This window comes from Vulpes vulpes, chromosome 8 (assembly GCF_048418805.1).
Source record: "Vulpes vulpes isolate BD-2025 chromosome 8, VulVul3, whole genome shotgun sequence".
NCBI classification, from domain to species: Eukaryota; Metazoa; Chordata; class Mammalia; order Carnivora; family Canidae; genus Vulpes; species Vulpes vulpes.
This window is the reverse complement of record NC_132787.1, coordinates 4,685,697-4,807,415: the sequence shown is the minus strand read 5'-3', so window position 1 is coordinate 4,807,415 and position 121,719 is coordinate 4,685,697. Positions and strand designations below refer to the sequence as shown.

Genomic DNA, 121,719 nt, shown 5'->3' with positions numbered 1-121,719 from the left:
TCAACCATATAAAAATGGAAAGAATAATATAGCAAACTCTGATGTACTCATTACCCCACTTCAATGATTGTCAACGCATGGCCCGCTGAGTTTCATCTCCAGCCCTGCCCTACCCCTGGGTTCTTCTGAAGCAAATCTCAGATATCACATCATTTCATCTATAAATATTTCAGTATGTATCTCTAAGAGATAAGGACTTAAATAGTTCTACTGCTGTTCTTACACTTTAAAAAATTATCGACAATGTATTAACGTCATCAAATATCTGATCGTTCATATTCCCCAGTTGTCTCATTTTGAAAAGGATCCATCTAAAATTGGGGTCCAAATACAGTCTGTATAATGCATGACTGATGTCACTCCTGTCTTTTTTAAACTACAGGTACACCTTTTTCTCTTTTCTCCCCCCTTGCACTTTATTCATTGGAAAAATCAGGTCATTTGTCTGGTAGAGTTTCCCACAGTCTGGAGTTTGGTTGTGTCTCTCTCTGTAGAAAGTCCATGCAGTTCAGGTTCAACATCTGGGACGGTTACTCTGCAGGTGGTGGCGTGTTCTTTTATCAAGAGATACACATTGTAAGCAGCTGTTGATAGTCAACGCTCAGATCCATGATTTCATTAGGGCAAAACAGTGAGAGTCTGTCATTCTCCTGCACCTGCTAGCCGAAGTACCTTTATTTAAAAAAAAACCTACCTCCCTCTCTCTCTCTCTTTCAACTACTTGGTTAACCTAGGTTAACTTTTTTCTTTAAATATTTTTTTTTCTTTATTTGAAAGAGAGCAAGCATGAGTGGAGGGCAGAGGGAGAAGAAGAAGCAGGTTCCCTGCTCCACCACTTTCTAGGTGTATAACCTTGGGGCTCAACCCCAGGACCCTGGGATCAAGACCTGAACCAAAGGCAGACACCTAACCAACTGAGCCACCCCGGTGCCCCTAGCATACATTTTTAAATTGTTTTCTGGCTTAAGTTTATTAAATGAGGGTCATAAAAATAAGGGGCAACATGGAAAAGCCAGGAGAACTCTGACTTTGGAGCCAAATAGCCGAAAGTGGAATATTGGCTCCACCACTTATAGGTCTGGTTCTTCATCCCCCAAATAGAGAAGTGGTTAATAATAACTAACATTTATTGAGTGTTTGCCATCTTCCAAGCATTGTGCTAAGTGCTTCCAAGACATGATGACATTTCATCTTCATATCAGCTCAATGAGGTAGGAGCTATTCTTTTTTTTTTTCAAAAATTTTATTTATTTATTCATGAGAGACACAGAGAGAGGCAGAGACATACACACACAGAGAGAAGCAGGCTCTATGCAGGGAGCCTGATGTGGGACTCGATCCTGGGACCCCAGGATCAGTCCCTGGGCTAAAGGCAGGCACTCAACCACTGAGCCAGCTGGGCATCCCAGGTAGGAGCTATTCTTATCCCCATCTCAGAGAGGAGGAGGAAACTGAAGCAGAGTGGTTGAGTAGTTTGTTCAGGTTATTCACCTAGAAAGTGGTAGAGCAGGGACTTGAACCCAGGGCAGGCTGGCTCCAAAGTAGTGGAGTGATTATTGGGAAGCTTTGAAATCATGATGGTGATCATTCATCATATGCCTAATACATGCCAGGCATCACGCCAGATACTTGACCTGACTCCAAAGCCCAGGCTCTTAGCTGGTACTGGTACCCTATTTTCACAGTGCTGGCTTGTAGTTGCATAAGTAGTGAGAATGGTTGTAGAAGTAACCACCATTAGAGGGAGGGATGGGGCAAGGAGCTAACCAGGAAAAAAGCAGGCCCTGGCAGGTAGAAGGTCAGGACAGAGGCCAGAGTTTGAGCGGGGCTGTCCTTGGCTCTTGGCATTCCTCAGAAATGAAAAACAGGGGCGCCTGGGTGGCTCGGTGGTTGAACATCTGCATTTGTCTCAGGTCGAGATCCCTGGGTCCTGGGATCGAGTCCTGCATCCAGCTCCCCATGGGGAGCCTGCTTCTCCCTCTGCCTGTGTCTCTGCCTTTCTGTGTGTCTCTCATGAATAAATAAATAAAATCTTAAAAAAAAAAAAAAAAGAAATGAAAGACAATCACAGTGGAGGAGGGGCCAAATCTATTGCAGCCCTGGTATCTCCCTCCCCCGGCTTCCCTCACCTGCTGAGAGGGAGAGCTCTGAAAATGCAGCTGGCCTTGGCTAGTTCTATTTCTACTGGTTCTGGCTCTCCTCCTAATTGCCTTGTTAATCAGTAAGGGCAGGAAAGTTCCCTCTGCTTTCTCAAGGACTTCCCTTGGGTAGTCTTTGAGGACAGGCCAGGACCTCCCAGGCTGGTGGGGAGGGCAGAGATCCTGCGTACAGCCGGGACGCAGGAGGTACGGACAAGCACACTACAAGTAGCAATGTTAGCTGTCATTTCCCAAGCTCCTGCCATGTGTCGGGCAGGGGTCAGGCCCCGCGTTAGCTCAGCTCATCCTCACCGTGCCCCGCAGAGGTGGGTCTTGTTATTATCTCTATTTTGCAGATGAGCAAACCGATGCTAAGAGAGGTTAAGGAACTTTGCCCGATGTCACTCAGCCGGGGGCAGGTGGCAGAGCCAGGAGTCTAACGCAGACTGCCTAACTCCACCTCGGGTCTAAGGAGATAAGGAAGCAGGTGATGCAAAGGGAGGGGGGCATTCCCGGCAGGAAGAACGGTCTGTGCAAGGTGTGGAGGAGTGAAAGGGTATGGCCTGTTCAGGGTGGTGACTAACTCTGGCCAGAGTGAAGGGTGTGGGGGAGGAGTGGCAGCACACGGATTTGGAGATTGGGAGGTGCTGGGTAGAAGAACCTCAGCTTTCGGGGCAAGGTGCTGCAACTTTGCTCTTGGAGGGCCGGGGGGCCACGGGAGGCACTGAGCAAGAGGGCTGATGCATGGTAACTTGGGTTTGTATGATAATCTGTGGTTTACAAGGAATTCCAGAGGTTCATCGTCAGATGGAAACCTCAAGTGGATCCTGGAATTTAGCCCATTTTACAGATTAGCAAACAGATTTGGAATGGTTATGGGATATGCTCAGGCCACAGAGAATTAATGCCTGGCCCCAAGCCCAGTGCTCCAGATACCACAGGACTTTGCTCCAAAACTCAGGGCAGAATGAAAGGAAGAAGCAGAGGCATCCCTCAGCTCCTGATGCCCCCGGCCCTGCCCCTGCTCAGCCTTGTTGGGGAGTGCAGAATGAAGGTCCACTGGGGCGATGCCCAGGTCCCAGGCATCTGCTTACGGAGACTATGGCAGTAAGTAGTAAGAGCCCATCCCCTGGGTTCCAACTATGTGCTGGGGTAGCAGGGGTAAGAAAAAGCTAGACAGAGATCAACACCACTGATAACTAATATTCTGACTTAAGGATCCCCACAATGGATTAGGAGGTGCCCAGATCTGCCTGAAGAGTTAGAAAAGGCCCCAATGGCCCAGTGAGAATTGCCAGAATGCTGGCTTGGGCCCTAACTATGCTGTGATCTTGAACAAGAATGCAGGCCCTTCTGGGAACTGGCCTTGCAAAGTGAGAGGATGGCACCAGAGAAGGGGCTTTTATATCAGGAGCCTTGGGGAGCATCCCGAGCTCACTCAGAAGGTCCAGGGAAGGGACGCTGATTGGGGCATTTTTTTTTCCCAAAGATTTTATTTATTGATTCGAGAGAGAGGCAGAGACACAGGCAGAGGGAGAAGCAGGCTCCCTGCAGGGAGCCCGATGCGGGACTCGATCCAGGAACCCCGGGATCACACCCTGAGCCGAAGGCAGATGCTCAACCACTGAGCCACCCAGGTGCCCCTTGATTGGGGTATTTTTTTTTATTGGGGTATTTTAATGAGCCCCATTGGAATTTCCAAAATAGAAACTACCAGATTATCAAGGTCTCTTCCAAAACCGGTTTAACAAATTCAATTTATGGAGCACCCATTCTGCCAGGTGCTATTCCACAGGCTTGAGGTATGTTAGTGAACAAAACAACAAGGTAAATAAGTAAAATTTCTGGGAAAGAGGAAAGTAGTGCCCAGCAAGGTCGATGAGGAGTGTGAGCCTGTGGAGACGTTACAGCATTTGGCAGCATGGGGAAGGGCCAGCGTCACCGAGCAGGGGACTTGAAGGAGGCAAGGAGTCACTGGGTGGACATCTGGGGGAGGGGCATTCTGAGGGCTCAACAGCTAGACCAAAGGCCCTGGAGTGGGAGCGTGCGTGCAAGGTAGCCCGTGTGACTGGAGCCGGTGGCAAGAGTTGAGGCTGCACTGGGGAAGGGGACAGCCATGGAATGCTGCCCCAACGTGCTAAGACATATTCAGCCCTGCCCAAGCATCTTGACCCTGATCTTGACCCTGAACCCATCCCTGCCTTAACTCCTCTCTCTCTGAACTTTAATGTTAGGGACCCACCCGTACTATAAATGCCAGACCTGCTAAATCAAAAAGAGTGTTATGTGCCTAGGTATGCATGTGGCATTTTACCTCCTTAATCCTGAGTGTCTTCAACCTGTCCTTGTCTTCTGTCCCACCCAGGTATCTGCCCTTCCTTTCCCGACTCCTCTGTGGCCTGGAGGTAGGGGAGCAGGGCAGCAGGAGAGCAGTGGCTGGTGTGGCCCCAGGGAAGCAGTGGCTTAGGGTATAACATCTAGGAAACATCTACCCTGCGAGTAATTTCCCCGGAATACACATTTACTAAGCACCTACTCTTAGCTCCTGACTGGGAATCTCAAGGTGAATAAGACTGCCCCTGCCAGGACACCTGGGTGGCTCAGTGGTTGAGCATCTGCCTTGGGCTCAGGGTGTGATCCTGGGGTCCTGGGATCGAGTCCTGCATCGGGCTCCCCACAGGGACCCTGCTTCTCCCTCTTCCTATGTCTCTGCCTCTCTCTCTCTCTCTCTCTCTCTCACTCTCTCTCTCTCTCATGAGTAAATAAACAAAATCTTGAAAAAAAAAAGAACACTGCCCCTCCCTTTTGGGACCTCAGCCTGGGGCAGATTGGGGGCAGGGAGGTGAAGCGAAGCTGGCTAGGGAAGGGGACAAACACACAGAAAATTCTAATTCTAAAATTCTAATCCATGTACAATGGATTGCTTAGGTTTCTCCAGTGGCTGGCATGATGAGAGGGAGGAGAGGTAAGTGACCCCCAGGGTTGCAGAGTTCAGTTGGCCACTATCTCCAACTGGAGGACCCTGTGCAAATCCGTTAACCTCTCCTCCCAGGCCCTGAAAAGCACTGAACTCTGTATTTTTACATGAGTGCGCTTCGGTTTCCTTGCATGCAAATGGAAGTAATAATAATAATATTGTTGACTGAGGGGCAGCCCGGGTGGCTCAGAGGTTCAGCACCGCCTTAGGCCCGGGGCATGATCCTGGGGACCAGGGATCAAGTCCCACGTCAGGCTCCCTGCACAGAGCCTGCTTCTCCCTCTGCCTCTCTCTCTCTGCCTCTCTCTCTCTCTCTCTCTCTTTGTCTCTCATGAATAAATAAATAAAATCTTAAAAAAGAAATATTGTTGACTGAGGGCTCCCCAGAGCCAGCCTTTGCCCACTTCCAAGCTCACTGTCCTGTCCTCAGCCTCGGGCTGTCCCCTCAGCAACACCTGCACGTCCCCGCACTGCGGTGCCCAATGTACCACCAGGTCATGTCTGTTGAAAGGAGGATCATACCAGCTGGTGCATGTGACCTTGGCCGCAAAGGGCAGCACACAGCTAATGCAACGGTCATTAAAGTGTCCTACAAACGTCAGCTGTGATGGCCGCAGTGGACATCATCGTGATGGCCGATCAATGGCTAGGCTTGCCAGCTTTAGCAAATAAAAATCCAGGAGACCCAGTTAAATTTGAATCTCAAACAAACAACTTTTTCCCTTTAGCATAAGTATGTCCCACACAACATTTGGGATGGCAGGGGAGGCAGATTTCTACCTCTTGCCTGGGTTGTTTGGCCCGGCCTGAGAAGGGGATTGACATAAGGCAGGTGCACAGGAGAAGAGCACACACATCGATATAAGTTTCCCAGAACACAGGAACCCCCATAAGGAAGGGAGGACCCGAAAAAATAGCGAAACCACACGCGTTTATGTTGGGTTGAACAAAGAGGGGCAAATGTGGAAAAATAACCAAACCAAAATATGGGAAGGAAGCTAAGGAAGCCAATTTATTTTAGCAAGGGCTGTTTGTCAACTTATTTTAGCAAAGTCTCTTGGCTTTGACTCACCTTTGAAGAATGTTTTTTGTTTTCCTGGTACAGGGAGGGCATCTGTCACACGGGAAGAAAAGGGAGTTGAGGCCGCTCTTCTCACGTCTGTTTTTCATGGGCCTTTAGCTCAAAATAATCTTCATGTCAGAGTGGCATCTTTGAGGCTGGCATGTTCCGCCACCCTTCAGGACATATTTATACAAAAGTTTTATTTGTTTATCTGAAATTCAAATGTAACCAGGTGTCCTGGATTTTATCTAGAAACCTCTTTGATGACAGTTTACTGGCTGGCTGGGCACGACAGGGATGTGGGGCCAGGAAACGGCTCTGCAAAGGCTGTCTGGATGAAAGTCAACACCTCCACTGCGGCCATGGCATGACTCCTGGATGCCCCGTCCTGCTGTCACCTACCTGGATGCTGGTCTGGGTGAGCTCCCAGGCTCACGAGGAGATATCGAATGGGAAGCTTGCATTAATGCCACTTACCACACACTCACGGAGGGCCAGGCCCGATGCTGGGTGCTCTAGGGGTGTAAGCTAACAAGTCCACACAGCTGCTCTGACACCAAAGCCCAGCTCCATGCTATGGCCTGTTCAAAGGTTCAAGCATCCAGGATGGTGAGGGAAGGAGCAAGAATGGCCATGGAGTCTCCTGAAGTGGCCTCCCACTCTGTCTCAGGCACTGTTAGAATTCACTGAGTTGTCACAAAAATCTTGCAAAGTTCATTCTCTAGAACACTCTGGAAGTTAACTCTCTTGCCCGAGCTCACAGAGATTAAGTGATGAGGCAGGGAGTTGAACCCAGGTCTGTCTCACCTCAAAACCTGATAAATTTTGCTTTCCTTTGCATGTGTGCATTGTGGCATGACGTGTGTGCACACTCATGCACGTGGTCACTTCCAACCTTTAGAGTAGGGCCTTCCTCTTTTGGGGTGGATTTAGGGCCTTGGAGATGGGCACACTCCACCAGTGCTCTCCCAGGGCTGGTTTTCTCAGGGGCTTGTGCCATCTGCCCACTGACCCTCAATAGCTTCTCTTGGGCCTTGCCTTCCATGCCAGCATCTCTAGGGTGGCAGGCAGTTGGTTCCCAGGCCTTGGAGCCTTGGGCAGAGGAGATCGGGGCATGGATGGTGAGAGGGGGCAGGGTTGGCGCTGAAGAGACTGACGTATACCACAGATGCCTCCATCTCCAGCTCTTGCTCATGCTCTCACACACGTGTGCTCTCTGTAAAGCCTGGAGTCAAACAGTATTAAAACTAGGAGGGACTTTAGGAACTATCTAGTCTTACTTCTTCATTTTATAGAGGAAAGAACAGAAGCCCAGAAGGCAGAACTGAACTGTTAAGATCCCTCATCCAGCCAAGGTACAGAGATTTGGGACGCAGGTTGTCTACCTCCCAGTCGAGTGCTCACACCCACGCCTGTCTCTTCCAGGGCATTGGGAATGTTAGTGAAAGACCTAAGCATTTCCACTTAAATTGATGGGGAAAAGAGAACATTCAATAAATGGCGTTGGGATACCCAGATTATTGTTGGAGGGGTGGGGTAGATAATAAAGATAGGGCCAAAACAAGCTCTATTTGGATCAATGATCTAAGTGTAATAAATAAAACCATTGAAGGGCCACAACAAAGTGTGGGTGAATTGATTAATAATTTTGGAGTGGGAAGCTTTTCTAATCAAGATGGAAAACCCAGAAGTCATAAAGGAAAATTGATATATTCCACCACATAATTAAAAAGAAAAAAACTTCTATATGGAAATCCACCATAAAAGATGTTTTTTCCAATAACCAAGAAAACATATGCCAAAGTGATATTTCTTTAACTTATAAGGAAACTCCTATGAATGAACAAAAAGAAGTCTAATCATCATAATAGCTAATACTTGATCATTTACTATAATTTACTATCATTTTAGTACATAGATTTTTTTTCTTTTCTTTTTTTTTTTTTTTTTAGAGAGAGTGCAAGGGGAGAGACAAAGGGAGGAGGAAGCAGACTACCTACTGAGCATGGAGCCCGAGGACACCAGGCTCAACTCCACCACCCTGAGATCATGACTTGAGCAGAAACCAAGAGTTGGATGCTCAACCCACTGCACCACCCAGGTGTCCCATAGGTTACTTCCTTAAGAAGTAACTTCATTTAAATCTCACAGTGAGTAACCCTATGAGACAGGTGACATTATTGCCTCCACTTTTTTTTTAAATAGATTCATTTATTTGAGAGAGAAACAGAGCACGAGCGGGGAGATGGGCAGATGGAGAGAGAGAGCAGCAGACTCCCTGCTGAGCAAGGAGCCCCATGTGGGGCTCAATGCAAGGTTCGTACCCAGTACCCTGGGATCATGACCTGCACTGAAGGCAGACGCTTAACTGACTGAGCCACCCAGGCACCCTATTATCTCCACTTTATTTTTATTTTATTTTATTTATTTATTTGACAGAGAGAGCACAAGTAGGGGGAGCAGTAGATGGAGAAGCAAGATACCTGCAGAGCAGGGGGGCCAATGTGGAGCTCAATCTCAGGACCAGGAGATCATGACCTGAGTGAAAATAGATGCTCAACCCACTGAGCCACCCAGTGCCCCTTATCTCCACTTTATAGATGAGCATCCAAAACCAGTTTAAAAAAATTAGTCAAAGAATATAGACAAGTAGTTTACAGAAAAAGAACTATCAATAGGTCAATAAAAATGTTGATATATTTACTTAAATAAAGCCAATAGACATCGTGAAGGATGCTTGATACGACTCATAATTGAAGAAACACAAAGTCCGACTAGAATTTACCCATCACTTTTGCACCTCGCTGCTTGGCATCATGTGTCAATACTCGAGCTCTGAGGGCTTGGGGAAACGCCCTGTTCTGTAATCCTTTGTGTACATACTTGGAGTTCTACGTCGGTATCAGTTCGTATCGGCAGAAAACCCTACAGTTGAACCACATTGGCTTAGCTGACCAAATGCAAAGATGCCTTCGATCCATTTCCAGTTTAACGTTACACGTTCAGCATCCATTGATGTTTGGTAGAAGAAATGGCCCTATAAAAATTACTGCATTGCTTTTGTCCTGGAAAAACCACCCCTAAGGGGATTATCTACCCTGGTAATCTGCATTACTTATAGGAGGAAGGACCCACACAGCAAATTATCTTTATTATTTACTACTAGGAGAAAATTATCTCTCCTGAAAACCTGATATGTTTTATTTCACCGGATAATGGTAACTATATGACCCTTCCTGTTTTTCTCTTTGCCTCGGCAACCGGGAAGCTCAGAGTCATATTTTATGGTCCATTACAGCAACAGCATAACTAGGGTGGTTGACATCTGACTTCTTAATCCAGTCTGACCTCATTTGAGCTCTGTTTTTCCCCTCTCTCCTTCAATTGGTTTCTCTCCTTCCACTTGCTTTTCAATTTTCTAATTCTAGTTTAACAAAATTATTACAAGTGTGTAATTAGTTGGAAGCTATCTCAAAATCTTTTGGAAGCAGGGGGATGTAATAAATAAATGGTCCAATCCCCTCATTTTATAAATGAGAAAACTCAAGTCCTCTGGAGATTCAGTGACTTACTCCAATCACTCTGGTCTTTAGCACTGACCTCTCCGCACAGGTCACTCTGACACTCTATTGTAAGTTCTTTAGGATTGTACTTCTCTTTGAGACCCTGATGGCCAACTCTAAGCCAGGTATACGGTAGGTGCACAATAAATGCATATCTTATTTGAAAGCAACATAAGTGTTATGAGGAAAGAGACCACTGTGGCATGGAACAAGGTCCGGTATGTAGTGGGTGCCCATGAATTAGCGACAGGGCATAGCCTCAGCCCCAGACTCCACCCTGCCACACCCAGGGCCTCCATCACTCCATCATCCTCTTTGGGCTGGGACCCAGAACAATCAATCTGCCTCACACCCCAACTCTGCCCTTATCTCCACCCTTCCCCCTGAGTCCTTTTGCCTGGTCCAATCAGCTCCCAAATTTTTTTGAGTTTCATCCTGGGTGGAGACTGGTATATCTGACCTCCTGGTCTCCTGGCCCGGAGATGCCTGAGGGGTAGGAAATGGTATCACCTTTTGAACCTTGTGTAGCACCCAGTAGTAGTGGTAACTTGTGATGAGGAGGAGGAGGAGGAAGAGGAGGACTCAAGGTCATGGCTTTCTCTGCCTTGTAACACTCAACTGATCTGTGCTGAGCAGAGGGGACAGCAGAAGTCGACAGGGTCATTCTTCTGCCTCTTCTTGTCCTTCCTTCCTTCAGGCCTGGGGGCCAGAAATGTGAGAGATAGCAGGGAGATCAAGCTGCCCCCTGAAGATGAGGTGAAGGGAACAGGGCTTCCTCTGCCATGCCATCTCCTACAGTGCGAGACCCTGAGCTGGTTTCCAATTGGGTGCCCCCCGACCAACATCCTCTACCTCTGGCTCCCCCCACCCCCTGGCTCTTTTTCTGAGCAGCCTCTGTGGAGATGTGTAGAAAGAGACCTAAGGTCTGGGCTAGGCCTTCTGACCCAGATTTCCTGGACTGACAGGCAACCCATGTTGAGAAACTGTGTCCAGGCAAGCTTGGGTAGCCACACCTGGCAAGCCACAGAGAACCTCAGGGCTGGAGCTCCCCTAGCCAGTCACAGCTGGAGACCTAGCCCCACGCAGGGATGATCATGCTCAAGGAAGATGCTTGCCCTTCATTCTCATTCTGGATTCATCCTTTCAGCCCACAAGAGAGTGCTGGGGGGGCTGCAGAAATGTCCTAGGTGGTCTCCCTGTCTTGGTTTCTGCATATATAAAATATTTGCTTCACAGAACATGCTCCAAGAGGTTCCTTTGGTACGGGGGATAGGGAATGATGACTTTTCACACTGCTCGGGCAATTCCAGGGCCACAGAAAAGGCAGTGAACACCAGGATTCAAGCTGAGATGTGGATTCCACACCTTCTTCTCTTTTTGTGGTAGCAGAACTACCAGCTTGAGTGAAAAATGGGTGATGAGGGGGGTCTGAACATTCTGGAAACTCTTGCCCACTTCTATGCAAAATGATAACCCAGCATATGGTACCAGGCCCACTTCCAACTTTTGCAGGACCCGGGTGAGGTTCCCAGACCATGTGCTTAAATACTGAAAATTGTCAGTCAAGACGACAAGGTGTCAAAGCGTAAATAAAACATGTTCTATCAACCTACCTTGACGATATATTTTCACAACGACAAAGAATTTTTAAATATGTAAAGCTATGGTTATCATAGAGCTGAAAATTGACAAAACATTGAAAGACTAAATTTAATTATTATTGTGCTTGTCTGGGAGTGCTGTTGATGGGTGGCAGTGTTCAGTTGAGTAATAAATGTATACATAATTACGCAGAATTCACAAGTGATGACATGTTTGTTCAATAAAATTTATTTTTCTTGCCTTTGTCATAGGAAGATCACCAATTATATGATTATAATTGAGATTTTCACATAATTTGTATTCAGTTGGCAGTTATGCCAAATTAGACAACCTTCCCTGAGTCATTATAGTTCTTAGTTTTTTATTAACTTCAATTTGGAGAAACTTCACTCTGCTGAGGCTGGAAATTATCAATATAATTCTCAAAGCAATACTTGGATTCAGAACTAAGGCACAAATTTTATGTATCACGTACAAACAAAATAATGGGATGGCATACGATACATTATCACTGTTACAAAAAATTACAAGCCTTTTTATTTCATTACATAAGCTGCTATTCCTTATATGGTGGAAATTTCTAAAAGTAATATCTAGATCTATAGAATAGTAGTTCTCAGGCATATTTTAAATGAAGATTTTATTTATTGTTTATTTATTTGAGAGAGAGCGCAAGTGGCGGGAGGGAGAGGGACTAGCAGACTCCATGCTGAGCATGGAGCCCAGCACATCCTATGAGCCTGAGATCATGACTTGAGTGGAAATCAAGACTCAGAGGCTCAACTGACTGAGGCACTTAGGCACCCCTCAAACATTTTCTTTTTTGTGGAATGAGGATGGTATCATCTCTGCATCCCACCTAGTTCTCGTGTTGCTTGACGGCAGGCCCTGCCTTAGTCACCACTGGGTCCCAAGCACCCAGGCAGTGGCTGGCTCAGGGCAGGGACTCACTAAACATGGTCAAGGTGAGCACATGTCTCGTGGCTGGTGACGAAGGCTGCCCTTACGTGCACTTTGGAGTCAGGCAGGTTAGTAGGCGGAAGGCCCACCACTTCCAAACCTAGAAACCTGGATAAGCTGCTAACTTCTCAGGAGCTCAGTTGCATCACCTATAAAAGGGAGTAATAATACTAGCAATTACCTCGTATGGATGTCGAGAGGAGCAAATGGGATGATCTATATAAAGCACTTGGCACATGACACATAGAAATCACTCAAACTCTTTACTAGGGAGGCAATTTCAATATAGGGCTGATAGATTTATTATAAATCAACTCCTAGCTTGGCAAGGGCAAGCACCGTTTCTCAGTACAAGTGAACTCTAGACCTGAGCTCCCGGGCCTAACACATAGCCGGTGCTCACCAAACAGGTGAATGAATGAGTGAACAAATGAATGCATGGATGGATGAAAGTTCTTTCTTATGCTAAAGTGTTACACTTTCTCCCCACTGGTAGTATGGACCTGCCTCTCTTCTTCGATTCCCAAATATGGAGAATCGCATCCTTGCCATGGTCCTCTGAACTCCTGGCTCTGCCTTTGTGCTGAAAGTAAAAAGCAAATTGCTTTTGAATTATTAGGTGACCTGTCAATATTGCCTCCCGCTGCCCCTGGATTCACCGGACTCTCTCATGAATAACCAGACAATTGGCAAAATAGGACTTTTTTCCTACCACTTTAACTAATGTTTATCTTTTAATTAATAATGCTCATCATAGAAAAATAATTTTTATTTCAACTAATTAATTTATTTTTTGGTGCAAAAAGGTGGTTTTATTAAAGCAGGAGGATAGGACCCGTGGGTAGAAAGAGCTGTTGTCCCAGAATTGTGAGGAGCAACTGATTATATACTTTGGGGTTGGTGGTAGTAATAGGAAGGGAAGTTCCAAAAGGATTTTCATACACTGAAGAAGACCCACAGGACACCCACGGCCTTGCTATTGTCAAACCAGGGTTATTTTCCCCTCTGATACGGGAGAGCTTGGTTCTTGTCTCACGGAGTCGAAAAATGAATGAATCTCGCGGACACAGGCGAGTGAGTAAAGGGACAGAAGTGTATTAAGTAAAGAGAAAGAGAAAGCTCTCAGAACTGAGGGGGTCCCGACAGGGTTGCCCAGAAAAATAATTTTTAAACAGAAAATACAAGACAAAGGAAGTCAAGCTGACTCCACCAAGCAGAGAACTATCAGTAGCATCTTAGCTTATCTATGTCCACTCGTACATAAAGATGGAGATTATAAATGACTTTTTTTTTAAATGATGTTCTTATTGTGAATGCTTTTCTCTTTTAATGTAGTTTGAACATCTTTCCACGTGACATTCTCTCCAACTGCAGAGATCCTATTGTTGACACTGGTGTGGTTTCCATTTTCCCTCTATTGTAAATAATGCTGCCAACCCCGTTCATTGTTTACTGTGCATACACATTAGGAACACTTGCTGGTTTACAGTAAGAACATATTTTCAGTATTCAACGGGATGGTGACATTATGCGGGCCTCTCTCTTGCCCAGATTCTTGCAGGACCTCTTAACCGGGGCCAGCTTGGTGTCTCCAGAACTCTTCATGGCTCTCCTTGTCCTGCACGTGGCCTATGCTGGCAAACAGGTCCGCCAAAGGTCTATGTCCATAATCCCTGACAAAGGCTATACTCACCTCATCTTTTCCCGCCTCTTTTGCTGATGTGTCTGTCCCCTAGCCTGTGACACCATCCAGCTGAGAATGTGGGAGGTGCTTTTTCTTATTATTAAAAATAATTGTTTCCAAACTTACTACGATAAGCATGTTGGCGAAGGTCATTAAAAAGATGTGACCACCAGTTGACCCATGATCTGGACCCAGGGGATCAGAAGTTCCTTACCCCTTCCCCTGTCCTTGGAATACGGTTCTGCTTACCTTTCCCACTTCCAGAAGCAGCTCCAAGGACATCGCCTTGAGATAGTGATGTGGTGTTGAAAACACCCACATGATACATGTGACTGAATCCAGTTAAGGCCTCTTTATAAACATTTAAGGTTTGGTGGGCAGGTGTAGGGATCCATTTGTCTTGCCTCCAACCCCAAACAAGCCTCGTATGTAAGTTCCCTTTACTTATTAAAACTATCACCTCCTGGGATGCCTGGGTAGCTCAGTGGTTGAGCATCTACCTTAGGCTCAGGTCGTGATTCTGGGGTCCTGGGATCAAGTCCCATGTCAGGCTCCCCTCAGAGAGACTTCCTCTCCTTCTGCTTATGTCTCTGCCTCTCTCTCTTGTGTCTCTCATGAATAAATAAATAAAATCTTTAAAATAAAAAACATAACATAGCATAACATAACATAACACCATCACCTTCCGACCTGGAGAGGTCTGCTTCTACAATGGGGGCCAATTTCAGATTTCACCCAGGAAGCACCCAGGAGGGTTATGAACCAACACTAACTTTTTTTATTGACATACAATTCACATAATATAAAATTTACCCTTTAAAAAAATATTTTCTTTATTTGACAGAGAGAGTGAGGGCACAAGCAGGGGGAGTGGGAGAGGGAGAAGCAGACTCTCCACTGAGCAGCGAGCCAGATGTGGGGTTGGATCCCACGACCCCAAGACCATGATTCCAGTCGAAGGCAGATGCCCAACTGACTGAGCTACCCAGGCGTCCCTTGATTGTGCTTTTTTTTCCCTTAAAGATTTTATTTATTCATGAGAGACACAGAGAGGCAGAGACACAGGCAGAGGGAGAAGCAGGCTTCCTGTGGGGACCCCGATGTGGGACTCAATCCCAGGACCCCGGGATCACGACCTAAGCAGAAGGCAGACGCTCAACCACTGAGCCACCCAGGTGCCCCTGATTGTGTCATATCTAAGAAACCAACTACTCCAAGGTCAAAGAGACCAACGGTATGTTTTCTTCTGACAGACTTATAGCCTCGTACATTAAGTCTTGGTTCATTTTGACTTAATTTTTGATCGTTTTGTCTCCTTAATTTTAGTCAAGGAGTCTAAATTCATTCTTTTGCATGTTAGATATCCAGTTGTCCCAGCATCTTTGTTAAAAAAAATTATTTCCTCACTGATCTCCTGACACCTTTGCTGAAAATCACTTACCCATAAATATATGGGTTTATTTCTGGACTGTCAAGTCCATCCTATTGATCTGCTCTATCCATCCTTTTTTCTTTTAAACATTTTATTTATTTATTTGAGAGAGAGAGTAGAGGGAGAGAGAGAAGCAGACTCCCCACTGAGCAGGGAACGCAACACGGGACTCCATCCCAGGACCCTAAGATCATGACCAGAGCCGAAGGCAGATGCTTAACGGACTGAGCCATCCAGGCGCCCTTTGTTATACCTATCCTTACGCCAGCAGCACACGGTCTCTATAGTTGATACAGAGTGCCACCGCAGCTTTGTAGTAAGTTCAAATCAGGAAGTGTGACTCCTCCAACTTAGTTCTTCTTTTTCAAGATTGTTTTGGCCATGCCAAAGCTTGAATTTCTTTTGTAGAAAGAAAAAAATTATTTAAAAAAAATCCTGCATATTTCACTCATTCCAACCCAAAAGTCACCTCCAGGGAACTTTTCCCAGACTCTCCATTCAGGATCTACCCTCCTCGGCACGTTTCATTTTTTAGAGTACTTCCCTTGTAGCATCTTGTACCCTCATGAGGTTGTTAGGATCACCAATTTCACTGAAAGACAAGCTCATTGAAGGCAAGGATGGTGTCGAATTTACTTGAAAGTGTTTCCCATGGCCCTGGCATAGAGCCTAAAACTACAGTGGGGTTGAGTATACGCTGTGTGCATAAATGAATGAGTGGACAAATAAATGAACGCTATTGAGTCACTCATATAGTTCATATTCTGATCAGAACCTGGACAAACATCCTTTACAAAGAAGGACTTAGGAAATGCATTCATTAAATTCACGGTTACACCTCTATTGAGAAGTGTAGTCATGTGTTGTTTCACCTGAGGTTTCCATAGTTTATTATAGTCATTATAATGCTTGTCAATAAGAGAAAAATGTGCCCAAATTACTGGAGGAATTAGGTGTGAATTGCATACTCAGGCATTCCACAGCCAGGGCCTGGCTTCAATCAATACTGTAACAATGACAGGCCTTATCAAAGCATCAGAACTTGCTTAAACCTAAAAGATTATTAGCCTTTGAATTAGCACTCCAAACAGGGCTCTTAATTAATCTGCTAATGATTTTCTTTGTTTAGAGGGATTAGCCCTAATCAATCCTAATACATGCTCCCAGAGCTAGATGCGTGCATTTGTCCTTTAAGTGGTCCTTTGGAGAGCTGGGGTTCTGGGGTTAGAGTCCCTGCCCTCGGGGAGCACACGGTGCAGGAGTGGAGCCAGTACACACACACCAGTCTTCTGAGTCAGGGGGCCGAGTGGTGTCTCACACCAAGGGCGCAGAGCAGGAGGCTGGGAGTAACTCTGGCTGGGAGGCAGGGAGGTGTCAGACCACATCAGGCCTTTGAACTGAGCTTGGAAGCCTGCCTAGGATATTGTCAGGTAGAGACGAGGGCTGGAGGATTTCAGGCAGGGTGGGCAAGGTGTTCCAGGCAGTTGGAACGGCGAGAGCAAAGGCATGTTCACAGGCACACACAGGTGCCCATACATGCTCTTGAGGTCAAATGCATCCTTCTCCCAAGAACTGGGCAAGTCAGAAACTATCTGAAAGATGTCATGTCCACCTGAGTCAGCATAAAGCTCAAATTCTCACCGGGCTCTGGATTCCAGCTAGCCTTTCCTCAGGAGGGCTTTCGTGTCTGCCATCCCCTGCCTTCCTTCCCATCAACGCAGGCCCTCTCTCTGTCCCCAGCTGGACATTCTCCTTAGGGTCCTTACTCACCGCAGACTTTGGCACTGTCGCAGGAGGCCCGGTGGGGGCTGGGCCAGAGGTTACCAGTCCTGATGAAGCTTGGATGTTGTAAGACGTGGACTTTTCCATATGCCTCTGCTGGGCCCTTTGGCTCACTGGCCAAGCGGTGGGGGCAGGGAGGCCTCCATAACACTGTGGACCAATGATGGGGGGGTGGGGCTGTAGCTTTGTCCAATATTTAAAGCATTGGTTAGAAACAGTCCCAAAGTGCTTTCTTCCATTGATCGATGACAAGTATTTATTGATCATATACCCTTAAGGGTTGTTGTGTTTTTTTAAAGATTTTATTTATTTATGAGAGACACAGAGAGAGAGAGAGAGAGAGACAGAGACACAGGCAGAGGGAGAGGGAGAAGCAGGCTCCACACAGGGAGCCCAACGTGGGACTCGATCCTGGGTCTCCAGGATCACACCCTGGGCTGAAGGCGGCGCTAAACTGCTGAGCCACCCGGCTGCCCCCTTTTAGGGTTTTTAATTGGCGTATTGCAAGCATACATTAAGATGCACACGTCATCAGTATACAGCCTGATGCGTTTTCACCAACTGAACACACCTGTGTAACCAGAACCTAGATCAAGATGCAGAACGTGACCAGCACCACAGAACTCTCATTCCTTCCTTGGCATCACCTGTCCCAAGGATAGCCACTGTCCCGGCTTGTGACAGGATAGATCAATTTTGTCTGATTTTATACTTTATATGGATGGAATCATATAGTATGAACTCTCTTGGCACTTACTCTTTTTTTTCAATTGAGGTATAATTGACTTATAACATTATATTAGTTCCAGGTGTACAACATAACGATTTGATATATTTATACATTACAAAATGATCACGTCTAATTGCCATCTGTTACCATACCAACTTGCAATTTTTCTTGTCTTGTAATGGGAACTTTAAGATTTACTCACTTAGCACCTTTCAAATACACAATACTATTTTTTAAAGATTTTATTTATTTATTCCTGAGAGACATAGAGAGAGAGAGAAGCAGAGACACAGGCAGAGGGAGAAGCAGGCTCCATGCAGGGAGCCCGACGTGGGACTCGATCCCGGGACTCCAGGATCATGCTGCGGGCCGAAGGCAGGCGCCAAACCGCTGGGCCACCCAGGGATCCCCACAATACAATACTATTGACTATAGTTACCATGTTGTCCCCCATGGCTTATTTATTTTATAACCAATAGTTGGCACCTCTCGACCCCCTTGACCCATTTCACCTGAACCCCTCAACCCACCTCAGCAACAACCAATCCATTCTCTGTATCTATGAGTTTTGTTTGTTTATTCATTTGTTCTTAGGTTCCACAGATAAGTGAAATCATACGGTTTCTTTCTCTGACTTATTTTACTGAGCATAATTTTCTCAAGGTTCATCCATAGTAGGGACTTTCTTGGCACTTTTTTTCTTTTATTGAGGTATAATTGACATATAGCATTATATTAGCTTTAGGTGTACAACATAACCCTTCGATATGTGTATTCACTGTGAAATGATCACCGCAATAAGTCTAGTTGCCAAACATCACCAAACCGTGTGGTGAGAACTTTTAAGACTTACTATTTTAGCGATATTTAAATATGCAATACAATAGGGGCATCTTGGTGGCTCAGTTGGTTGAGCATCTCAGTTTTTGTTCCAGTCATGATCTCATGGTTGTGAGATCCCACCCCTTCTTACTCAGCAGGGAGTCTGCTTGGGATTCTCTTTCTGCCTCTGCCCTTCCCCCTGCTTGCTCTCTCTCTCTCTCTCTCTCTCTCTCTCTCAAATAAGTAAATAAATCTGGGGTACCTGGGTGGCTCAGTTGGTTAAGCTCCCAACTCTTGGTTTTGGCTCAGGTCATGATCTCAGGGTCTTGGGATTGAGTCCTAAGTCAAATGCCATGCTCAGCTTGGAGTCTGTTTGTCTCTTTCCCTCTGCTCTCTCTCTCTCTCATAAATAAATAAATAAAAATCTTTAAAAAATAATAAGTAAATAAGTCTTTTTTTAAAAAAGTGAATAAATAGGGCAGCCTGGGTGGCTCAGTAGTTTAGCGCCGCCTTTAGCCCAGGGCATAATCCTGGAGACTGGGGATCGAGTCCCACATTGGGTCCCTGCAGGGAGCCTACTTCTCCCTCTGACTGTTTCTCTGCCTCTCTCTATCTCTCATGAATAAATAAAATATTTTTTAAAAAAGTAAATAAATAAATATGCAATACAATATAATTGACTATGGGCACCATCCTTGGATAAATAGATTGGTCAAAGACTCTGAAGAGGGTGTTTGTAAGACTGATCTCAATAAGGAATAGGAACCCACAAATGTAAAATAGAGTCAATCATGTTTATTGGGGGGTAGTCTCTGTGCTCCCTGGGAGGATGGATAGGGCAAGCGGCCTGGTGGACAGTGCTCTGGTCTAGGAGTTGGAAACTTGGATTCAAATGTGATATTTATCTGCTGCACAACCTTGGAAAAATCTCTTCCTCTCTGGACCTCCTCTGCAGGGTTGGAGTGGATAATAGTATCCTACCTTCTCACCACCAAAGACACCTTCTGTTATCTATTCCCCCCACTTGTGCCATGGACGTCATGCTTTGAAAAATGTTTCTAACTGAGTGGACCACATGTAAGTAATGATTAATTTGTTTCCTCATTTTTTTGTTAGTGGAAGATGTATGGTGCAGACTCAGATCTGTAGCAGATAGCAAGCGGTGCCACCCCGGCTTGATGGAATTCCGGGGAAAAAAAGCAGAGGCTCTTTATGGCTGAGTTACTTGACGGCAGCTTCATGTCAGGGAAATGTTCAAAGCCTGGTGCACCTGATAAATTATAGCGAATAGCCTGAGAACCCCCATCCCAGCCATCGTGCAGCCCTGCGCCCAGGAACCACTGATGATGAAAGGCAATCACTAACTTCCTTTCAGCTCCCATAAGCTCTCCTCCCCTGGGGAGGTCACCTTCTCAGGGTGACCTCAACCCCCAATGCCCTCTCTGTGTCCACAGCTAGACAAGTCCTCAGGGGCCCAGGGCTCAGGTTGCTCCAGGGACTCTTTGGAAGGTGCTGATGGAACCTGAATCTGTGGAGTATTGTGATAACTGCCCGCTGCAGGTCCAGGCAGTCCCCTGCGGAGAGAATCCAGTGCTCTCTTCAGGAACAAGACTTGCCACCTCCTTCAGAGACTGACTCCTCCTCCACTCCTGGCTGCCCAGAGCTCAGGCTCTGGGGCCTCACTCTGTTTTGTGCAGCCCTAAGAGCTCTCTACTTTCCAGCCCTCTCTGCATTTCTGTACATGACCCAAGGATGAGATGAAGCCTGCTTGAGGACAGGAATTGTGCTTGCTGATGGGGTATAGCACCACAGCCCCAAGAAATCAGAATCTGTCCAGGGCTGGGGACTGGCAGGGATTTGGGAGGGGTAGCACTTGATCCAAGAGAGCTTCTTGGCAAAGATGTAATGTGGAAGGAGGAGGGGCAAAGCTATATGGGACCAGGTGTTGTGGGGGGTCATTTGGCTCGAACAGTCTCCATGCAGTATTCTGGGCAGTAGGAGGGTACATGGGGCACCCAAGGACTCACTCCTACAGGAATGAAGTAACCAGAAGTGCTCTAGGGGGCAGTGGCAGTGGTGGTCCTGGTGAGAGCAGCATGGCTTGGAGGCTAGGGCGGCAGTTTCAGAATTCAGCACACCTTGGTTTGAACCTCGGGATGGTTGTTATTGCCTCGAAGATGGTCCAGAATTCAACCTTGAACAAGCCGTCTCTGGAGGGCTGGGAGGAGTGAAGGCCAGCATCGCCCAGGGGGCTTTCTCAGTGTGTGTGTCTGGAGACTGGGGATCGAGCATCCCTCCCCACTCTCACCCATACATAATTCAGACAATATGACCTCCGAGGAGGTTGACCGTTGTATTGTGAAAAGCCTTCCAGGTAATTCTGATCCATCCCTGACACTTTGTCTTTCTCCCCCAGAACGACTGGTCCAGGAAGGCCATTGGAAAAGGAACAAGACACTACTCCTTTGGGTTTTTTTTTTTTTTTAAGATTTATTTATTTATTCGTGAGAGACACAGAGAGAGGCAGCCACAGGCAGAGGGAGAAGCAGGCTCTTCGCAGGAGCCCGATGTGGGACTCGATCCCGGATCCTAGGATCATGACCTGAGCTGAAGGCAGACGCTCAACCGCTGAGCCACCCAGGCGTCCCCTAACTATTCCTTTGAACTCATTAGGCCACCAGTAGCTCAGCCCAGCCCATTCAACCAGTTAGTATATTCATTCAAGGCATTTTTATTTTTATGGAGCTTCTACACTGGACAAGACCCTAGGCCCGGGGTTAGAGACCCAGGACCCATCCATGGTGGGGAAGGCAGGCGAGAGCAGAGACATCACAGTGGTGTGACAGCTTGTGATAAGGAAAGCCTGGAATGCTCTAGGAACACCTAGGAGGGGCCGTGTCAGATCATTAGAAAAGGCTTCTTGGGGAAAGAAGAGGATCCAGCCAGGAGAGTGGAGGCCTTTCAGGAGGAAGCTGCTGTGCATGGCCTGGAGGCGAGAACAGAGACCGTTCAGGGAAGTGCGAGTAGTCCCAAGCTCAGCCTGAGTGCTGTGAGAGCATTCTGGGGGGACCAAAGGGTGGAGTTTATCCTGTGGGGGGAGGGGTGCGGGCGGGGAAGGGATCTGAGGGAGACTGCAGGGCCAGGGTCGCTCTGGGGAATAGCTGGGCCTGGAAAGGGGTCTCTGGGGTCAAGGGTGGAAACACTGGCTGTTTGGGGAATCAGAGCAAAAGAGGCTGAAGGCCTGAGTGAAGAGTGTCTGTGGGGCCAGAGGAGAGGGGCTGGGTTCCTCAGAAACACAACCCCAGCTGTGGCTAGGCCCGCCTCCGCCAGGCAGCAGGTGCCTTCAGGGGGGTTGTTCTGGAGGTTCGTGTCCAGCCTTCACCATCCGTGTCACCCAGCTTTTCCCTGCCTTTTCCTGCCCCTGCTTCTCTTCCTCTCTCCCTCCCCAGTCTTCCCAGTTCCTCAGCTTTGTCCTTAAAGCTCCTCTCCACCTGCAGGAAGCCCGGTTCTCCTCCTGTGTGGGGACAGTCCACCTCCATTCTGTTCATTAACCTTCTCAAACCCAAAGGCCTCCCTACGTCCACCTCGGTCAGTGCCTCCCGCAGCCACAGCCTGGAGCTTGCCTCTCCGAAAATGCCTGCACTTCTCAAAGCTTCGATGAAACACGTCCCTCTGTGCTTCTGATTCTCACTCCCTCGCCCCTGCCTCCTGTCCTGGAGCCCGGCTCCCCTGGACCTCCACCTTGCCCCGCCTCCACCTCCTCCCCTCCCTCCAGGACCCTCTGGCCTCAGCCTCCCCTGCCCGGCTGCCCATTGTGCCCACCTGGCACCTGCTGGGCCGATGAGCTGCCTTCCTGGCTTCATGCCTTGGGCCGCCTCATCCAGCTGGACAGCAGCAGGCAGGTGGAGCTCCTGGCCTGTCACCTCTTCAAGCCGTCCCAGAAGCACCTCAACATCAGAACCCATCTCATCGCTGGTCTCCCAACCTGCCCCTCCTCCGGGGCTCCCCGTCTTGGTAAGGGGCAGCAGGGCTCAACTAGGCAACTACTCTGTGCGGGGTGTCTTGTCACTCTGTCCTCTTCCCACTCTCGACCCCACATCTCACCAAGGCCCCCGGAGGCTCCCCTCTAATGTGCCCAGAACCCATCATCATGCTCTGGTAGGCGCCCAGCACTTACCCTGCAGGTTCCTGGTTTATTCTTTCACACATTCGTTCAACAAGAGTTTCTTGGAAAGCCCCTCCTGGGCAGCACCGACTGACTTGTGTTCATGAGTCCAACTCTGACAGATGCCCCACGTGCCACCTGACTTCCCTTGTCCTAACACCAGTGATCGACTTGAACTCCACCCTGGTTGACCAACCCTGTCTTACTTCCTAAGCTGCCCAGGAGTTCGGCTGCTCCTCCTCGTTGCCATATCTGGGTTCTGCTGGCCTCATCCTGACTCTCAGTGGCAATCGGATGAGTTGTGGTGGCCATGAAGGCTATGAAGGTGGCTATGAAGGCTCGATTACTGCAGTGGCAGTTGTGGAGAAACCATGTGAGATGGGGCTGCTGGGGGAAGTGACTCGATCAAAATTCCCTTAAGGATGTTTATTAATTTATGCCCTCCATAAACATTTATTGAGCATCTACAAGGCGCCAGGCACTGAGCAAGCCCTAGGGACACATCAGGGAGCTAAAAATACAGAGGCCAGAAGCTTACAGCATAGTGGGGGGAGACATTCATCATATAAATGTCATAATTATGACCAAGACAAGTGCTCCACCAGGATGGCCCGTGGTGACCAAGCATGTAAGAGGAGGCTTGAGGCTTTCTGAGGAAATCACGGTTATACTGAGACCTAAAGGATGGACTAAAAGAAGACAGGAGGGATGAACATCCCAGGTGGTGGGAGCAGCATGTGCAAAGGCCCTGGGGGGAAGTAGAGGCAACACACTGGCCAGAAGTCCCGCACAGCACGTGCTTCTGTTTTTCAGCTGTAAATAGCATAACACAAATTTCACCATTTCATCCACCTCAAAATGTGCAGCTCAGGAGTGTTGAGTAAATTCACAGTGTTGTGCAACCGCCACCACTATCCAGTTTCAGAATATTTCATTAACCCCAGAAGGAAACCCTATACTCATTAAGCAGCCACTCCCCTGCCCCCTCTTCCCCCCCATCCCCGCCACCTTGGGGCCCCTGGCAACCACTCATCTGCTGTGTGTCTCTGTGGATTTGCCTATTCTGGACATTTCTTATCAGTGGACTCACCAGTCTGTGGCCTTTTGTGTCTCCAAACAGCCAGTGATTCCCCAAACAGCCAGTGTTTCCACCCCTGACCCCAGAGACCTCTTTCCAGGCCCAGCCTTTGTGTCTGGCTTCTCTCCCTCGGCAATAATCTAAAAGTCTCATCCACATTGGAGCATGTATTGGTACTTTTTTCCTTTTTATGGCTGAATCGTATTCCATTGTGTAAACAGACTGCATTTTGTTTATCCACTCATCTGTAGGTGGACATCTGGGCTGTTCCCACCTTTGGGCTACTGTGAATGGAGTTACTGTGGACATGTGCCCACAAGTTCTTGTTTGAAGACCTGATTTCGTCTCTTTTGGCTATACACCTAAGGAGTGGAGCTGCGGGGTCACGAGATAACTGTTTACCTTTCGGAGGAACAACACACCCTGCTCATTGCACCCATTTGACGTGACTTAAGTTCGAGCTGTGGCAGTCAGACAGGGGCCAAGGTGACATCGGAGAGTAAACACGGTTATTTTTGAATATTTTCAGTTTCTTCTCATCTCCTGTCATTCGGGATGTGTAGAGCGGAGGAGAACAGGCTGAGAGGGGCCATCTAATAAACTGCCCCTCGGATGGAGAAACTGGCCCGTGGGGATCCCTGCCAGGGATCTTTGTCAGTTTTGTTCCTTGACGTATCTCAAGCCTAAAACAGTGGTTGGCACACAGCTGGTGCTCAATAACTATTTGCCGCATGAATAAAGAAGCACAATGAACTGTTTCAAGTGCTCTAAAATTCCCAAGAAAATGGACATTCGTCAGCTAGAACCAGAGGGAATGGACCAACATTGCAGCCAGAAGGTGGGTAGTTAGGTAAGGAAAGGACTTCCCAGAGCCATGGGCCCTCGCCCCCTGGGGAAGTGAGCACTCACCACGTGCAGGCACTTTTACATTTGTTTACCTGGATGCACTAGGAGGGCCTGTGTGGCTCTGGATCGGTCGCCAGGAAGCCTAAGAGGTGGAACCGGGATCCCCCCACCCCAGGCTGCTGGACCTCCAGGCCTTGCTCCCCGGGTGAGGACAGCAGTCCCTCCCTCCCAAGGCCAAGGCTCAGCTTGGGGTGTGGTCAGCCGGGGGTGGGGGGTGGGGGTGGAGACTCCCCTGGGGCCCTCAGAGGTGCTGTAGGGAGTCCTCAGTTCTCCCTTCCCCCAGCAGAGGCCGGAGGGAGGAGGGAAGGATGGCAGCAGAGCGTGAAAATCGGAGGGTAATATTGAATTGCAGCAAAATGAGCAGAGGATTAGGTGCCCCACCTGGACCCAGCCCCGGAGAATACCAAGGCCTGGGCTGGCTCTCGTGAGAAGCTGGCAGGCCCGGTACCAGGCGGAAATGTGGTTGGATGAACAGGGGTCACGAGGCGGTGGCTGAGGCCACGGGCAGGAAGACATAGTCGTTTGGGCTAAGGTCTTCTCTCCCGGGCAGCCCCCCTACACGTCCAGGCCTGGGCGTCCCACATTCACTGAGCTCCTCTTAGGTTCTGGGGGCAGAACTGGGGGGATCAGAGCCAGGCTGGGATGCTGCCCCAGGACCCTGCCTTTAGGGACTGTAGGGGGCAGGGGGAGAGGAACACACAAACGCCCAGGATTCTGGGGAGTGGGGTAGAGGAGGCTGCCTTGACTAAGTCAAGGAAGGCTTCCTGGAGGAGGGTGAAGGGTGTGGGGCTGGGGCTGGGTCGGGATTCAGGAAGACATCAGTTTGAATTATGACTTGGCTACTTCCTAGCTATGTTGACCTTGGGGAAGCAGTTCATCCCACACACATTCTTCAGAGGGTCCACTCGAGCATGCCAATCACAGGTAAGCGTTGAGACTACGAAGGTGAATCCGATACAGTTCCTGTCCTCAGAGCTTAGCAACTGGGCCAGGACAGCATGATCTGTGCCGTCCTGGAGGTGAGCAGGGGGCTCTGGGGCGGGGGCAGAGGAGGTGACATTAGCCAGCCTAATGTCCTTGGGCCTCCCTTACCCCGATCCTTGAAATGGGGTTGGCACCCACTTTACCACATAGCTGAGGTGACCGGCTGAGAGGAGTGTGAGCCTGGCACTCACACGGTGGACGAGCAGAGCAGGTCTCGGGGGGAGGTATGAGGCTGACAGAGGCTGAGGCCGGGGAGGGACAAGGGGGGTATGGCGCCAGGGTGGGGGGAAGGTTGGCGTGATGGCATGGTGGGGAGGAGAGGGACCCCGCACAGGGTCTGAACGGGGCCTGCAAGTTACCCAGTCACGGGCGCCCTCGGAGCCCTCACTGGAGGCAGGTGCTGGGGAGCAGGGTGGTTTGGCCGCAGCTGCTCTGAGTGGGGAGTTAAACAGGTTTGGGTGACCTTTGCAAGCAAGGTTGTGGGGCGCTGCCTGTAACCCTTCCAGCTTGTTACCACCTCTTCTCTGGTAATGACCCCGGGGTGCCCTGGCATTTACAGCCCCCCTCTCTCCCTGCAGGGCAGGGACACAGGCTCTCCTGGCCTGCTGGCAAATACTTTCCCACTCTGCCCTCCAGCCCTGTGGGAGGAGTCCCCCAGGGTGGGTGGAAACCAAGGCACCCTTGGCTCTCTGGGGCCTCCAGCGGCCGCCTCCCCCAGACATCGTAGGGGAGGAAGGGGGGGCGGGGGGGGCTAGAAGTTCAGTCAAGGAAAGAGCAATGTGGCCTCCTGCCCTCCTGCAGCCTCCCCCTCCCGGCTGGTCTCCTGGTCTCCTCGATGGGTCTCAGCCATAAAGGCTCTCAGCTGCCTGCCCCTTAAGGAGGCTTCGTTAGCCTGGACTCTCCACGCTGCACAGCCAGCTGCGTTGGGCCCTGTTAGGCCTTGGTCCAACCCTCCTTCTCATACAGAAACTCCTGCTGCCCCAGCTTCCTCCGTGTTTGCTCAGCTTTTTTTTTTGGGGGGGGGGGGGACTCTCCCAAGCAACTGGGAACTCACCACTCCACAAAGCAGGGTTATTAGAAGGTCTTCCTGCCCCCAGCCCCTTAATCACACCTGATCCTTTTCAAATGAGGACAGACTTGTTCCTGACCTTTCCTCATCCCACCAGGGTGCAAATGCACACTCCCTCTTTCCACCCAAACTCTGAGTTCTTTTTTTTTTTTTTAATGTTTTATTTATTTATTCATGAGAGACACAGAGAGAGGCAGAGACATAGGCAGAGAGGAAGAAGCAGGCTTCCTGCAGGAACCCTGATGCAGGACTCGATCCCAGGACCCTAGCATCACGACCTGAGCCAAAAGCAGACACAACCAATGAGCCACCCAGGCGCCCTCAAGCTCTGAGTTCTCTCCTAAATCAGGCCCCTGAAGAATGCCATGAGGCTACAACCCCCGGGTAGGGTGCAGGGGAGCTTGGAGGGATAAGAGCTGATGGTTTTGCTCATTTATTCACTTGATGAGCATTTATCAAGCACCTATAATATGTCAGGCCTTATGCTAAGCACTGGGGGTGCAATGGTGAGTTCACCCAGATAAGGCCCTGCCTCTGGGAGTTCACAGTCCAGGGGAGGAGCTAGACACTGAGCAGATCATTGCAAGCCTCTGAGTGATATGAACGGGCAAGGCACACCATTGGGTGGGTGGTCCTAGGAGTGCATGTTATTGGGGCTACAGGAAGCCTTCCCCAATGAGAAGGTGATTTTTGAGATAGAATCAAAAGCAGTATTTTTCAAACTGTGAGTAGCAACCCATTAGTGGGTCATGAAATCAATTTAATAGTTGTGACCTAAATTGCTTTTTTTAGTGAAATAGGAGTTTAAAGCCTCACAGTTAGGAAATGTTGTTTGGGAAATATTAGTTTTAGTTCTCTATAGCCATATCTACATCTATATTATCCATCTACATATTGACATAATGTCTATAGGTTAGGGTATCAAATGTGTGTCTTCCAGAGGGCACCTGCACCCCAATGTTCGTAGCAGCGATATCCACAATAGCCAAACTATGGAAAGAGCCCAGATGTTCATCAGCAGTTGAGTGGATAAGAAGATGTGGTGTATATATATATACACACAATGGAATATTACTCAGTCATCAGAAAATGAATTCTTGGGATGCCTGGGTGGCTCAGCAGTGGGAATCTGCCCGGGGTCCCAGAATCGGGTCCTGCATCAGGCTCCCTGAGTGGAGCCTGCTTCTCCCTCTGCCTGTCTCTCTCTGTGTCTCTCATGAATCAATAAATAAAATATTAAAAAAAAAAAAAAGAACGAAAGAAAGAAAAGAAAATGAAGTCTTGGAATGCCTGGGTGGCTTAGTGATTGAGCGTCTGCCTTTGGCTCAGCGCGTGATCCTGGAGTCCTGGAGTCCGACATCGGGCTCCCTGCATGGAGCCTGCTTCTCCCTCTGCCTGCGTCTCTGCCTCTCTCTGTGTGTCTCTCATGAATAAATAAATAAAATCTTTTTTAAGAAATGAAATCTTGCCATTTGCAATGACGCGGATGGAACTAGAAGGTATTATGCTAAGCGAAATAAGTCCGTCAGAGAAAGACAATTACCATATGATCTCACTCATATGTGGAATTTAAGAAACAAAACAGAGGATCATGGGGGAAGGGAGGGGAAAATAAAATAAGATAAAATCAGAGAGGGAGACAAACCATAAAAGACTCTTAGCTATGGGAAGCAAACTGAGGGTCACTGGAGGGGAGGGGGAGGGGGCCGGGGTACTGGGAGACGGGTATTAAGGAAGCACATGATGTAACGAGCGCTGGGTGTTATATAAGACTGATGAATCACTGATCTCTACCTCTGAAACTAGTAATATACTCTATGTTAATTAATTGAATTTAAATTTAAAAAAAAAATGTGTGTCTTCCTGCAGGCCTCCGTCAAAAAGGCTGGCAAGCCCCTGGCCTGGAGTTTGAGGAAGAGTTAGCCATGAGGAAATGGTGGCGACACATGTTCCTGGCAGAGGGAACAGCTTACCAGGGCCCAATGATGGGGTTGGAAGGAGGAGCGCCAAGCGCAAAGTCCTGCCTTGTCCTATGGGGGGGGGGGTGTCTCTGTGAGGCTAGGTGAGATTCCCACCTTCCTCATCCCCAGGGCCCACCCCATGGGAAGGAGACAGGGGGCAGGAAGCTGTCTTTGCGCCTCCCCAGACCCTGGAGCTACAATCATCCCTGCCTTGACCCAGGCGACCCAAGCCGGGACCCTTAAGGCTGCCTGGCCTCTGAGGTCGAGGCTGGGATGATCGTAGCTCCAGCGATAAGACAAAGTCAGCCAATCCATGGGGATAAAGCCTGAACGTCTGTATCAAACAGATCTGCATCGAGAGCTCATTTCCTCTACTTACCAGCCTTGGGATCTCAGGCAACATTTACAACCTCTCTGTGCCTCAGTTTCCTCCTAGCACGGGGCTAGGAAGACTGAGGAGTCTAGAGGAGGAGGAGTCTAGTCTTACTAGAGTAAGATTCCCCTCAAAAGTCCCCAAGAGTCCCTGTAAGGACTTTCGGTCCTTTCATACTTTTCAGTATGAGTATGTCCTGGGTATGGCTTGGAATATTCCTACGCTAAAAAAGTATTTGTTATTTTTCTGAAATTCAAACAGACTCAGGCATTCTGTATTTTATCTGTCACCCTACGTAGAAATCCAGGGGCTCAGGAGCACCTGGGTGGCTCAGCGCTTGAGCGGCTGCCTTGGGCTCGGGTCGTGACCCTGGGATCCTGGGATCCCGTCCCACGTCGGGCTCCCTGCACAGAGCCTGCTCCTCCCTCTGCCTGTGTCTCTGCCTCTCTCTGTGTCTCTCGTGAATAAATAAAATCTTTTAAAAAAGAAAAAGAAATCCAGTGGCTCACACTTTGTCTCCAAACCACAGGGACCTGACACCCTGGAATACCTCTCAGGCTTCTGGAGGGGCCGGCCCCAGTCTCCCACCTCTCCCACCCTCCTGCCTGGGGCTGCCTCTTTCTTCTCTGTCCCAGTTCCACTTGACCATGGGTCTGCCCTGTTCCTTTTCCCTCATTCCCTGATGTCCCAGCCTCACAGGCTGTGGTGTGTGACCCACTTTTACTGACCTTGTGGGGAGAATGGAAGGCATTGGCAGCTCAGCTCCAGCAGGAAACACACCTTGTGGCAACTGTCAGACAGCCTGGGGCCTGGATCCCAGGATCCCGTCCCTGCACTCCCACAAGGGACATCCTCGGGGCCCAGCTCCCCACAGACACCCTCTTCCTGCTTGTGCTGTTGCAGGGTCTCAGCCCCTCCTTCAAGCCCCCAGCAGATGACACAGGCATCCGCGTTGTCTTGCAAAACAACAGCCCGGTGTCTGGTGGGACCTGGGAAAGGAAGAGTCCCGGAGGTAGATGAAACCGTGTTACGTTTGATTACTTAGACGAGGCCAAATGATTGCCAAGTCACGTGTGAGGCAAGAAACACGGGTGTGTGGCAAAGCCTACAGGAGTATCTGAAGACTGGAAAGAAATTCGGGACACGATAGCGGACAATGGTGTGAGAAGTGGTGCGTCACTACACTCCTGATGGCCCAGAGGGTGATGCCGGGTAGGAAAACACTGAGGATTCTGAATCAAAAAGAAATTTAGGGAAGTTGGACTCTGAATGTGAGGACATTTGGGGACTATTTTAGCCAACTTGTTTGACCTATCATTTCCTTTCTGGTACAGGCATAAGAGTGATTTTGACTTAGAAAAAAAAAAAGTGATATCGAAATAAATCTGAGAAAATTCTTTCATTATGCACAAAACAAAAATTGGTAAGAAAGCATTTCTGGGGTCATTTTCCTTCGTAGCTTTCTAAAATTATTTTGGTTATGGCAAAAATGCACAGAACATAAAACCTTCCTAACCATTTATAACTGCACAGTTAAGTGGTCTTAGGTACATACACATTTTTGTGCAACCATTACCACAATCTATTGCCAAGGAAGCATTTTTCGTGGTGATTCGTGGTGCCTGATTCGTGGTGCCTCATACAATTGATTCGTGGTGCCTCATACAATTGATGGCACCTTGGACCTCATAAGACACGGCGTAGTGGTCAGCATAGACAAAATGCAGTCCTCCCCTGGGGGAGCTCCGCTGCCCACCCAGCTCAAACCCCTGGCTTTGACAGGTGCACCTTTTTTCTCCCTGGCTCAAAAGGAACGCACAGCACAAGTAGGACCCAGTCATGGTTGGTGCCCTCCCCTCCTCCAGTCCTGGGCCCGGACCAGAACTGAGTAAGTCTTAATCCCTCTGGACTTCAGGTTCTTATCTGTAAGATCCGTAGTCTCAATGACCTCTAAGATCCTACTGTGGGGCACCTGGGTGGCTCGGTCAGTTAGGTGTCTGCTTTGGCTCAGGTCATGATCCCAGGGTCCTGGGATGGAGCCCCACATCGGGCTCCTTGCTCATCAGGGAGCCTGCTTCTCCCCTTCTCCCTCTGCCTGCCGCTTCCCCTACTTGTGCTCTCTCTCTCTCTCTCTGTCAAATAAATAAATAAAATCTTTTAAAAAAAAGATTCCATTGGGTTCTAAACTTGTGACTATGATTGAATGAGCATGTGCGCGCACACACATACACATACATATTTGGGTTGGGAATTCATAGGCTGCAGAGAGAAACTGTGACACTTTTGCGTTTATGGGGAGGTAAGAGATTTTCACTTGACTAGGTGAGGGCAGGTCCTGCCCAGAATCAGGGGTCAGCAGGCCACTCCCTCTCTCTGTCTCTCAAGATCATAAACATCTTGACCGAAGAGGAGAGACCAGAGGGGTGCATGGTCCAACTAAGGGCACACGAGGGGCTCTACTCTGCAGTCTCCGATCCCTCCCAGACTTCTGTTCCTAGGACTGTGACTTACCTGGGGACCTGCTGGACAGGAGGTAGAGGAGGGTCTGGAGCCAATCGTCCTAACTGCCCTCTGAGCCTGACCCCACGTTTGGGGTTTGGGTATCCGGGAGAGGGAACAGGGCCAGAGGGATTAGGGAAGAGTGAGGGGAGTGGGGCCCGGGGACTCCCAGACCGAAATGTCTCTTAGATCCCAGGCCAGAGCAGCACTGACAGTGGGAGGTGGCATTGCCCATATGCTGGGCTGAGTGGGCACCGAGGCCAAAGAGTCACTTATGGATCACTGCGGCCTCCCTGAGCCTGCACAGCTCACTGCCTCACAGAAATGTCCTTCCCATGTGGCTTGGGTGGCTCTGAGCTCCAGGGGGTGCCTACAACCTGTCACAGCTTCTGGGACCCTGCCATGTGAGTTTAGGGAGACCTTTTCTCCCCGTCCAAGGAGTCAGAGTATAAATAACGCTATTAACAATAGCTGATGTTAGTTGACATATTAATAATGATGGCTTATTGTGGGCCAGGTGCGGCTCTGAGCACTTCACATCATTTCATTTGATTCAAACCCCAATCCCTTGTAAATTGATTATTCCCTATTTACAGAGATGGACAAGAAAGGGTAAATCTCAGAGACAGAGCAGGGTGATGCTGCAATGGAAGCCCGAAGCTTCCTCAGTCAACCACAGGTTGATCCCATCACGGGGGGGCCAGGGTCCCCCCGTCACTGAAGCCACCCCCTCCCTCCAGGCTATGGAAGCTGCCTTTTGGCTGGGGTTCCAGGGAGGAGGTGAAGCTTAGTAACTTATGGGTAATTGGCTGCAAGAAAAGGAGCACAGAAGAGACCAAAGCCTTACGCCTTGGAAAGTTCACGTCCCAAGCCAACCAGTTGTTTTCCATCCCTTTCAAGGGGGGATAATGGAAGGTTAACAACAGGAAGAGCTCCCCCATCACCAGAAGGGGTAGCATTGACATCCTGTCTCATGGTCAGTGTCGAGTGAGGTGCTGTCCCTGCCTTGACCAATAGTTTGAGCTGGAGGGAGGGGGGTTTGGCATCATCCCCTTGGAGAATCCCCATTCGAGGGGCCAGTGGGGGTAGGGGAGGCCCTGCGGCAGCAGCCCTGGGGGAGCCAGGGAACAAACACGGAAAACCAGGGGACGTCAGTCCTTATCTGGAGCTCATTAATGGGGAACATTAGTCAGCTGTGAAGGCCAAGATGGGGTGATAGGCATGCGGGTGGGCAGGGGTTGGGGGGGGCAGGAGGCAGCCAGAGGAGAGGCAAGGTAAGGGCCCAGACTCCACCTCCGCCTCACGTGTCCAAATCCAGATGGAAGCGCCCTATAAATGCCCGTAGCCCAGCCTCCCCAGAGACCCTGAGAGAGAGAGAGAGAGAGAGAGAGGGAGAGAGGGAGAGAGAGAGGGAGGGACAGAGGGAGGGAGAGAGGGCGGGCGGGAGGGAGCGCTCCACGAGCTTCCGTGAGCTTCGTCGGGCCCACGGGCCAGCCCACAGAGGGCCCCACAGCATGTGGGAACTGCGCTCCGTAGCCTTCTCCAGGGCGGTGTTCGCCGAGTTCCTGGCCACGCTGCTCTTCGTCTTCTTCGGCCTCGGCGCAGCCCTCAACTGGCCGCAGGCCCTGCCGTCCGTGCTGCAGATCGCCATGGCCTTCGGCCTGGGCATCGGCACCCTGGTGCAGGCCCTGGGCCACGTGAGCGGGGCCCACATCAACCCGGCCGTGACGGTGGCCTGCCTGGTGGGCTGCCACGTGTCCTTTCTCCGGGCCGCCTTCTACGTGGCCGCGCAGCTGCTGGGGGCCGTGGCAGGGGCTGCTCTGCTCCACGAGATCACGCCACCGCACGTTCGAGGGGACCTGGCTGTCAACGCAGTGAGTGTCCTTTGACCCTGGGAGGTCCCCTGGACAGGGGGAGACGGGAGGGACCAGATCTGGGTGAGGGTCTGGGAGGGGACGAAAGATGGAGGGGTGCAGAGGGGGAGACGGAGGTGCTGGAGCCAGGAAGGCAGGAGCGGGAAGGAGGCGGCGTGGGAGCCGCAATAAGGTCAGGGCGGAGGCAGGAGGCAGGACGCATGCGGGTCTGCTGACACCTTCTGCCCTGAGCCTCGTGGAGGAAGAGCCCTCAAACCCAGGCTTGACTGCAAAACTCATGCTCTTTCCACCTGACCAATGTACCTTCCCTGAGCCGTCAACTGATACTTGTTTAGCAAACAAGGAAACTGAGGCACAGAGAAGGGAAGGGGTGGGCCTAAAGTCCTACAGTTTGTTAATACCAGAGAAAGCACCAGAACTCAAGGGAAACCTGAAGAGGCAAGGTCTCTCCAGACCCTGGAAAAGGTCCCCAGAGCCCATGACCAACTGCTGATTACGGGAACGGTGCTAGTCAGACCCCTGAAGCACTCTGGGAGCTGGAGGGGATGCCACGACCCCTTCCCCTCCACGCTCCTGCCTTCCTGGGTCCGCGCAGCACCCTGGCATCCCAGCCCATGGGTGGGGAGGCAGAGTCTGGGTTCCCTCAATCCACCTCTCGCTCCACCCCCCATCCACATCAGGGTAGCAAATGCCCCATTCACACCTCAAACCCCTGCCTTTCCTGGCCTCCTCTACCCCTGGGCCACTCTATAAAAGGTCTGATGTCTCTGGAAAGTCCTACATGGTTTCTGTGGCCACCCCCTCCTTTGCACAGTTGGCCCTTCCTCACGCAAGGGGTAGAGGTGTCCCAATTGGGGAACTTTTTTCTTCTTCCGAATGGAAAATATGATGAGGCTGGCGGCTCAGGGATGAGAAAAGGCTAGAGTGGCCACTTCCAATGAGAATGAAATTAGTTCTGTTTCCAGCAAGGAAAGGCCCAGTCAACTGTCAACTAGCTCTCAGAAAGGAAGGGTCTGGGAAAGGTCCCCCAAGTTCCTGCTCAGCATTTGCCACTTTGAAGAACTAAGGAGATCCCCGCCTGGCTGGAATGGAGCAGCAGTGGGGCTGAGTTGCCCTGAAGCTAGAAAGCTAGAAGACCCCCCCTCCCCGCCCACAAGGCTCTTGTTCCAGGTGTCGGCTGAGGTCCCTGGAGAGGCCAGCCTAGCCACCAAGAAGTTACCATTGATGTGCACCTGCTCTTTGCCAGGCCAGATATCACCTACTTCTTGGTACAACCCTGTAAGATGAATTATGTGATCCCTCTACCCTGATTGGTAAATCAAGGCTCAGCACTCAACTGACTCAGATCACAGAGCCAGCTGGTGTCAGCACCTGGAAATGGACGCAGAGCTGTCTGACACCAAATCCACATCCACACCTCTCCCTTGGTAAATGGAAAGCCATTTACCAGTGGGAATGGGGCTGGGGCTCTGCCCTTGTCATTTCCAGTCCTCACACAGTGCTCCGGAATCTGTTTTGTCATCCCCATTTTACAGAAAGACAAACTGAGGCTGAACTAGTAAATAAGTTACAGGCCTCCAAAGTACCTGCCTTCAAAGCTCTTTTCACTGTCCCACACACACTAGATACTCTACCATTGGACATCAGGGGGCACTGAGCTTAGACCCTAGAGACCCAAGTGTGCCAGTCCAATGGCTAGGGCCCAAGAATGGGGGTTCATGGCCTAGAGAAGGAGCGTGGGAGTTGAGAGCTGTCACAGTGCCAACCGGTGCAGTGCCCAGTGCTTGAGGGCAGGGTGTAGAGCACAGGATGACAAAACGAGGGAGAAATCCAGTGCTGGGTGCGGCCTGGTTATGAAATCACCTCTTCACTCGGCCCCAAGCTCTCATTACCCAAGGCAGGGTCTGCCGGGACCATGGGCAGCCCACCTGGTCACAGCCCCCCCCCCCAGGACAGGGCATTAGGACCCACCTCAACCTCCACAGGATGTGCAGGGCCAGACTCAGGCCTGAAACACGGTGCAGAACAGGCAAGATTGGGGGAAGAGGCTCAGGTGAAAGGAAAGGGTTGTACACTGGGCTCATGTACTAGGACCATCCCCAGACCTGAGTCCTAAGACCCTTTTCTGGGGGCCTTTTGTCCCCAGGAAGAATGACCACAGGCCTCTCATGATACCAGTAGTGTCTTGTGGCCTAGAGAGCAAAGAAGGCCTTTCTGTTATACCTGCCCTAAGCCTCCTGCCGCAGTCAAGACCTCTCCCCTCTCCTTCAGGAGACAAAATCTGGACCTCAGCATCCTTTTCCTGTCACATTAGGCACACAATCACTGCCCCCGAATCTAATGGGCTATGGGCTTCCTACCTCTGGCCTAGGGACCACCAGTAGTCCTGGGGTCCTTCTCTGACCTTTGGGCCACAGCCCAGGAAAAGCCATCATTCATTTGGGCTCAGGTGGCTGGTGAGCCCAGGTGTTCCAGTCCCAGCCGGGAAGCCTCTCTGGAGCCTTGACTGCAGATGGGCAGAGAGATGGAGCCACAGTGGGGAGCCTGCTCAGCGATCCCCCACCCACCCTGTCTCTTTCCCCAGCTCAGCAACAATACAACAGCTGGCCAGGCTGTCACCGTGGAGCTTTTCCTGACCCTGCAGTTGGTGCTCTGCATCTTCGCTTCCACGGATGAACGGCGTGGAGACAACCTGGGCACCCCTGCCCTCTCCATCGGTTTCTCTGTGGCCCTGGGCCACCTCCTTGGGGTAGGTCATGACTGCTGTTGGAGGGACAGCCATACATACCTTCCCCCAAGAAGCAGACACACAGACCACTCTAGAAATAACACACAGGGATGCCCAAGTAGCTCAACGGTGAGCGTCTCCCTTCAGCTCAGGTCCCGGGATCGAGTCCCTCATCCGGCTCCCTGCATGGAGCCTGCTTCTCCCTCTGCCTGTGTCTCTCTCTCTCTCTCTCTGTCTCTCATGAGTAAATAAAATCTTAGGAAAAAAAAAAAGAAATAGACAAACAGACCCCCCCCCCAGTAGTGACAGACACAGAGCGCCCCCCCCGGGGGGAGGGTGCCAGATACACAGAACTCCCCAGAGGGACACCCCAGAAGGTGTGACTCCCAGATACCCCAAAGGAACAGATTGCACCCCAGCCTCAAGTGAATACAGAAGCCCGGGAATATAGGGACCCACTGCCCATCACAGGGATTCCCTGGAGGCCGAGGTCAGGGGCTAGAGAGGAGCTGGACGACTCCCTGCCCCGTCTCATCCTCTCCCTTCCCCTGCGACTCCCGCCTCTCACTCTAGATCCACTACACCGGCTGCTCCATGAATCCTGCCCGCTCCCTGGCTCCTGCTGTTGTCACCGGCAAGTTTGACGACCACTGGGTAATGGCCGAGACCTCCCCGCCTTCCCCTCGCCCCAAGCCCATCTCAGCCAGGGAGGGAAGAGAGGGGCGCAGAGCTGGGGGCTGTGGGCCTCGCCGTCCTGGGCGCCTTGGGTTCCCCGCTACGGGCTGGCTCCCTGTGCGGGGACACTTGGCCTGCGCCCCCTCATCGAGGATAGTAGCACTTGTGGCCTCACTGGCTTTGGGGAGGGTTGAGGGATGCTCCTCAAGTGAGATGGGAAGCTGCACGCCCAGGGCGCTGGGACCCCGCAGATGGCGATGTTTAAACTTGCTGACACACACATTTTCATTAGTTAGCACTTACCCAGCCTCAGTATGGGCCAGGCCAGCCTAAGTGCTTTGCAAATGTGTGTGTGTGTGTGTGTGTGTGTGTGTGTGCGCTTTGCAAATACTAAAATGGTTTTCACGACCGCCTGGGAGGTGGGCATCGTTACAGTGGAAGGAAGCGGAAGCCCAGACAGCCTGGGCAGGTCGCCCCTAAGCACCCACCCCTGTCGGGCCGCGCACCCTGAACCCCCCAACAGCTGCTGCTGTCCTCCCCCAGCTCCGCCCATCTGCCCGCTTTACCGTTAATCGCGGGCGCACCCCCTCGCTCTCAGCACCGAGTAGGGGCGGGGAGCGCGGGCCGAGGCCCAGGGGTGCGCGGAGTCGGGGCCGGCGCCCCCCGCCGCGATGCCCGCCCGACCGCGCTCTCCGCCGCCCCCAGGTCTTCTGGATCGGACCCCTGGTGGGCGCCATCCTGGGCTCCCTCCTCTACAACTACGTGCTGTTCCCGCCCGCCAAGAGCCTGGCCGAGCGCCTGGCGGTGCTCAAGGGGCTGGAGCCCGACGCCGACTGGGAGGAGCGCGAGGTGCGCCGGCGACAGTCGGTGGAGCTGCACTCGCCGCAGAGCCTGCCCCGGGGCAGCAAGGCCTGAGCCGCCCCCACCCCCACCCCGCCCCCGCCCCGGGGGCCTCCAGCGACCGCGGGCCGCCGCCCACCTCGCCCCCCTCCCGGTCCCAGCGCCCCAGGAGCCGCTGCCAGGGCGGCGGGTGGCGCTGAGCCCCGCAGGCTGCGCGCTGTCCGCGGTCCCACCCTCTGGCCCCCCGCGGGGAGCTGGACCCTCGGGGAGCGAGGCCAGCGGGCAGAGGACCTGGGAACCCGCGGCGGGTGTTTGCGAGCGTGCGCGCGTGTGTGCAGAAGTGTGTTCCTCCCCAGTGCCTCTGTGTCCCCAGGTGCGCGGTTGTGCATACTGCTGGGGGCCAGTGGCTGTGCCTGTGGCGGTGCCAGTGCGCCCCCCAACCTCCCACTCCCCTCTCCACCAGATCCTCCCCAGCGCAATAAATCTGCTTCCCCTGCAGTCACATCCTCCCCAGGAGCTCTGAGAGAGTGCTCCCGGCGACAAGGGGAGGGGAGGGCCTGGAGGCCGCTTGGAGAGCCCCGATTGCCACCCCCTACACCCTGCCTCTGCTGGAAAATTCCCCCAAGCCGCAGCCCTAAGGTTTGCCACCATCCACTGCTAGAGACAGAAAAGTATCAACCAGAGAATGGCTTCTCCAGAAGTGGCCTCTGGAAAAAGGGACGGTTGGGTGGCCCAGGACCTCCTTTCTGCCCGGAGGGAAGACCACTTCAAAAAAGGGAGCCTGCATATGTGTGTGTGTGCCTGTATGTGTGTGTATATGTCCCACACGTGTGCTCGAGACCCCCCCCCCATCTCCAGGGGGCTCTGGACCCAGAGATTAGCCTGTGGCAGAGCAAACAAAGCCTTCTTTGGGCCCCATGGCCTTTGTCTTGGGAGAGGGCGAGATTTGCAACTGGACACTTGGTGAAAGGAGACACTCGGTTGCGCAAGTGAGGCCTCCCTCCCGGCTGTACCCATGGTCGGCTGCTGGTCGAGGCAGTCAGGCACGCAACCGCAGGCTCACTCTCTCTTCCTCTCCCTCCCTTCAGGTTTCCTTCCACCGCACTTCAGTTACTGGGGTTGGGGAGAGCAGCCTAGTGCACTCTCAGGACCACAGAAGGGAAATGACTTGTCCAGGCAGTGGCAGGTCTGTGTCTAGAGCCTGGGCTTCTAAATTTCCAGGCCAGTGGAATGGTTCTCAAATGAGATTAAGTGGGATTAAGTGAGATGATGCATGTAAAGATGCTGCGTGAACTGTAATTCCTCATACCATTAGCACGTGTTATTGGGATTATTTCATTATTTCCGCTTCCTGTTGGTAGAACACCGAAGGGTCCTGATCCTCAGCCTCTTTTACCTTTAGTTGGTGGCCAGTGCAAAGGACAGCCCTGGGAGCCCAGGCAGAAGGGGGTGGGTTTGGGGCTGACCCCATCCTGGTAGAGCCTCTTAACCTCTCTTGGCCCTGTTCCCCCACTTTCTTCCTCCCATCACCCAGACCACGCGTCCTCTCCCTCCCCCTCCAGTCTGCTGCATAGCTAACCTGAGAATCACAGCTTGAGCCCCCTTCTCCGTGCACTGCTGCCTCCGTACTTTCCAGGCTTTTAACCATGTCTGTCTCACACTACACCAGGCACCCTCTGTGTACACGAGTCTCCAGCCCCTTCCCGCCCTCCAGCCCTTCAGAGATGGACCATATATGAGGAACATCCCTGTGATTGTGCCCACCTCCTCATCTATGGTTTTTTTTTTTTTTTTTTTTTTCCTGTCTTCCTTGACCAACGCTCCCTCTGGAGTCAGAAAAAGGCTGCCTTGGCCCATAAGTGCTATGGAGATGGTGGTCCCAAACCCCCGACAGCTGGTGACAGCCACCTGGCCTCACTCCCAGAGGAGGGGTTTTATCAGAGACCAAAGTGACCCCTGGGGCGGTACTTTGAACTGCTCTGGCAGTTCAAAGGCAGCAAGGCATTGAGCTGTGAACCAAGCCTGGATGTGTCTCAGGCACTTCATCCCCACCCCACCAAGAATTTCTCTTTATGTCTTCCTGGACTCCACTTCCTGGATTGTACCTCACCTAAAACTTAATGTGACATCACCATGACTTCTTGCCCTGATTGCCCAGATTGGGGTCACTAAGGTCAGAGGTCAAGGCAAGATTCAAAACAATAAGGAGGGAGAGGACCTGACACATCCAGAGCATCTCTTGTGTCCCAGACTCTGGGTTAAAACTTCAGGTGGGTTAGGGAAGGACAACAGTTTCCAGCTATGCAGGGTTTTAACCTTTCCGATGCATCCCCTATTATTGCCCGCGATTATCTCCCGACCCTGTGACAACAGGCAGAGCAAATATTGTTCTTCCTATTTTATAGATCAAGTCTCTGCATTTCAGAGACTGGTCTAAAGTCACACAGCTGTATGTAGTGGAGTCAAGACTTGAATTCAGGCCTTCTTAGTCAAAAATCCCATGATCTGTCCATTCAGAGCTCAGAGGAGCCTCTGGGGCTAGTCCTAGTTGCCCCTTGGGAGCCTCTGGCAAACACCGGAGTACACCACTGAGCCTGTCCAGCCCAGCCCTCTGCCTGGAGGTGGACACAGACCCTTGGGGACGGCTGCAGCAGGGTAGAGAGAAAAGGACAAAGGACACCAGGCTGGTTTCTGCCCTTGAAAAGCTCCCAGTGTGCAGGAGGATGGAGGTCAGACACACCCAAAACCAGACAGCAGCAAGGTAGCATGGAGGCAGGTGGACTGGCTTCCAGGTCCTCAAGCTGGGAAACAGAGAAGGCTTTGAACTGAAGGGAAAAGGTGGCTGAGCACTGGGTCCCAGCAGCATCCCTTCCCAGATCCCCACTTTGTGCCGGATGACTTTGTGCCTGCGAATGTTGCTTTCCTGGTGTTTTGTATCTTTAAGCTGTGATCCTGTATATGTGCAGTGCCTCCCAGGCAAGACCGTAAGCCCTTTGGGGGCAGGGCTCCCTCCAGCTCTTGGATGGCCTTCTCCTATCTATTCGCCTTCATCTGGCTTGGCTAGCTCAGTGCACTGCATATAATAAGCACTCAATAAATGCTCATTTGCCAATAAGTGCTATTTCTTCCACAACTTAGAAATGGTCACTATCGTCCAAAGGGCCAGGAGACACATCAGGGTCTCTGATGTCTCGAGGCCCCCAGACCTGCTGTTGGGTATGGTGCAGAAGGAATTTCAATGCAAAATAAGCAGGTCAGCTAAGGTAGCCTGTGATGGCAACTCCCACAGTCAGCCTGGCCAAAATGGGCGTCCCAGGCTTTGCAACGCAGGTGGCACGGGGAAGGCACCAAGACGCGGGCAGGCTGTGTGGCTTCCAGAGCAAGTAAAGAATGGCCCCGTTCGGTCTCCTCATGCCTTAGCACCGTGCTGCAAAGTCAGGACAGGGAACTCCATAGTCTGGGACAACACCTATTCCTCAACACGTCCAAAACTGACTGATCCTCCCACCATCCCCTCCCCCAACTCAAAGGATCCAACTTCAGTCTTCTGGATGCACAGGCCAAAAGGCTCCAGCCCCCTTGACTCTTCGTCCTCACACACCACCAGTGCTCCATCCGGCAGTCCCGGCGAATGCTCCCTTCACGAGGGATCCAGCATCTGATCCCTCTCACCTTCAGCACCCCCACCGAGGCCCAGACACCATCACCTCTCCCTGGTTAGGCACCTACCCGTCTCCCTGCTTTCTGGTCTCCTGCCGACACAGCAGCAGAGGGGTCGTGTCAAAAACCTTGTCAGACTGTGCCAGTCCTTGGTTCAGCGACTTCTTCATCCTGGCCGAGAAGCCTGTGGGCCTTTTGGTGGTGTATCCCTCTGCCCTCCTCTCCTTATGCTCATCCTTGTTCCCTCTGTTCCAGCAACACTGGCTGCTCTCTCTACCTGGAATGTTCTTCCCTCAGATATAGGCATGGATCTCTCCTTCTCTTTTTTCTTTTTTTTTTTTTTAAGATTTTATTCATTTATTTGACAGAAAGAGAGCAAGAGAGCACAAGCAGGGAAAGTGGCAGAGGGAGATGGAGAAGCAGGCTCCTGGGTGAGCAGCGAGCCCAATGGGGGGGGGGGGGGGGGGGATGCTCCATGAGGGACTCCATCCCAGAATCCCAGGATCATGACCTGAGCTGGAGGCAGATGCTTAACTGACTGTGCCACTCAGGTACCCTCTCCCTCTCCTGTTTCAAGTCTTTGCTCAGATGTCACCTTCTCAATAAGACCCCCACTGAAACCCCATTAAAATTTCGAAGAACCTCCACTCCCACCCCAGCATGCCCAGCCCCCCTTAGCATGTTCCATTTTTCCACAGCACTTACCAGATTCTATCATACTGCATAATTTACAATACCCATTGTTTATTGTCTGACTCCTTCCCCTAGAATATTAGCTCCTCGAGGCAGAGAAGGGGTTTGCTAGCTCACGGCTACTTCTCCAGTGCTTAGAACAGTGCCTGCCACAGAGTAACTGCTCCGTAAGTCTTTGTGGAAGGAAGGAATGACTCTTCCCCAACACTGGGGAATGCGTGGAGCCTCAGGGGAATATTCTGCTGCCAATTACCCTACCGTTTCCCCTGCAGCCCTCAACTGTTCCCAGGGAATACAGGGGGCCCCATATCAGGAGAGGAGGGAGGGAGCTCTCCCTGAGAGGTTCTAACTCTCCCTGCCACAGATGGGGAGATCTATCGCCCAGCCCAGAGAGATCCCAGGGAAGCATCCTTCTGGGGCTGGCAGGGCCCAAGTGCTCAGGGCAAAGACAATTCCAGCCGCAGTAGTTTCTTGGGACAAGACTGGAACAGAGTAACCCTGATGGTTGGAGAGAGATGGAAGGACCTCAAGCACAGGCCTAGCAAACGTAACCAGCTGGTCCCTCTGAGTCTGTGGGGTCATCTGGGTCATCATTCCAGTAAGGGACAGGCCTGCGCCGAGCCCTGAGCCCCAAGCCCAGATGAAAATCCAGTACACACTTGCCATGTTCCTCCAGGGGTAGGGCTCCAGGGCCCATGGCAGAAAGACAAACAGACCTCCTGCCTTAAGAGGACAGAAGTGGGTGTGGCTCAGTCCCTTAAGCCTTTGGCTCTGGTCATAATCCCAGGGTCCTGGGATGGAGCCCCACATTCGCATCCAGCTCCCTGCTCAGCAGGGAATCTGCTTCTCCCCACCCCCTCCCAATTTGTGGGCTTTCTTTCTCTCTCTCTCTCCCTCTCTCTCTCTCAAATAAAATCTTAAAAAAAAAAAAAAAAGATGAGAGAAGTGGGAAAGGAGCTGCTCCAGCAGGAAACACGGAACTGAGGAGGAACAATAGTGGGGTTTCTTTGGTCCCTGTTTTCTTTGGCCTCTTAGCTGCCACAGAGCCCAGAACCCGCTCCTCCAGGTCCTTGGCTTTCCTCTGGGCCCAACCCTCTTAGCCCCTGCTGGAGAGACCAGAGGAGCACCTGTTCCCTCCTTCTGCTGCACCCTCTGCATAACTCCACACAGAGCCCTCAGGGGGCCTGTAAAATTATAGTCACACACACAACATGAGGAAACCTTACTGAGCCTTATTCTGTACCAGCACCGTGCAGAGTGCTTCCCAAGGACCTGTGGCAGTAGCAGGGGTACAGTCTTTTGTGGAACTCCTCTTGTGGGATCCTGCGGTGGGTCCCTGCCCCTCTTCCAAGCCCTGCAGGGATCTCCAGCCTCATTCCCTGAATGTGGAACCTGGCGCCAGGAAGAGGGAAGGGTGGGAGAGCCGGAGGAGAGCAGCCTGGAGTTCAGAGGGAAGGGATGGGAACGGGAGGAGGAGGATGGGAGCAGGGAAGAGAACGTCACCCAGTCCAGGGCTGGAAGGACTAGAAAAGACTACACGTAAGAGAGATGGGCCTGAGGAAACTGAGGTAGAGGACACCTGGGTGGCTCAGTTGTTGAGCATCTGCCTTTGGCTCAAGTCATGATCCCAGGGTTCCAGGGGGGACCCACGTGTGGGGGGCCCACGCTCAGCCAGGGGTCTGCTTCCAGGAGTCTTCCAGGCCTGGGGTGCCTGGGTGCCTCGGGAGGTAGAGCATGCGACTTTTCTCTTCCCCAAGATTTGTTATTTATTTGAGGGAGAGAGAGAGAGAGAGAGAGAGAGCAAAAGCACACAAGCAGGCAGGGGGCGGAGGGAGAGGGAGAAGCAGAATCACTCCTGAGCAGAGCGGGGCGCGGGCCTGGGTCCCAAGGGCCCCGGGCTCCTGACCTGAGAGGAGGGCAGACACTTGGGGGACTGAGTCACCCAGGCGCCCCCGCATGCGGCGCTTCATCTCAGGGCTGTGGGCTGGAGCCCCACATTGAGTGCAGAGATGACTTAAAAATAAAATCTTAAAAAAAAAAAAAAAAAAAGACTGAGAGTTTGAGGGAAGGGAAGTCGAAGGGGCGTGGAGGAGGTGAGCTGCGGGAGTTAAAGGAACGGGGGTGGGGGTGGGGGTGGGGGGGACCAGAGTAGGGGGCCTCGGGGGCCCGGAGGTCCGGGGGCGCCCGCGCCGTCCCCGCAGCGCACCGCCACCCCCACTCCCGGGGCCCCCCCGACCCAAACCAAAAATGAGGTCGGTCGCGCCCCGTCCCGTCCCGCCCCGCACCCCGTCGGGGCTCGCCGGGAGGCCGCGGGGCTCGGGCGCCGGGAGGGGGCGCCTCGGGGCTGCGGGCTCCGCCGGCCGCGTGCCCAAGACGCCCCCGCGGCGCCCCGGCCCTGCCCCCGCCGGCGCGGGCCGCGCAGAGTCGCCCCGCGCCAGCCCCGCGGGGCGTGAGGCCGGGTCGGGATGCCCGGGCCGCGGGAGGGAAGGGAGGAGCCGGCCCCGGAGCCCGGCGAGGCCGGGGGAAGGGCGGGGACGCAGGCAGAGGCCCCGCGGAGCCAGGCGCCGGCAGCCGGCAGGACGCTCGAGGCCGCAGCCGGCGGAGGCGTCCAGACACGCGGCCCGCAGCGCGGGAGCCGAGCGGCGCGACCATGCGCGGGTCCGCGGGCGCCCGGCCCGTCTACACCGCCGCCGCCTGGGTCACGTGGCCCGGGCGCGTCCGCGGCGGCCCCGGCGGGGGGGCGGGCGCGGGCGCGGGCGCGGGGGGGCCGGGGGCGCGCGGGGCCCCGGGCCGCGGCGAGAGGCTGCCGGCCGCCGGGGTCCCGCCCCGCGCGCTGCGCTGGGTCCCGGGCGCCGGGGCCGCCCCCTGCCCCCCCGCGCTCGCCCCCCCGCGGGGCGCCCGGCCTCTATATAGCGCGCCCCCGCCCGGCCCGCGCCAGGCCGCCCGCCAGCACGCCCCGGGCGCCGCGCCCCGCAGCCGGCCCCCCGCGCCCCCCGCGCCCCCCGCGCCCCGCGCGCCCCGCGCCCCCGCCCCGCCCCGCGCGCCCCGCCGCCGGGCCCTCGCGGCCACCATGAGGAAGGAGGTGTGCTCCGTGGCCTTCCTCAAGGCCGTGTTCGCCGAGTTCCTGGCCACCCTCATCTTCGTCTTCTTCGGCCTCGGCTCGGCCCTCAAGTGGCCGTCGGCGCTGCCCAGCATCCTGCAGATCGCGCTGGCCTTCGGGCTGGCCATCGGCACCCTGGCGCAGGCCCTGGGGCCCGTGAGCGGCGGCCACATCAACCCGGCCATCACGCTGGCGCTGCTGGTGGGCAACCAGATCTCGCTGCTGCGGGCCGCCTTCTACGTGGCGGCGCAGCTGGCGGGGGCCATCGCCGGGGCGGGCGTCCTCTACGGGCTGGCGCCGCTCAACGCCCGCGGCAACCTGGCGGTCAACTCGGTGAGTGCCCCGGGCGGCCGGGGCTGCGGCGGGGGCGGGGGCGCCCGGGGTGGGCTCCGGCCGGGCCCAGGCAGCATCTGGGGCGTGGGAGCCACGGCCCTCGCCAGGGCACGGCCCGCCTGGCAGGTGGCGGCGCCAAGCTCCAGGCTGGACGTGCCCGCGGTGCCCACGGTGCCCACCGTGCCCGGGCTCGGCCTCCCTGGTTCAGACCCCCCCCCCCCTGCCGCCCTCCTGCTGCCCCTCTGGCCTCCCTCCTGGAGCCGCTGCCTCTCCTTTCTCTGCCCGAGACTTCTGGCTTTCTCCTGTCTGGCTTCTGCCCTGCGCTTGGGACCCGCTGCTGCTGTCTGCCCGGCACTGGAGTGGTTTCGCGGAGCCGTCGGGGTGGGTTGTAATCCTGGCCTTGGGCCCCCCTGGCCCCTCTGGGCCCCACCGTTCTCAGCTGTTACACGGCGGTGGTCATAACCCACCGCAACAGGTGTCAAGGGGGTTACATCTAGAAACCGTGTGTGCAGCCCGGTGTGTGGGGTCTGGTGAATACGGGTTCCCGCTCCTGGTCCCCTGCCCGCACCCCCTTTCACAGTCCCATATTCAGTCCCCATGCCCCATGTAAACTGGGTTCATTAATCAAACACAGAGGAGGATTTTCTCGGCCATTGTCAAGCCGTGAGTCAGCCCCACCGGAGAGACGGGTTTGAGGTTGGCACTGGCAGCGGGTCAGACACGGGCGGGAGGCAGGCTGGGGGTGCAGTAGGCAAACTGGGCAGCTGCCCACAGGAGGGAGGGTAAATGCCAGCTTGTGGGGGTTGGAACTGGGCAGAACCGTTGACAGGACCTTGTCCAGGGAAAGCTCCCCTCACACTCAGCTCCTTGGCCACCGACCGGCCTGGGCTCCAAGCTTTGTGCACAGGGTCAGGTGGCCTTTTCAGCAGATGACCTTTCTGACGTGCGCAAGGCTTGGCTTCCAGGGACAGTGGCTCTAGGTGTCCTTGGAAGCCAAAAGCCTCATCCCCCGAGCCCCTGGCCATAGAGCCAGAAGGCAGGGGTCCTAACCCACCCTCCCCTTGCAGCTCAACAACAACACAACCCAGGGCCAGGCCATGGTAGTAGAGCTGATTCTGACCTTCCAGCTGGCACTCTGCATCTTCTCTTCCACCGACTCCCGCCGCACCAGTCCTGTGGGCTCTCCGGCCCTGTCCATCGGCCTTTCTGTCACACTGGGCCACCTCGTGGGGGTGAGCAGTGCTGCCACTTGGTTGCAGTTGTGGGGAGCCCCCCAGGGCAAGTAATGGGGCTCTAGAGCAGCACCCCTCTGAACCAGGGAACCTAGCAGTTAAGGCCTGGAGCAGGGTTGCTATACTGTGTCCCAGACTGGATCCCCCCAAATCTTCTCCAGTCTGAGGAAATATGGCAGGAAGTGTGAGTTGGGAGGAGTGGGGAGGCAGGAAATCCAGCCCGAGCACAGGACTGGAGAAGAAAGAGGGGTCCACGGGGACCAGTAGAGGGAGAGCTCACCAGCCTAGCAATTGGGAGACTAGATTCAGAGACCTGGCTGAGCCGCTGAACTTCTGGGTGGCTCTGGGAAAGACCAGGCCTTTAGGAGCGGACAGGCGTGTTGCCCTCCTCACTGCTGCCTCCCTCTCTCTGCCCAGATCTACTTCACCGGCTGCTCCATGAACCCGGCCCGCTCTTTCGGCCCCGCAGTGGTCATGAAGCGCTTCGGCTCTGCTCACTGGGTGAGTCTGGGCCCTCCCTGGCTCCCTGGCAATGAGGGCCTGGAAACCTGGCCAAGAGCTCCCTGGATCTTCTGGATGCTGTGGGCCCAGAGCTCGGGGTGGCCTTGAGAGGCGTGGCTGGAGAGAGATCGAGATACAGACAGGGATGGGACGCAGCCAGAACAAGGACAGGGGGAGTTAAATGGCAGAGGACCCTGGTTTAGGGCTGGGGTGGGGCGGGGCAACCCTGGGTAGCTGTACCTCTAAGGAAGGGAAGGAGATGGGTTCCTCTGTGTAGATCTCTGAGGATTTTGTGTTTGTCCTTCTGGGGTGGGGCGGCCGGGGGCAGTGTGTCTGTGTGTCTGTCCTCTCTGTCTCTGATGTTTTATTTATCTGTTCCTGCCCAGGGGGTTCAGGGAGTCTTCCTTCCTGTGGGCCTGTCCCTCTGCACAGTCTATCTGTCATCTCTGCTGAGAGCTCACGTTCCCTCTCCAGGGTCTGTTACGTTCCCTGTGTGGGAGGGAGAGGAGTTCTGTGGTCTCCCCGGGAATCTACATGTCTCCTTCGAAGGGTCACTTGTCTGTCTTTAGGGTGAGGTTGGGGGGCCCTGTCCTTCTGGGGATCTGTCTCCTTTGAAGACTGGAGCGTCTGTGGTCCAGGTCCCTGTCATTGAGGAATGGGGTGTCAGTGTATCTGTTCCTGAGGCAGGAGGAAATCTCTCCCTCTGGAGGCCCGGAAGTCCGTATGTCCACCTGCTTTGATGGTCCAGGGGTCTGTCCTCTGGAGGGGAAGCTGTTGGTCTCTGAGGCCTGAGACTCAGCCCCCTGACACCGCCATGTCCCCGCCAGGTGTTCTGGGTGGGGCCCATCGTGGGGGCCATCCTAGCTGCCATCCTCTACTTCTACCTGCTATTCCCCAACTCCCTGAGCCTGAGCGAGCGCATGGCCGTCATCAAGGGCACGTATGAACCTGAGGAGGACTGGGAGGAGCAACGAGAGGAGCGAAAGAAGACCATGGAGCTGACCGCCCGCTGACCAGTGTCAGGCAGGGGCCAGCCCCCCTCCTCCCAGTCCCTGAACCACAGGAGGAAAAAAATGTACACATATATATAAATGACAGCAAGGCTTCCTTCCCCTACAGCTGGGTCCTCGGGGCTCAGGAGGAGGTGCTGGCTCCTTCGGCTTCACAGTTAGGGATGGGAGCAGGAACCCATGAGGGGACGCTTAGGTGGGGGCCCAGGCTGGTGTCTGAGGGGAAAGGGTCTCTCTGGGACAGGGCAGACTGCTGCCATGAGGTCAGATCTCAGACACAGTGAAAGGAGCACCAAGCTTACAGGCTTCCCTGGGGCCGAGCCAGGAAGGGGTGGCCGTGGCTGGACGCCCCTATCTTCCCTGACCCGCCCCCTTAAGAGCCGGCGGGGTCCTAGTCCCTAGGACAGCAGAGGCTGCCCCTCCCCACATCGCCCTAGAGGGAGACAGACTGGTTCATTAAATGCTGCCTTATTTATTTCTGCTCAAGGATGCACGGGGTTGGGCTGCTGGTGTTTGGGGCAGGGGCTTACCAATAAACCACTGACACTCAGGTTTCGCCTCGTCTCTCCCCGGAGTCTCTTTTTGGGACTCTCTGGCTGTTCACCTCGGTCCCTCCAGACAGTCTGTCTCCTCTTTGTCATCCTCTGCGCTCCCCAGGGTTCTCTGTGGGAAGACGGGGAAGCTGAGGCCAGGGGAGGCTTGGTCAGAGAGATGAGATGGGGAAGAGAGGTCGGGAGAAAAGGAGAGACCAGAACATAGAAATAGAGCTGGAGGTGAGGAGGGGACAGCGGGAGCAGGGGAGGGGTCCTCACCAAGTCACCCACCTGCTGGCCCCTCCCACCTCAGCTATGTCAAGTCTCTGCCACTTGAGGAGGGCCTGGCACCAGTGCCAGGGTGTGCCAGGCAGGGTGGAGGAAAAGTGAACCAGCTGGCAGCCCCTGGAGATGCCAAGGGGGTGACCAGCCAGGGCTGTCATCAAGGAGGAAACAGCCCTGCACTCCCCTCTTTGCTCCTCACTGTTCCCAAAAGGTGTCATGTGGGAGCCTGTGGTCAGAGGGAGAAGCCCCTTGCCCCACACGGCAACATACCCGGGAGCCCCAGCCTCTCTGTGGGTCTCCAGCCGCTGTTCCCACTCTCGTCCCCTCTGGGCCTGTGGCTCTGCTCCACTCTGCCCTTGTCCCCTTGTCACTGACACTCCTTAGGAAACCTTAAACTCGCCGAGCCTCCATCTCTTAAGCTATAAAACGAGACTAAAAAGTGCTTCCCTCACAGGGTTGCTGTGGGAACGTTTGGAGATTAAGGGAATGAGATTCCCGGGACTGGTCTGCTCTCTGTAGGGAAGACGGTGGAAGTCTTGCAGAAGAGCAGCTCAGGACACAGCCCTGTGTCATAGTTAAGGAGTCTGGCTTGGAGTTCAAATCCTGCTTTGCAACTTTGGGTAACAGGCTCTCCGAGGATTGTTTTTGTTTTGTTTTAAGATTTATTTATTTACTTGAGAGAGAGTTAGCAGGAGCAAGGGGAGGAGGAGGGGGAGGGGCAGGGGGAGAAGCAGACTCCCCACTGAGCAGGGAGCCTCATGTCCAGGGACCCCACCAGGACCCAGAACCCGGGAATCATGACCGGAGCCGAAACAGGTGCGTGACCAACTAAGCCACCCAGGTGCCCGTGGGCTCTCTTGAGTTTTAATTACCTCACCTATAAAATGGGGATACTTGTACCCACCTCCTGGGTTGTTGTGAACATGAGACAGTGGGCGGAAGGCAGGTGCCGGTGCAAACAGCCACGCGCCTCGAATGCTCAATGGACCGAGTGAAAGGGAACCGGCACGTACACATCTGGGCCCCTGCTCTCCCGAGAGTGAACCTGAGCTCCTGCTTCCTCTCTGGAATGGGAGCTTCTCCCTTGACGGGGGGCCGGGGGGCCAGGGTGGAAGAAGGGACCTGGGGGACGAGGGGCAGACTCCCTGGCCCTCCTGCAGGCTCCAGCCTAGGACTCGCAAGCGGCGGCTGCACCGCCCGGCCCGGCCCGCACCGTGTGTGCGCGCACGTGCGCGGGGGGGGGGGGGGGTGAGGACCGCAGGGCCCCCTTCAAGGAGCCCCCCTCGCCGGCCTCGCCCCCCTCACCACCCCCGCCCCTACCCAGCCAGGCCGCTAATGCCAGCTCCCACCAGCAGGGGGGGCCGTCGCCCACCGAATCCGCGGCTGCCGGGCTTCCCCGACCACGCGTGGGGGCCTGGGTCCCCGAGGCCGCCAGGAAGCAGCTGCCTAGGCCCGGGAGGGCGCGCGGGAGAGACGACCCCCCCCGCGTGGGGCTCAGGCTCAGGCACAGCCCGACTGGGGCTTGGCCGCCCCCTGCGGCCCCGCGACCCGCGTCCCTTTCTTCGATGGGTCCGAAGGAGAGCAGCAGTGGCCCACGGGGGGCCCCTGGGAGACAGGCCCGGGGGGGGGCGCCCGGCCAGACCGCGAGGGTCCCCGCGGGGCTCGGGCGGCGAGATGCCGCGGCGGCTGCGTGGCCGGCAGAGGGCGCTGTGCTCCGCGGCGGGACCGTCCGGGCCGGAGGACTCGCTCTCCGCAGCCCCGCGCGTCTACACCGACCTTCAGTGGTGCTCCGGGGCTGTCTGCTCGGCATGGACGCGCACCCATGCTCAGTACACACAGGCTCAGTCTCCCCGACCCTCTGCTCCACCTGGAGCCCGGGGAGAGCCTTGACTCCCCCGTGGGAGGGTGCCCCCCCCCCAAGGGCTGCTGGTTGTCACCAGGTAGGAAGGCGACGTGGGCACACCTGGGAGACAGCGGAGGGCTGGAATGTGTGCCAGGTGGGCTGCCCGGGGGATGGGAGGAGGGAGGAGGGGAGCGTCGACGTGGCTGCCACAATTTGGGAGGACTGGCGAGATGATGCGTGGGAAGCTACCTTGAATCCTTTCCTTTTTTAAAGATTTTATTTATTTATTCATAAGACACACGGAGAGAGAGGCAGGGACATAGGCAGAGGGAGAAGCAGGCTCCCTGCGAGGAACCTGATGCCGGACTCGATCCCAGGGCCCAGGGATCACGCCCTGGGCTGAAGGCCGATGCTCAACCTGCTCAACCGCTGAGCCACCCAAGCGTCTCAAATCCTTCCCTTCCCTTTCTTTTCTTTCTTTCTTTCTTTCTTTCTTTCTTTCTTTCTTTCTTTCTTTCTTTCTTTCTTTCTTTTTTTTAAGATTTTATTTATTTATTCATGAGAGACACAGAGAGAGAGAGAGAGAGAGAGGCAGAGACCCAGGCAGAGGGAGAAGCAGGCTCCATGCAGGGAGCCCAACATGGGACTCATCCCGGGTCTCCAGGATCAGCCCTGGGTGAAAGGCAGACACTCAACCGCCAATCCACCAGGCGTCCCAGTCCTTCCCTTTCTGAAAACGTGCTTTCATGCTCTCCCCTTCTCTCCCAGCACCTCCCTCCTTCCCCTCCCTTTTGCTCCCCCTCAAGCTGAGAGGACCTCAGTCAGAGCTCACAATGCCCCCATGTGCACAGGTACCTACACACACCCCACTCCCGGATGGCGATAGTCACCCCAGCACCTAGGCCTCTAGGCCGTTAGAGGCACACACACACACACACACACACACACACACACACACACACACACGGCTACAGGAGCCAGGTGTGGGGCCTTGGCTAAAGGCCTCAGGGCATGAGAGAAACCTCAGAGCTTCTCAGTAGAGCCCAGGACTGGCCAGACCCAGGGAGGTGCCGGCTGGAGCTAGAGCTTGAGCAAGCCCTGGCCAATGCCCACCTGGCCTCAGGGGTGAACGATCTTTTCTTGTCCCCAGGCGTCTCTGCTCTAGGCCAGCTGGAGACAAGGGCTGCTGCACTGAATTCTCTCAGCCTTCAGGGCCCACCCAGAACAGAAGCCCCAGGAGCTGCTTGTCCTGGAACTGCCGCAGCAACCAGGACCCTTCCCACCGCAGCCCAATCCTCATACCTGTCTCCCCGAAGGGGTGAGGGAAGTGACAATCCTAACAACCCAAGTTTTTTTGGCTCAGGGACACTTTCCTAGGTATCAGCACATTTACCCCTAATGACGCATGGGAAAATGGGAATTATCTTTATTTATTTTTAAGATTTTATTATTTATTCATGAGAGACACAGAGAGAGAGGCAGAGACACAAGCAGAGGCAGAAGCAGGCTCCATGCAGGGAGCCCGATGTGGGACTCGATCCCGGGTCTCCAGGATCATGCCCTGGGCCGAAGGCAGGTGCTCAACCGCTGAGCCACCCAGGGATCCCAGTTATCTCCATTTATAAGAGGGGAAACTGAGCTCGCGGGAGTTATGCCCGGTCAGGGGTGCAGCATACATAGCAGCGTGCAAGTGCTCTTGCCTGTCTTGCCTCATCAGAGGCTCTGGGCAGGAAGGCATTAGTGCTCGGCGCTCGGTGCACAGGTGCTAGGGAAGGTGTGGGGCAGCCTCTGTGGCCCGGTCTGCTGGAGGGAAGGAGACAGATGCCCTGAGCTTCCCTGGGACAGCCCGAGGCAGAGCGCCCGCCACGCCAGGGAGGAGCGTCACCCACGCTGCACCCACAGCCACCTTCCTTCACTCCTCGGGCATTCACGGAAAGCCTCTTTGTTACCGGGCAAGCATGGGAGTCCGCACTGGAACGGGAGGCGCGAGGAGGCCAAATCCAGAAGTAGCTGCTGGCCGGAGAGGAGAACGCGGGCAGGCTTCACGTTGGAACCCGACCTGAGCAAAGGCTTGAAAGAGAGACAGGACAGGCGGGACAAACCCGAGGTTTCTCCACTGCTCTGGGATTACCCAGGCCCCCTTATCAAGTGGCAGCCTGGAGCGGGAGTAGTGAAACCCCAGATGGGCCTGGGAGCAGCCCAGAGAAAACCCCAGTTGCTCAGAGGCAGCCGGGAGCCCAAGGAGGGGCCCTTGACTGGCTGCCTCCTCCTCGGAGGCCTTAGAAGGGTGGCAAGAGACAGAGTCGTCCCCCCCCTCCCAGGACGGGGTCAGGCTTGCTGAGCAGAGCTGTGACCCCCGCTGAGGTCATGGCAGCAGCCCCCGTGGCTGGGTGCTTTCTCCTGCAGTGCTGGCAGCACAGATCCAGGTGGGGGCAGGGGCTGCGGAGGAGAATGGAAGGGAGAGGGGGGCTGGGGGCGGTGGAGAGAGCAGGGAGCCTGGACAGCGGGCACCAGGGGATCTGGCTGGGGAGGGGAGGGTGAGGCCAGGAAGCCTGGAGGAAGGAAGGCAGGTGGGGGAAGGTGAGGGACAGAGCCTGCAGCAGAGCTGGGGTATCCCACTTGCAGCTTTCAGAGGGCGCTCCGGGTGGGAGAGGAACAGGGCCCTACCCGAGCAGGCCCCAGGCTAAGACCAGAGAGATCTGCAGGTCACCTGCTTCCGGGAGGTCCAGGGGCTTTTACCCGAGATGTCTTTCACTCAACAAATGTTAATCAAGGCCCAACTATGGCCAATCCCTGTGCAAGGCCCTCTATGTAGAGAAGAGCAAAATTCGGTTCCTGCCCCACCACCTCATTAAGGGGGCACATTAGCACCATGACCGCCCCCCATGAGGACTGAGGTGCACAAAGGGCCCAGGAATGGTGGGAGCACAGGGAAGGGTCATCCCCCAGGAGAGGAGGAGGCCACCCTGAGGCTGAGCCTTGGGGATGAGTTAGGAGTTACCCAGGCAAAGGACGCAGGAAGGGCTGTCTGAGGAGAAGACAGAGCTTCCTCCAGGGAGCCACCAGCGTGGAATGTTCCAGAGCTACCGGCCATTTGGTGAGGCCACAGGGCAAAGGACAAAGCGTGGAGTGGGGAGAGATGAGGTGGGAGGGGCAGGATCCCCCAGGACCTTGGAGGCCGGGCATGAGGGCCATTTTGAAGGGATTTTAGCCAAGGGAGCAGCAGGATCAGATTTGCATTTTAGAAAGATCACTCGGGCTGCAGCGTGGATAATTGATTGGCGCTGAGTGAGGGAGCAGACAGAGAGAGTGGTTCAAGGCCGCAGGGCAGCAGGGGTGGTGAGAAGAGGGCAGAGTCAAGAAATATTTAGGATGCAAACTCTGCAGGACCTGCTGCCCTTATTGGTTGGGGGCAGGAGGGAGAGAAGGTTCAAGGATGCTTCCCAGGTGCCACCAACTGAGCTGGAGAAAACAGGGAGAGTGCATTGGAGGGGGGCGCAGAGAGGGATGCGGATCCCCTTTGGAGACATTTGGTTGCATTTGAGGAGTCTGAGGACGACAGGCACATCCAAGCAGCAGGGGTCCTGGCCAGGGGGCGAGGTCAGGGCACCCCGATGTGGTCGGGAGGCGAAGACTGTTGTAAGGGCTCCGCAGCTGCTTCTTAGGGAGGGAACACCTTGGTTTGAGAAAATACCTTGATATGCTGCTGGGGTTACAAGGGCAGAGCCTAGGGCACGGGTGACCTTAGGCCCAGCATTGCCACGCAAATGACTCAGCTGTCCTGTGTGAGACTTGAGAGGAGTTGCTCAGGCCCCTGAGAAGGGGGAGAGCAGGGCGGAAGGGAGAGGGGCTGAAAGGGAGAAGCCAAGGACAAGCCAGTGGAAATTCCCAGCTCGCAGGGGAAATTCTCCACTGCCGTGTGTGTCATCTGCTCAGCTGTGGAACAAACCCCTCCTCCCTCTGTCCCCTCGGCACCCACACAGGCCCAGGTCCTCAGTAAACTTGGCTCTAGGCGCATCTTCTTTCTGTGAGTAGGGATTTAGGCGGGAACGGAGGGAAGAGCTTCATTTCCCATCCGGGGTTATGGGGCAGAGTAGTGTGAGCCCGTTTGGAGCAGAGCCCCGCAGGCAGAGGGAGCCAGGAGAAGGGGGGGGCCTCTGGGAGCGCACGGGACCCTCTGAGCGGGCCTTGGATCTGATGAGCTTGCCGCATCTACGCCGACATGGGGATGTGAGCAGCCCGGAATCCCACACCTGCCACTGCTCCTGTACCTGCCACCCTCAGGCTGGGCCCCTGTCCAGCTTGGGAACCCGGGGGTTCCAGCTCAGTGCCTGGGGCTGCCCCCCTTCCCCTCCGCCAGCTGTCAGGTGAGCTGGGGTGGAGCAAGCACGTGAGCGCTCGGTGTATCAGCCCCACGCCTCCCCCTCGGGACACACAGGATCCTCTTGGCCTGTCCCCTGCTAGTCTGAGCAGCGGGTCCCTGGGGCAGTAGCCAAGGAGAGGGGCTGCAGGTGGGGGGCCGGAGAAGCCAGGCCAGAGGCAAGGGACCCCAGGAGGTAGCCGAGATCAGAGGCCAGAGACGCGGCCCGAAGCAGCGGAGGCAGCGGCCGCGGGACAGGACGTGGCCGGGGGCAGGGGGAGCGTGGCGGGGATGCTGCTGGGCCCCCTCTGGAGAGCGGCCAGCAAGGCGCTGTTCGCGGAGTTCCTGGCCACGGGGCTCTACGTGTTCTTCGGGGTGGGCTCGGCCCTGCCCTGGCCCACGGCGCTTCCCACCGTGCTCCAGACGGCCATCACCTTCAACCTGGCCACGGCCGTGGCTGTGCAGATCACCTGGAAGACCAGTGGGGGCCACATCAACCCTGCCGTGACTCTGGCCTTCCTCGTGGGCTCCCAGATCTCCCTGCCCCGTGCCGTGGCCTATGTGGCTGCCCAGCTGGCGGGGGCCACCCTGGGGGCTGCCGTGCTTTACGGGGTCATACCGGGGGACATCCGAGAGACCCTGGGGGTTAACATGGTAGGTGCAGGGGTGCCGCGCAGGCGGTAAGGGTGGAGGGCCAGGCCTGAGAAGGGAGGACCGGGGGGGGGGGGAATAACTCAGCCACCTGCTCCTTGGCTGCTCAGGCCTGAGCCCCGGGCCCCTGGGGACCCGGGCTGTGGCTCTAGTGCGCAGAGCGAGAATGGGGCTATGGTACAGGGAACAGGTGGGACAGATAGAAGCCACAGCAAGGGGCAGGAGTCAGGGAAGGACCAGGCACTGAAGGGTCAGGGTAGCCAGAGAGGCCTGGGGCTGCGGGTGGTCGCAGGGGACCTGGCATGCCCATGGGCCTGCTCCCCTGGGTGCCCATGTTCCTCCTTCCGCAGCACCCCGAGGCCGGCCTCGCTCCCCCAGATTCCCCTCCTCATCTAGCCTTCCACCTACTTCCCCAGGTCTCCGCCCAGTCCGCTCAAAAACATGCCCCTCGGCTGCCCTGAGCCTTCCCTTCCACTTGGGTCCTGGGTGCCCCCTCCGCCAACCGGTGGGCAGGGAGGGATGCCACCCACTCCCTTCTGTGGGGACAGAACGTCCAGGGCTGACCCCGACTCCGGGGCACAGCTCTCTGCTCGCTCCACCCCGAGTCCAGGAACCGGTGGCAGTGAGGGGACGCGAGCCCGAGGGGGCCACCATCCCCTGGCGGAGCTGCATCACTCCCAGCACCGCCTCCTCACCCAGGTCCGGAGCAGCACCTCGACCGGCCAGGCCGTGGCAGTGGAGCTGGTTCTGACTCTGCAGCTGGTGCTCTGTATTTTTGCTTCCACCGACAGCCGCCAGACATCAGGCTCCCCGGCCACCATGATCGGGATCTCTCTGTCATTGGGCCACCTCATTGGGGTAAGAGGCGAAGGGGGCGCCGTGTACGTGCACACACTGGTCCCTCCCCTGAGGAGGCCGCAGGGGCCCCAAAGGCCAGGAAGCGTCCCTCCCCTAGCCCCTCATGCGTCGGGCCGAGGCTGTGTTCCCACAGTCTGGGTCTGGGATTCGATGCTGCAATGGCCAAGACCGGGACCAAGCCTCTGAGTCGGGGCAGAGGGGGCTGTCTCCTCCCGGGCCTTAAGCCCCCTCACATCCTGAACCTACATTCGCCCCCCAGATCTACTTCACCGGCTGCTCCATGAACCCGGCCCGCTCCTTCGGCCCCGCCATCATCGTTGGAAAGTTCAAGGTCCACTGGGTGAGAGCCTCTGCTGGCAGCCGTGGAGGGGAGGGCCTGAGCAGGGGCGGTAGGGACAGTGGCTTTCACCAGCAAGGGGGGCCACAGGGACTCGGGGACACAAGTGCCCGTATCGTGGACCATCTCAACCCCCCCAGTGAGGGTTTCCCTAGGGTCGGAAGACACAGGCAAGCATCCTGGCCCGTACTTCCTTTCTTTCCAGCTTCAGTAGCCAGGGGCACCCAGTGGACTGTCAGTAAATGGGCCAGGGCAGGAGATGCAGCCTGGGCTCAGGCCTCCAGTCCTGGCTGTTTCTTTATTCACTTCCTCCAGCTGGACCAGTTTCCAAACTTGGACAAAGAAAAAGACAAACAGAAATAGACACACACACCAGCACAGGCAGGAACAGCCCTTAGCCAGGGCTCCTGGTTGGAACGGGAGGCGAGAGGAGGGAAACAGGGATGGTGAGGAGACTGGGCCCGCCCTGTGGAAAGCAAGGTCACCTCACCTGCATAGACTTGGTGGGTCTGCTTCTCAATTTTGTCACCTTGTAGACAGCCCGAGGGGTCCTGGGAGACCAAGTTAATAGTAGGGAAGCAGGCAAGGGTCCCAAAGCTACCCTATAATCCTGATAGCTCATTCCCACTTCTCTCTGCCCCCTCAGGTTTTCTGGGTGGGACCCCTGACAGGAGCTGTCCTGGCTTCGCTGATCTACAACTTTATCCTGTTCCCTGACACCAAGACCATGGCCCAGCGGCTGGCCATCCTCATGGGGACTGAAACAGTAGAGACAGTGGCCAAGGTGGAGCAAGAGAATACAGAATCTCAGCCCAGTACAGGGGATACTGAAATGGAGAATGTGTGTCAGATGGCATAGAACTTGGCCCCCACCTTTGGGCTTCTGAGAGGAGCCCTTTAGGTTGGTGGCATGCCTGGTACGATCAGACTTCAGGTTTTCTGGGGGGAGTGCTGGGGGGGCACGATAAGGGCAGGAAGGGTGGGGAAGCTAGGCCCCCTGTCCTAACAGGGTGGGCAGGGAATGCCAATCCCTATCCCTGGCATTCCATTTCTAGATAGAATCTGGAGAGCAAACCTGTTCCATTTTCTCCTCCTCCATCCCTTAATGGGACAGAGCAGAAGGAGGCAGGGAATTCATGATTGCCCTCCATTTCTCTCATCCATCTGGAACCTAGTGGGCCTCCTGGCCCTCCCCAGTCACCTTGTTTTGGGTATTGAGGCCCAGACAGCCACTCAGCTTAGACAGCAAGAGCTACAGAGACCTTGGGGAACCCCAACATCTCACTCACCCTTGAGGGAAAATCCAGGCTTCCCAGAAGGATCAGGTCCTGGGACAGTCTCTGAGCTTCTCACAGGGTTACCTCTGCCCTTAGGGATGTTTAGGCTACAGACCCACCCTCAGCCTGGCGGCCTCCTGAGGACAGAGACTGTCCCTCCAATCAATCTTCATTCCTCACATGTCTAACTGCCCAGGGGAGGACCCCACCCTTGTGGAGAGCAGACAAGAGCCTTTTCTAGGGCTAGCACGGGTAGAATATAGGCAAGGGAGGCTTGGGCCAAACAGGCATTTTCCAGGGCAGGTTCTCCCCAGATGTTTGCCCACCTTCCACCCTGCAGCCCCATTCATGGGGAAAGTCCTGAGAGGGAGAAGTCTCCATCCCAGCTCCCCATCCACAACTGGGCCACAAGCTGTTCTTCAGCTGCATTCTCAGTTCTGCCAGCATCTTCCCAAAGCTACTGGATAAGTTCCAGGGATGATAAGAACGCAGGAATGACCCAAGAAACCAAGATTTGCCGTTGAAGGACTACTAGCCTCGGTTGGTTTGTTCATATTTACAAGCTGCTGTAAATATACTCTCCCCGCGATGTGGGTTCCTACCTGGATCTCAGCTTCCCCAGCTATCAAATGGGCACAGTCCTCCCCCAGGGCCTGCTGTGAAAGCAAACGAGAGATGGGAAAATGTTTTCGAAGTTAAGATGCTGGAAAAACAAACCCAATAAATGATGATTATTGTTGCTGTTACCGTAATTATTGGGTTTGAATACAATGGCTGTTGGTAATGGGAGGGAGGAGGGAAGAAGGGGGGGGATGATTGAGAGGGAGGGAAGAGAGAGTAGGTTTTTCCTCCTTTCATCTGTTCCACTTACTTGCACTAACTACCTCCTTCTCTCCTGGATCTACTGACCCGGGCGCTTTGTGTGTGTGGAGGGGGTTGAGGAGGGACACTGGGACAAAGAGACGAGCCAATAAAAGTCTGTTCTGCTCATCTCTATGGTGCCCATCACCATGGTACCCTGAGATACAGCAACCAGATCCATAAAAAAGATAGGGCCTTTCCCATGATGTCTCCAGAGGCGCCTGGGGACGGGAGGGGCTACCAGAGTCTTCCAGGGGCAGAGTGACCGAGCCCAGCCTGGGACCAGAGCAAGAGCTGAGTCCCCAAGTGCCCATGGCCGCGGTGGCCACGGTCAGCGTTCCATAATACCGTCAGTGTGGAGGGCTATTCACGTCTGTCCGAGCCGGGCCCGCTCATCCATCTTCACAATCTCTCAGAGCCCAGGGCTTCTTGTGCCCTTTTCTGAGCAGGGACAGCTGGGGGTGGAGGTAGGGGGGAGGGATGTGATGGACCTGCTAAAGGTCATCCAGCTCAGTACCACAGCCCCCTAAGGTCTCCCCAGCTCCCAGCTTAGAATTTTCCAAAATAGAGCTGGGGGTGGGGGGTGGCTTCTACAAGCTACAGCCAGAGGAAGAAAGGAAGGAAGCAAGAACTAGAAGGTTGAAGAGGGCGTGTGTGTGTGTGTGTGTGTGTGTGTGTGTGTGTGTGTGTGTGTGTGGAGTCCCTGCGGCAGGCTCTGAAGCTCCTAGACAAATGATCTCTGCGTCCCCAGAGCCGAGCACACACTGGGTGCTCAATAAAAGTTTGATGAATGAATGACTGAGGCTGGGAGACTGGGGAGGGAGGGGAGGCGGTATTTGATCAAGAGGATTCAAGAGTTAGAACTTCAGATGAGCCGGGGAGAGCGCTGGGCCGCCTGTGCTGGCAGGGGAGGGGAGCTGGGCCCAGCCCCCAGCTGCTCCCCCAGAGCGGACTGAATCCTCCGTCTCAGGGGCAACGTCCCCGGCCCAAAGGATAAAGGAGGCTGCTGGAGAGGGAGCTGGGGCTAGTTTCAAGCACGCTTCTTTAAAGCGGAGAATAGAGTGGAGCAAGAGGACACAAGCTTCTTGAAAAGTGAGGAACTAGGTTAGAATCTGAAGAGCATCCAAAGTTAGACACAGGGCCGAGCAACCAAAGGTTAGCTTCTCCTTCTCCCAGCCCTTTAATAGGCCAGCCAGCCATCTGTTTGGCTGAGGGAAGGGCTGGGCCTCCGAGAGCCAAATTCCCAAATTCGGAGGCTCCAGCCAGGGGCAGCAGGGCTTCCCGGTCCCAGCCCCTGGGCCTGGGTGGGGGGCGGGAGCACGGGGAGGGCTGAGACCCAACCGGGCAGACCCTCGGTGGTGCGCACTCCCTTCCTCCCGGTTGTCAGGGGAAGTTTTTAATTAATGGTGTGTAATCTGATCTGGCCCTTCTCCCCGCTGAGCGCTGCCTTCAATCAGCAGAGCCATCTGCAATTGCAATTCATAATTCTCCCGAAAGGGAGGGGGTGCCTTGGTGATTAATACAATTAGCCTTTTATGTTGATGATTGTCTTAGCAGGAGCAGATGATGTGAGCCCAGAGCATAGGCTGCCGCGTCCCCATTGGCTGGCAGGAAGCCCCTCTCCACTTCCTCCCCCACCACTGCTACCTCTGGCTGGAAAGAGGACACACTCGGACCCCACTGTGCAGTGCAGGGGCGTGGGGGGGGGGGCAGCCCCCGAAGGGGCCAGGCTCTGGGACACATTTGGGCTGCTCGGACTGAGGGGAGAAGATGATGATCCAGAGACTCTCACTTTCCAAAGAATATCACTTTGACTTAAAAGAGACTCTCACTTTCCAAAGAATATCACTTTGACTTAAAAGATTCTGTGCACCATATTAAAAAAAAAAAAAAAAAAGGAGGAAGACTACATAAAAGTATAATAGGGATTGAAAGGGTTGAAAAAGCTTAAATAAAGGCTCAGGCAGTTATAGCTGCGTGAACTTAAGCAAATTCCTTAAGGATCCTGAGCCTCACTTCACTCATCTGGAAAATGGGGTCTATTAAATAAGGGGTTGGAAACACATGGGATGTATGTGTTTAGCAAGGCACCTGACACAGATCTCGGTGGGCGGTGGGGCTGTCCCCATCATCGTGTGACATATACAACACACACAATACATAGACGATCTACCACCACAGATTGCCATTCCCTGCCAGTGGCTCAGCCGCGTCCCCAGCAGTTTCTGATGCAAGCCGGCTATTACTAAAGAAGGAACCTCTTCCTCCCATTGCCCAGCCTTAGTTAGCTAGAGCAAAGGAGAGTGTAAGTGTGTTGGTACAGGAGGATCTCAGAGGAAAGAGGAGTCAAGAATAAAACCCAAAAGGCGCCTGGCTGGCTCAGTTGGAAGAGCATGCAACTCTTGATCTCAGGGCTGTGAGTTCAAGCCCCATGTTGGCTGTAGAGATTACTAAAAATAAATAAATTTTTTAAAAAGGGGGAAAAAAAAGAATCAAACCCAAGAAAGAAATAAAGACCTCCCCAGAACAGAGAAGTGGAGCACTGGGGTGATCATGGTGGAGAGTTGATATGCAGGAAGATCCAGGGAATGAGGGTAAGGAGGCCGGGCAGGTATAAAGGGGTAAAAAGATGTAGGACTTTGAGCATCTGGAATTTCATACAAAAGCTAAGAAAACAAAAGGGGAGCAGCCATCGGAGCTGAGGGTTGAAGAGGTAGCACAAATCAAAGTGCGTGATCTCTATAAGGTCAAATGATCTGCAACAGGCTGACTGGGGACTTGGTGGGAGAATGCACTAGGTCAGGAGCGGGGATCGCCTCAGTCCCTCACAGCCCACGGCCCACGGCCCACGGCCCACGGCCCACGTCGTTGCACTCCATGACCTGGAGCCCCGTGAGAAGAGAGCTCATCAAGAGGGATGTTAACCTAGAGCCAGCGCCCAGGGGGCATTATCCGGCACTGTCAGGGGGAAGACAGGGAGTGAAGAAGGGAGGGGAGAAGTTAAGAGCTAATCAAGAAGCAGCATCCTCCAGCCAAACAGCGGCCACTTGGGCAGCCGGGGCAGGGAGGCTGCACAGCCAGGATCTGCAATCACCTCTCAGGGAGGGGCAGCCACGCAGAGGAGCAGTCCGCAGTTACAGAAGCTAGGGGGAGGCTCGGGGAGTGAAGGGGGTTAGGAGAGTGTGGAGTCCAACAGCACTAATTAGTAGGCTGCAGGTAATGGGCAGAAAAGGGGGAAATGCAAACTGTTCCAGAGCTCTGATGAAGTCAGCCAAGGGGGCAGTTATTGCCGGGGGGGGGGGGGGGGGGGGGGGGGGGGGGGGGGGTGAAGGGGGGTGAGGATGCCACTGATGCCGGCAGAGACCAGAACTGCACCCCAGCTCCGTGGACAGATGGAGCAAGGCCCAGCCAGGCCAGGTCCAGCCTGAGATCAGGGGAGAGGCCAGGACATTGCTGGTGTCCAGGCATGAGGCACCAGGCTGGAGGTGCCTCTCCGCCTGGAATTGGCTTCCCGGCCCTCTCTCGCTGCCCTGTTAGTCCTGAGGTGCAGCCATAGCGTCATCATCTCCGGGGCTCCTAAGCCTCCCGCCTGTCCCTCCTGAGCTCCCCCAGCACTCTGCACACACGCACCTCCATCCTGGCACTGAACATACTACCTCACGGTTCTCTGAACGCCTCTCTCTACCGCAACATGAAGACCCTTCTTAAACAAAACTGTATTTTTAGTCTACTTCTCGTCTCAGGGCAAGTTTCCTTGACTGTCCTTTTTTTGTTGGTCTCCAAACCATGGCCTTCCAGTCTCAAGGGAGGAACGGCCTCTGATATTTTGGATTTGGAGAGCAAATTGGACAAAGAATTACAATACACACTCCCAGCTCGATGCCCAAACAGACCTCTAATCTTCTTTGCATGAAATCACCCCGTGTTTCAGGACTATGCTGATTTCAAAACTCCACCAGGAAGTACTATTTATTCTGGTCGTGGCCTCACTGATACACCAGGACTTCTTTCCTACACTTCCCCAACTTGGGGGTCACATGTAGTGGCACTAGGGGTCATCAGTGGGGCAGATTTTGACCCTATCCTACACATTGCCTGTCTGCCTCTCTGAGCCAGATGTTCTGGGGCTGAGCACTGCCCTTTCTATCCTGCAGCCTCTCTCAGACACAGGGAACTCCGTTTTAAAGCTCTTGGAGCACAGCTAAGTAGCAGGTTCCCGGACCTCCACATCTGGTCTAGCCAACAGTCTATCTCCCGTGAACAGCTAACACTTCCAGCCCAAACAGCATTGCTAATAAGATGCACCCCTATTTTATGACCCACTAAAGAAGAGAAAAACACTGCGTTGCTTTTGTACGATGCCAGTGATTATAAGATATCCCAAGTCTCAGAAATATTAAAACATATATTTTAAGTGCATCTTACAACTAAGGAAATGATCCTTTCTGCTTCAGATCTTGGCTCTTTTTTATTTTTTAAAGATTTATTTATTTGAGAGAGAGAGAGAGAGCACACTCACATGCATACAAGTGGAGGGAGGGGCAGATGGGGAAGGCAGGGCAGAGAGAAAGAATCTCAAGCAGACTCGGTGCTGAGCACAGAGCCCAATGCAGGCCTCTATCCCACAATCCTGAGATCGTGACTGAGCCAAAACCAAGAGTTGGACACTTAACCAACTGAACCACCCAGGCGCCCCAGATGTTGGCTTTTTATTTTATTTCGAAGATTTTATTTATTTATTCATGAGAGATACAGAGAGAGACACACACAGAGAGACACAGGCAGAGGGAGAGGCAGGCTCCACGCAGGGCCCCCAATGTGGGACTCGATCCCAGAACTCCAGGATCACTCCCCTGAGCCGAAGGCAGACGCTTAACCGCTGAGCTACCCAGGCATCCCCAGATGTTGGCTTTTTAGATCAGATTTTAAAGTGAAGGGGAGGAACACCTGGGTAGTTCATCAGCTAAGTGTCACAATCAATATCAAGGTCCTGAGTTCAAGCTCCATCCATGCTGGGCATGGAGCCTACTATGAATGAATGAATGAATGAATGAATGAATGGGAATGTAAGGCCAAAGTGGGGACCACACTGGAGGGTCTCGAGTCTTCTTCCTCTAAGGAGGATGGGCACCGTTGCCCTCATATTCTCTCAACTCTACTCCAGCTTTTCAATACCCAGGCCGCCCACCACGGTTAACATCTCCCCTCCCAGTGCCAGGGAGGCCAGTGAAGAAAACTGCACTATCTTTTACGGAGACAGAATAAAACACAAGCCACGCCAAGCAGGGACCACCATTTTTGAGGGGATAATCGCCTAGCACTCCAATACCATTTATCCAACCACTTCCCACCCCACCGGGTTATCTTCCCCACAGCCTCCAGGCCAGTGCCGTGGGAAGATGCCGAGATTAGTCATTTCCTCCTAATCGGGCTACGACAGCTCCGCTAAGCTGCCGACTGCAGGCAGCTCCCGTTAAAGCAAAGCAGCTGGAAAGGGCTTAGCCCTTTAATGCCAGCAGCTGTATCTCCACAGTGCGGCTTCTCCGCTGAGGGCCTGGACTCTGTCCAGAAGCATCAGGCGTTTAGCCCCAGGCAACGTATACTAACCTAGGAGGGGAGAGGAGCCAGCTCCCGGGGAGGAGGAGAGGTGGTTCATTTAAGCACCCCACCTGAGGCCTTGCTTTCCGACGAGAAAGAAAAGTCCCAGCCCCTTTGTAGGTCTTGCTCTGCTAAAATCTGGACCAACTGTATCATCCTGCAGGCAGGGAGAGCTTTCTCTGTGGCAGGAGCACCTCCGTTTTTAGAACTCACCTAAGGACAGATTCCCTTGTTAGTTTTGACAACAAAAGACTTTGGGCCACTAACCACACAGACGCATTCCCCTTTGAGCGGACTTTTTTTTCCTCTGAGGTCTAAAGTATTCTGATCTCGGGTATGCATATGTGTGGACACAACAGACTGACTACCTCTTCTTGGAGAGCAGTGGGCTCTGGGGTTGATGAGGAAGAAAGCCGAACAGCCCTCAGAAAGCCCTGGCACAGAGCAGGCTGCTGAAGAGCGATCACTCGAAGACTTCTTACTCAGAGCCAGATGGTGAACATGAGACGGGGTGAGAGCTAATGCCACTCAGGGGGAAAGCCAATAAGCTAATCCGCTGACACGTTTCTAGAGGCAGGCTGATGGTTTTGGCTCAGAGACTTGCCTGTTCTTGGCTCTGAGCTTCAGAGCACACAAGATGCACATGGGTGACCCAAGAACGGACTCTCAAACCAGGAGGAACCTCAAACACACCAGCTCATCCTCCTCCTTCCACACAGAAAAGACCTGGATCACCGACCAAGCCCAGGGCTTCCACTCTACACGACAATAAGCCCAACCAAGAAGGCATTTAATTTTCCTGTGCCGGGGATCCCTGGGTGGCTCAGTGGTTTAGTGCCTGCCTTCGGCCCAGGGCTTGATCCTGGAGTCCCGGGATCAAGTCCCACGTCAGGCTCCTTGCATGGGGCCTGCTTCTCCCTCTGCCTGTGTCCCTGCCTCTCTCTCTCTCTCTGTATGCCTCTCATGAAAAAAATAAATCTTAAAAAAAAAAAAAAAAGCTAAAAAAAAAAAAAATTGTCCTGTCCCAAATGCTTTTTCCCCACAGTCTGGGCCTCCCTGCTTCTTCTGGGTCATCTGTGAATAAGCACATCCATATACAGCCTCAAGTGGAAGCACTTACGTACCTAATAATATATCAACAAACCCCACAATGCTGATCTAAAATAGCAAGCACCACAGCTGAACTCCAGTAGGAGCTGTAATCCCCGGGTTCTTATCCCAGCTAAACTATAGATTAGTTTGTGGGAATTTAAGACAAATCACCCTTCTGAATTTGTCAAGTGGGATAAGATTACCTGCTCCCCCCCACATGGTTGTGGTGGCATCAGGTAAGATGATGAATGAAAGCACTTGGTACACTGTCAATCACCATATTACATTTCCTAGAGGCTTTATGAGGAATCGGTTAATTCCATCTTCACCGAAGACCAGAGAAGATATTAACTAGCAAGTGCTTTATAAGACGTCTAAACATCCATTTGTACGTGTCTGAGCCTAGCACACAGATGGTGTCCAACTGTGTGAGATGTGAGAGCAATCTGTATAAAAACAATGCAACTAAATGAAGCTGGCAAGAGTTCTAGAGAGAGAAGGTAGACAAAAGGATAATTCCTGCTTCCAGCTCTTGAGTCCCTGAAAAGTGGCCTCCTTTTCCATCCCACACAAATGTGGAGGACAAGGCTCCCACACACTACAAGGTTATTCCTAGTGACGTCAAACTGCCTTCTGCCTGACTTCGTGAATAGAAACCATCAACAAATACAGACTGAGAACCAGAGTCCAATAAATTATACAAGTTAAGGACCCCCAGGTCTGGGGCCTTCACTTATTTACAAAACAGACTAACTACAGGGAGACTTTTTTTTTTTTAAACCACTAAATTCCTAGGTTAAGTGACCATTCTCTAAATCCTGTTTACACTAAAAGCACAATAACATGCCCCAAGTCTGCATGCTTAAAAGCTTTTCGCTCCAGTGGCTGAAACCTGAGTCACGATCGAGGCTATCAGTGGAACACAGGAGTCTCAAGACCCTCCTGTATGAACTGTGCCGACTTAAACGGTGAACTCTGTACGTTCCTTGCTTCTCAGATCTGGACTCCGTCACAGCCCTTCCCTGCCCCTTGCTGAGCCTCAGAAAAGGGGACACATGAGTAAGCAAACCACTGTTAGGTGTACCAGGCTCACGACAGCAGGTCCCCCGAATGTTTTTCCAACGGGAAATCACATACCCTATGTATATGCATATAGGTCTGTTTGGAGCTTGTGGAGGGCAGGGGGGCCCTGCTGTCAAAAACCAACCCAGCGGGATCCCTGGGTGGCGCAGCGGTTTGGCGCCTGCCTTTGGCCCAGGGCGCGATCCTGGAGACCCGGGATCGAGTCCCACATCAGGCTCCCGGCGCGTGGAGCCTGCTTCTCCCTCTGCCTGTGTCTCTGCCTCTCTCTTTCTCTCTGTATGACTATCATAAATAAATAAAATTAAAAAAAAAAAAAAAAAAACCAACCCAGCAAGGCTGACAGCTTTGCTCCCTGCACTCATACAGCACTCGCTGCTTTGCACTCCCAATAATTTAAGCAGGAATTTAAGAATTCAAGACCCTTTTCAATGCCACGGGTGCAGTTTATGGCCAAAAGTGGCCATTCTTGTCATGGTAAATCACTTGAACACTCTATAGTCCTTTGATGGAAACTCAGATGCCTTCTATTTCTGCAATGAATTCACCTTCTTAAGGAAGCAGAAATCACTAGACACCCAGGAACAAAAGCAGATTGTTGCTGCTAAATCAAACCATATAATGCTTGGCCAGTTAAACATCAAACTTAGGAGTCTTACCTAGACTGATGGAAAAGGGATTTAAAGATTTAGATTCTGGTTATTAGCCAGCGAGAGAGTAAAGTTAAACTGCATTAATGACGGAGTAAGAGACAGCATCAGAAAGGGTTAGGAGCAGGAGTTGGGGTGACAGCTGCTCCAAAGCACTGGACCCTTTCCTTAGATCTCACATCAAGGAAATAGAATTTAATTAAGAAAGCCCTCGAAAGTCCAGCTGTTCCACATGAAGTACTATTAAAGAAGTTGGAGGTGGATACATATTTCCCTTTGCTAATATCAGAATTATTTTCATGGCTGAGGTCTCCTGGCCTAGCCCAAAACTGAGCCACTGGCTGCCAACATTTGACACACAGGACCATTTCCTTTTTCGTTAATGGGCCATCAGTTCCTGCATAGGGTAGTCTTGCCTTCACTAACATTATACAATCCATTTACTTCTTCCACATTAGTGACTTAAAATGCACCTTGGGGAGATACTACAGAACAGCAAATATGGCACCAGGCCAACGCCAGCCTCGCACAGATGCAAGAAAAGAGATGGCATCTAGGACAAAGTTTAAAAAATAAAATAAAATAAAACTTAGTGTGTGTGTGTGTGTAAAGGGGGGTAAGAGGAGAGGGGACCCATCCTCTTCCAATTTGCTGAGGCAAAAATCTCCCTGCTGTGAGAGCCGCCACCTCCTGGGAAAAAAGCCAGTAGGTTGCCTCCTCTCTCCGTGGTTACATATTAAGCCTGCAACTGTTTACGCTCAATCTCAGCTACATTCTGTTCACCAGCTTCAGAGTTCCAAGTGCAGGTGCCCTCAGTTAATCATCCCAGCTCACTCCAGAGGCACTTCCAGCAGTGAAGGATGTTCCAGGCAGTCAGCCAGCCAGAGTCGTTTGTTGTTTTTTTTTTAAACTGCACCATTGTGGTCCCTAAAGACTTGTTTAAAAAGTTTGGTTTTTGTTTAAAGTAGTTTCTTCAAATGAGAGGATACAGTCAAAGGACAAATCTAGGACTTCAATTTGGACAATGAAAGAGACTGAATGAGAAACGAAGAAACCCCTGGTGGTGGCTGCACTGGGGTGGGGGGTGGGGGGCAGAGATAGAATGAAAATGAACAATAGACCAAAACACTGAGGAAAAATATTTTCTTAAAAAAGGCATTGAAGGTTACCTTCCAGAACAAGAAAACCAACTTTGCAGTCCTTTTGAAAAAACTATTTACTTTTTTCCAAATATTATTCCAAATATGTGTTTTACAGATAAAGGTCACTAGCGGTCAAAAACATTCCATAGAAGAAAGCATTTTTATAGACATTGGAAATAATTTTAATAAAAGGCAAAGTTCATATTTATCTAGATGTGGCTATATTCCATAGGAAGATTTTAGCAACCAAAGTGCAAAGACAAAATGACTGTGGCTTTTCTTGCCACACAAACTATTGACAATCTCCCCTCATAGCCTACTCTTAATTGTGAACTGGGACACCAAATAGACGGCATATGACCTTTAGAAATAGGGCTCCAATGGACAAGAGGACAGGAGGTCAAGCATCAGAACAAATTCAACAAATTCAATTCAAAGTCCAGTCAGAGGCCCATTAGAGATAAACACAAGTTGTAGTATCACTTTTACAGGGTTGTGCCACTTAACACTATTAAACCTAATCAATCCGAATCAAAGCTAAGCACACTCCCATCACTAGTTCTGTCCTCATCCAATCCCATTTTTATAAAGGCTCTACATTATAGCTTAGTTCGTGTTAGGGGAAGGGGCCCTTCCAAGTTCTCAGAAGGAACCATCCTAAATCCTCTGTCCAATCTTTCTTTACCCTGCCCTCCCACCTCCCACCCTGAGACAAGTCAGTCTTACCAAAGAGGTGTGGCTTCTGTCACTGTCTCATGGAAATTAATTCTGAATAACACCAGAGAAAGATCAGTCCATGAGCAGCATTTGGCTTTAAGCCAAAGGGATGCGGCCGCCCCAGCCCTCCCCCCATCACAATGAATTCCATATTCTCCCTTCTACTGCTGTAAAGATCTCCCATCTAGAGGTTCCCAACAACGACAGCACAAGGTGTTGATATTACATTACTTGAGGAGAAAGAGAGGGAGATATATATAGTTTTAATAAAACTCCCATGCACAATTAAACTTGATTAAAAGCCTGGAGAATGCTAAAAGTAGTAATGAGTACAGGAGGCTGCAGAGCAGAGAGTACAGGTGTGCCCTTCCTTGCTCAGTAAATGCTGGCAAGTAACAGGAGACATGACTTCACTTAAGCATTGGAGAAGCAAAAAAGTTGCCTTGTCGTCCTAGGTTGGTGGCAGACTTGCTTTTGCTCCCAAACCTAAAGAGAATGAACCGAGAAAGTATTCCATAAAAAGAAGGTCAATAAACAACTCTAACATTACTTGATATTATCAGCTAAAAATAGGAAACCCTCAACAACTACTCTGTAAACTACTCTTTGTCGCCTGAGAGGAGAGAGGGGAAACAAAACCTTTAGGCCCTTCTCAAAAAGGGGTCATTATGGCTCCAGATTAGCTTTCAAAGGCTAGCTGCTAAGCTGAGGCCTCATTCAATTTTCCCTTCGATAAGCTTCACTATGCTGGGAAAAGAGGTCTAAGGGAAGAGTCCTTTTTTACTTCCTAAGCCGGCCAGTTCCACATACCTGGGTGTGTTCTTGGTGAGGGTGGAGCGCACTCTCTGTGACAGGGAACTTGAAGAAGGAGTCTTGAGAAGCTGATGCTCAGGAGTGGTCACGGGCCCCAGTAAGCTCACTTCAATCAAAGGTAAGACACATTTTTAAAGGAGGGGCAAAAAGGAAAGCACCCTTGTGGGTGTCCAGTTTTGAGCTGAATATTCTATGAAGCACTTAAGAGCTAAGGTTAGAGACCCAAGCAAAGCCCCAGTGATCATTTTTGTCATCGTCTCTAACACACCAGTATATCTTTTGAACCATGCAGGCCTCTGCTCAATGAATAGCTGACATCTGTTTCCTGATTTAGGCCATTCTCAAACTCCAACATTCACAAATCTAATGTCTGACCACTTGATTCTGACCAGTGTTAAAAAAACAACATTCTTTCTTTAAAAAGATCTTGTAAAAATGAGAGATCAGGTCTCCAATGCCAGTACAAATTGGAAGAAACCAACCTCAAACATTTTTGGTGGCAATACAAAATGGCAAAAGCCTTTAAGAAATCAAGTTGGTCAAGCCCTTTTTGTCTTTTTTTTTTTTTTTTTTTTTTTTTTTAATGTTCAAGCCCTTTAATTCAACTATTCCCATTCTTGGGAATTTATCATTAGGAGAAAACAAAGGTAGACACATATAATGCTGATAGCAGCATTATTAGTAACTATGGAAAATTCAAAAATAACATCAACCTCTAGTAGAACATGTTAAGTAAATTACAGTTTATGATCATAAAAATGGTAAAATTATATAGTAACAGAAAGAGTTCTCACAATATGCTAAGTGAAATAAGATCAAATCATAGCTGAATCGTTATTATATTTCTAAAATATCCATATATATAACGAAAAGAAGAACCATGTTCCATAAAAGTGAAAAAATTAGGATAAAACTGTATAAATTTTCTTTTAATGTTAGAATACTCACAATGAATTTAATTTTTACTGAAGAATATGAATTCCAAACAGCTCTAGCAAAGGCAGAGCTGGACTTTGCTAAAACCAGGAACAGAGTCAGGTCCCTTAGAAACACAACTTGGGCCTTACCTTTACTACCTGGTGTCTGTGGTGTTGAAAAGGCATTTGAGTTTTCAATGACATGAATGGGTTCAATGTTCTCTTGTTCCACCATCATAAACTGACTCCAGTATTCCAGGGGCAGGGAAAGCAGGCGCTCTACCACCTAAAAAGCCACTAAATAAGTTAGCACACTTCCAAAGCTCAGGGCTTATCTCTCCCCAGTCTCTCACGTTATCACGTCACACAGGTTTATACATGGTTATGTATCTTATATATATGGTGGACTTGCCTACCTTGGGCTGACGCTTGATGTCCTGTAACATAACCACTGGATCTGGATTGGGCACAGCATGGGCAACTATGGTAGGCCCAAAGACTTTAGCCAGATTGGTCACATCCATTTTAGTGTTTGGGCTCTGAGCCACTCTAAGCAAGAGAACATTCAATTAAAAGACTTGCCCTTCTGCTTATACACAGACCACAATATAAGATCTACCAGGGAACAATTCACCCATCACATTTCCTCCCTAACACCCAACCCACATTATGTTCCCAGTGGCAAATTCCCAAACTCCCAAAAGTGAGTTTCTGCTGTACTCACCTCTGCAAGTGAATCATGAGAAAAGCTAATGTGTCTCTGTTGGCCTGGGGCAGTTCACCAACAGCCTGGTACATGGCAGCTATGCTGTTGTCCTCATCTGTGATTTCTGTAAATGAAAAGAAAGCACCAAGAGGTCTGACTTCTTTCCCTTGACAGCGTGCTTCCAAGTGATCGACCACAAAGTCTCATCTATACAGTAAGCTTCTGAAACTTCTGATTAGGTTCATGACTGCATCAAACTCCAGTTTCATTAACAAGCAGAACACTGGCCAACAGCTCAATATTAGAAATCAGAACCTTTAAAAAAATATCAGCTCCTGCAGTTAGGGAAAGCAGCTAGCAACCCATATACTGGGGAGGCAGGCACACAGCTGCACTGACTATAATTACCAAGAAGGTGTTCGTTTGTAAGACATAGGGCCCTACTATGGACCAGATACTAAGTGCTCAGGCAAAGCACAATTAAACAAAGACCTTGCCTCACTGAACCTACATTCTATAGGAGGAGTTAGTCAAAAAGCAGGCCTTGATCAGGTAGTGGTACATAGTAGAAGCTAGAAAGTAATGGGAACAGTTACTTTGGACAAAGTGGTCAGTCAGGAAAGGTGTTTCTGAGGACTAGATACCCAAAAAGAAACCTGAAAAGAAATAAAGGAGCAAATCATATAATACATTACAGGCTGATGCAACAGCCTCAAGATGGGAATAAATTTGGTTATGTATCAAGAACTACGTACCAAGTATTCCAGGTTAAATGGAGAAGAAAGAAAGAAGGGAGGGGTTGAGAGAAATGATACTAGAAATGGAATTAGGAGCCAAATCAGACAGGTGGGGCCTTTGGGGCCATGTTAAGGACCATGGATTTATTCTGAGAGTGATGGGGAGTCACTGGAGAATACTAAAGACAGAAGAGACATCATCTAATTTAAATTTCAGAAGGACCCTTTTAGGTACCGTTTGAGGATCATAGTGCAGAGGGCAGGAGTAGAAAGAGGAAAATGAGTAGGTTCCTCCATCACTCCAGGGTGAGAGATGTCAAGAGTAGTAGTAGCAGGAGTGGCAAATTTCAACTTTAATTTTTTTTTAAATATTTTATTTATTTATTCACAAGAGACACACAGAGAGAGCCAGAGACATAGAAAAAGGGAGGAGAAGCAGGCTCCATGCAGAGAGCCCGGGACTCCAGGATCATGCCCTGAGGCAAAGGCTACTCAACCACTGAGCCACCCACGCGTCCCAAATTTCAAGTTTAAGATAAATTTTGGGGATCCCTGGATGGCTCAGCAGTTTAACGCCTGCCTTTGGCCCAGGGCGCAATCTTGGAGTCCCGGGATCAAGTCCCACGTTGGGTTCCCGGCATGGAGCCTGCTTCTCCTTCCTCCTGTGTCTCTGCCTCTCTCTCTCTCTCTCTCTCTCTGTGTCTATCATGAATAAATAAATAAATAAATCTTAAAAAAAAAAAAAGATAAATTTTACAAGACTTTTGCTGGCAAGATATGCCAATGGATTAAAGGTGGTGTGGGGAAAAGGAATCAATGATGGCTCCAAGTTCAAAAGGACAGCATCAAACTTGACCCCAAAACAAACAAAAACCTTGTTAGTACTCTATATAGTTTAGACAGGAAGAGGATGGGCACCAGAAACACAGATTGTTATTCTTCCATCAAAGCATTTGTGCATCCACTATGTTGCATGCACCGCACTGGGCAGGAAACAGAGTCAAAATAATCCTGCCCTTGTGGAACTCACATTCCAGTATTAAGATCTACTCTTGGGGCAGCCCAGGTGGCTCAGCAGTTTGGCGCCGCCTTCAGCCCAGGGTGTGATCCCGGAGACCTGGGATCGAGTCCCATGTTGAGCTCCCTGCATGGAGCCTGCTTCTCCCTCTGCCTGTGTCTCTGCCTCTTTCTTGGTGTCTCTCATGAATAAATAAATAATCTTTAAAAAAAAAAAAAAAAAAAAAAGATCTACTCTTACCTGCTGCCTCCATGAAAGTCTTGTTTAGCCGAAAGGTCAGAAGGGGTTCTTTGAGGTTTCGAAGGAAGTCCTTTAGGAGGCTACAAATAGCATGGATATCATCCACTTTGCTGAGGAGGGGTACAGTTTTCACTCTGAGGAATTTCTCTTTCAGCTCTTTTACTGTTCGGTCACAGCCAGAGATCCGATACAGGCCCGTCTATTATTAAGGTGACACTTTCAGTTAAGAACTCCTAATTATTAACACAAATAATAAATTCACGATCTCTGCACATTAACTTTTTTCTTTAGAGTCGGGGGCAGAGCCAGACAGGTGCAGGGCGGAGGAGAGGGAGAGAGAATCTTAAGGAGACTGACACGGGCTCGATCTGAGCCGGTATCGAGAGTCGCTTAACCAACTGAGCCACCCAGGTGCCTCTGAAGGTCGACTCTTACCTCAGTCAGCCCTCTCTGCTCAATCTCATTTACGCAATGGACAACAATGGACGGGATCATTGGAGAAGTCTGGGACACATAATCTGCCAGCATTCCCTGAAAAGGGAGAGTTTTAAATTATTATTTATATCACTTAGACCAGCAAATCAAGAGAAGGAGGAAAAACCATCTCCAAACTAATACTGAGGCTGGGACATCATGTCTACTTTTAAATTCCTATTCCCAGAGCATATATTAGATCAGAGACTCTCAACTATACTTTTCCTACAACCACACCAGGACTGATTTATGGTCACATATACCACACTCTTGCGTGAACAAGTAATAAGATGGACTGGCTACAACTCTGCCCCCACTGGTCCTCTATTCAAGGGCCTCCGAAAACAAGAAATAATGAGATTATACGTATGGCCATTAATAGGAAGTAATTTATTATTCTAAAAAAGGAAAACCTTTTTTACCCCTAAATTATTCTTAGTAAGAAAAATTACTTAATACAATTAACAGTTGATCAGGACACAAACCTATCTGAAGGGGAGAGGTCCATGGTTCTCTATTGGAGTAGAGAAAATCTGTAACCGATTACATGCACAAATAAGAACTGTTAAGATTAAAGAAAAGTAACATTTGATTCGCTAGGAGCTGGGTAGCAGCATAATCATTTTGTTTTGAATCTTGTTAATGTTGTTCATACAACAAATAATTTCTTTATAGACTGAATCAGTTTTTAGAAATAAGCAATCTGATTTTAATAGCCTGGTATGAAAAAAAAAATAATAATAATAATAGCCTGGTATGGAATACCTCTTACATAAGAGAAAGTACATTCACAGATGAAATCACGTGATGAAAAAAAAAAAAAGAAATCACGTGATGGCTGGGATTCGTTTCAAGATAATTTACTGGACAGGGCCAGGAGGAGGTCAGGGGGGTACTGATAAGTCAAGCCTGGATGTGAACTAGTAATCACAACAGCTGAGTGACAGGAACTAGAGGTCAGTTGTCCTAATCTCTCTACTTCTGTGTATGTTTGAGATTTTATAAAACAGGAATAGGGGATCCCTGGGTGGCGCAGCGGTTTGGCGCCTGCCTTTGGCCCAGGGCGTGATCCTGGAGACCCGGGATCGAATCCCACGTCGGGCTCCCGGTGTATGGAGCCTGCTTCTCCCTCTGCCTGTGTCTCTGCCTCTCTCTCTCTCTCTCTGTGACTATCATAAATAGTAAATAAAAATTAAAAAAAAAATAAAATAAAATAAAACAGGAATAGCATGTAGAGAGGGAAAGGAGGAGAAGAAGAGGGAAGGAAGGAGAAGGGAGAGGAAGGAAGGAAGGAAAGAAGGAAAGGGAGGGAGGGAGGATGAACAGAGAAGCGGGCAGAGGGTGGAAGGAGGGAAGGGAAGAAGAGTCTGATGTAGAAAGAGACAAACCCAAGCAGGAGTCTACTGAAAGTTAACATTTTATCATTTCTCTTCATCATTCCTGGGGAAAAACTATGCTTGGCATCACTAATTTTAGGATAAAAACTGACATTTAGCTTTGAAAAAGCCAAAGAAGCCATACCACAAAGACGGCCCCCACAGGTCGTACCTCTCCAATCTTGACAGGTGTTCCTATCAGAGTAGGAATGCAGGGAAGGGGACAGCGATCCCGACATTCTGGATGAGAGACCACACGACAGTCTCGACACTTCAGAGACAGCTTGCCAAATTTTATCCGCTTGCCACATGGAACACAAGATTCAGGTTTAATAACCTGAGGACAAAAGAGGGGAGAAAGAACAGAGTGGTCTTAGAAAACTATCATCATCAATAGTTAATTTATTAGGCGCTTAGTACCAAATAACTTCCTAATCCCTTTACACCTATTTGTGTAATTCTCACAATAATCCTACAAAAGAGGTTTTTGTTCTTTCTTTTAAGATAAGGAAACGGAAGCCAAAAGAGGCTGTGTCACTTGCATGAGGTCATCCAGCTGGAAGGGGGCAGTGTACACTAGTGGAAAGAATCTGTTGACAAGAAGTTAACAAAGTTTCCATATTAACTCTGCCACTTACTTTCCTGTGGCTCAAATAAACTCTTCTGAGCCTGTCAGATTGCTTAGGTTTTGATGAGGAAATCCAATGGGACAAAGGAAAAATGTGCTATATTCAAGCATACACTGTAAATGTGCATCACTAAAAAGCACCAACAATTGCTTCTGAAAAATTGGCTTGTTTTAATTTAATATTCCTCACAGAATGGAAAGAGAGACATCTTCTGTAACTGATAGTGAACCCTGAAGAGTGGAATTGAAAGAAGGAGATCTGACATTTAACTTTCTAATATTGAGTTATTTAAATTTGTTCCTAGTATATTTTACTTTCACAATCAAAAACTTAAGCATGCCCAAAAGAACAAAGTGATCACAGATCTACCGTCTTAGAGACGAAGTCATGCAGGCGCATCCCTCCATTATTCTGCGGGGTGCCAGAGTTGTCTGTCTCAGTTCTTGGTTCTAGCTGCCTGCTGCTCAAGGTAGAGTCACTGTTCCAAGGCTGTAAAGTACCTAGAAAACAAGCAACTTTAAGCTTAATATTTTGTTCCTTCTGAATTTTAACCCCAAGTTTAATATAACTGGTAGATGACCAGTAATTTGTAACCATAATCAGAAGTGACTACAATCGCTATGCAGAAAAATCATTTCAAGAATAACAAGTTACCTGGAAAACTGTGTGGAGGTTCCTCAAAGAGTTAAAAATAGATCTTCCCTACAACCCAGCAATTGCACTGCTGGGGATTTATCCCAAAGATACAGATGCAGTGAAACACCGTGACACCTGCACCCCGATGTTTCTAGCAGCAATGTCCACAATAGCCAAACTGTGGAAGGAGCCTCGGTGTCCATCGAAAGATGAATAGATAAAGAAGATGTGGTCTATGTATACAATGGAATATTCCTCAGCCATTAGAAATGACAAATACCCACCATTTGCTTCGACGTGGATGGACCTGGAGGGTATTATGCTGAGTGAAATAAGTCAATCGGAAAAGGACAAACATTATATTCATTTGGGAAATACAAAAATTAGTGAAAGGGAATAAAGGGAAAGGAGAGAAAATGAGTGAAAATATCAGTGAGGGTGACAAAACATGAGAGACACCTAACTCTGGGAAATGAACAAGGGGTAGTGGAAGGGGAGGTGGGCGGGGGGTTGGGGTGACTGGGTGATGGGCACTGAGGGGGGCACTTGGCAGGATGAGCACTGGGTGTTATGCTATATGTTGGCAATTTGAACTCCAATTAAAAAAAATAAAAATAAAAAAAAGAAAGAATAACAAATTATAGGGCACCTGGCTGGCTCAATAGGTTGAGTATCTGACTCTTGATTTTGGCTCAGGTCAGGGTCTCATGAGTCATGGAACCGAGTCCCATGTGGGCTCCATGCTCATGGAGTCTGCTTGAAGATTCTCACCCTCTGCCCCTCCCCCCACTCTCACTCTTAAATAATCTATAGGAAAAAAAAACAACAACAGTGAGTCACATGTGAGTGGCATAGGGCAGGCTAGCAATCTAAAGGTAGAGTATGACAGTGTCCTGGCCTTCAGTAAGCAACAGTAAGAAACCACCCATAACATCTACTCCCTGCCTCAAAAGGTTCTTAAAAAACCAAGTCTCCCCCAATTTTACTAGTTGTTTTACACAGGCAATTTAGTTACAAACCCAATGGACCTGTTTTCCTTCGGCTTCTCGTCCAATATGGTACAGTCTCAATTGTGGACACAGCTTCGATGGGCCCGCCATCATTGGGAACAGTCACCGTAGTTTTTGCAACTATAGATTCATTCCCCTGAAACAAAAGTAGAAATGAGGGAAGAACAAACATGTGAATGTCATTTCCCCTCCACTATAGGGTGTTTTGGAGTGGCTGACAACTCCTAAATCTTGGCCAGGACTTAAGGCCCTACCTCAAAACACTCAGTTGAAACCTTGTACTTTAGAACAGAAATATAGGTCACAGAGGCATACACATAAGCAACTACATAGAATCAAATACAAAACCAACAGTTGTTTACTCAGAGTGATTCCATTCATGTGGATGATAAGGATCCTATTATTAAACAGAAAAACTCACCAAATCTCTCTCTCAAAATAACATTACAGTGTTGATTCAGGATTCTATTTATTTATTTGAGAGAGAGAAAGAGCACAAGCAGGGTCAGGAGCAGAAGGGGAGGGAAAGGGACAAGGAGACTCCTCACTGAGCAGGGAGCCCAACGTGGGGCTTGATTCCAGGACCCCAAGGATCATATGTTTAACAGACTGAGCCACCCAGGTGCCCCTTGACTCAGGATTCTTAGTGCTTGGGGCCACTAATCTCTAATGTGTTCACAACCACAATTCTCTTGGCCTGACTATTCTTACCTGGTCTACTGTGGAGCCAATGGAACGAGTCTTCTTTACAGGTCCAGGGGGACCATCAATGAACTGTCGGCTACTAGAGCGCTGGAAAGGAGACAAAGACCAATTAGTTTAGTGCCAAATAGAAGACCTGAAGCACAGAAGATAACATTATTCCATTAGACAACTTGGGTGCAAGTCCTAGGTACAGGGCTATGGCAAATAACAATGTGCTCTCTCTCATTCTATTTCCACATAAAGCTTAAGTTGTACCAACACAAAAATGCCCTCAGTGCCCTGGAAGAAACAACCAAGCTTTGGAAAAATTTAGATGACAGCACCAGAAAAAGTAGAGCTGTAATCCTATCAAAAGACATGAAGTCTTTGGAAACATATTAAGTACCCTAAACAAGCACACACAGACAGAGCTCTGCATATCTCATTATACACGTACTACATCTGAAAATTATATTAGAGTACAAAAGTCCTGCGTAAAAATTCCTATGACAACTCAAAACAAACTTAAATCCTTTTCCAATATATGAATGAACTGAGGCAGCCAGAACAGTGAAATAGGACAAGATTCTGTCCTGAGTTACTACCTCGAGGATTGGCAATACTGCCCCCAGGATGAATTCATTTGTAATAGGTGTTTAAAAATGATTAGAGCAACATATGTCAGGAATGCTGTATCATGGAAAAACTTCTAGAGAAAATTCCTTTATTGTAATTTTGTAAAAACAACAGCAAAAACTAAATAAAACCATACGTACCCTCTTTTCTCTCTTCTTTAGTTTGAAAGTCTTTACCAAGGAAGAATCCCAATCCTGTTGACAATTACACTGCATTAGTTTCTCTCTGTGGTTAGGCCTCCCCTAAACCCTGTGCAAATAAATTTACAGAAAACTTGAAAGGCTTTTTTTTTTTTTAAAGAATTTATTTATTTATTCATGGGAAATAGAGAGAGAGGTAGAGACACAGGTAGAGGGAGAAGGAGGCTTCCCACAGAGAGCCTGATGTGGGACTCGATCCCAGGACCCCAGGATCATGCCCTAAGCTGAAGGCAGACGCTCAACTGCTGAGCCACTCAGGCACCCCTAGAAAAGCTTTTTGAGACAGACTGCCTGACAATTTGGGGAGAGGGAAAGGGGAGGGGCTCAAGTACTATAGCTATAGAGCTATGGTGAGTTAACTTGCTTTCTCTCCAAAATTGAAGTTATTATAATAGAGTCAGGAGTCAATACCACAGAGGCAAGAAAAGGTTAAAGAATCAACTTCTGTCGTGATTATCTCCAGTGCCTGGCCCTTTATTTCTGACTATTTCTGTAATTAGTTGTAGAACTCACAGAAGCTCAGGCACTATACTGATCAGGTTACATGTCCTTCTTGCTCTTAAGAGATTGCTATCATCTAACCAGACGTTCTGTACAATGTAGCCACTTAACAAGTTCTAGTTCAGGCTTTACATTTCTCAAACATCCCTCTTCCTTGGGCCCCAACAAAGACATTCACCAGTGAAGAATTTTTTACCGTGGTCTAGTTTCACTTCACTTATTTTAACCATTTACATTCACTTTTAGGAACCACCTATGACTTACTCCTGATAATCTCTGAAAATACAAAACCCAGAAACAGTAGTAGAGAGCAAATAGTAGCTTAGCTAAATGAAATCTAAACTCTCCAATTCCCGGTCAAGTAATTTAATTTAGCTACTGATTATCTGATTCAGTTTGGATTATAACAGATACACCATAAATAGGTCTAGCTCCCAAATCAGTTATTAATAGGTTCTAGTTTTACTATATATCCCAAACCTACTCATATCATTCTATATTTCAAAAAGGTGATACCTACTATTTATATCTATAAAATGGCAATGATTTCCCCAAACACTGATTTGGGATGTAATGCTCCTAGCCCATTTAACAAGTAGTTGTCACTTGTTTCACACTATCAGAAAACCAACCAGGAATTACCTCCTGATTTATTGGTTTGTTTGCTAGCTTTCAGCCAGTAAAATAGGAAAGATACACAAACCAACAAACCACCAGTATCCTGAACATCAAAGACTGAAATATCAGAGATGACCTTTTATGCAGAAATCATTGCAAGTTAAGAAAAGGGTGCTGCCCCACAAAGGTAGGGTAACAAGAGTTCAGACCTATTAACCATTGTTGAATAAACATTAGAGTCCCTAGAAACTTTGCCATTCTTCTGGCTGAAGTTCCAAGGCACTGGTTTCCTTCTAAATTGTGAAGTATGACTAAGTTTTCTCAAGAACCGAACTAACTCTGAAATAAGGCACAAGTCTATTCTCTCCAAGAGCAGCAAATAAGCCCTGCCTGGGTAGAATCTTGCTAATTTTTTTTCTTTCTTTTTTTTTGCTAGCTGTGGCTGTTTAATAAGCCAAGAAGATACAGTCAATTAGTACATGTAGCTCACAGATCCGTTAAATAAATTTAACCTCATGCCAAATCCTGAATTCTATATTCTCACTTTCAGAAACTAAATATATAAGCCAGTCTCTTATAGCTTATGTAGATTTTTATTTTAAAATGCTAGCTCAGGGGCGCCTGAGTGGTGCAGTTGGTTATGTGTCTGACTCCTGGTCTCGGCTCAGGCCATGATCTCAGGGTTGTGAGATTAAGCCCTGCTGCGTTGGGCTCTGCACTCAGTGTGGAATATGCTTAAAGACTCTCTCTCCCTTACCCCCACAGCTGTACACTCTTTCTCTATCTCTCTCAAATAAATAAATAAGAACCTTGAAATTAATAAAACAAAATGCTAGCTCAGTATCTATAACACATCAATTACTACAACAGTAATAAAGGAATATCAGAAGAGAGGACAGAAAGGAGATTCCCGAGGGAGCAGGGGTAAGAAAAATAGACAATTTTCAGAGATCAAACATTTATTACCAGCGATTCGTCAGTCTTGTCAAAACTGATATCGGATAAAATGGAACCAGATTCGTCAATAGTTGACAATCTAAATGAGTGAAACAATACAGTATTAGATACAGAAGACTCTGGAAAGTAAAATGCATGAACACTCAGAACAAGTCACAGGGGTCAAGTAAAATCAGCAATTTCATAGCAGTGCCTTCCTATGGAGACAACTACAAGTTCAAAGCCTAGTTGTGCTGGTTTCTGTGGGAGAGTGTATCTGTGTATGCACGAAGACACATGCAGCACACCTGCTTTTTTGGCAAAGACCTCGCAACATCAGTTGAAAGTTACAGTCAGGAGCATGGGTGCTACTCCTGCGGAACAGGCTACTAAAAATTCATAGGCAGAAGAGTGAAGTTTAATCTGATCCCAATTGTGGTTGCTTTCTATAAGAAAGAGTATCACCCAGCACTAGCTTTTGAAGAAATTAAGCCCATATATCTTCTCAGTTATAAAGATTCCCCATAAAACAACCAGGCAACAAAATAAATAGCTCTAAGAGTGCTGACCTTTCCCTACGTATTGTATCGGGGGTGTTAAATTCAAAGCCTGGTTGAGACTATTTTAAATAGTGATGCAGTGAAACCAAAATTATTGTCTGGTCTGGGCTCACAGGCCTTCTAAACCAGAAGAGCTACAAGAGCTCTCTGGAGAGTAAACATTCCAAGTACTGCTGAACTGCCACTTTCACCTTTAGGTTTCTGAGCAATGAGTGGAATTAGTTATTGATGTGCAATTTAGCACCAACATCAAAATTTTACCCATGGTGAAACAACATCCCAAGGAAAGATCAAAAACAAAATAAAAGGAAGTGGGAGGCCCTTGTGCCTTTATTTCCCACTTGCCCTTCCTCCAAAGTGTTTTTCTGCTTTATTCAGCACACATTCCAGAAGCAGTATATTTAAGAGTTCAGATAACAAGAACTTCCGACAGCTGCATTGCTCGTGATCAGATAACAACAGATGCAGTTTCCCCACCTTTTGTTCCCAGCATTGCCACTGGATGGTTGGCCTCTGTTGAGAAAAGCCAGAGCTGATTTTTGCTCCTCGCTTAGTTGAATGCTGCCAGATGTGTCACACATGAGCATCTCTCGAATCAGCTGAATCTGTCTTTCCTGCAGACCAAAGCAGAGTAAAACATCCTAACTAACCAGGGGAGAAAGCTTCACCTCAAATTTATGGGACGGGCAGACCAAAGACATTAAAATACAGCATTATGCAAATGAGCCTTCAGGAAGCCTGCTACACCAATAGCATATTAATTCACATCAAGCCCAGATTGCGTCTCTGATTTCTGACTGGTAAAATGAACTCCATCTAGAATAGTGGGCTTTCTGCTACAAGACTTTTGGGTCAAGCTGCTAATTCAAGACAGTATTGCAAAATGAGAGTCCCAAAATAGATTTCACATAGCAAAAACAATTTAGTATCATTTTATCAGGACAATTATTGGCTTCCTCTATGGATCAAAGCAGCCACCCACCTTTCTAAATAGTGGAGCAAAATGCATTGAAATGGATACAAAGCTGTGACACACTGGAACCAGTCAATTTGAGCTTACTGAGGCATTTAACACTGTACCAAGATGGATTAGTGCCTCCTCATACAGGCTTTCCTTTGTACCATGACCCACCCTGGAACATCAAAATGATAGTGTTCTACCTTAGTCACATTGCTCAACTGGCAGATTACATCTAGCCCCTTCCCCTGAACCAGGGGCAGTAATGATGGAAAACCTTAGAGTTGTCTTGCCTGTATCAATAACAAAGTACTAGCTATTGACAAAAGGATGAGGATACTCTAGGTGGCATGAGACATCAACATCTTGTGACAGATCAACATGCTAGGAATCCCCTGCCTAATTTTAATTCTTTAAATTCTCATCTGAAATCTATGAAGTTATAGTTTCAAGTCTAAAAGAGAAAAAATATTTTAATTTCAGTCTATGAAGAACAGGATTCCTATGCTGCAATTTCAGCTCCAGTCAAGGCCAAGTTGTCAACGGATAGATTGCTTTTAGTTCTTTAATGTGGAAGAGGAAACTGAGTATAACTGGCAGATGGAAACATGACCAGATGAGGCTGCCCCCTCCCCCCACTGCCATAGTTCTGGCATAGAGAACAATACACACCAGCTTTTCACAGTCAGCCTCAGCTCGCTGTCTCCGTTTGATCTCGACATCCACCTGATTGCGTGCATGCTTCAGCTTAACATCCAGAGCACTACGCTCAGTCTCTGCTTTCATCAAAAGATCCTTGTACTTCCCCAGCTCGTGGTCTGTTCTCTGACACTTTTTACGGAAATCCTCAAAATCCTTTGCCAACTGGATGAATTCTAAGGAAAGTGGGAAACTTCAATAATTTGAGCACCAAACATATTACAAACGTTCTAATGACTGAGTCCTCTAGTCAGTTTTCCTCCAAATACATAATTAAGGGACCAGTGAAACTATAGGCAAAGCCAGCTGAAAATAACCAGGAGCAGATCTTGGATATATGTTCATCACCCTACATGACAGCTTTGTGGAGAGCAATTCCTGTTTCGATAGGCCACTTACTTTGGCTTAGCCAGTGGCATCTGCTATGGAGTAAGTAACTCATTAGTCACCTGGCTCCAGATGTACTATCAATACTGAAAGCTCCTGAGCAGAAGGCAATCAAAGGGGGATACCTTTGGGGCAGCTGTCAAGCACCAAGACAGTTACAGCTATAAAACAAAAACAGCCTTCTTTAGAGTCACACATTGCTGCGCCAGAGAGACATTAAACAGCAAATTCAAATATAACTGTTGTAGTATGCTCCAATAGATGTAGATTAATATTATAGACATCTAGGCCTGCAATTCCATTCAACTATATAATTATACAAATATTGATTTGAAAGTAAAGAGCCAATTTGCTTGTGCCGTTTAACACTGCCCTGAAGGGTGGATAAACATTTTAGTGGGAAAGACACAGGAAGAACAGATCATACTAACTTTGGGTGAGTCACTGTTGGTGGAATGTGGACTCTTTCCACATGTCTGCAGAGAGCATCACTTCCAAGACGGTGCCTCAAAGCACGATAACCCTGGTGGCATTCATGTTTGCCACCTGCTATTGGCAAAGACTGTTCCACACTGCCTTCCTATTTCCCAGTTACCCTCCATCAATTTCTATGCATCGCTCCCTACCACTACCATGATGGAAGTTCCCAAAGTGTACATCTGCACCTGGCCAAACTAACCCAGTTTATGGCTGAAACTAGGCCATAGGCACACAAAGCTAGCAGATTCTTGGGTAGTAAGGGCACTTTTCCTATTTGAATTTAACCTAAGAGAATAGAAACAATGAATATAGTGTCCTTTTTAAGCAGTCTTAATAATTTGACTAAATTTCAAACTTACAAATTAGGATGGGAATTCAATCTAGAGAAAGCAAGTCTTACACATAAGGACACTTCAGTTTGTAACAAATGACCGGTTTTAAGCAGACTAGGATCTAGTTATCTTAGACAATAAAAGTATCAAAGATAGATATAGATATAGATATATAGATATAACTACAATTCAAATAGCTTTAGAGAGTATGTTGGTTTTGTTAACAGTTTAGAATAACTAACTAAATTTTTTCCTTCTTAAAGAAAAAGAAAACAGGGCAGCCCGGGTGGCTCAGCAGTTTAGCGCCGCCTTCCGCCCAGGGCATGATCCTGGAATCCCACATCGGGTTCCCTGCATGGGGCCTGCTTCTCTCTCTGCCTGTGTCTCTGCCTCTTTCTATGTGTGGGTCTCTCATGAATGAATAAATAAAATCTTAAAAAAAAAAAAAAAGAAAGAAAACAATATATCTTTTTGCAAATTTAACTATTTCAACAATGTAGATTAATAAAAAAATTTTTTAAAGAGCTGGTTCTTAGCCATGTTCACTCTGGCAATTCGTCAAGTACTGCACTTACGATTTGTATACTTTTCTAATGTATGTAATAGTACTTCAATTTCATAAAAATAAAGAATAAGAAATATACTTCTCTTTTTTTTTATAAATTTGTTTCTTATTGGTGTTCAATTTGCCAACATATAGAATAACACCCTGTGCTCATCCCATCAATTGCCCACCTCAGTGCCCGTCACCCAGTCACCCCCACCCAAGAAATATACTTTTCAACTACACATCTAAAAACTTTCTAGCTCCACACTGTGGTCAATTAAATGTTTCTGAATATAGTACTGCACACACACTCAAATATTTACTGAACTGAAAAACAATTTTGAGAATGAAAAGATTTCCATTGGACCTAATTTTGCTCTTTAGGACACTCCTTCTTGATAAGCCTTATTAAATTTGGGTTTTAATCTCTATTCGTTGTTAATTGGCATATGTTATAGGTCTAACTGAATTGGACCATGGAACTCAAACCAAAGAGAGTATCAGTTCATTTCCAGAAAAGAATTCCTATTTTAATAGTATGAATGATTCAATTACTAGTTCAACTTAGTTTATGTTAGACCAAAACCAGAACATCTGCTAAGATGTTAACCAGAACTATTTACTTATGTATAAATCTGTTAAGAAATAAGTTTGCCAGAATGGGTCAAAATGGCACATTAGATGACAGACCAAGAAAAATTCTGATACTGGAGATCAATAAGCATCACACTTTTGGGGTCAGTTTGTGAATCACAATTCAAATTTGGTACTAGCCCCTGTCATGAAGTACACATTCAAAAGATTTATTAAATTCAAATTATCTCCTTTAAAAAGTTATGTATATATTAAACTATGAAATGCATCTATCAAAAGAGAGATAAGGGAAATTTCCTTAAAACAAATTGGGGATAATCTCTGATTCGTTAGAAACAAAACAAAAAAACCCCAAGATTTGGTTCACAGCTCAGCAAATAGATTAAAACCGCCTCCTAGATCTTGCTTTCTCAGCTCACTCCTCCTCGGGCCTCTGCACAGCCTCTACTTCCCTTTGTCTTCCCCACCATTCTCTAAGCTTCTTAAGGGCAAGGGGGCAGTGTCTCTTATCTCCAGTACCTTGTAGCACATAATAGGCACTTACATATTCATTGCACAAATTAATGAAGAATTGAAGTTCAGATCAAATTTAAACTCCAGGCATCCAAGTCCACCTCACCAGTCTATTCAAACTTACCTCCCTCCCACCACTACACAATACCCTTTCTTGTCCCTGCTCCCAGAACAGACCCATGCTTATTTCTGCCTTCTCCCTTGTGACCAAGCTGTGTACTCCAAACAGAATGCTCTACCTACACTCTTCTTTATGTATCCATTCTTCTAGTCCCATCTGTTCTATGAATCCTTTCCTAATCTGTTTGTTCCACATTACATTTTTCTATACTTCCCAAGAACATGTATTTTGACACTTGTATTATCTTGTTTCATAAGAAACCTATCTCTGAAACTTAAATACCATAATCTTCCATGAAGACTACCATGTCATATACACTGTAGTTTTCACCTACTGTATATAGCATAACAAACCTACCATTGTGTTGACACACAACAGGTACCTGATACAGTTATATTTATTCCCAATTTACACACCAACAACATAAAAAAAGTTCGGGCAGCTCATGATAAAATAAAAACAGGAGATAAAGGGGCACCTGGGTGGTTCAGTGGTTGAGTGTCTGCCTTTGGCTCGGGTCGTGATCCCAAAGTCCTGGGATCGAGTCCTGCATCGGGCTCCCCATAGGGAAGCCTGCTTCTCCCCCTGCCTGTGTCTCTCTGTCTCTCTCTCTGTCTCTCATGAATAAATAAAATCTCCTAAAAAAAAAGAGAGAGAGAGAGAGAGAGAGAGAGGGAGGGAGAGAGAGAGAGATAAAAACAATGTAGACTGGGGAAATCAAAGATAACTAGGTAATTAAAAGTCATTTTATTTGAATATTAACCTTCACTCTGATCTTGCAGGAACCTTGGACTTCGGTAAAAACAACAAACCTATATAAAAAGGAGAGAGAAGAATGAAGTGACTGATGAAAGACAAGAACAAGGAGTCAGGATACTTAACCATAGGAGGAATTCCTAGGATTTAAGAAGAGGACAGAGACTGAGATGGTTGCAGAAAGAAGACTCTAGAAGTCTGGAAAACACAAAGCCACTCTATTTCCTCAAAAGCCAACATTCCAAGTCAGGAATTTAGAGAGGGAGGCAAAACATACCACTATTTTATAACAGAAATCAATGGGAAGATAGAAATGTGTTTATAAAACAAGGATACCTGTAAAAATAAGTATCTTTTTTTTGGCATAATTACTTCCAAAGTATTTTCACAACTAGTATCTCGTTTTATCCCCAAATGCTCACAGCACTCCCACAAAGAAGATAAAGACATTTGAATTCTTATTTTACAGATGGAGAAACAGATACAGAAATAAGTTAAAAGCCTGCACTAGTTATTTAGACTCCAAACCTCAGATTCCTCCCTCTGCCCCCATATCCTATTGGCTGTCTCCTCCTAGAGATCTTATTAATCACAGTCTCTTCTATTCCATTTTTCCTTATTTCCATCTTCACAAACACCATTCGAGTTAGGTAGGGCTCCTTCTGACTCTTCCCTGAGCTATGGCAACCACATCCTCATTAGTCTCTCAGACTCTACCTCTGCCAGGGTCATCTTCCAAAAGCTCTGCTGATTATGCCACTCCCCCTACTCCTACTCCCCTCAAGCCCCACACCCGCTTGCCTCCATCCTAATTGCCCTCTCTCACCTGTGTCTGTTGGGACCTTACCCTACATCTACAGCTATACTCAAACCCTACTTTTGTCCATGAAGCCATTTAGTCAGTCATTCCTTTCCCTCAACTCAACGTGTGCTAGAAGCTGTTTTAGGTTCTCACTAAATATTTGCTGAATGAGCCTGAATTTTAAGATCTCTTATTCAATACTCTTCCCCACTGGGTTCCAAAGTAATCCATCTTCTGAGATGATGTGACCTCAAAGAGAAACCTAATTAGTATGCCATCATGGTAACTGAGCTGGTATCGGATGATAGGGCCATGCAACAACTACTGAGAGAAAAAATAGAATATTGTTTTAAAGGCCTGTAAGTGGATAAGAGCTATTAAAAACATCAAATTAAAGAAAATGCTGAATGGCATAAGCAAGACACCATGCTAAGTATTGTGAAGATCTAAAAAAACTAAAAAATAAAAGTTGAAGATGCAGTTCTTACATTACTTTTATGCCAATGAGGCTGACTTAAGAGCAATGCTTACTAAATTAGATATTAATGAAAATCTGAAATAGAAGAGAATGGCAACCCAAAGAAAAGCTGATAAAAAATAATTCCCTGGGCAGCCTGGGTGGCTCAGCGGTTAAGCGCCTGTCTTCAGCCCAGGGCATGATCCTGGAGTCCCAGGATCAAGTCCCACGTCAGGCTCCCTGCATGGAGCCTGCTTCTCCCTCTGCCTGTGTGTGTGTGTGTGTCTGTGTCTGTGTCTCTCATGAAAAAATAAATAAAATCTCTTAAAAAAATAATTCCCGGGATCCCTGGGTGGCGCAGCGGTTTGGCGCCTGCCTTTGGCCCAGGGCGCGATCCTGGAGACCCGGGATCGAGTCCCACGTCGGGTTCCGGTGCATGGAGCCTGCTTCTCCCTCTGCCTGTGTCTCTGCCTCTCTCTCTCTCTCTCTGTGACTATCATAAATAAAAAAAATAATAATAATAATTCCCTTAGATCACGTAAGTCAGGGCCATCAGCCCCACCTCTTTTCTCACTAATCTACCTCCCAGACCACTGTTCTATCACCACCTCCTTTTCCTCCCTAGCTTTCTATCTACCCAATTTCAACCCTTTCTAAGAATCAAATATATGACACAGATGAAGGCAGATGAATAGTCCCTTCTTCAAAATGAAATTTTGACATTTTTCTTCTCAACTGAAAATATTTTATAGCACAGAGGGAAAGCCCAGGAAAAAAAATGCAGACAACTACTACTCTAAAGAAAGAAGCAATATCCTCGGAACTTCAGATTTTACTCAGTTCATAGTATGAAAGTGATATTGGCAACCCATACCAAGTATTCAAGGGAAAGAGAATCTTGATAATGAAAGAAATCTGGGCAAACCCATTTAAGAACTATAGGAAAAAAGTGACCAGTTAGAATGAGTGTCCATTAAGCTTTGACCATGGATAAGTGACTATCACATTCTTTTTAGAAAGCCCCAATGAAAAACAATTTTAAGACTGGAACACCAAACTGGAAAACCAAAATCTGAAATCTGTTTTTTCTCTTCACACAGGCCAGCTCAGGATGACTTACGGAGTTCATTTCCTTCACTGAGAAGCTCCACCCGGCGTACAAGCTGCTCAAACAGATTCCGCAAATTCAGCATCGTCGTATCCATCTTTCTGCCAAGAAATCAAATATACATTAGGGGTCCAGCCTTCTCCCCCAGACAAAAGATTCAGTAGCAATCCAATACAGCCATCAGTGACTAACATCTGGACTCTTCCATTTGTAGCTATCATTATAAGGATCTCAAGCCAACAATCGGTCTTGTATAATCTTTATTATAAAAACAAAGTCGGAATGTTTAACACTCATTTGAAAATCAGAGAAGCATTTCAGACCTCCAAATATAACACCCCTTCCTGCCTACTTCTTTTCCTCCACTCTGCAATCACTCTGGAGCTGCAAGGAAAGCAATTAGGGACAAGCATGTCAGTTGATTACTAGGTAACCAACTATAAAATGTGGTTCTTAGTCTATTGATTAATATAACGCTTTTGCCACTTTAATCCTTCTGGACTTTGAAGCCCTTCAACGTAACTTAAAAGGTTTATTTTTAATTTCATTTTTAGCTAGTACCCCTATTGCAACTGCCTTTTAAAACGCAGGACATGGTCAGCACATTTCCTACCAACGGCACAGATGACGTCACACAAGTGATTAAGTGAGGAAATCGCCAGCTCAGCAGCACAAGAATTATTTCTGTAATGCAGGGCTCTCTGCTGGACTGTGTGCAGGGACTATGTCTAATAAATTTATACTAAGTATAGGCAAAGGATTATGTTGTACCACATTCTGGCACCAAGGAGACAATACACCACCTTCACAGTTAGAAGGGCAAAGGAAAAAAATCATTTGCTACTGTGTTCTATATAGTGAATTTCAGGCTTCATATTTCCCCCCAAAGACCTGCTGATATTACATTAAAAACGGTGTCCTTGGGATGCCTGGGTGGCTCAGCAGTTGAGCGTCTGCCTTTGGCCCAGGGCGTGATTCAAGGGTCCAGGATCGAGTCCCGCATCAGGCTCCTTGCAGGGAGCTTGTCTTCCTCTGCCTGTGTCTCTGCCTCTCTCTGTCTCTCATGAATAAATAAATAAAATCTTAAAAAAAAAAAATGGTGTCCTTACAGACAGTTCTATTCTGAATGGACTTTAACTGGAAACACTTTTAGGAAATAAGATCTTCATTTAACAGTCAAGAAAAAGAAGACATCAACTGGACATTTTAAAAATTATCAAGGAAAAAAATTATCAAGGAAATGAAATAAAAAATAAATTTCATTTGAAAACTGAATGTCTTTAGAAACTCCATTGGATTCTTTTTTTTTTTTTCCCCACCATTGGATTCTTATGTTTCTCCAAGTCCTCCTTCAACATTCTAGTCCAGGTCCTTAGTTCATGCATCTAAATTAAATTTTAAGAACTCTTTTATGAAGGTTTAGTTATTTTACAACGTTTAGAAGATTGTATCAGAAGCTATGAGGACAGTACAGGGGGAAAAAAAACAACAAAGGACAAAGGAATATATAAACATAAAGATATTCTCTACTAAATGCTACAGTTATTCATTTGTACTCAAATGATGATTGGTCTAATAGCCAAAAAGCTTTCAATTCCAAGCTTGGAGGCAACATATACCTGAATCAGGGCCGGAAACCAAGATTTCAAATGGCAATGTATCTGTTCCAAGCTACATAATCACAGCAAGCTGCTAAGCAACCAGACTAACAAATTTATTACAAAGATCTTTCTCTAAACTAAGAACAAAACTAAAAGAATAGCATTAAAACTGACAGGAAGAGATCTAGAAGTCATGGAGATGCCCATGGGTTTAACAGTATGACAAAACAGGCAATATATACCCAAATGCTACGGGGCAGGAACAGGGCATTCAGTAGTTTATTTAAATGATAATTTCCTTTGGCTCCAGTAAAAATGGGAAGAGACTGATCAGTTTTAATATACGGCACTGATTTCCATTATCTCAGCACTCACCTATATATTCTGAGACTGTAAGGCAGTGAATTCAGTACATAGGAAAACCTCTAACTGCCCAAGAATGCAGAAAAGGAAGATTGCACAGTGCAACTAGAGTATTAAAAACTGGTTGTTAAAAAAAAAAAAAATCAGGATTGTTGTTTTAAATGACAATATAACCTCATCCTTTGTCCCCTTTAAAAGAAATCCTCACATTTTCTCAAGTTCCTCTAGCCCATTATTCTTCTTGCCTGTGTTTTGTGCATACCATTCCCTAGAGTGAGGGTTGCGGGGGCGGGGGGGGGGGGGGGGGGGGGGGGGGGGAGTTGGCTCTTGAAAACAACCAGATTCCTAAAAAGACTAAAGACACAGAGAACCTACCTGGGGACATCTCCTCATCTTAGTAACAGTTATCGCATACAACTATCTCCATCTACTACATTATGCTTCAAATATGATGCCTAGTCCCCAGGAGACAGTTGTTTAACTGAACTCCCAGTGCTCTGTTATAAAACAGAGGTAAGTAAACCTTAACTGTCAGACCATCAGAGTCTCCAGATTTAGAGTTTTATGAAGGGTTTTTGGATTTTTTTTTTCTATTCTTCCCTCTCAACACCAGAGATTCCCTGAAATTCAATCCTCCAATCTCCTAAAGAACTTATCAAACTATCCCATGTTAGTCATTACAGCTTTCCAGATGATCACCCATTCCTCCTTGGCCTCTCTCCTAACCCAGTCCTATAGTTCTCGGTTTGCTTGGGGTGCCCTGGAGGTGAAGCCGGATTCTGAGATTTTGTTCTAGCCTTCCCCATTATATATTAGCAACTACTCTACCAACTGACTTACCCTATTGACTCCCAATTTTGATTTCCTTATCATTCACTCTGTTTCAAACCTCAGAATCACCTTAAGTTACTCCCTTTCAGACAAGTATGATTACCCATGGATTTTCCTCTCATGTTTTCTATCCATCCCCTAATTGTTGGCAGGCTGTCATCACTCACTTCAACTGGCCTTTGCTCAGCTGACACTCAGACATATAAACCTTGCACTCTAACTTTACCACATTTCTATCCTATATCCCAGGTAGACTATACATGAGAGCAGAAACCTTACCTTTGGCACTATTGAAACCAAGTAACACTCGGTATTCAAAAATAAATATTTGATGGGGTGTCTGGCTGGCTCAGTCAATAGAACATGCTACTCTTGATCTCGGGGGTCATGAGTGGGAGCCCCATGTTGGGCGTAGTTTATTAAATAAATAAATGAATGAAATCAGAGGATACATACATACACCCATGACCCTATGGTCAAAAGAATTTCCATTCCATCTGAACATCAATGTATAATACTGATGAAAACTGAATCAACAGTTTTAAAAAGGGGTGGTTTGGACAGAAGCCCTGGAATAAAGTTTGAGTTCTTCTATTTGCTAGTATAACCTGGAATAAGTCAAATTCTGAGACTCATTTATAAGGGGGAACAATAACACCTGGCCTATTTACCTCACAGAGCATCATCGATTCATGTAGGTATATGTTTTATAATGTAAAAATCGAACCTTACTATTAAAAGTGGGTATGACATTTTTTTTGTTTTGGTCTGATAGTTATTATTTACATCCTACCACGTGATTACCAAATCATAGCTGGAACCCAGACCAAGAAGAATGGAGAAGATAGCAAAATTTGACCAGGTCTAGGCTCTTTGGCAAGCTGTCTTACACGAGGCTTGTAGCATCCGAGAATAGCTTTTCCTCTAACACAGGTTTACTTAGGGTAATCCAAAAACGGCACTAGCAAAATATAATCCTCTTCTCTTTATATGCCAGGGGACTATGTATTTTTATTAATGTTCTATAGAAGTGACATTCAGGAATTATTTATAGATGACAAAAATATCTTTCTGCATCAGTACTAACTCTGATATCTCAGCCAAATTGTAACTCAAACAGCTAAAATTTATTCATCCTATTCAATGTCAATTAAAAATGGTCTTAATTTTTCTGTTGGGTCACATTTTCCACCCACATGAATACTCCTTTATTTCTCCCCCTTTATTATTTAGCTCCATAGCTAAGAGATACACTAATGTGAAAGGAAACAAAAACAAAGTCATATTGTAGTACATTGCTTTGCAGCTGTAAAACAGCTGTCACTTTTCACTACAGAGGCGGCTGCCTTTTGGGAAAGCTGAAATGATCTGCGTGTAGCAAGGAAATCAGTTTGCGGAGCACTTTAAACAAAAAGGTGTTAGAGAATCTCAGCTGTTATTGATGAGAAGCCCCAGAGGTGGAGAAGTCACTATGTTACAGATTCCCAATCTGTGAGTATCCCTGAGGGAGCAATTTCACATCACCAGGAAAGAGTCTCAGCTTGATGTGATTGCTTTGAGTCCCCAATTTAATTTCAATCACCCAGCCAAGAGACAGACATCGTCCTTCAGAATAACAGACTATTACAGATCTTAACTGCAGAGTATCCTGGGAAAAGTCTCTATCCTCTTCTTCCTCCTAGAAACAACATTATTAAGAGACCCATACATCACGTTTTAGATGCACCAAGGGTGCTAACTAAATATTGTAAGACAAAGCAATGGAAGGTTGCCTGAGTTTTTCAGGAAACAGTTTTAATGAAAAACATTCTCACAAACTAAATCTGGAGATTCCCAAGAATTCAGCAATATAGGTTTTCCACTGCCAAAGAAAACCATTCCCTAAGACAGTCTCAATACAAGATTCTTTCATATGAAAGTATTTCAGAGCAATTCTTTTTCCTGAAAGTCCAGCTTCTGCTTCACTGTATCAGAAGCCTCTACACAACTGGCAGACAGAAGGATTATCTTGAAACCAAATGTTCTTATGAACAAATGAACTGCAGAGAGAGAGTAAACAGAATGTTCTCAGTCCAACGTGAATGAAGACTACCAAGAGACGAGTTGATTATTATGTCTCAGAAAATTATCACTAGCTTAGTATACTTAGTAAAGTTCTTTTTCCTTCTTATTCTGTGAATTCTTCCCATTCTTCAGTGTTCCGTTCCTCAAGGTCTAGTGTCTTCCCAATTCACTAAAGCATTCCCTAACAGTTTCAGAGATAGGGCACTGCTTCACACTCTGAATTTTCTAAGTTCAAAAAAATTAATGTTTTTTAATAGTGAAACTAAAACCTCATCACTCTAATTACCTGCATCTCCTTATCTAAACTTTGCCCATTATATACTCATATCTCACAATATTGCAATCATAGATATAATTTTGTGTTTTGCTTTTCTCTTTTATGTTTCCATTAAGTTACAAAAAGTGGATTAACAATTATTTGACCATTCTGTTCTTTGGATGTGTGTGGAATTGCCAGTTTTCCAGTTACATTTACATGGAATCTCCTGCATGGTCACTCCCTCATCTCCTTCAGGGATATATTCAAATGTCATTTTCACAGTGAGGTCTTTCCTAACTACCCACTTTTCAATTGCAGCCTTTAACCCTAACACTTCTCTGCTTTATTTTCCTCCAAAGTACTTATCTCCATCTAACATATTTATATATTAACTTATTTGCTGGGGATCCCCGGGTGGCTCAGTGGTTTAGCGCCTGCCTTCGGCCCAGGGCGTGATCCTGGAGTCTCCGGATCGAGTTCCACATTGAGCTCCCTGAATAGAGCCTGCTTCTCCCTCTGCCTGTGTCTCTGCCTGTGTGCCGCCCATGAATAAATAAATAAAATCTTAAAAAAAAAAAAAAAAAAAAAAACTTATTTTATTCTCTGCCTCAACAGTTTAAGTTCCAAGAAGCCACTGATTTTTGTCTGTTTTGTTCATTGCTGAGCCCCTAGTACCCTGAATAGTGCCTGACATTTGGCAAATGATTAATAGACATTCCCTGAATGAATGAATGAACATCACTGTGAACAGTTTTGTTTTGTTTTCTTCTCTTTAGGTGGCTGGATTCCCTAGAACAGTTTTCCAAGGCTGGGATTACTATATTGCAGGGTAAAAACCTCTCCGAGCTCTTGATAAACGTTGCCAAAATATTATCTAAAAGGGCTGTACTACTGTACAGTATACTCAACAGCGCAGAGGCCTACTAGATTCACCAGTGTTAAGTCTTAAGCTCTATTGGCCTGAACAAAGCGCCAGCTCTTTGAAAGCTAAAGAAGACTGTCTTGGGGGCAGCCTGGGTGGCTCAGCGGTTTAGCACCGCCTTCATTCCAGGGCGTGATCCTGGAGACTCGGGATCCAGTCCCACGTCAGTCCCACGTCGGGGTCCCTGCATGGAGCCTGCTTCTCCCTCCGCCTGTGTCTCTCATGAATAAATATATAAAATCTTAAAAAAAAAAAAAAAAAAAAAAAAAGAAGACTGTCTTGTACTTACATTATGCACTGAGTACCTGTTGCATACTTAAGCTACAGGAAAGGCGCCTTCTCTAAACCCTTTCAATAACTCGAAAAGCTCACCCTACACATTCAAGAGAATGATAATGACAATTCTCAAAAAAAAAAAAAGGGAAAAAGGCTTATCTTCTCACCCACCCTACGTTGCTAGACACTCCCTCCGCCTGCGAGCGAAAATCCAATGAAGAGAGACACCTACGTGGAACCGTACAAGTTAAGGCCCAGCGCTGTTCCTAAAGCTAAGACTTAGGATGGGGCGGGCGGGATGCCACGGCCTCGGCCAGCGCACCTGGACACGCACAGCCCACAGGGAGAGGCTCCACTTCAAGCCGCCCCGGCCTCTCAAACACACACCAGGCCTCCTCCCTGCCCCCAAGCCCTGGCTTCCGCCCAAGAGAAAGTGTTACCCCCACCCGCTCCCGGCCTCGTTCCCCAGTGAGAGTCCCCTCTCCGGGGGTGGGTCCCGCCCCAAAAAGATGCCCCCGGCCTCCCGCAAAACACAGCGAGGAGAGAAGCCCTCCGCGGGGAGCCCCGGGGGCGGGCTGCCGACGCCGGTCCCCTCCTGAACCCGCCGCGGCCCCGGCTCACCCCCCGGGACACTCCCCCTCCTACCGCAAGCCCGGAGCCGGACGCACCTGCTCTCGCAGCCCCCGGCGCCCACCTAGCCGGGTCCGCCCGCCCCGACCCGGCCCGACCTGGGCCGCCCTGGGCCGCCTTCCACTCGCTCCCCTCCGCGCCTCACCCAACGGCAGAGCAGCACCGCGCCTCCGCTCGGGTTTGAAATCCTGCACCAACCAATCACAGAGAAATTTATTCCTCCCGCGCTGGCCCTCGTCGCTGCGACGCACGCCCCAGCGCCCCCGAGTGGGGAGGGGAAAGGCCAGCACCGCGCATGCGCCTGCTGACGAGACGACGCCAAAGGCAGCCATTTTGACTAAGGTTAACAGACGGGCGGGGGCGTTGTTTGTTTTTAGGGTCTCCCCCCAGCCCGGATCCCTTTCCTGAAGCCGTTCAGGATACCATGTTGACTAAGGGCAAAGGAGGGGCCGGCCGGGTGGCGCAGAGGCTTGGCGCCGCCTTCCGCCAAGGGCGTGACCCTGGAGATGCGGGATCGAGTCCCACGGCGGGCTCCCTGCATGGAGCCTGCTTGTGTCTCTGCCTCTCTCTCGTCTCTGTGTCTCTCATGAATAAATAAATAAGAATAAGGGCAAATGATACTTCTTGAGTGCGGATTATGCTCGGCCTTGCTGTTTCCCCCAGGCAGGAAAATAGGGCTTTTGGAAACTGTCAATTGAACAGTGCCAGGTCTCGCTGTTCAATAGGAAGAATTCCGGAAGGAGATAGAACAGCAGTCATTTGTAACCATATTTATTGAGCTATACAATGCCTTCATTCACGGATGCATTCATCCAGGTTTTTATTTGACACGCATTTATTGGGAGCCCTAAATTCGTAACAAGTGGTCTACTAGGTATCAGAAAAATACAGATGATACGATCTCTGCTTTCCAGTAGCCAAGAATGGAGGAGACAGCTGGGGGGGTGGGGGGGAGGAATAAATGCAAAATAAAAGTGCTATAATTCTGTTTAATAAATGTTCACTTAGCACTTGGCATTGTGCTAAGCACAGAGCTTTCTTAAGTCGTGGTGCAGATTCACAGTGAGAAATGCATTTGACATTACAGCCAAGTATCACAGAATTCTGCTCATCCTTCTACAGTGCGATGTACTGAACTTCTCTATCGTTATCAGTCCTCTCTACGTCTTTGAATTCATTACTGAATAATGAGTGGCTACCCGCAATCTGAAAAAATACTGGCCAAGGCATACAGGAAGCAGCGTGTTTTAAAGGAAAGGTCACAGGTTTCATAACCAGAAAACTTGACTCCATTTAAACAAATACCATTGGAGCTCTTTTGCGCAGCAGGCATACCACTGAACCACTTGTATTATCACTTTGTAACCCTTCTTGTACTTCGTGTTCTCCAACTATAAAACAGAAATAATAGTACTATCCCTGTGTCACAGGTTTATTCCCAGAGCAAACTGTGTCTGGAACACTATTCAAGTTTACGCTTTATAGAAGCTGTAATACATATTGTTATTAATATTATTTTTTAAAGATTTTATTTATTTATTCATGAGAGAAACAGAGAGAGAGAGAGAGGCAGAGACACAGGCAGAGGGAGAAGCAGGCTCCATGCAGGGAGCCTGACGTGGGACTCGATCCCGCATCTCCAGGATCACGCCCTGGGCTGAAGGCAGTGCTAAACCAGTGAGCCACCTGGGCTGCCCTGTTATTAATATTATTAGGGAAGATATAAAGAAAGTAAATATTAACTCTACATTATTATACCACTTTATCCTTCCCACAACCCTTTAAGGTCAGGAGTACTCATTGTTGCATTGGTCTGGGCCTCCTTAGACCCCTATCCTATGGTAAGTATGAGGACACAATATGTGTAAAGTGAGTTAGAAGTACAGATGAAGAAGCAATTAATCCTATCTGGGGAGTGGGAGTGTTCGAAAAGCCTACAGAGACTTGATGTCTGAGCTAGGACTTGAAATGTGAATAGGAATTTACCAGATACAAGGGGGTGGCACATTCCTAGCAATGGGAGGATCCTGTGACCTCTCAGGAATGAGTCATCTGTATATTTAATAAATACACAAGCAAACAATTTATGAAGGTTTAGGGCTATGAAGGAACATTTACCTTAACACTCAGGTGACATTGGGGGTTCAGTGGGTATGAGGCCTTCTTAGGCAACTTTGGCTTGAGGAGGAAAAGAGGCAGCTGCAGCTGGTAAAGTATGTAGAGACTAGACCAGGAAGGAATTGGACTTGTCCTATAACAGACACATGACAAGACAATGGGATTTAGTCAGACTTTGACTAGGTTTGCATTTTACATGGGTCATATGCTCAGCTGGCATGGAGGATTGCCTAAGAGGGAAAAATCTGAAAGTAAAAAGACTCTTCCTGTGCCATTAGGGGAAAAAAAAAAAAGACATGAGCCAAATTAGGCCAGTGGCAGGAGGGATGGTAAGGAGGGGCAGATGGGAAAGATATTCACGCAAGGAAGTGCATTTATTAAATGATTGGACCTAATGATTGGAAAGAGAGAAGAGGGTGTGAAATGACTCAGCTTTCTTCCTCTCCCTTTCACCTCTTGTCCAGTTACTGAGCGCAACTCTTAAGTATCCCTTGTGTGCACACTCTTCTCCCTCCTACCTTCATCACCCTAGTCCATTTCAGCAGTCGTAGCCACCAATGAAATTGTTTAACCCTCACTTACATTCCTTTTTTTTTTAAGATTTTATTTATTTATTCATGAGAGACACAGAGAGGCAGAGATATAGGCAGAGGAAGAAGCAGGCCCCCGTGGGGAGCCCAATGAGGATTCATCCTGGGACTCTAGGGATCATGACCTGAGCCTGAAGGCAGCCACTGAAACACTGAGCCACCCAGGTGGCCCCCACCCCACTTACATTCTTTACGCCTGCCTGGAGTGATCTTTTATCTTTTTTTTTTAGATTTTATTTATTTATTCATGAGAGACACAGAGAGAGGCAGAGACATAGGCAGAGAGAGAAGCAGGCTCCATGCAGGGAGCTTGATGTGGGACTCGATCCTGGGACTCCAGGATCATGCTCTGGGCCAAAGGCAGGCACCAAACCGCTGAGCCACCCAGGCGCCCCTGGAGTGATCTTTTAAAAATGCAACTCTAATCATGTCTCTGTCTTGTTTAAAATCATTAACAATTTCAACTTCCTCCTCAGGAAAGACCAAGATCCCTACCAAGGCTCCCCTCATCTGACCTGGTTTGCCCCTGGAGCTCCACTTGCTGACCCTTCTAGCATTTGTTTGCCGTTCTTCCCCCCCCCCGCCCCCCCCCCCCACTGCCTTTTCCCCTAGCCAAGTTCTACTCACCCTTCCTGGGCAGCTTAAGAGTTTTCTGTGTGTTTCAGGGAGGTCTCTGAGGCCTGGAGCCCTGCCTTTGTTAGAAGCTCCCTTAGCACCCTGTCCCCAGCCCCTCCCCAACTTGTCACCCCATTTGTACTATGGTTCTTCCACATGGCCTTTCACAAGTCATCTGTGCCTTTGTTCCCTCATCAACAAATGGAAATCATAATAGGACCTGCTTCAGAGAGTTGTCGAGAGAACTAAATGAGATATCCTGGCCCGCAGTAAGTGCTCAGGAAATAGCCTTATCTTCCCTACTCAAGTCTGAACTCCCAGCAAACTCCTCTCATTTACTCCTGTGGTCTCTTGCTTCTGCAGCTCGGGCAGCCTCTGAGTGAGCAGAAGGGAGTTCAGTGGGCTGGTGGTGGCCCTGAAGGCCGAGTCACTGCCCACCAGCCTCACCGCCCTCCACCCAAGGCGCCACCACACCTCTCGCGCCCACCCAAGCCCCTTTCCTGCTGCACGAGCCCCGTGAGAAGAGGCACAGGAAAGGTAAAGGGTGTGTGTGTGTGTGTGTGTGTGTGTGTGTGAGCGAGGGTGGCGGTGGGGGTTGACGCCTTTCTTCCCAAACCACAGCCCTCCGGTGAGGGAGGCATCCCGGAGCTGCACCTGTTTAGGGAAAACCCTGAAAGCTGGTGCCAGAAAGCAGGGGTTTGATTCCCGGCTCCGCCACTTATTGGAGGCGAGATCTGGGCTTGTTATTTCCCCTCCTGCTCCTCCAGTCTCAGGCGCCGGTGCCCGGCCACGCCAGCCAGGTAATGGCTGTAAAAGGGCCTCTGCCTCCTAAAGCGCCAGAGGAGGAGGACTCAGGAGCCCCCGGGCGGCCCCCACCCCCCCCCCCCGCAGCCGGGTCACCTGAGCCTGCCCCCTCCCTCTCTCCCCTCCCATCCTCCCCCTCCCTCATCCTCCCCATCTCCCACCCCCTCCCCCATCCTCCTCCCCTCTCCCCGCCCCCCCCCCCGTCGGGTCACCTGAGCCTGCCCCCTCCCTCCCATCCTTCTCCTCCCCATCTCCCCTCCCCTTCCCCCCTCCCCCCTCCCCCTCCCTCCATCCCCCTTCCCCATCCTCCCATTCCCCTTCCCCGCACCCCCATCTCCCACCCCCTCACCCTCCCGCGTCCCTCTCCCCCTCTCCTCGTCCTCCTCCCCCTCCCTCCATCCTCCTCCCCCTCTCCTAGTCCTCCTCCCCCCCCTCGTCCCCTTTCCCCATCCCTCCATCCCCCTTCCCCATCCTCCCATCCCCTCCCCCTCCCCCTCCCCCCTCCCCCTGTCCCGGTCCCCCGCCGCCCGAGCCGCCTGGCGCCGGGAGCCGCTAATGGGATTTATGCTAATGAGGAGGACGCGGGTGACCGCCCGAGCGGCCCGCGCCCCGCCGCCCCCGCGCCCCACCCCGCCGGGCCGGGCAGCCTGCCCGGGAGTCGCGACAGAGGAAGTGTCCCCGCGGGTCCCCGCGGCGCGGCGAGGGAGACCCGGTGCCGCCGCGATCCGTGTAGTCACGCCCCAGGGCTCGCCTCGGCGCGTTCTGCGGCCTGGGGTCGCCCCCCCCCCACCCCCCCACCCCCCACCTCCCCCCACCCCCCCCCCGTCCGCGGGGCATCCCTAGAGGTCTCGCTCCCTGCCTCCCTCGGTTCGAGAACCCAGAGGTTTGGAGCGCGTCTGCGTTCCGGGCAGTGCGCTGGGCACGGACGGGGGTGCGGTGGGGGTGCGAGGGGCGCAGGGTGCAGAGGTGGGGGCTGTGTTCAGGGTGCAGGGAGAGCCCCCCCCCCCACCTCGGGCTGACCCGCGGGAAAGTCGGCCTGGAGGAAGAGGCGCGTGAGCCCAGCTGTGCAGGCAGGATAGGATCCCAGGGGATGGGGGTGGGAAGTGTGGAGAGAAAACAGAGAAGTGGATCCAGTGGGCAAGGTTCCCGCTTGGTGAGTCGGGGTAAGACTGGAAACAATTTTGGCTTCAGAGTGTGAGGGACCTTGAATACCCGGCCAAGTAAGTTCGATGTGATTCTCAAGGCCCTAGTGAGCCACTGAAGGTTTCCGAGCAAAGGACAGGCCTTACGCCTTTTTTGGTCTGTTTTAAGATTTTATTTATTTGAAAAAATTTTTTTATTTATTTGAGAATGAGAGAGAGAGAATGTAGGGGTGAGGGTGGGAGGAGGGGCAGAAGGAGAAGCAGACTCTCCACTAGGTGAGACTAGACTCTCCCATAGGTGGGGAGCCCCACCTATCCCAGGACCCAGAGAGCATGACCTGAGCTGACTGAGCCACCCAGGCGCCCTGTCAGCCCTACTTCTTCCTATTTCCCTAAAAGAAATGGCAAAGTAGAGTGAGTGGTTAAATGGGTGAGCTCTGGGGTTATACTGGCCCTGGTTCAAAGTCTATTTCCATCCCCATGACTTGTGTGATGGGCAATTTGACTTCTCTGTGCCTCTATTTCCCTATTATATGGGGATGAGAATGATCATGTGAAGGGCTGCTGCAAGGATTCAATGAAACAGTGTTTGCAGAACACTCAGCACACTGCCTGGCACATGCTTAGGGCTCCATAAGTATCCGTTACTATTTTTATGTCTCCCTGTGCTCCTCTCTCTTTCTTTTGTCACCTTCTTCTGATGATGCTTCTCCCTCTCATCAAAACAAAAACAAAAACAAAAATCTTCCCCCAATCCATAGTTTCCCCACTTCATGCCTAGGAATCACCCTCTCACAATGAATAAAGTATTGAACTAAATCAGAGTATAATAGAACGAAGGCCCCTTCAGAAACACACCAGTGCCTCTCCCAAGCACCCAGGAGCCTTGCTTACAGGAAGGGTGTAGTTACTGTGCTGAACGTGGCTCCCCTAGATTCCAGTCTCTTTAAAAAAACGGAGACCACAGCTCATTCAGCCCCACTTTGTCCCATCTCTGACAACATGCCTGACCTTCAGTAGCTCCTGCTCTATACTAGTGATTCTCAGATGTTGATGTGCATTAGAATCCCTTCCAGAGTTCTTGGCTTTTGTTTTTTGTGTTTTGTGTGTGTGTGTGTGTGTGTTTTAAGATTTTATTTATTCATTTGACAGAGAGAGCACAAGCAGGGGGAGTGACAGGCAGAGGGAGAGGGAAAAGCAGGCTCCCTGCTGACCAAGGAGCCCAAGGCAGGGCTCTATCCCAGGACCCCAGGATCATGACCTGACTGAAGACAGTGGCTTAACCAATTGAGCCACCCAGGTGCCCCCAGAGTTCTTGTTAGAACACAGGTTGCTAAAATTAAAAAAAAGAAAAAAAAAAAAAAAAGAAGAAGAACACAGGTTGCTGTGTACCACCATCAGAATTTTTTCCCCCACCATTAGAATTTCTGATTCAGTGGTCTTTGGTGGGGCTTGAGAATTTGCATTTCTAACACATTTGCAGGTGATGCTGATGCTACTAGCCTGGGGACCACACTTTGAGAGCCACTGCTCTCTAATGGCTATTGAGTGGGAGAAGAAAGTAGCTGGTTCTTTAAAAAGACTCGAGATTTATGTAAACCATAGCAAGTGCCACTTCTACTGTTAACCCTAAAAGTCCAGCCAAGAGCTAGTTCTCAGGAGTCAGATCTGGACCCTCTCCCTCGCTCTTCAGTTTCCGTCATCTGCAGTGTTAAAGGAGAATAACAGAACCTACTTCTCAGAGGTTTGATTTGATGATGACGAAGGGGATTATAGATGCCGAGTTCGCTTCCCCAATCACTTTGTTGTTTAGCCAGAACTTCCACACACCTTTCATTAGATCCTCCCAATAGCCCTGTGGCCTAGGGGAAGCATTATTCCCACAGGGAGGGGGATGTTCAACTGCTTTCCCTCCCATTGTACAGATGAGAAAGCTGAGTCTCAGGGAAGTTAAAAGACTTGTCTAGAGCCTGTGCAGTTTGGGGAAATAGGGGAAAGAGCTCAGAGCAGAGCTGGATGCCCCTCTCTACTTCTCCCTCTGTTTATTCTTCCGCCACCTCCTTCCCTTAGGTCCCTTTCACAGCTCCTCTGGGTGTGTCTTACCTGAATCCCAATGATAAGAAGACAAGGTTGGGGCTCTCTGCACTTCTTGGCGGTGGGTCTGTTCTCTTGCCTCCCCCTAACCCCCTGCCTGCTACTCCCTCCCTGTGTAGGCCCCTATAGAACTGCCACTGGCTGTCTGTGTGGCAAATATCTACCCTGAATTCAAATTCTGGTGCAACACCCGCACTAGCTATGTGAACTTAAACAGATCTTTCCTGGGGATCCCTGGGGGGGCTCAGCGGTTTAGCACCTGTCTTCGAGCCAGGGCGTGATCCTGGAGTCCTGGGATCGAGTCCCATGTCAAGCTCCCTGAATGGAGCCTGCTTCTCCCTCTGTCTGTGTCTCTGCCTCTCTCTCTCTCTCATGAATAAATAAATAAAATCTTTAAAAAAAAAAAAAAAACACACAGATCTCTCCCCCTTCTAGCTTGTCTCGTCATCTCTGACATGAGGAGTGGCTTAAATCTCTGATTCCCAAACTGTAGAGCCATAGAGTGATGGATGGATCATGGTCCCCAGGCCCCATGAAGACTGAGGAACCTGTCTCTGTGTAACTGTGCGATTGCCCCGGGGCGGGGGGGGGGGGTGGTGGTGGTGTTAAAATACAAATGCGTTTTAGTGACGCAGCCCCAAACTCAGTTACGTATGTTCTAAACCAATAGATTTTAAAAATACAGCTGTTGGGATACCTGGCTGACTCAGACAGTAGAGCAAGCAACTCTTGATCTTGGGTCGTGGATTTGAGCCCCAAGTTGGCCAAAGAGTTTACTTAAACACACACACATGCACACACACACACACACACACACACACACACACACACACTTGTTAATATGGCAGGATCATGGAAACTTTTTTGGGAATTTAAAAGGTTGGAAACCTCTGGGCTAAGATATCCTCTGAAGACCCTTTCAACTGCCATCCTGCGCAGCTGTACTGGTGAATGGGCCTTCGACCGCCAGAGGGCGCTGACGCCCTGTAGGATGTGGAACCTGAGCCCCCCACCCCCCCAGGGCCAGAGGGCTCCTCCAAACTGAGATAGGGTGGGACCGAGGCTCCAGTCCTGGATCTATAGACCGCAGCTGAGACCTGTCACACAGAAGGCTCTGTAAGAGAGATGTAGCTCCAGAGTTGAGGGAGGTAAGGGACTCAGAGAGGACAGTGACCTGTGTCCCTGGTCACTTAGCACTGTGCATACACCTGTGGCAGTGAGTGGTGATTCCCATCTGGTTGAACCTTGAGCTCCAGGTAGTGAGCCATGTAGAAGGGTCCTCCCATTTCACCTCAGCTATCCTCAGAAAAGGTAGCAAACAAAGCACAGATGGCCACCCCGAGTGGCCTTGGCACACAGCTCGGGAATGCAGGGACCTGATGAAGACCCGTGGAGGCAGGAAAGCCTTCCCGAAGGTGGAGTTGAGGACGATCAGAGAGGAGCAGGAAGATGAGTCCAGGCAGGAGTTCTGTATACAAAGGGAAATAAAGATCACTTGAGAATAGAAGGCAGTGGCTCAGGGCAAGAGAGGAGGACAGGAGAGGCATCGCCCTCCCTCCACCCTCTCACCACACCCCCACACCCCTCAACCCCAGCCCTGCTGAACCCTGGGCACAGCTCTGACCCAGCTCAGCCTCTCCAGTCAGGAATTTCTCGCTGGCGAGAGCCAGAGGGAAGGGTCACATACAAACCCCAGAGGCTGAGGCTGTCATAGTCAAACTGTCGGGATCCAGAAGACCTTGCAGCCCAACCTGAGGGTATATGAGCGGAACGTGATGGGACACAGAGACTCTATACCACCCTAGAACTGACTCTCTCTCTCTCTCTCTCTCTCAGGCTTGATCTTAGCAGAACAAATGAAGAAGGACCCGGGGCCCCCAGCTCCCTTGGGCCAGAGCACTGGATCCTCACCCCTTACGGCCTTACTCTTGCTCTGGATGGGCCACCCCCTTCTCCTTCCTGGCCAAGCTCCACTCATCTGCTGTTCCTCTCTTATGTATCCTGGCTGGCCCTAAGCGGTGAATTGCTTCCCACAACCACACTGCCCAACACAGCCCCTCTTCCCCTTGGCCTGGGCTCTGGGTACCAGCCCTGACTCCCAGGCTGAGTGTCTCCCAAGCCTCATTCCTTCTGCCCTCCCACACCTCTGGCCCTCCCAGGATACCTTTCTGAGGTTTGCCAAGCCTGAGTGCTCTTCTAGGCAGAGAAGACCAGAAGGAGAAGCAACCAGAAAAGCAGGGGGCATTCATATTGGCAAGGCTCCTCTGGACAGCAGAATGGACAGCAGGACACTGCTGGAGAGGGTGGGCACACCCTGCCTTCCCCTATCTGAACAGGACCATCTCCCAAGCTTAGAATTTTGGCTCCAACACACATGTGAGTGTACACATACACACCAGGCCCGTCTGCTCTGCAGAAGTCCACTTCCCTGAGGCCCCCAGGGCTGTTTCCCCATTGCCCACCAAGCCTTTCCCGTCTGCTTTCGCAGGGGAACCCTCAGCCATGGGTTACCCCCACACAGAGAGCTCCCAATTTTTTAGTCTTCCTGCCTTCTAGAGACAAGGCATTATCAAATCTAGGGTCACTGCAGCTGCCCCATTTACAGCCCAGCCCCTGCACCTCCCTCCCACCTCAGCACATCCCTCCCACTTCTGTGAAGCCTCCAAGGCTGGGAGGGAGGTCAGGATGGAGCCCATCTTGGCAAAATGAGAAAAGATTAGAGCAATACATTTGCTGTCAATGGCAATAAGGCTGCCTGAACAGGGAAAGAGGAATATTTGATTTCGGGCTCTCCAGGGGTCTTGGCGGAGGAACACTGGCAGCCGCAGCCTCAGGCCTGATGGAGTGGGGAGGGCTGGTCCCAGCCCCAGCCAACTGGGGACCCTGGAGTCCCAGCCCTCCCATCTCCATACCGACCCCATCCTCTGCAGTCACCCGCAGGGTTGCAGCTCCCTCCCCTCTCTCCTCCCATCATTACTCCCTCCCCACTGCCAAACTTGTGCTTCCCTGGAGCAGTTTTTCTACCCAGTGCAGGGTGATGGAGCAGAAAGAACAGTGCTCTAGGGGCTGGAGAGGAGACCTGGGTTCCAACCCCCTGCAGCATCTATGAGGGACTTCAGGCAAGTCGCTGAGCGTCTCAGAGCCTAGGGCACTGTGGGGTTGGGGCATGACATGGCATTGGGCATCCTGAGGTCAGCGCAGCCATTCACCACTTCAGTGGTCTTGGGTCACATCACTTAACCTCTCTGAGCTCCCATTTGTTCATCTATGAAGTGAAGATGAAGCAAATAATAAGGCCTACGTATGTCCTGGGGTGGTAGTGAGTGTCAGCAAAGCCTCAGGATAAGAAAGCTGTAAGTACAAGTGACATAGCATTGTCTCCCTGCTACGTGGGAATTCTTGATATGTTCCCTGGCCGAGGATGGGCCTGAGCTTCATCCAGAAATTCTAGAGGGTTCCTTCCAGCCCTAGGATCGTGGCTCTGGGTCCCACCCTCCCCAGTAGGCAGAGGGAATAGTTTTTCTGGAAAAGGCAGAAGAGGATTGTCTTTTTGTTTTTGTTTTTGTCAAACAGGCCTGAACTGAGGAGTTGACGCTCCTGGGCCAATCCTGAAAGACATTCTAGAGGGGGAGGTTTTAGAAGCAGCTGGTCAATAGCGTATCCTTCCAACCTCCTACCCTCATGTTTACAGGCTAACTGCCCCCTAGAGTTGTGCGATGGATGCAAATGAGGCAACTTCTGTCCAGCTTCCAGGCGAACGGACAAGGTGCTAGGCTGGAGAGGGCGCAGGGAGCCAAGGGGATGGAAATAACATTCATTTCTGGGCTGCCTGGAAACATCTGCAGTGTTTTTCATATGATATCTGGTCTCTGCAACAGCCTGAGAAGGAGGTGTAACCAGCACCAGCTCGAGGTTGGTTAACTTGCCCATTTTTATATGCAAGGGCTATATGGGAGGAACTGTGATTCAGGTGGGCTGGACATCACTCCATGCTTCCTCCGATTGGAGCAGAAGGTTTGAAGGTTCCATCCCAGACCTGGTTCCTTTGACTGAGCTGGGAACCTGGGCAGATCTTTGAGGGGATGGCACTGCTTAACCAACTGAGCACAGATAATCCTCTGTGTAGAAAGTGTAGAGCCCTGCACAGATGCATTATACCTTCATGTGCTTCCTTTCCAGTTCCAACTTCATTTCCCACTGCCCCCCTACATGGTCCTCCCCTCTGGGCACATCTCACTTTATTTTCAGCCTGACACATCAGGCTGATTCATGTCTTCCCCTCCCTCTTTGCTTATCGGGTCTCACCCATCCTTTGACACTTCCATGAAGCCTTGCCTGCCATGCAAAGTGGCAATAAGGTTAGCCTTCCTTGACTTACTGTTCACTTTTTATGAACGTGTCCTGATCCCACAAGAGAGTCCCCAACTGATTCTCTGAAGGCCCAGACTATGGTCCTAACTCCTACCTCTTTGTAATCTTGAGGCTTGCATAGAGTCTGGTACATATGGGGTGTTAGGAAAACATTTACAGCTGGAGGTGATGATTGTGGTGATGGTGCTCATTATAGAATCCACATTTGAATTTAAAGAAGAGGTGGGGGACGCCTGGGTGGCTCACTGGTTGAGCATTTGCCTTAGGCTCAGGGCATGATCCTGGGGTCCTGGGATCGAGTCCTACATCAGGCTCCTGCGGGGAGCCTGCTTCTCCCTCTGCCTGTGTCCCTGCCTTTCTGTGTCTTTCATGAATAAGTAAGTAAATAAATAAATAAATCTTTAAAATAAATAAAGTAGAGGTGGGGGGGGGCCCCTGGGTGGCTCAGTCAGTTAAGCATCTGCCTTCAACTCAAGTTATGATCCCAGGGTCCTGGGATCAAGCCCCATGTTGGGTTCTCTGCCCAGCAGGGAGTCTGCTTCTCCCTTTCCCTCTGCCATTCCTGCTGCTTATGTTCTCTCTCTCTCTCTCTCTCTCTGTCAAATAAATAAATAAAATCTTTAAAAATATAAAGTAGAGGTGGGGATGGTGGTGACGTGCTGATAGCTGTAATGGCTGGTATGGTGGTGAGCTGAGCATGATGGTGTTGGTAGTGATGGTGGTGACTTGGATGATGTGAGTTTGAAGATGGTGGTAGTGATGGTGATGGTGGTGATAGTGGTGGTGGTGGTGATGGTGGCCATATTAACTACCTATGGCTGCAGAACAAATTACCCCCAAAACTTAATGCTTCAAAACACACATTTGGGACGCCTGGGAGACTCAGCGGTTTAGCACTGCCTTCAGCCCAGGGTGTGATCCTGGAGTCCCGGGATCGAGTCCCACATCGGCTCCCTGCGTGGAGCCTGCTTCTCCCTCTGCCTGTGTCTCTGCCTCTCTCTGTGTGTGTTTCTTATGAATAAATGAATAAAATCTTTTTAAAAAACCAGACACACACACACACACACACACACACACACTTATCATCTCCTAGTTTCTGCAGGTCAGGAATCTGGGCATCTGGGTTTAGGTAGGTGCCTCTGGCTCATTTTCTCATAAGACTGCAACCAGTGTGTCAGCAGGGGCTACAATCTAATCTGCAGTCTCCACCGGTGGAGGATCTGCTTCCAAACTCACATGCGTGATTATCGGCAAGATTCAGTTCCTCCTGGGCTCTTGGGCCTTGCTGGGCGTTGGCCTGAGGCTTCTCTCAGTTCTTTGTCACCATTGAGTAGCTGGCAACATGGCAGCTGGGTTTCCTCAGTGCAAGTGAGAGAGTACCCAGGACAGAAGCTACAGTCTCTTTGTAACCTAATCTTGAGGTAACATCCCATCACCCAATCCCCTCGCTAGAAGCGAGTCATTATTCTATCTACCATCAGCCAGCCATTAAATACAGCCCATGCTTTAAAAAAATTATTGAGTATAGTTGACATACAACGTTACATTAGTTTCAGGTGTGTAACGGTGCTTCAACTTCTCTATGTGTTACACTACCCTCACCACAAGTGTAGTTGCCGTCTGTCACCGTGCAACACTATTACAATACCATCGGCCACTGGGTCCCTGGGTGCCTCAGCCGTTTAGCGCCTGCCTTCAGCCCAGGGCATGATCCTGGAGTCCCAGGATTGAGTCCCACATTGGGCTCCCCGCATGGGGCCTGGTTCTCCCTCTGCCTCTCTCTCTGTGTCTCTCATGAATAAATAAATAAAACTAAAAAAAATACCATTGGCTATATTCCCTATGCTTTGCCTTTCATTCCCATGACTTACTCACTCCATAACTGGAAGCCTGTATCTCCCACTTGCCTTCACCCATTTTGCCCACCCCATCACCCCTCTGCAACCATTAGTTTGTTCTCTGTATTTATAGGTCTGGTTCTGCATTTATTTTGTTTATTCATTTGTTGTTTTGGATTCCATATATGAGTGAGGTCATAGCATAATATCCTCTATATCCACATATTTTGTAACAAATGGCATATCTCACCCTATTTTAAGGCTGCATAATATTCATCATACACACACGTGTGTGCACACATACACACACAGATCGCATCTTCCTTATCCATTTGTCTCTTAAAGGACACTTAGGTTGTTTCCATATTTGGTTATTGTAAATAAGGCTGCAGTAAACATGGGGTGCATATATCTTTTTGAATTAGTGTTTTTGTTTTCTTTGGATAAATACCCAGTAGTGAGATTACTGGATTGTAAAGTAGTTCTATTTTTAACTTTTTGAAGAAACTCCTTATTGTTTTTACAGTGGCTGCACCAGCTTGCATTCCCACGAACAGTGCATGAGGATTCCTTTTTCTCCACATCCTCACCAACACTAATACAGCCCACACTTGAGGGGCTAGGCTTATATAAGGACATGAATTACTGGGAGGCAGTGGCCAGTGGGGATTACCTTAGAGGCTCCTACTGCAATGGCGATGGTGGTAATGATGATGGTGGAGGAGGAAAGATGGAGAGTGTGATTGCATCAAGGATGGTACGGTAGGGGCAGCCCCGGTGGCACAGTGGGTTTAGCACCACCTGCAGCCCAGGGTGTGATCCTGGAGACCCGGGATCGAGTCCCACGTTGGGGCTCCCTGCATGGAGCCTGTTTCTCCTTCTGCCTCTCTCTCTGTGTGTGTCTCTCATGAATAAATAAAATCTTTAAAAAAAAAAAAAAAAGGATGGTAGGGTACCAGAGAATTAAAGTATTAGTGTCCATATTATTTTTTTAAGATTATTTATTTATTTATTTATTCACAAGAGACACAGAGAGAGAGAGGCAGAGACACAGGCAGAAGGAGGAGAAGCAGGCTCCATGCAGAGAGCGGGATGAGGAACCTGATCCTGGGACTCGGGAATCACACCCTGAGCAAAGGCAGACGCTCAACCACTGAACCACCCAGGTGTCCCTGGTGTCTATATTAGAGTTGAAAAGCGGTTCCTCCAAACTAGATCTGAGCAGAGGAGCGCCACTGACTACACCCAGATATACAAGACCCACTCTCCTCTATTGCACTCCAGCCCCCTTCCAGGTCCAGGTCCATTTCCGTTCCCCTAGAGTCCTCCTATCCCATTGCTTTCTTTGCCAATCACCCCCACCCTAGGATGATGTTCTCCTTTAGGCAATTAATGAGCTAAGTAATGGCCAAATGGAGAGCAATTACCACCAGCAATCAAAGGAAGGAGAAGAGAGTGGTCAAAGGCCCAGGGGAGACAGAGAGGTGTTGCCAGTTTGGGGGCTGGGTTGCTGTTCCCGAAAGTTGGATGAAGCCATCCACCCGGTCCTATACTGAGTCCTCACATCCTTGGTCTCCAGCTCCACATTCCCATAGGACAAAGCCCACCACCACCACCACCTTATCTTCCCTCTCTCAATTCTTCTCAGAGGCTTTAGGCTAGAGCTTTGCTAAGCTCAGGGGAGCCCATCCTCTCCAGTTCTTCTGCCTCTAGCTCCTTCCTCTGATCTTTCCCCACTTCTGACTACCTACTATTTCTTAAAATCCCCCCAATATTACCTCTGTTCTTAGATAAGCACAGAAAGGATGCTCTTTTCTGATGTCTCATACCTTCCATGACTACTACTAAACACCCTAATCATCCCCCCAATGCCAAGGTTTTTGGGTCTGGTAAGCCAAAATAAAGCCTATATCCGGAAAAATCCCTTTAAGTAGCCAGGTGATATTGGGTGTCATGGAGCCAAATCCTCCTGCAGTAGAATCATCAGGTTGAGTGACAGGGGTAAATTATATTAGATTGGGAGTAAGGACATCAGGATTCTTTTTTTTTTTTTTTAAGATTTATTTATTTATTTATGATAGACATAGAGAGAGAGAGAGAGAGAGAGAGAGAGAGAGGCAGAGGAGGGAGAAGTAGGCTCCACGCAGGGAGCCCATCGCGGGACTCTATCCCGAGACTCCAGGATCGTGCCCTGGGCCAAAGGCAGGCGCTAAACCACTGAGCCACCCAGGGATCCCAGACATCAGGATTCTAATCCCAGATTTGTCACTCACTAATCGTGCCACTTTTGCTCAATGTCCTCATCTATTTAATGGTGGTAGTTGAAGGTGGAGGGCAGATCAGATGACCTCTGAAGACTCTGCTGCTTCTGAACTTCTCTGATTCTAATTCCCATGAGAATAGTGGAGGTTAGGTGGAGGGTGATGGCCGGGCTAGAAAGCCCAGAGCCATGCGGCTGACGGAATAGTGTCTGTTAGCAAAGGAGAGTCAAACCTCACCGTGGGGGGCGGGGGGGGCGGGGCTTCGCTCTATGCACGATAGGGCCCCAGGGCCACCCCAACCTTCCTTTCCTGCATCTGCCCAGGCCCTCCACCCCCAGATGCATGACCTTAGAATTGCCAGCTCCCCCTCTGGCCCTTCTTCAACATGTCCAGAAAGTCCCCATCCGCCACTTCTGTCTCTAAGTTTCCGCTCACCTCTTTTGTTTCCTTTCTTCCTCCCGACACACCCATATTGTCCCCACACTAGTTCAGCCTCTTCTCTCCTGGACCTCCAGAAGACACACCTGACTGTCCTCATGCCTCCCACCCGCTTGGTCCACATGACACCTCTCTCTCTCCTGGTTCTTCTCTTTGAGCGATCTTCCTCAGTTCCCTTTCTCTTCCAGCCTCCTTTCCTGCCCTCCGTCTCACTTCGTGTCCCTTAAATTTGGGTGACCTCCCTAAGGCTTTGTCCTTGGCCATCTCATAATGGTAACATAATAACACAAGCAAAAACAACTCGGATTTAGTGGTTCTTATTCGCCACAAAGAACCTTCCCATGTATTTTTATTTGATTCTATGAGGTAAACTATTCTCTCCCATTTAATAGAAGTCAATTGTGCCTTCATGGAGTCTCTGAAAACTGTCCTTGCCTTTTTATTTCCATTGCCACTGCTTTAATTCAAGTCTTTAATGCCTCGTCTTAGACCCTTGCTTCAGCGCCCTAGCTCACAATAGTGTAGGTCTTAGCGGCAGAGGAGAAGGGAAGGATGTAGCTCCAGTTAACCAATTGACCAAGGGCTTTAGACTTAGCTGAACCAGACTGGGCCCCACTCAGAACACAGTGGGCTGTACTGTAAAGATAAGGCACTCAGAAGTAGAATCATTCTGGGGAAAAGATTAGGGTCACACACAAAAACTCAGAATCTGCGATTGGTCCAAGCATAAAGAGGACAGTTCCTGATGGAATAGGTGAAGGGCTGCATAATGAAGTCCAGGAGAATCTGTCTGGAAGCCCCACCCTGCCGGGGCCCTGTGCCTGGTCCCAGATCAGCAACCAGCAACCCACTCTGCACCCTCAGCTCTCTGGAACAGGTAAACCTTGACTCTCTAGTTTAAGACAGGAAAAAATCCTACCCCTGGAAGAAAAAAAGAATAAGAATGAAGAAAATAATGTTAGAAATATTGAACAAAGAAATTTAAATTCATGATATTCAGGGGGTTTTTTGTAATGGGCTTTGGGGGCAGGGCAACCATTGTGACATTGTTTTGTCTGCTCTTCAAGATGTTGAAAGTTTTTAAGAAAACCTGATTTATGAAGAGTTTAATTGATTTCATTTGCAATCAATGTTTAACTATTTGGGGAAACGCAATTTGCCAAATTCATAAGTTTTTGATTTATTGGTTGTATAATTGGTATGAGAATATTTAGGGGAATGTTAATAATTGAATAAAGATTAATAAATTGGACATCAAAGTAGAAAAAAATAATGAGTATTCCCCTCCATGTTCAAAAGTGTCTGAGACGTTAAAGAATTTATCATCCTAAACTTCCCATCTGTGATATCTACTGACTTCAATTAATTCCCATCCTCTTGCCAAGACCTCTGTGACCCCATTTGCTCATCTATAAAATGGGATAATATTACTACCTACTTAGAGGGTAGCTGTGAGGATTAAATGAGAGAATTGCTTCCATAGCACTTAGAACAATACCCAGCGCACAACAGCTCAATAACGTTGGCTATCTTTATCATCCCTGGTACCACTTTGATCACGCCACCTCCTGCTCAAAAACCCTCAGCTGCTCCCTAGTGGCTCCAGACAAATGCAGGCTCCTTCCACATGTCAAGAACCTTCATGTCCTCACTTGTGCCTGCTTCGCAGTGTGGCCCTTACTCTTCCCCCTCACCCACCAGACAAAGTTATTATCTCCTTGCTTCACCCTCACCTTCTGTGGTCATTTCTTCCATTTATTTTTCCTCCTAAAATGTCTTACCTCTTTTTCCTATGCCATTACGGCTAATTCAAACTCCTACCCATGCTTCAAAACCCATCTCAAATGCTCCGTCATCTTCAACTTTCTTCCTCCGTGGAGCACTTTATTAGCAGTTCTTTCCCGGCAAGCATCACATTCTGTCAAGCATCGCAGTCAAATATGTATGTATCTGGTCCTCCAAGTTGGGCCAGAAGCTCCTTGAAGGTGAGGCTCACTTCTAATATTGATCTTGGGGAACGCGTGTCTGCCCTGCCCAGGTCCTGGTGCATAATAGGTGCTCAGTTATCGGGTGTTGGACTCCTCTAGCTCTGGGGGCTGTCATCGAAGCAGAAGAAGCAGGGACCTCCAGGCTCCCCAGGTCAGTGTCCCCACCCTCGCTGGTCTACGCAGACCAGAGAAGCACAGGAAATGGAAGGAGCCAGCAGTCCCTGTGTGCCAGGGCCCACGGGGCAGATGGAAAAATGGCAGAGCCGCATTCCAGGAGCATGTGGAGCTACATCCACTCAGCTCATCAGCATTCTCCCAGACATTCAACCCTCCAGTCAGTCAATGTTTTTTGTTTTTGTTTTTTTCCCTCTTCCATGCCAGGCCGCATGTGACGTGTGGCGGACCCTGATGCTGGTGCCGCTTCCCTGAGAGGTATGCCCGTGTGCCCAGAACTCCCGTGTGTACACATATGTGGCCACATGTGCGCCCCACATGTCCAAGTCTCTTCTCCCGACGAGCAGAGCAGTCTGTAAGCCCAGGCTGAGAGGGTTGCCTTTCACCCTGTTTCCAAACAAGTCCCTTTTCTGCGCCAGCGCCCTGCTTCTTCCTTCTGTTTGCCCCTCGCCTCCTCCTCCCTCTGTTGGGGCTGCCGCTGATGATGAAATTTGGCTTGCAACACCCTCTTCCTCCCCTTCCTGCAGGCCTGGGAGAGGATTAAGCCGCTGGAGTCTGAAATCGGAAAGATCCCAGCCTCTGCTCCCCAGCACCTCCCCACGCCCCCTCCTCCTCCCCGCCCATGCAAAACCAGAAAATTAATCTCCCCTTCTGCCTGTGATATGGCGGGCTGCATTACAAGCTGGGCGTCGAGATAAAGCGGGGAGCCGCGGGACAGCGGCCCAGCGCAGGGGCCCCGGGTGGGACCGGCCTGGGAGATAAGGGCCTCCCAGCCCCATGAATTATTCACCGGCACTGCCTCCTCCGGCTCAAAGGCTGCCCTGAGCGCTGAGATTGCGCCTTCCAGAGGGGCCTGGGTAAGGTGGGAGGAGGCTCCATGGGGAAGGCATGGGCTTAGAAGGGTCCTCCTGGGCTGGGGGGGCAAGAAGAGGGGAGGACTGTACTCCACTGAGGGACTGTTCAGAGACACAAACACCCCACAGGGCCAAGGGATGCAGAGGATGGAAGATGTCCCCAAGCCCAAGGGCCCCTCAGACCCAGCCCTGGCCCCCAGGGATGCTCCTCATTTATGCAACTCACTAAACACTTTTGAGCAGCTGTAAGTGCCAGGCCAGGGCCAGGGCCTGGCATCTCGGAGCTGGAGATGCAGTCCCTGCCTTCAGGGTGCCTAGGATCCAATACACCTACTGAGTGTGGGCTGAGCGCTGCCATCCCCTCACCCCCTTCCATCTGCCTTGTCCACCACCCGTACTCCCTTCCCTCCTGTGGAGGTCTAGACAGCTACTATCCCCTCTGGTGAAGCACTTCACCTTGAGGAGGGGGTGCCAGGGGATGACAGAGGACAGACCTGCTGGGGGGGCTAGAGCTCACAACACAGAGGCCAAGGCAGCTGGTGCAGCAGGGAATGGGAGGTCAGTGCCAGAGTGAGGGATTAACCAGGGAAGTTTCCTCCACCAGGGCACTCTGTGGGTCTTTTGTTTCTCCTTTGTTCGCTCTTCAAAGACCCAGAATTTTAAAGCAGGGGAGGGACCTTAGCGGTCTCTTCCCTATCTTGTAGACTCTATCACTATATTCTCCTTACCCTTTCTCTCCGTCTCAATCTCTCTTCCCTCCTCCTTCTCCCTCCACTACACCTGCCCTTTTAATCTCTGCCTTGACCCCAATCTCTCCACCTCTCTCTTGTACTCTGCCTTTCTCTGTCTCTCAATCTCTCTGTTTTCTCTTTAATCATCCATTTCTTCTGGAGCCATGACTCCCAGAGTGATACAATGACACACAAATTGGGCTGTATGATGGAAGAAGGTTGGCCATCTGCTGGTCCCCTTCTCTGGGGGGGAAGGGAGAAGAAAAGAAGGGTCCAACATGTCCTGGGTGTGCAGAAGAACTGCCAAGACTCTGAGAATAGCAGTGGTAGCAGTTTGGGGAGAGAGCCCCCAGAGGCATTGGCACAGGGAAGACACTGAAATACCCTCCCCCTACCAGAGCCAGGAGTGAGAGATGCTGGGAGAAGGTAAGGACCTTCTTGGAGACCCCTTCCAATTACAGAGGTGGGGACCCAGCCTGGCAGGCAACCCTGAACCCACTGGCTCCTGGAACCCCACACTCGTAATGAGTGAACAAGGCACATCCTCTGAGACCCACATTCAAGTTAGAGAAGGGAGAGGGAGAAAGGGTGGAGAATGAAGAGTGGACATGGGGAGAAGGGTGAGCCCCAAAGGATGGAAGAGGCCGTGACTTGGATAGGAAAGGGTGGACAAGCTAGATGGGGGAGGAGAGAGATCAGAGATAGGATCAGGGAAGAAGACAAGACAGCGCTGGGTTGAGGGAAAGGGTGAGGGTAGCAGAGAAATGAGCCATGAGGGTAAGAGGAGCACTGGGACCAGAAAATACAAAGCAGCGGGGGTTGGGGGGGAAAGGAGGGAAGATGAGGATAGCAGGGGCAACATGGAGCCCAGAGGGGTGAGGGAGGGTGTGTTGATGGGCCCCATCAGCCTCGGGTCCACAGCCCCTTCCCACCCGCCTGCTAATTAACTCCTTAATTGTCTCTGCATTTGCTGAGCTGGCAGATGAAGTGGATGCAGACAGATTGGGGCTTGTGTGATTTCACGCATGGGGGAGCAAAGAAGAGCTGCCTGGGAGTCCCAGGGGGCCTCGCCCCCTCTTTGCCCTCCTCCCTTCCCCCTTGTCTCTGAGAGGCTGGAGGGTGCTTCTGTACCTAGAGCAGATGGGGCCATCTGCAAAGGAAGGGTCCAGGGGGAATTTGCCCCCATCAGCCTCTCGGGAAGAAAATAATACTCGCTACTACTGATGGAGCACCTACTGCTTCCTAGGCATACGTTATTTCATCATTGTGAGCTTTAGCCAGGTTTTATGGCTTGTTGAAACAGTGAGGCCCAGACAGGTTCAGTAACTCGGCCATAATCACACAGCACTGGTGTGACAGAGGTGGGATTAGACTCCGGTGAGTGGTGAGTGGTGAGCGAGCGCAGTGCCAACGCTTGGGGGTGGGGTGGGTGGGGCTCCTGGCCAGAGGGCTCATGCCAGTGGGGGGAGGAATATTTCCAGGCCTCCTTCTCTCTCACTCTCTCTGCCCCAAGGGAGAGAGGGCACTGAGGTCTAGGGACTATAGGAGCCGAAGAGGAGGGAAGTGTGGGCAAGGGACTTGGAGGAGGCTGAAGGAGCAGGGATCAGTCACTTCCTGCATAAGAGGTAGGTGGGTCCAGAGAAACAGAAAGGAGCAATGGGACACTAATCACAGTCTTTGGTTCCCTCAAGTGTCATCTTGCTGAAGCCCACTTCTCCTTTTCCTCATCCCTGTAACTCAAACCCCTGTCGGTATGATTTGCCCCTCTGTCCCCCGGCGCTGTCAGCCCAGACTCATCCCTCACTTTTACTTCCAGCCTTTGCACTAGAGTCACTCGTCAACACATTTCTCTATCCTTGGACACAGGGAGATTTTGAAGACAGTGACTATGCCACTCTTCACCATGTCCCCAGGGCCAGTCCTGGGATTTGAAACAGTGTAGGTCTGCTGATGCACAGGGCAGGGATGGGGGACCAGTGCGGGGGGGGGGGGGGGGGGGGGGGGAATCCATCTCATCTCCAATGAATTGGAAACAATAACATGAGGTACTTAGATTGTGCATAAGAAAGAACTTCTGGGGGGATCCCTGGGTGGCGCAGCGGTTTGGCGCCTGCCTTTGGCCCAGGGCAAGGTCCTGGAGTCCCGGGATCCAGTCCCACGTTGGGCTCCCTGCATGGAGCCTGCTTCTCCCTCTGCCTGTGTCTCTGCCTCTCTCTCTCTCTCTATGTCTATCATGAATGAATAAATAAATACATCTTAAAAAAAAAAGAAAGAAAGAACTTCTGGGGCACCTGGGTGGCTCAGTCAGTTAAGTTCAGGGCATGATCCTGGGATCCTGGGATGGAGCCCCACGTCCAGCCCAGCTGCTCAGCAGGGAGTCTGCTTCTCCATCATGTCATGTGCTCTCTCTCAAATAAATAAAATCTTAAGAAAGAAAGAAAGAAAGAAAGAAAGAAAGAAAGAAAGAAAGAAAGAAAAGAACTTCTAGACCTGGGCCTGTCATATAAGGAATCATACTGAAGCTTTGATTCAGACCTGTGGATTCTCAAGATCAAGGTTTCTCGAGACGGGCTGCTATATATTAAAGGTCCTGAAAAGCTAGGAAATCTGGGCCCTACACTCAGAGATTCTGATTTAATTGGACTAAGGTGGGGCCACAGCATCACTTTAAAAAGCTCCCCAAGTGATTCAAATGTGCAGCCTGGGCTGAGAACCACTCTCGGATTCTGTCCTGATTTGGCTGCACTGGTGCCTTTATGGCTGAATCCCAAACATACTACTACTTATAATTACTTATTGGGGATTTACCAGGTACAAGCTAATGTGCTAGCACATTGTGTGCATTAGCTTATATAATTCTCAGAAATTCCTGTGAAATAAATATTATCCCCATCTAACAGACGAGGAAACTGAGCTCAGAGGGGTCAAGAGACCTGCCCATGCTAATGAATGGCAGGGCTAGTTCTGGAAGCTGAGATTACCTGATTCACAACTTTTATCTTCCCGCAGACTCCCGAGGCTGCTCCTTGGCCTCGATTAGTCCTTGTCTGCCTCCACCTCACCTCATCACCTTCCTTCCACCCCCGCTGCTCCCTCAATAACATCCCAGGTGACTGAAGCAATTTGCAGCCATTTGAGGAAGCTCCATGTGTCACTCAACCTGCGAGGGTGGGGAGTTAGGGGAATTACAGATGCTCCAAGATGGTCCTCCCCTCCCCTGAAGACACTTGGATTTCAAGAATCCTGCCCCACGTTTCCTCCGGTCCAAGGTCCCTTTGAGGCCTTTTGAGGCCAAATTCCCCCTCCCAAATGCCCCCCTTGGGTTGATTCTAAGTACCTGGGATAGTGCTGCCACCCAGTGGCTGCCCAGGGATATGGCAGCCCTCCGGCACCGTCTGGTGCTGCTGGACAGCTCCCCAACTCAAGACCAGAACCTAAGATCCCCCCTTCCCTTTGGCAGCACCTGCGGGGGGGGGGGGGGGGGGGCAGTAAATGGGTCCCACTCTACCTCCTGGGATCCCACTCACTCCCTCTAGGGATCTCCAGCGTCCTTCTCTGGTTTCTCACGTACTCCCTGCCCCCAACACCTCTCAAATTCTCATCCAACTTCTTTCCATTGTGCCAGCCTCTTCTCATTACAGGTTCTTTCTTCTCACTTAAAGCCCTGGGAACACACCTCTCACCTTCCCTCTGCCAGAGCCGTGCCAGCCTGCAAGTGGATTGAAGGAGCTTCTAGAGATAGAATTCTGGTCCCCCACACCCCCCTCCTCATCATCTGACACCATCAGACCTCAACAGTCTCCGTGCTAAGAGCCCCTAATGAGCATCAGCAAATTAACAACTTCCCTTTGATTGCTCCTTCTCTGTTAATTGGATAGGGAGGGCCCCCCAAGGCCTCTCAGAGAGGAGGAGGGAGGGAGAGAGAGTTGGAGAGAAGGGAGGGCTGCAGGAGCAGCCCCCAGGCCTGGGCTCAGCGCCCCAGAATTCTGCTCCGTTCCCGAGTACAGCTCCTCCTTCCATCCCGTCCTCATCCTGTCCACCCCACCGCACCCCCACCCCCACCCCCACCCCTTCCCACCTCGTCCTAGTCCTACCCCCTGTCCTTTCCCTGCTTCTCGACTTGGGTCCAAATTCCCTTGACCTCTGGCCATTTCTTCTTCTGTCTCTGTGCTCCCCCCTTTAGAGGTTCGGCGGTGGGGGGCTGCGAACGCCACCCTGTAAGGCAGGCCCGAGGATGGGGTCGGGGCGACCGAGCTGTAGGTGTATTTGCATACGTGCATGGGTGTCCGTGCACATGTGGGTGGGAGGAGGGATGGGGCCCGGCGGCGGAGGGCAAGCTCCGGAGTGGCTACCCTGCAGGCCAGGCCTCTGGGATGTGTGTGACTGCGTGGCGTGGTGTGGCTCTGGCCTTCCGTGTGTCTGTGTCTCCACACGAGCAAGTGCTTGAATCAGTCAAGTGTGACTCGGAGCTTGCGCGCGCGCGCGCGTGTGTGTGTGTGTGTGTGTGTGTGCGCGCGCCTGTGCCGCCGCCGGGGGAAGCAGCAGCGAGAGGCAGGAGCATCGATCCGAAGGAGACGGCGCGGGGAGGGGAC

The 121,719-nt window shown here is 50.1% G+C and overlaps 4 protein-coding genes across 21 annotated transcripts; 3 read left to right on the top strand and 1 right to left on the bottom strand.

Moving 5' to 3' along the window:
• Positions 1–33,152: 33,152 nt before the first annotated feature.
• On the top strand, positions 33,153–38,121 carry AQP2 (aquaporin 2). The gene is made up of 4 exons (XM_026000023.2): positions 33,153–33,662; positions 36,247–36,411; positions 36,964–37,044; positions 37,771–38,121. The coding sequence occupies exons 1-4, from the start codon at positions 33,303–33,305 to the stop codon at positions 37,978–37,980; spliced, it is 816 nt and encodes a 271-aa protein (XP_025855808.1). The 5' UTR covers positions 33,153–33,302; the 3' UTR covers positions 37,981–38,121.
• Positions 38,122–45,251: 7,130 nt separating this feature from the next.
• On the top strand, positions 45,252–48,984 carry AQP5 (aquaporin 5). 5 transcript variants are annotated; one of them, XM_026000286.2, is made up of 6 exons: positions 45,252–45,691; positions 45,979–46,072; positions 46,759–46,923; positions 47,341–47,424; positions 47,811–47,899; positions 48,252–48,984. In XM_026000286.2, exons 1-6 carry the CDS (start codon positions 45,329–45,331, stop codon positions 48,435–48,437), a joined length of 981 nt encoding a protein of 326 aa, XP_025856071.2. In that variant the 5' UTR covers positions 45,252–45,328; the 3' UTR covers positions 48,438–48,984. The 5 variants fall into 5 exon arrangements, with proteins under 5 accessions (XP_025856071.2, XP_025856074.2, XP_025856077.1 ...); XM_026000289.2 differs by lacking the exon at positions 47,811–47,899 and having other exon boundaries at positions 45,253–45,691; positions 48,252–48,871; XM_026000292.2 differs by lacking the exon at positions 45,979–46,072 and having other exon boundaries at positions 45,253–45,691; positions 48,252–48,422.
• Positions 48,985–55,527: 6,543 nt separating this feature from the next.
• On the top strand, positions 55,528–59,330 carry AQP6 (aquaporin 6). Its single transcript, XM_026000489.2, has 4 exons — positions 55,528–56,109; positions 56,806–56,964; positions 57,224–57,304; positions 57,948–59,330. Exons 1-4 carry the CDS (start codon positions 55,747–55,749, stop codon positions 58,158–58,160), a joined length of 816 nt encoding a protein of 271 aa, XP_025856274.2. The 5' UTR covers positions 55,528–55,746; the 3' UTR covers positions 58,161–59,330.
• A 9,727-nt stretch (positions 59,331–69,057) lies between these two features.
• RACGAP1 (Rac GTPase activating protein 1) lies at positions 69,058–97,429 on the bottom strand. Of its 14 annotated transcripts, none has more exons than XM_026000299.2 (17): positions 97,255–97,429; positions 90,176–90,264; positions 84,040–84,242; positions 82,887–83,023; positions 81,880–81,949; positions 79,735–79,788; positions 78,986–79,066; positions 78,293–78,410; positions 76,998–77,128; positions 76,172–76,336; positions 74,585–74,680; positions 74,150–74,348; positions 72,173–72,278; positions 71,865–71,997; positions 71,599–71,734; positions 70,529–70,637; positions 69,058–70,204 (listed from the first exon to the last, which is right to left on the bottom strand). In XM_026000299.2, the coding sequence occupies exons 2-17, from the start codon at positions 90,258–90,260 to the stop codon at positions 70,129–70,131; spliced, it is 1,899 nt and encodes a 632-aa protein (XP_025856084.1). In that variant the 5' UTR covers positions 90,261–90,264; positions 97,255–97,429; the 3' UTR covers positions 69,058–70,128. The 14 variants fall into 14 exon arrangements, with proteins under 14 accessions (XP_025856084.1, XP_025856079.1, XP_025856082.1 ...); XM_026000294.2 differs by having other exon boundaries at positions 78,284–78,410; positions 97,255–97,394; XM_026000297.2 differs by having other exon boundaries at positions 78,284–78,410; positions 90,176–90,260; positions 97,255–97,388.
• Between the last annotated feature and the right edge of the window lie 24,290 nt (positions 97,430–121,719).

Bases quoted from the DNA above. Each gene is read 5' to 3' on its own strand.
- AQP5 (XM_026000286.2), top strand. From the start codon at position 45,329: ATGAGGAAGGAGGTGTGCTCCGTGGCCTTCCTCAAGGCCGTGTTCGCC. The intron at 46,924-47,340 runs GTGAGCAGTGCT...CTCTCTGCCCAG, and splicing joins CACTGGGCCACCTCGTGGGG to ATCTACTTCACCGGCTGCTC. The intron at 47,425-47,810 runs GTGAGTCTGGGC...GTTCCTGCCCAG, and splicing joins GCTTCGGCTCTGCTCACTGG to GGGGTTCAGGGAGTCTTCCT.
- AQP2 (XM_026000023.2), top strand. From the start codon at position 33,303: ATGTGGGAACTGCGCTCCGTAGCCTTCTCCAGGGCGGTGTTCGCCGAG. The intron at 33,663-36,246 runs GTGAGTGTCCTT...CTCTTTCCCCAG, and splicing joins GGGACCTGGCTGTCAACGCA to CTCAGCAACAATACAACAGC. The intron at 36,412-36,963 runs GTAGGTCATGAC...CTCTCACTCTAG, and splicing joins CCCTGGGCCACCTCCTTGGG to ATCCACTACACCGGCTGCTC.
- AQP6 (XM_026000489.2), top strand. From the start codon at position 55,747: ATGCTGCTGGGCCCCCTCTGGAGAGCGGCCAGCAAGGCGCTGTTCGCG. The intron at 56,110-56,805 runs GTAGGTGCAGGG...CTCCTCACCCAG, and splicing joins AGACCCTGGGGGTTAACATG to GTCCGGAGCAGCACCTCGAC. The intron at 57,305-57,947 runs GTGAGAGCCTCT...CTGCCCCCTCAG, and splicing joins GAAAGTTCAAGGTCCACTGG to GTTTTCTGGGTGGGACCCCT.
- RACGAP1 (XM_026000294.2), bottom strand. From the start codon at position 90,260: ATGGATACGACGATGCTGAATTTGCGGAATCTGTTTGAGCAGCTTGTA. The intron at 84,243-90,175 runs GTAAGTCATCCT...CACTTTCCTTAG, and splicing joins CAGTGAAGGAAATGAACTCC to AATTCATCCAGTTGGCAAAG. The intron at 74,681-76,171 runs GTACGACCTGTG...CTCCCTTTTCAG, and splicing joins CACCTGTCAAGATTGGAGAG to GGAATGCTGGCAGATTATGT.